Source organism: Hyperolius riggenbachi, chromosome 5 (assembly GCF_040937935.1).
Source record: "Hyperolius riggenbachi isolate aHypRig1 chromosome 5, aHypRig1.pri, whole genome shotgun sequence".
NCBI lineage: Eukaryota > Metazoa > Chordata > Amphibia > Anura > Hyperoliidae > Hyperolius > Hyperolius riggenbachi.
This window is the reverse complement of record NC_090650.1, coordinates 402,987,828-403,120,327: the sequence shown is the minus strand read 5'-3', so window position 1 is coordinate 403,120,327 and position 132,500 is coordinate 402,987,828. Positions and strand designations below refer to the sequence as shown.

Sequence of the window (132,500 nt, the reverse complement as noted above, 5' to 3'; positions counted from 1 at the left end):
GACAGTTATTACAGTCACTGATCACAGGAGATGATGGGACTGCGCTGCCTGGCAGCGCTGGGGTCTTGTGTCTGCACAGTGGGGGGGTGGAGGCTGTTCCAGCATTTTATAGAGATGAGCAGAGGTGTCTCCTACTGTACAAATCATGCAGATGTGGAAGCTATGCTAATAAATTAATGATCTCCCAATGTCTAACACTGCATAAAAGTGCGTGTTGGATTGATTTTCAGTGATTGTCTGCTGTTCTATATACAGTAGAGGTCCACTTTAGGGTGCAGCTTTTCTCTTTAGCATTGTAAGAGGCATTGGTGATATATTTTCTTTTGCCACGTCTCAAGTTCCCACCAGTCTTGTGTTACATCTCAGGATTGACTTAAAGGTTCTTAAAATATTTAAAGGAATACTATCGATGTATGCATTTATTTTTAAATGCTGTATGTTGTAGCACACATTAGGGCAAGTACTAGGAGCCATTTGATTCCTCACACAGCTGTTCCTCTCAGCTGTAAAATCCTCCGTCAGTTTTTATGTATCTAATACTGAGGGCTCCCAGAGGGCTAGACCATGTCTCTGCAAAGGGGAGATGCTATCAACTCCTCAGTTTATAGTTTAATTATCACCTTGCTGAAAGAATCTTGTTGATATCGTGGTAAGGGGTTAAAGATTCTAGCAATGTGTGTTTATTATCTTTGCTTCTCTTTACTGATAAAGATACTAATAATGCTAATTGTAGACAGTGGTCTGCCCCTCTCAGCAGCTTGTAAAGTGGATGCAGCCTGGAGTGAATCGCCTCAAGCAGGCAGCCAGTCTGAGTGTAAACACATACTAGTGTTATAGCTTGTTATATTCCAGCAATATTACAGCTCATTTAGTTACCTGTTACCACCTCAGATCAGCCTATTTCTCCTCATGTCTGCTGCATGCTGGGAGTGACACAGTGACATATATTTGTGAGCACTTAGTAAAGCACTGACTGCTGACCCAGGACTATCACTTGTGTTGAACAGATTTATACCATCACTGTAGTTCTAAATTGTTTATGTGTGCATCTTGTCCCTTTTTACTATGTCTAAGCCATGTGAACCATGATCAATTCCGAGTATAGCTCTCGCTGTATTTGGCGAAATAAAAATGATTCTGATTCTCTGAGCTGTGTGACAGAGTAACCAAGCAGCTCAGGGTGACCCAAACTACTATGAGCTGTGTGAGAAATGAATTTTTAAGCAGGGATAGTGAGAGAGAGACCTGGGTGAATAAATGAAGTGCCCCTAGCACTAGTGGTAATGTGTACACTAATATAGAGTATTAAAAAAAAAAAAGTCGTTTCAATCGATAGTACTCCTTTAAGCTATTCCACTTCATTCAGGAGGATGGGAGATTTTTTTTTTTTTTATTTTTTTTTTTTTAATTTTTTTTTTTATAGGAAGGTTGTTCAGTGACAATGGTTTCCTGGGAGGCCTCACACATCCACAGCTATGGGCAGTAGGCACTCCTTCTTCTCCTCCTTATTAGATCTATTATTAGTTCTAGACATGGTCAGTGGGACATTACCTGATTTCAGAGGAACTGGGACTTGCTGCCATGCAATCCTTCCAAGCTGTGGTGGTTGCCTCAGACCACCTACCCTGTCCCCTTCCAGGCTGTCTGAGAAACATGACAACTATAACCAGCAAAGTCCAGTGGCTGGAATGGTGTCTCTTGCAGTGCTGGGTTGTCAGTGGATGGAATGGTGTCTTTTGCCGGTGCTGGGTTGTCAGTGGATACAATGAGGTTTCTTGCAGTGCTTGGTTGTCAGTGGATGGAATGTCTCTTGCAGTATTGGGTTGTCAGTGGATGGAATGGTGTCTCTTGCAGTGCTGGGTTGTCAGTGGATGGAATGGTGTCTCTTGCAGTGCTGGGTTGTCAGTGGATGGAATGGTGTCTCTTGCAGTGCTGGGTTGTCAGTGGATGGAATGGTGTCTCTTGCAGTGCTGGGTTGTCAGTGGATGGAATGGTCTCTTGCAGTATTGGGTTGTCAGTGGATGGAATGGTGTCTCTTGCAGTATTGGGTTGTCAGTGGATGGAATGGTGTCTCTTGCAGTGCTGGGTTGTCAGTGGATGGAATGGTCTCTTGCAGTATTGGGTTGTCAGTGGATGGAATGGTGTCTCTTGCAGTGCTGGGTTGTCAGTGGATGCAATGGTCTCTTGCAGTGCAGGGTTGTCAGTGGATGCAATGGTCTCTCTTGCAGTGCAGGGTTGTCAGTGGATGCAATGGTCTCTCTTGCAGTGCAGGGTTGTCAGTGGATGCAATGGTCTCTCTTGCAGTGCAGGGTTGTCAGTGGATGCAATGGTCTCTCTTGCAGTGCAGGGTTGTCAGTGGATGCAATGGTCTCTCTTGCAGTGCAGGGTTGTCAGTGGATGCAATGGTCTCTCTTGCAGTGCTGGGTTGTCAGTGGATGCAATGGTCTCTCTTGCAGTACTGGGTTGTCAGTGGATGGAATGGTGTCTCTTGCAGTGCTGGGTTGTCAGTGGATGCAATGGTGTCTCTTGCAGTGCTGGGTTGTCAGTGGATGCAATGGTGTCTCTTGCAGTGCTGGGTTGTCAGTGGATGCAATGGTGTCTCTTGCAGTACTGGGTTGTCAGTGGATGCAATGGTGTCTCTTGCAGTACTGTGTTGTCAGTGGATGCAATGGTGTCTCTTGCAGTGCTGGGTTGTCAGTGGATGGATGTCTCTCTTGCAGTGCTGGGTTGTCAGTGGATGCAATGGTCTCTCTTGCAGTGCTGGGTTGTCAGTGGATGCAATGGTCTCTCTTGCAGTGCTGGGTTGTCAGTGGATGCAATGGTGTCTCTTGCAGTGCTGGGTTGTCAGTGGATGCAATGGTGTCTCTTGCAGTGCTGGGTTGTCAGTGGATGCAATGGTGTCTCTTGCAGTGCTGGGTTGTCAGTGGATGCAATGGTGTCTCTTGCAGTACTGGGTTGTCAGTGGATGCAATGGTGTCTCTTGCAGTACTGGGTTGTCAGTGGATGCAATGGTGTCTCTTGCAGTACTGGGTTGTCAGTGGATGCAATGGTGTCTCTTGCAGTACTGGGTTGTCAGTGGATGGAATGGTGTCTCTTGCAGTACTGTGTTGTCAGTGGATGGAATGGTGTCTCTTGCAGTGCTGGGTTGTCAGTGGATGTATGTCTCTCTTGCAGTGCTGGGTTGTCAGTGGATGGAATGGTGTCTCTTGCAGTGCTGGGTTGTGTTTTTAGGCCCCGTTCACATCACAAACGTGGATGGCCATGCGTGCGGACCGCAACGCGTACGAACGCACGCCATCCGCGTTTGTGCGCGTTGCGTGGCTGATCCCATCACTGAAAAGTGAATGGGACAGCCATGCGTTTTACAAAAAATGCATGCAGCATGCGTTCCCGGACCGCACAGGTCCGGAACGCATGCAGTGTGAACATCAGACATTGCACTCTATGCAATGTCTGATGTCGGCCACCTGCACGCGTTTCCAAAACGCGGCTGGAAACGCGTGCAGTGTGAACGGGGCCTTAGGCAGAGGTCAAAATCTTCAGCGGTTTGCCGCAGTTCAAAAACAGATGTGAAAACACATATGACTCTATGGTGTCCTGCGTTTTTCAAGAGGTACATGTTTTTCTCATTGAAATAACTGGCTACTGTAAAAAAAAACCCGCATGTGTTAGAACACGCACAAATACTATTTAGGACTGTAAATACAATTATCATTTTAAAGCACACCTGAGGTAGCACAAAAAATAGATTTTTACTTACCCGGAGCTTCTTCCAGCCCCCCACAGTGTTGCGTCCCTCAGTATCCACTTTGTCACCTTGTTGTCCTGCTGTCAGCTCAGAAACCTCTGACTGAAGCTCCAGTGGCGCCTACTTCATGATCGTGCTTCCAGAAGCGATCTGCACATGTGGATTTCTCAAAAGAATGTTCCACATGCACAGAACTCTTCTGCTGGTAGTGTGAGCGTTAGTATGCAGTAGGGCACAACTAGAGCTCCAGTCACAGATCTTTTGGAGCTGACAGTGGGACTGCACTGGGACCCCTGCATCAAAGGAGCAAGTTGGGGGGGCTTCCTTCAACCACTGAACTAGTCCTTTATTGGTGCTATGCTGTTGAAGCAAAAATAAACTTATTAGATAATTGTATGTATAGTACAGCTAAGAAATAGTATCTAAGAAAAAACATCTCTTATTGTTTTCCAGTACAGGAAGCGTTATAAAAAAATGCAGTTATCTATACAAAAGAGCTTCTCTGAGCTCATTGACACCAACTTTCCTGTTTTTTGAAGCAATTAAGCTGTCTCTCATTGTTTCTTGGCTGATTAAGATAAGGTTGAGGATCAGGCCTATACCTGACTTCCCATTGGCTGCAGGATCAGGCCTATACCTGACTTCCCATTGGCTGCAGAATGAGGCCTATACCTGAATTCCCATTGGCTGCAGAATGAGGCCTATACCTGAATTCCCATTGGCTGCAGAATGAGGCCTATACCTGAATTCCCATTGGCTGCAGGATGAGGGCCTATACCTGAATTCCCATTGGCTGCAGGATGAGGGCCTATACCTGAATTCCCATTGGCTGCAGGATGAGGGCCTATACCTGAATTCCCATTGGCTGCAGGATGAGGGCCTATACCTGAATTCCCATTGGCTGCAGGATGAGGGCCTATACCTGAATTCCCATTGGCTGCAGGATGAGGGCCTATACCTGAATTCCCATTGGCTGCAGGATGAGGGCCTATACCTGAATTCCCATTGGCTGCAGGATGAGGGCCTATACCTGAATTCCCATTGGCTGCAGGATGAGGGCCTATACCTGAATTCCCATTGGCTGCAGGATGAGGGCCTATACCTGAATTCCCATTGGCTGCAGGATGAGGGCCTAATCCCGAATTCCCATTGGCTGCAGGATGAGGGCCTAATCCCGAATTCCCATTGGGGGGTGTTGGCTATCGCTCTGTCTGCCGGGAATGTTCAGTGTTTTGCTGTTTCCAGTGAAATCCCCCTCAGAACATCGGTAAAGCTGCTGTAATGGAGCGATTTCACTCTGAATTGAACATGTCTTCATTTTCCTGGGTCTGATTTTGTTATTGCGTTATGAACGTTTTCCTAAAGGGGTTGCTATAGAAACAGTGTGTGAAAATGTCTGTGTGTGTGCGCCAGACCTGTGACTGCAGCATGTTACATGAGATGATAATCTGCCACAATTCCTCTCTTCTAAACAGAAAATGCATGAAAAGGAGATCGCCCGCAGCCGGATTCCACGCCTGGTCCTGCGCCCATACTTGCCAAAGCAGAAAGTCTCTCCATCCTCTGAGTCCCCATTCTCTGAGGAGGAGAGCCGAGACTTCAACCTGACCTCCAGCCGCTCTAACAGGACCATCAGCAGCAACAGCTTCTGCTCAGGTAACGTCCTCCTCTTGCCTCTCTCCCGCCCCCCTCCTATTTGAGCCTCTATCTTCCTTCCACCAGCCATTGTCTTCCCTTCCAGTTACCCCCTTGTCTGTCTCCCTTCCCCTCTCTGTTTTGTTCTCTCCACCCTTTCCCTTCCCCTGCCACTTTCACTTTTACCCTCCCTTGGCTATCATCCATAAAGCATTTCCGCATGCGGAAATGCTTAAAACAGCTGACTTTACCGAACACTTAGCAAATTCTGCATTCATAAAGGCTCTTTCCGCATCAAAAGCTGACTTTACCGAGCACAGCGATAAATCACCGCCTTGTGCGGTGATTATTGTAGAAAATGTAGCAAAATGTTAATTCATAAAGATCCCCGCAAGCGCCGGTGTGAGGTCGGGAAGTACCGCTCCCTCTGATGTGGCGATACCAATGTAAGTGAATGGAGACACAGAGACCTCCCAGGCAGCTGCAGCAGAGCGGAACACGGAGAAATGTATCAACTCGGCAGCTTCCGTGTCTCCGCAAGCCTACCGCCTGCATACCGCCAGCCTAGTTCAGGGAATCTCCGCACTGCTACCGCAACTGGATACATTTTTATGAATCAGCAGCCAGAAGTCTAAAACACTGCCAATGGTGTTTTCCCGCACTGATTCTCCATACCGACAGCACTTTCATGAATGATAGCCTTTGTCTTTTTTCCCTCTCTGGTCTCATCCTTCCTTTCGGCTCACTCTTGCCGCTTTATCCTTTTTATATTACTGTTACAGTACTATATTATACTTGAGTGTCAACATATTCAGAGATGGATTAAGATGTAATGGCGCCCTAGTCGAGGTAGAATTGGGGCCCCCTTGTCCTTTTGGTAAGCTGCAGTGGTCAAAGAAGGTGGCAGGTGGACCTCTTGACTCCTACTGGGCCCCAAGCACCTGCCTAGGTTGCCTGGTGGATAATCCTGCTTTTAACCTGCTACAGTATGTTGTGCAATAAATCGGCAAAGGTTAAAGCTTACAGAGAACCTGAGATGAGAAGGCTCTCCGATTCCTTACTTGGAGCATCACGACATGCTGTCCCCAGCACCGTGCAGCACAAGCCAGTTCAGCTGTAACTTTGTATCACTCAGTGCGTCATTTAGATGAGCTGCTATTCATCGTCTGCGGCTCCTGCCCTTGCGCGATCAATAAAGATTAGAAAAAAAGAAACTTTGCCTATCGGCTTTCAATCGCTAAAACTGAATGAAAGTTCCGTTTTTCTACTTTTGATTTTCATAGAGTATTTAAAGGACCACTATCACAAAAACGTAAGCCGTTAAAACTGACAACCGACAGGTTTTGGGCCAGTCCATCTCCTCATGGGGGATTCTCAGGATTTTCTTCGTTTTCAACAGCATTTCCTGAACAGCAGTTTAACTGCCAAAATAGATGCCAGCCTCTTTACTCACTTGCACACTATTTTGTCAGTTCTACTTTGCAACTGCTGCTCAGGAAATGCTGTTGAAAAACCTGAGAATCCCCCATGAGGAGACAAAATCTGACAGAACCAACAGGTTTTGGGCCAGTCCAACTGCCTACGTTTTTTCACGATGGGGCTCCTTTAAATTGTGGTAATCATTAAAGTGAACCAGTAGAAAAACCAATGCTATCTGATCCAGGGGGCTGGTCAGGTAGCTGCAATCCCTGCCGCTCCTGTGGCCTGCAATGGCTTACTTGCGTTTTCATGACCTGTGGGGAGTGGCCAGGGAGAGGCAGTGCTGCCAAATGGCAGCTGGAGAAGTGCCCCAGTAATGCCCCCTAGTGGGTGTTTATGCAGGGAATACCCCTCCTCCCTTCCCCTCAAGATTGACAACAAGCTACATGTTTCCACCTTCGGGGGTTGATTGGGGGGGGGGGGGGGGCACCTTGGGTACACTTTAGGTGCTGACTTCCCCCCCCTTTTTTTTTTTTTTTTTTTTTTTTCTGGCCTGCATGCTGGTTCCAGTTGAAATAATTCTAATCAGATAAACCTGACAGTTGGGCAACTGGTGTATATTAAAATGTCAGCTGCTGTATTCCTTGCTTGGGAATAAATGGCATTGGATGCTGTCACTGCCAGCGGTGTGTTATATAAGCCGCAGGCAGCCAATCCTTTCAGCAGGGAACAAGACAAATATTAGGAGAGCTAAAACCTTTCACTAATGTAAATAATTACTCTGGGCAAACTTTCTGCACACTGCAGCCTGTGCTCCTATAAGACGGCTGTACAAGGCACTCTAATAGTGTGTTTAGTGTGCCGTGTAGTGCATACAGTAGACCTGCATGTTTTAGGAAAAAATTGAATTGCAACTTTATATTTTGTTTCTGTCAAAAAATGGCGCTTTTTCGATTTTTCTTAAAATCAAGCTTGAGCACTAAATTCACAATGCCCCGGTATAGTTTAGCCAGGTAGTTGCCCCAGTATACGTTAGCTAGGTAGGTGTCTCCAGTATAGGTAGCCAGTAATGGTATAGTTTCCCCCTGGTAAAGGTTAGCTAAGTAGGTGCCCCAGTATAGGTTAGCTAGGTAAGTGTCTACAGTATGGTAGCTAGCTAGTATCATTGCCACTAGTATAGGTAAGCTAGGTAGGTGCCTCCAGTGTAGGTAGCCAGGCAGTGTAGGTGTAGCGGCGGGGGATAGTGGGTATAGTAACAACGAATTACCTTCCGGAATGACAACGGCAGCTTCTATCTTCCTCTCCCAGCCGTCCCTTGCTTTAATACCAGCGCCCTCTGTGATGACCTGTGGTTATGTCATCACAGGGGACGCTGTTACCAATGCGATGACGTCTGGGAGAGTAAGTAGGAAGAGGCTACAGAGGACTGGATCAGAAGGTGAGTTATGCTGTAGTTATATTAATGGGCGGGACGCAGAAAAAATGTGTGTAGTAAAAAAAATCTTCGTGACCCAAATCGCAATTTCAATTTTTTTTTTTTTTTTTTTTTTTACGATTAATTGTGCAGCCCTAGCATACAGTGTTCAGGGTATTGTATGTTTGGTTATAAAATGCCTGGTACACACAATGCATTTTTGCGATAGGTTGGCGGTCGACAAATTCAATCAGAAAAAACAATGACCTGTCGGAAATAGTTGATTCAACCATCAATCTGATGTAAAATTGCATCGTGTGTACTGGCATTAGGTAATGGTGGATTATTTGTCATTATTTTAGCATCCGCATCTTCCGTAGCACTGTGTATATAGTACAAAACAAATCTTGGGGAACATGTATAAATGAGAAGTTCAATGCACTGTAGACACAGAACATTTATATTGTGCCGGTTTCCTGGCTGACTCAAAGTGCCAGAGCTGTAGCCACTAGGACAGGCATGGGCAAACTTGGCCCTCCAGCTGTTAAGGAACTACAAGTCCCACAATGCATTGCAGGAGTCTGACAGCCGCAGTCATGACTCATAAAGGCAAATGCATTGTGGGATTTGTAGTTCCTTAACAGCTGGAGGGCCGCGTTTGCCCATGCCTGCACTAGGACGTGCTCTATAGGCAGTAGCAGTGTTATGAAGACTTGCCCAAGGTCTCCTACTAAATAGGTGCTGGCTTACTGACCAGCAAGAGCCAAAATTAAATCATGACACCCAGCAATGCAAGTACAAATACATACATAGCACCAATGAAAAGTTAATGAGATGGATGAAAAAGGGTCCCTCTGGTCCAGGGGGCCCCGGTGCATTGACAACCTCTGCATACCTTATTGCTACGCCATTGCTGTGTACAGTGTTGAGGCCCATAGAAAAGTATGCAGCCTCATAACCAATGACAGGGACAGGACACTCTGTGCAGTTATCAGGGCTCACCTCACGGCCCTCCTATCTGTCTGTGTGAACTTTAGCCTGTGTGTTTCTGTACAGCGTGTGTTTCTGTACAGCGTGCGCCTCTCCCCTCCATGTGACCGCGCAGCCACCCCTCTCCCTTCCTCCCTGTCTGGAGTGCAGCCACGAGGCTCACATGTCAGCAATGGAAAACATTCTGCCAGCGCATCTGGCTGCCCTCACTGCTGTTCCAGAGGCCGCCTCTTCGGAAGCTCTCTGGGTACACCTTGTTCACTGCTCCGGAAAATCAACACAACTGCTTGCTGCCCTTTGTGATCTTCTTAAAATATTTATTCACAGCATTTTCGTTTTACCTCATGTTAAAGCAGTTTTATTATTTATACAACTTTTCCATAGTGCTTAAAGCCCTAAGAAAGCCTTTTATACAGGTACTCGTAAGGATGGAGGTGCCCAAGTGTAAGTATGTGTGGGTGGATAGATCGATCTCAGTAGTACTGGAATAGTATTTATTCAAAACACAAAATAAACACGTTTCACGGGTACTAGCCTGCTTCCTCAGGTCAATACAGTGCCTAGAACAAATATTTATGCATGTAAAATAACACCCACTTATTCACATTACTGATATGTTATCATGTGTATATTGGTAACACCCCATATACCAGTGATGGCTAACCTTGGCACTCCAGCTGTGACAAAACTACAAATCCTATCATGCCTCTGCCTCCTCGAGTTATGCTTAGAGCTGTCAGAGTATTGCAATGCCTCATGGGACTTGAGAGTGCCAAGGTTGGCCATCCCTGCCAAATACCGTAATCAGTTTGGTTCGGTTTTAGGATTATCATAAATATACCATTAGTTAACATATACTGTATATACTCGCTTATAAGTCTAGAAATTTAGGTTAGATTCACTTCATGAAAGTATAGGGGTCGACTTATACTCGAGTCACAGGCAACACTGAGTAATGTGAGTACTAATAATGACCTTCCCATTTGCAGCAATTTACTCTGTGGTAAGTGATACTGTGTTGTATCCAGGACTGACCTTTCCTCAATTAACAAGGAAAGTGGCAGGGGGGAAATACTGGGCTACATAAAAAGGAGTGAATAATTGCAACACTTAGTGGCCTGGAGGAGGTATTGGCTGCACTTAAGGGGCAAGAAGGGTTAATGGCTGCAATACGGTATGTAGTGCAGTCATTAACCTCTCCTGAGCCCAAAGTGCAGCCATTAACTTTACTGGGTAGACTTATACTTGAGTCAATAAATTACAAGTTAAGAGGGTTGAATATTGGAGTCGACTTATACACAAGGTCGACTTGTATTTGAGTATATACGGTACATCTAAGACTGTAAAACCAGCAATAATTCATAGAGTAATATAAACTACTTAAAAAAAAAATATGAAGTATACTGACAAAGCTATAATCATGAATGTTTCATGGTATAAATAGAACATAAAGTATTACGGTATAGTCCAGTTAGTCCCCAGTTAACAAACAAGATTGGGACATTGTCCCTCTGTAAAAAAAACATTAAAGGAAACCTGAAGCGATAGGTAGGTGGAGGCTGCCACTTTTATTTCCTTTTAAACAATACCAGTTGCCTGGCAGCCCTGCTGATCTATTTGGCTGCAGTAGTGTCTCAATCACACCAGAAACAAGCATGCAGCTAATCTTGTCAGATCTGACAATTATGTCAGAAACATCTGATCTGCTGCATGCTTGTTTAGGGTCTATGGCTGAAAGTATTAGAGGCCGAGGATCAGCAGGACAGCCAGGCAACTGGTAGTGCTTAAAAAGAAAAACCTTTGGCAGCCTCCAAATCATTGCCTGCGCACTACTTGTCAGGATTTGTCAAGGGACTTCCGGGGGAGCCAGCGCTGGATTGCCCCAAGCTTCAGAGGACAGGGAAGCCTCATTGGGACCCTGAGGCTTCCCCCTCCCTAAGTATCCCCCAAAGGGTGGGGTTTTTTTTTTTTGTTTTTTTTTCCCCCCTTTAAATAACTACTGCACAGGTAGCCCACAATTTTAGCAGAACTAAAGGATCACAAGACAGGTCAAACAGTCATTTGTTATGCTTCACTCTATATACATTTTTACAGTTGGGTTTGGGATGGTTGCTGCCTGCCCGTCTCCTCAATTTGCTGTGGCATGCTGGGGATCGGTATTCTCTCACACGTCTCTGGCTGTTAGAGCCACATGACCCGGTGAGGGTGTTCCTCCTCTGTGGCATGCTAGGGATCGGTATTCTCTCACACGTCTCTGGGCTGTTAGAGCCACATGACCCGGTGAGGGTGTTCCTCCTCTGTGGCATGCTAGGGATCGGTATTCTCTCACACGTCTCTGGCTGTTAGAGCCACATGACCCGGTGAGGGTGTTCCTCCTCTGTGGCATGCTAGGGATCGGTATTCTCTCACACGTCTCTGGCTGTTAGAGCCACATGACCCGGTGAGGGTGTTCCTCCTCTGTGGCATGCTAGGGATCGGTATTCTCTCTCACGTCTCTGGCTGTTAGAGCCACATGACCCGGTGAGCATGTTCCTCCTCTGTGGCATGCTGGGGATCGGTTTTCTCTCACATGTCTCTGGCTGGCTGTTAGAGCCACATGACCCGGTGAGGGTGTTCCTCCTCTGTGGCATGCTGGGGATCAGTATTCTCTCACACGTCTCTGGATGTTAGAGCCACATGACCCGGTAAGAATGTTCTGCTCTGTGGATCGGTATTCTCTCTCACGGCTCCGACTGTTAGAGCCACATGACCCGGTGAGCATGTTCCTCCTCTGTGGCATGCTGGGGATCGGTATTCTCTCACATGTCGCTGGCTGTTAGAGCCACATGACCCGGTGAGGGTGTTCCTGCTCTGTGGCATGCTGGGGATCGGTATTCTCTCTCACGTCTCTGGCTGTTAGAGCCACATGACCCGGTGAGAATGTTCCTCCTCTGTGGCGGGCAGGGCTGCTCCACTGGGACCACGCTGCGGCTTCCTTCTGCACAGTCATACTTTGTGTCTCTTCCCGCTCTGGAAAATGTCTTTTGGAAGTTGAAGCAGGCGAGCGCGAAGACAAGCAGATAAATGGCAGAGCTGTGAGGGGTGTTTAGATGTGCAGGTTTCCCTAATCCTCTCCTCAGAGCCTTCGTGTTTTTTACCACATATTTTGTTTCCATAGAGAAGGAATTGTGCAATAGAAACAGTCAGAATTTTACACAAAACAAATGAATCTCTCTCTGAATAGCTCTGACCCTTCCAGCCTCCTCTGGCATTCCTGATATTTGGATAGGAACGTGTCCCTAGCCCTGTGACGGATTCTGCTCACTGACTCCTCTCTGTGGAATCACCCTCCATTAAATTGTCACATAAATCTCCTTAAAGGACACCTGAAGTATGAGAGGTATATGGAGGCTGCTGTATTTTATTTCCTTTTAAACCATACCAATTGCCTGGCAGCCCTGCTGGTCTATTTGGCTGCAGTAGTGTCTGAATCACACCAGAGACAAGCATGCAGCTAATCTTGTCAGATCTGAAAATGTCAAACGCCTGATCTGCTGCATGCTTGTTCAGGGTCTAACTGCTAAAAGTATTAGAGGCAGAGGATCAGCAGGACAGCCAGGCAACTAGTATTACTTAAAGGGGCACTACAGCGAAAAACTGTAAAAGATCTAAAAACCTATACAAATAAGTTTCTTCCATAATTTTCTCCTATAATGCTGTCACTTACAGTAGATAGTAGAAATCTGACAGAAGTGACAGGTTTTGGACTAGTCCATCTCTTCATAGGGGATTCTCAGCAAGGCTTTAATTCTTTATAAAGATATTCCCTAAAAAGAATTTAAACAATGATGCTGGACAGCTTCCCTGCTCTCTACACAGTCTTTTGGCAGTTGGACAGAGCAACTGCCATTTACTAAGGGCTCGTTTCCACTATTGCAGTGCGGAATCGCCTGGATTCCACCGCTGATGAAATCGCATGCGGATGCGATTCCCCATGCGGTTTTGCCGCGAATTCGCATAGGTGAGGGTAGATGCGGTTTTTTTAACCATGTAACTGCCTGTGTGAATTTACATTGGTACCTATGCAAATTCGTGGCAAAAAACGCATGGGGAAACTGCATGCAATTTCCCTATTAAATACATTGCATGCGATTTGCATGCATTCCACTCGCAGGCGAATTCTGCGGCTCTTTTGTGCGTTTTTTTTCACTGCTGAAAAAACGCACCTCAACGCTATAGTGGAAACAGGCCCGTCCACTTGCATTACATGTGCGAATCCGCATGCGTTGGACGCATGCGGATTCGCGATAGCGGAAACGAGCCCTAAGTGCTTTTGAAAATATATCCCATAGAATCCCCTGTAAAGAGATGGACTAGTCCAAAACCTGTCGCTTCTGTCAGATTTCTACAACCTACTGTAAGTGACAGCAACATAGGAGAGAGAGAAGTAATTTATGTCTCATTTTACTCTGGAAAAAAAATTGACTTCTTATTTGTATATGTTTACAGTTTACAGTTTTTCACTGTAGTGCCCCTTTAAAAGGAAATGCATATGGCAGCCTCCATATCCCTCACTTCAGTTGTCTTTTAAAGGACTCCTGAAGAAAGAGGGATATGGAGCTGCCATAATTTCCTTTTTAAACCATGCCAGTTCCCTGGCTATCCTGCTGATCTTTCATGCATGAGTAGTGTCTGAAACAAGCAAGTGGCAAATCCAATCAAACACCTGATCTGCTGCATGCTTGTTCAGGCCGGTTTTATACTTGAGGTATGTGTTTGTAGTGCAATACCCACGCCGCACCACAATGCACAAAAACGCGGCCCTGGGTAGAGTACGCCGATGGGGTCATATGCATAGTGTCACATGTCCCTTGCTTCCCCTCCACCAGTGACTTATTCCCTGCTGGACATTTTCGTATTAGTCTCTCTCCTCCCTTTACCAGTTGGCATTCTGGGCAGCCTTTGTGATGCAGAGCTATGGAGCATCCCTGCTCGGTCGCTTCAACACATTTGTATCCCCTTCCCCCCCCCCCCCCCCCCTACTGAAACTTGTATTGGTGTCTCTCGCTGGTCGTGGGAACACATTAGGCAGAAATGATAGCGTTGCGGAAAAACGCTTACATTTTTGCGGCTGAGAGTTTATCGGCCATGTGTCAAAAATGCATATATGTGCGTTTTTTTTATATTGTCCATTTTTGAAAATGCACAACTTGCTGCCTACAAAAAAAAAAAAAAAAAAAAAAAAAAAAAAAAGCATGTAAAATGCACATAATGTATCTCAATAGAGACAGAGGAATGTGATTTTTACAAAAAGTTACTGTATTTAACTCCATTAATTATGGAAATTAATAAAACTGCAAATGGGAAACACAAACGCATACAAAAATGCAACAATAACGCAGCAAGAAAACAAAAATGCAGAAAAGCTCTGCACTGCCTAGTGTGCTCCAAGCCTGAATTTTCTCCCCATGTCGGAGTGGGTTTCCTCCAGGCACTCCAGGTTTTCTCTCACTTCCCCATAACCTACAGGTAAGCTAACTGGCTCCCCCATAAATTGGCCTTAGACTACAGTGGACATATTCCTGTTGTGGAGGTTAGATTGTGAGCCCCTTGGAGGGACCATTCGTAACAAGACTATATACTCTATACTGTACAGTGGAAGATGTTGGTGCTATACAAAATCATGTGTTCTCAGGAGCTGCAGGACAGAAGGGGGGAGGGGGTGTGTGCCTGGGGGGGGGGGGGGGGTGACATAGACAGCAGTAACCTCTTGGATATATGTCCTGACACTCCTCCTGCATTGCACTGAATATAAAATACATTGTGCAACAAGCTGCATATCATATCCAGGATTGTATTGCAAAGTGATAATTAATTTGATTGGCTGAGCTCATGTCACACCAGCAGTGCTGTGGGGGGAGAGTGGTGCTGTGTACAGGACACATGACACAGGATTTTCATTTATTAAATACTTTTTTCGTTTTTTTACATTGTAGATGACACTGGATGTCCCAGCAGTCAGTCTGTTTCCCCAGTTAAGACCCCATCTGACTCTGGGATGAGCCCGATGGGATTTTGTACAGGAAGTGAGAATGATTACAGCCACAAGCGGAGCTCCAATGCTTATACCGACGGCAACGTTCAGCCTGGCAGATGCAAGAAGGAGCCGAAGAGCGGCCAGCTAAAGACAGGTAACTGTCCACATCCTCTGTGGTATAGACCCTATCCTCAACCTTCTCCTCTCCCTCGCCCTATCCTCAACCTTCTCCTCTCCCTCGCCCTATCCTCAACCTTCTCCTCTCCCTCGCCCTATCCTCAACCTTCTCCTCTCCCTCGCCCTATCCTCAACCTTCTCCTCTCCCTCGCCCTATCCTCAACCTTCTCCTCTCCCTCGCCCTATCCTCAACCTTCTCCTCTCCCTCGCCCTATCCTCAACCTTCTCCTCTCCCTCGCCCTATCCTCAACCTTCTCCTCTCCCTCGCCCTATCCTCAACCTTCTCCTCTCCCTCGCCCTATCCTCAACCTTCTCCTCTCCCTCGCCCTATCCTCAACCTTCTCCTCTCCCTCGCCCTATCCTCAACCTTCTCCTCTCCCTCGCCCTATCCTCAACCTTCTCCTCTCCCTCGCCCTATCCTCAACCTTCTCCTCTCCCTCGCCCTATCCTCAACCTTCTCCTCTCCCTCGCCCTATCCTCAACCTTCTCCTCTCCCTCGCCCTATCCTCAACCTTCTCCTCTCCCTCGCCCTATCCTCAACCTTCTCCTCTCCCTCGCCCTATCCTCAACCTTCTCCTCTCCCTCGCCCTATCCTCAACCTTCTCCTCTCCCTCGCCCTATCCTCAACCTTCTCCTCTCCCTCGCCCTATCCTCAACCTTCTCCTCTCCCTCGCCCTTCCTCAACCTTCTCCTCTCCCTCGCCCTTCCTCAACCTTCTCCTCTCCCTCGCCCTTCCTCAACCTTCTCCTCTCCCTTTCCCTAAGGGCCTAGTTCCACTACACGCAGATTGGATGCAGAGAAACTGACTCCAATGAATGCCTATGGGCCTGTTTCTACTAAACGCAATTTTTTTTTTTTTTTCTGATGCAGATTTTCCCATAGGCATTCATTGGAGTCAGTTTTTCTGCATCCAATCTGTGTGTAGTGGAAACAGGCCCTTACTCCTCCCCTCTTACATGTATGCACATAGCATGTCTGAGATTGAAATACATCAACATGTGTGAATATAAGTCTGGATGTTTATTTGATGCATTTTTCAATAGCCAACTAGTTTGTTTGCCTGTGGTGACCCCGCTTTATAGAAATGTAACCAGTTGTTAAATCCGTGTCCAGTTGACTTGCACCTTCCTCATGCCCTTTAAATTAGGTTTACTATCAAACTAGAAAAAAAATTGGGATGCTTAAAATAGCCTTTTTTCTGACAGCAGCATTCTATTCCTAGTGCACTATACTAGTAGCAGGGCTACTGCAAGAGGCTGAAGCTGCCTGACTCGCAATCGGCTTGTTGGACCTAGAACTACACATCCCATAATTCCTAGCAATGACAGTTGAAGGATAACTGAAGCAAAAGGGATATGGAGGCTGCCATGTTTATTTTCTTTTAAAGAGGAACTCCAGTGAAAATAATGTAGTAAAAAAAATGCTTCATTTTTTTTTATCATAATTATGTATAAATGATTTAGTCAGTGTTTGCTCATTGTAAAATCTTTTCTCTCCCAGATTCACATGGTGACATTGTTACTGTGGGCAGGTTATGTAGCTGCTCCTAGCTGTTTGGCTGTTAGAGACAGCTGTGAACATTGTTACATTGTGGCAGTTTGCCCAGAGCTTCTTGTGGGAGGGGTTTCAGCACAAAATCAGTCACACAGCGCCCCCTGATGGTCTGTTTGTGAAAATCATTATATTTCTCATGTAAAAGGGGGTATCAGCTACTGATTGGGATAAAGTTCAATTCTAGGTTGGAGTTTCTCTTTAAGCAATACCAGTTGCCTGGAGGCCCTGCTGATCCCCAGACTCTTACTTATGGCCATAGCCCGTGAACAAGCATGCAGAAGATCAGGTGTTTCTGACACTGTCAGATCTGATAAGATTAGATGCATGCTTGTTTCTGGTGTGATTCAGACACTCCTGCAGCCAAATAGATCAGCAGGACAGACAGAAAACTGGTATTATTTAAAAAGAACTTAATATGGCAGCCTCCATATTTTTCTCACTTAGAGGAACTCCAGTGAAAATAATGTAACAAAAAACTGCTTCATTTTTACAATAATTATGTGTAAATGATTTAGGGCCCGTTCACACTACACGCGTTTCCATATGCGTTTTGGAAACGCGTGCGGGGGGGCCGACACGCAGGACATCAGACATTGCATAGAGTGCAATGTCTGATGTTCACACAGCATGCGTTCCGGACCTGTGCGGTCCGGGAACGCATGCTGCACGCAGATTTTACAAAAACGCGCGGCTGTCCCATTCAGTTTTCAGTGATGGGATCAGCCACGCAACGCATACGAACGCGGACATGCGTGCGTTCGTACGCGTTGCGGTCCGCATGCGTTGCGGTCCGCATTTTGTAGTCTGAACGGGCCCTTAGTCAGTGTTTTCCCATTGTAAAATATTTTAAATCCTTGATTTATATTCTGACATTTATCACATGGTGACATTTTTACTGCTGGCAAGTGATGTAGCTGCTGTATGCTGTTTTGGCAGTTGGAAACAGCTATTTTCCACAAGGCAACACGGTTCACAGACAGGAAACTGCCAGAAGTACCTTAGTACTCAGAGCTTCTTGTGGGAGGGGTTTCACCACAATATCAGTCCTACTGCGCCCCCTGATGGTCTGTTTGTGAAAAGGAATAGATTTCTCATGTAAAAGGGGTATCAGCTACTGATTGGGATTAAGTTCAATTCTTGGTCGGAGTTTCTCTTTAAGATGCCATTAAACTGCTAGTACCCAGCTGACAACACTGAATCACGATGTCTGATGCTAGTTTGTAGCTCTGGGTGTCAGCAGCAGGAGCAGAATCACTTCTCTTTCTTAGAATCTTGTTCTCCTGCAGCTATATTACTCTCTACCAGTGGCTTCTGCAGGGAAATTACAGAAAAACAGTTACAGGAATGTCTGTACTTTACATATTTTATATGAGAACACATTTGTGTTTTTTTTACTTTTTTGGTGGGTGTTGCTCCTTAGGATTCCTGGAGTGGTTTGAATACAGATCCGCCCATAGATCAGAGCGGTGTTTGGAAACCATAATTATAGAGCTTCTCTGTCTCCTGACTTCTCCAGCTGCTGAAAATACTCCAAACTCTGAAAACTGCAGCTCCTGGTGCCGGCACAAGATGCCGGGGTCTGTGGATGTAACAAGCGCTTGGCTCATGTGTTGTTAGAGGAGAGATGAGGTCTGATCATCCTGTGTCCCTAAAGCTGGTCACATGGTGTATGAAGGACTGTTGCTTTCAGGAACTTCACAGGCAATTTAGAGTTCTGTGGTCGGTTAGATGGATCGCTTAAGATCCAATATGCTAGATCAGTGGTCTTAAAACTAAGGCCGTGGGCCGAATGCGGCTCCCTGAGGCTTTTTCACTGGCCCCCCCCAAACACCAAATGTATAACTTATAGATTTGGCCCACTGTACCTTTTTTAAATATGGGTTGCCTGCATATAGAATAGCAGTGCTGGCACCACCCATCTACATACTGTAGAAGCCAGTGAGCAGTCATTCACTGGCTTCCTATCCAATTCTGCATCAGGTGACTGCTGTCCAGCTGCCTGTTGCACAAAGACGTGGCTGCTGCTGGGAGTTCTCCTCCGGGCATGACTGGGGGAAATCAATACCAATACCTAGATTCAATGTTTTACCACAACAGTTTATGTATGTTCCGGCCCCCCAGCAGTCTGAAGTATGTTGACTTCGGCCCTTGACCAAAAATGTTTGGGGACCCCTGTGCTAGATCTTTAGGAAATGTTAAGGGCGCTCCTGTACACCTGCTAGATTTCCTGCTGAAGTGGCCCTTAATGGGCTCTCCCCAGTGTGTGCACATATCTTAAAGTGGATCCAAATTATAAATACAAGATTTTAGAAATAAAATCTTTTTTCTAAATTCTAACAAATGGCAGCCTTTTTTCAGCTGCATGATGACAAATATAAAATATTTTGCATTTATTGGAGGAACCCCTCCCTTCCTTTCATTTTGCCAGGAAATAATCCAGCAAACTGGTGGAGTAGATGGTGTCCGGCAATGGAGGAATTGCTAATGGCTGCCCCAGTACAACCCTAGTTATGAAAAGAGAAGTGTGAAAAGCATGCACTGAAATGCTCATAGGCTTGAAGGAGTGTTTATTTATCTTTGTATGTGTCAGAGTGGTGCAACTAAATATTTTGAATAAAAGAAAAATGTTTGGTTTGGGTCCGCTTTAAGGCTTAATTCTGATTTCTTGTTTTCGGAATTAGAAACCTGCTAATGATGAGGTAGTTTCCACATAATGCTAATTTTTCATCCACTATTTGCTGTGAGAAAAATCAGATGGTCGGCTGCATTTTATTGCATAACACGTCTGATATTGGCATTGGGTCTGCATGTGAAATGCAAAAAAAGTGCCTGCATTTCACATACAAAGCAATGGAGGTGAAATTGTCCAATATGCTACCTGCAGATACTATCTAACAAACACCAGATGGAACATTTATCTTGCTTTTCTCCTGGCAGACTCAAAGCACCAGAGCTGCAGCCATAAGGGTGCGTTCAGTAGGCAGTAGCAGTGTTAGAGAGTCTTGCCCAAGGTCTTCTCACTCAATGGGCGCTGGCCTACTGAACAGGAAGAGACAAGATTTGAACCCAGGTCGCCTGTGTTGGAGGCGGAGCCCTTAACCAGTACACTTTCCAGTCAAAAAGCATGAAGCAATTACAGGAAACTATAGAGGAGAGCACTGTGCCATTAGCAGCTTACAATGTAGGAGGTGAGGCAGCGATTTACGCAGTTTGTCGGGAGGATATGACTTCCTGTATCTGCAGGAGGTGGAGCCTGGTCAGCAGTTGACGAGAATAGATTAAAGAGGAACTTCAGTGAAAATTAATATAATAAAAGTGCTTCATTTTTACAATAATTATGTATAAATTATTAAGTCAGTGTTTGCCCAAAAAGTTTTTCTCTCCCTGATTTACCTTCTGACATTTATCACATGGTGACATTTTTACTGCTGGTAGGTGATGTCAGTGGAAGTAGCTGCTGCTGTTTTTTTTTTTTTTTTTTTTTTTTTTTTTCCTTGGCAGTTGGAAACAGCCATTTCCCACAATGCAACGAGGTTCACAGACAGGAAACTGCCAGGACCATGGTCCCTCACTGTTTCCCGTGGGAGGGGTTTCACCACAATATCAGCCATACAGAGCCCCCTGAGGATCCGTTTGTGAAAAGGAATGATTTCTCATGTAAAAGGGGGTATCAGCTACTGGTTATGGTTTCTCTTTAAGTACTTGAAGAGATGATAGTAAGAGCCTGGGTACATTGTTGCAAATCTCAGCATCTGTACTATAGACAGACCTGCTAAAGGGGCCCATACACTCGTCAGATTAGCAGCAGATAGATCATCAGATGGATTTCTTATCTATCTGATGTGTTTTTAGAACATTTTTTACTAGGATAGAATTCCAAGAGATTTCAGTTTGAAAGCTATTGACATTCGATCTGATGGCATTTTTTTTGCCTTCAGATTTCCATTAGGGCCAATGCAAAATAATAAGCAATATCATCAGATCGACCTAGATTTTCCACCCTGCCAGTTCGATGGAAATCCATTGAAATTGGCCATCGATCGGTTGATTGGCCAACTGATTTGAAATAGATCGGTTTTGATCGATCGGCCAGTGTATGGGCCCCTTTAGTTTTAGGCGTTATGGGCGTGGTTGCTGCTGCTTGAATCGTTCTCATGTTCAGGTTGTAGGGAGGCGGAGCACAGACTGAGCTCTGTGAAGACTGCAGCCTATAGCAGCGACAGTCTGTGGTGCAGGAAGTGGCCAGTGTCCGGACTTCCAACCTGATACTGTAACAATGATTAAGCATCAGCTAATCAAGTGGCTCCTACTCTGACAATTCAGACAGCGTATTGATCAATGGCAACACAGTACTTTGATTAGCGATTCTGCAGTGATTGCACTAGCGTCAATGTCTCCCTATGCGAGCATTCACACTGCATTGCGATAGCAAAATTGCTACACGTAGCATTTTCAGAACAATTGTGCTGTGTTTTTTTTTTTTTTTTTTTTTTTTTTTGGCCCTGTTTATATTATAAATCACCAGCACAATCGCTGATTTTTTTTTTTTTTTTTTTTTAATAGAACGTTTTCAAAAGCGCTTTGCACTTAGAAAAGTGCTTTTCTAAGCGCTTTTGCTGACAGATTAAATTAAACATTACCAGTGAACTTTGACCCGGAAATGAATAAATACAATGTATTTAGTCCTAAAAGCGGGAAATTGCAATACAGTGTTTTTTTGTTTTTTTTTTCTTTCTCAAACTGTTTGCGATTTCTCTACCTTCTATTGAGCCAAAACGCTTAGAAAATGGTACAAAACCCTCAAATGTGAACAGTCTCATAGGAAATCATCGCACGAGCACTTTTAGAGCGATTTCTAAAACTGCCTGCGCTTATTTATCATCCTATGAACAAGCCCTTAAAGTGACCATCAACAATACAATTCTTTGGACAATGAATTCTCCTATTTGATGGTAAAATCAAATCAATCTGTGTTTGGGTCAATTCCATTAAGGTGCCCATTCACGGTACAATTTTTTTCCTTTAGATTTGATCTTTCAACGCAATTTTTATGATCAAATTATATTGAAAACTGCGCATGTGGCACAAATCTGTGTGAAACGATTCTTTGGTCAATTGGAAAAGGAAACCATATCAATCCGAAAGTTTAAATGTTATGATTGAATCGGAATGTAAAATATTCTTAAATCATTCTGTTAATTGAAACGATCAATAATTGCCTTCAGATTCAATCTTTCAATGGGATTTGAATGATCCAAACTAATCAGAAGGAAGAATTGTACCGTTAATGGAGACCTTTAATCTGATCAAACTGGATAGCCGCTTTACTTCCATTAGTGGGCAAGCAAACAATATTGCGATCAAATTGTAGAATCGATCGTCCGAAGAATCAGATCATTTAGTCAGATTTATGCTGAAATCTGACAGAGTAGGACAACGATATACACCACTCACTACTAATCAATCCATCTCTGATCGATAAGTGATCACCAGAGCTGTGGGCCCTGATGTCGCCTTCAGTCCAGGCAGAGCTGCCTGCTGTATTTTCAGGGACGCTGTTGTAGCTGTTTGTGCTTCGTACGTGCAATTTTATATTCAGCCCCATTCCAGACTGTTTCCATGGCAACTGCAGCGCAGATTTGCCTGGCAGAATACTAACAGGATGGGATGCGACTCTGGAACATTCTCACACCTGCGATGTGCCGACGCCCCCAGCACTGATCAGTCACTTCCACCAGCGAGGTGTCACTGCTTCTTAAAGGGGCCTTTGCGTTGTGGGAGGGGTGGATTCCTGGGGTAGACAATATAAATAAACACAAATACAACTATGCTACCACATGTGAAGGGTAAGCAGCATCATGTTGCCATACATTGCCACAACAGGGAGGTCACATCTAGAGGTTGTCTGTTAAAAAAAAAAACCTGCAAATGACATGAAAGCCGTACCATGATGTCACAAATGGACTTTTTAAAGGGAAACTTCATTACAGCACAAAGATCCATATAACATTTTATCACTAGAGGCTTGTACTGCATGTCATTAAAGTTAGTTGTATGGAGGCTGCCATATTTATTTCATTTTAAGCAATGCCTGATTGTCCTGCTGATCCTCTGCCTCTAATACTTCATGCCATAGACCCTGAACAAGCATATGCAGATCAGACATTTGTGACATTACTGTCAGAACTGACAAGATTAGCTGCATGCTTGTTTCTGGTATGATTCAGACACTACTGCAGCCAAATAGACCAGCAGGGTTGTCAAGCAACTGGTAATGTTGAAAAGGAAACAAATATGGCAGCCTCCATAGCACTCTTACGTTAGAGCTGGGTCCACACTGTGTTGGATTGCCAATGTCTTTAACAGACCCTCTGTGTCCTTCGAAATTCATTTTTTTTTTTTTTTTTTTCTTATGTATTGGTGTCCTTTGTAGCATGCATTTTGACAATTGACAGCAAGGGATGTTTGGCTGGTTTCAATCTGAGATTTCATTTTTGACGTTTGGAAATTTACGACCAGAAACTCTGCGCATGTGTGATCGGGATTTGTAGGGCAGGGTTTACACTTATTAAAATGGGTTTTGCGAATGTGAATAAAACTCATTCCCTGCAGATCTTATGAAAGTAAATGTATCAAACGTCTCCTGAAATCTGCGTTTTTTGCAAGTGTGAAAAGTGTTGGAGCAGAGTGTTCTGTACATGCAGATAGGCACCCAGTATAACAAGTTAGAACTCTTTACTGAAGCAATACATGCAGAGATATCTGATATCATATACCACCATCAGAAAATGCAGTTAACTTAGAACAGAGGAACACACAGGAAATAACAATCCCATAAAGACCATTGTCACCTTTTACATACAGTGACATCTTGTGGTTGTCTTACTATACAGCAGTTTAGGTGGTAATCCTGTTGATACTTCCAACAAAAATTGCTACTTGATGCATACATTTACAAATTGTATTCTAATTCCTATTGACTTTCATTACCTGTGGTTAAAAAGGTGCATTCAAACTTGCATACGAACACTAATTTTTGTATGCAAAAAAAAACGCTGGGTGGGGGGGGGGGGGGATTGGTTGATGCGCTCCCTTTTTTCTTTTCTCTGTGATAAATGTGAACTCTACCCAACTCTGATTTCTTTCTCTCTCTCTCTGTCTGATTCATAAATCTGCACAAGGCAGGATGCAGAATATTTTTATTTTCTCATCCCATACAGCTCGGCCACTTTACTGCAATGGCATTCACTCTTGGGAAGGAGGGAATGTACACTTCATTAGGGATGCATTTAAGGAACATGGGAGTATCCGTCCCTTATCAGTTATCCTGCAAAAATGGTAAAACCAGTAATTTGGACAAAAAAAGTAGCAGAGCATCCCTCTGACCTGTTATTTGTAACGAAGCAAAGGAAATAGGAACACCAGATCATTTCTAAAACAGGATTTGAGAAACACCCTGTCCTATTCCAGCCTTAAAGTGAACCTCCGGACTAAAAATCTAGGCACTCAGCAGCACTGAAAAGGCTTTGTGTTTCTTTAACAGTTTCACAGCATCAGAACTTTGTTTCTCTTATACAAGCCTGATTTTTAGCTGCACAGAAGAAAACTGCCCGGGCTTTTTTCCCCTGATGCTGTGCAAAGCATGATGGGATTTCTGGTGTTGTTGTTCTCGTTCTGCTGTTTTGGTGCAATTTTTTTTTTTTTTTTTTTTTAAATTTTGAATTTGACATTTGAAGCCTAGAGTGTGCAGCTGGGAGGGGTGATCAGGACACAGGACAGTTGGGACTGTCTCCTGCTCCTTGTCACCTCCTTTCAACCAAAAAGATGGCTGCCCCATGACAAAGATGGCAGCCCCCATGAATCACAAACATTTGCCTGTTCTTTTAAAACAGGGTGGGTAAGAGATTATATTACCTATCTATTCTAATTAACATAACTAATGTAACTTGATGACAGTATGTTTGTTTAGGCTGAAGTTCCCCTTTCAGATCGTTTAGTTTGACAGTCTTCATGAAATATGTCCTTCGAGGGAAGATTTAATGGCTGCCTCTCCATAACCTATGTGTGAATAGCGGGTTGTACGCTGCAGAATGAGACTTCGCAGCTTACTGGCCAATCTTTTTCCTCAGAAGTTTTTATAAATAGCTCTCTGTCCATTTTCTGTCTCTCTCTCTTGCGTGCGATTTTCCATTAGGAGGGAATGTTGTGCTGTGTAACTAATGAAAATACCATCCAGGCAGGACGGTCGCCCCGCGCAGCGCTCTAGAGATTTGTCAGAGCTGTGGAAATATTTTGCTGTAGAAGCGGCCCTTGTTTGTACGAGTCACGAAGAGGGAGAGACACTCCTGTCACAATGTTCCCCATTCACCCTTCACACACACATTGTGATCACTCTGCAAATTCCAGCGTTTGCAGAACACACCAGATTAGCACTGGTCCAAAATCCTGCAACCATGTTCTCCCTGTCCTGTGCAGCATGTGGTTACTTTGGTTGGTTTGTTTGTTGGGTTTTTGTTTTTTTTTCCACAGGTAATAAGCCAATAGGAATCCACATGCTATGTTTGAATCCAGGGCCTGTTTCTAAGGCCACATACACACATCAGACTATAGTCTTTTGAAAATGAAAGATCACAGACCAATCTTACCACCCTTCATGTAGTATGAGAGCCATACCTTCACAGTCTTTTCTATGGAGCTGAACTCCCCATCAGAAAAAAATCTTTGCAAGATGCTGCACACACAGATGCTGTACAGACACAAAAGATCAGTATCTGCAAAAAATCTGTTCCTGCCAAAAATCCATTCCTGCAAATTGCATTCATAGGCTATCATTCATAAAGCATTTCCGCATGCAGAAATGCTTAATACCGGTGACTTTACCGACCACTCAGCATAATCCCCATTCATAAAGGCTCTTTCCGCATGAAAAGCTGACAGAACGATACATTTCCGCCTTGTGCGGAGTTTTTCTAGATTAATCTAGAAAAAGTTACAAACACGTCCATTCATAAAGATTAGAGCAAGCGTTATCCGGAAGGAAAATACCGCTTGCTCGACAGTAGCGATAGGCGGGCGGATTACATGTAAATGAATGGGACGGACCTCCCAAGCAGCATCAGACAGAGGAGCGCACGGAGGGAATCGGGCAGCTTTTATGTTTCCGCATGTCTTCCGCAACGCTACCGCCAGCTTCCTCCAGAAAACCTCCGCACTTGTATCGCAACAGGCAACTTCTTTATGAATGACCACCCAGAAGTCTTAATTACCGGTTGCGGAGAAGAACGGTGTTTTCCCGCACTACCGACAGCCTCTTTATGAATGATACCCATAGTCTATGAGATCTGCAGATCATCATACACACATGATTTAACTGACATTCATCTGCAGATCAGATCCACCAGGATGGATTTTCAGATCTGCGGATGATTGCTTGATCTGCAGATGAATGTCAGTTAAATCATGTGTGTATGATGATCTGCAGATCTCATAGACTATCATTGCAATTTGCAGGAATGGATTTTTGGCAGGAACAGATCTTTTGCAAATACTGATCTTTTGTGTCTGTACAGCATCTGTGTGTGCACATCAGACAGAAATCTTTGCAAGATGCTGGAGTTCATCTCCATAGAATAGACTGTGTAGAGTATGGCTCTCATACTACATGAAGGGTGGTAAGATTGGTCTGTGATCTTTCATTTTCAAAAGACTATAGTCTGATGTGTGTATGAGCCTTAAGATACATTGCCAAATCCTTTTTTATTTTTTATTTATTTTCCGGCTTGTGAGCTACTTTAACAAATTATCAAGTCAAAATGATCTACCTATGTACAATTTTAGGAGCACACTTGTATATACAGAATGGAAAATGTAGTGGGGTTGGGATCTACCATGAAGCTCTTCGCGATTCACCTAATGGGCTCCCCTGGCCTAAACGATCCTTTGTGATCATAACGATTTAATTTGTTCCCTGGTTTTTGCCCTCAGGAGCATCTAATTTTTTTTTTTTTTTTGCCTAGTCAGGAGCATCTAACATTAAAAAAAAATAACATTAAAAATCCTGTACATTCTATTCAAAGGTCAATCTCCGCAAATGGTTTTATTAACCCTTGCCCTCCTGACATTACATCATCGGTAACAAATATAGAAACGACCCCTAAAATATCCTTATTTTGTTGGGAGCAGCCGCCAGCCAATCATGGGGCAGTTGTCACTGGGAGACCTGCACCACCTCCATCCAGAGATGCGAAGGAAGGGTGGAGCAGCAGGCAAGCCACACCTCCTTCCATACTCTGAGGCTAGGTAGTGGTAGGTTGGCCACACCTCTCACTACACACTGTGGCATGGAGGGTTGGAGATTTAAAGGACACCTGAAATGAGAGGGATATGGAGGCTGCCATATTTCCTTTTAAGCAATACCAGTTGCCAGGCTGTCCTGCTGATCCTCTGCCTCTAATGCGTTTAGCCATTGCCCCTGAACAAGCATGTAGCATATCAGGTGTTTGTGACATTATTGTCAGATCTGACTGGAATAGCTGCATGCTTGTTTCTGGTGTTATTCAGACATTGCTGCAGCCAAACAGATCAGCAGGACAGCCAGGCAACTGGTATTGTTTAAAAGGAAATAAATACGATAGCCTTCATATTCTTCTCACTTCAGTTGTCCTTTAAAGAGAACCTGTAGTGAGAAGATGCCATATTAATTTCCTTTTGAACAATACAGTTTTGCCTGGCATCCTGTTTATTGCTTTGGCTGCAGTAGTGTCTGAAACAAGCATGCAGCTTAAAAGGTCAGAAAATCTGATTTGCTTGTTCTGGATCTATGGCTATACATATTAGATGCAAAGGATCAGCAAGACAGCCAGGCAATTTAATGTTAGCCTCCACAGTGTTCTCCACAGCCAGGTGGCATGAAAAAGTAGCTGTGGGGGAGTTGAAAGAATGCAGGGCCAGTGCTTCTGTGTGTAACTTTGCCTAAAGCATAAGAGGAGGTCAGCTGATGACAGCCGGGTGCTCACCAAAACTAGCCGGGTGGAGTACCCAGCTAACAGAGCCTGGGGAGAACACTGCTCCATATCCCTCTCACTATAGATACCCTTTAAATCCACTAATTGTTGCTGAGCTCGTCTTAATAAAGATATTTAGGATTTATTTTTATAATACTGCACTATTTCCAGTGGGATGGGGAGGAGACAGTGCTGATAAATACATTGGCTGAACTTGTGCTTTAATATACTGTTGAAAGATTTTAAGTGAGGTTGTCACTAAAGTCAGCCAATAGGTCAGGAAAGGCTGGAGAGGGCACTGATTGGTCAGGAGAGGTTGGGCGGAGTACGGATTGGCCAGGATAAGGTGGGTGGGGACTCGATTGGCCAGGATAAAGTGGGTGGGGCCCCACCTCCAGCACACAGATGCGGGAAAGGGTGGGATTCTAACACCAAAATAGATTTTATCTTGAAAGACAGTGGAGGGGATTTTTATATCCTTCAAACTTTTTGTTTTTGTTTTGGGAAGCCAAGTTTCAGCCCTGGGGACTCTCAGCAGGAAATCTAGCACAGCAGCAGGACTTCTCAGCCTGGGGGGCTGCCCTACTAACTGGAAATGTACTGCATAACTCCATGTTAATGGAAATAATCATGTAAGATTGTCTCCTGTTCCAATGGCTTGTAAATTGCCTGAAATATGTTAATTGGCCTCATGTGATGCAGTTTATCTGCATAAGCAGCAAGCCTGAAGTGGGCTGCACAGTCCTACAGGGGGCGTGTCTGAAGGGCGTGTCTGAGCGGAGCTCTGACACTCAACCATTTCCAGACTTACAGAAACTAGTGCCAGCACTGCGCTCTGCAGGGATTCTGGACGTATGGACCATATCTACAGCTGAAAGGTAAAATTAATGTATTTTTATCAGGAATTCTATTTAAAAGGAAACAAATATGGCAGCCTCCATATACCTCTCACTTCAAATATCCTTTAAAAGAATGCCAGTTACCTGGCAGTCCTGCTGATCTATTTGGCTGCAGTAGTGTCTGAAACGCACCAGAAAAAAGGCATGCAACAAAACCAGTCAGACGTCAGTGTGTATGGCTAAAAGCATTAGAGGCAGAGCATCAGCAGGACTGCCAGGAAATCTGCATTGTTTAAAAAGAGAAAAAAAAAATGACAGCCTCCATATCCGTCTCAATTGAGGCGTGCTTTAAAGGACAACTGCAGTGAGATAAATAAGGAAACTGCCATATTTATTTCCTTTTAAACAATACCAGTTGCCTGGCTGCCCTGCTGTTAGGCTGCAGTAGTGGCTGAATCGCACCAGAAACAAGCATGCAGCTAATCTTGTCAGTTCTGACAATATCAGAAATATCTAATCTGCATATTAGATAGAAATCAGGGTCTATGGCTAAATGTATAAGGGCCCGTTTCCACTATAGCGTTGCGGAATCGCCAGCGAATCATCGAATTTTGCATGCGATTTCGCATAGGTAAGGCTGTATGCGAATTTAACCATGTCACTGCCTGTGTAAATTAACATTAATACCTATGCGAAATCGCGGCAAAAAAACGCATGGGGAAAACGCAAGCGATTTCCCTATTAAATACATTGCGTGCGATTCGCCTGCATTCCACACGCAGGCGAATTCTGAGGGCCCTACCCTGCAGATTTTTTTCTGCACAGAAAAACGTGCGGGGAAACGCACAAGTGGAAACAGTCCCATCCACTTGTACTGACTGTGCGAATCCGCATGCGGGCAACGCATGCGGATTCGCGATAGTGGAAACGGGCCCTTAGAGGCAGAGGATCAGCAGGATAGCCAGGCTTAAAAGGAAATAAATGTCAGCCTCATATCCCTCTTGCTTCAATTGTCCTTTAAAGGACCATTCCAGCAGGTACAGATCACAGGGTGACAGCTTACCACAGCTTATCCTGGCTCTTCCTGTTCAGTAAGCCAGCACCTATTCAGTAAGGAGACCTTGGGCTAGACTCCCTAACACTGCTACTGAGTGAGCCCTCATGCTTTTTGTGAGTCCGCTGGGAGATAAACCAGCTGCAGCAGATGGGTCAAGCACTAATGCCTGGTACACACGATAAGATTTTCTGCCAGATCTACTATTTTCCTACATGTCCTATCTTTTATGATCCATTTTCAGATCGCTTTCCCCCCCCCCCCCCCCCATAGAAGTGAACGGAAATTCGATCAGCAATCAGATCGGACTTGTTGGAAATAATTGATCTGGCATTATGTCTGCCAGAAAATGTCATTGTGTGTACCAGGCATAAGGCCTATATTATATGGGTGGCGTGATAACCTGTGTGTGTTGTAAGCGTCTGTGCTGATGGGTGCTGTGTGCATTCTCTCCCTCTTCCTCCCTCCTCACTTCCTGTGAAGTTCTGCAGTAATTCTGACCCTCTCCCCCTCTCTCCCTCACAGGTCCTCAGTCCTGCAAGATGCGAGGTGAGTCCATGTCTTGTATACCGCTATTCACTGAGGAGATGGAGGTTCCGGGTGTACAATTTTACTAGTAATTACAGGTGGTTAAAGAACGAGATGGGGACTGTAGGTTCAATCTTAAACTGAATCCGTTCTTAATTCGGAACAATGTGCTATCTCTGTCCTTTGTGCCTCTCGTGTCCCTTTCGGTGTCATCTGTCCCCCTCTGTGTCTCCTTATGCCACCTATGCTCCCCTTGTGCCTCCTATGTCCAGCTGTGCCCCATTCCTTAACCACTTGCCGACCAGGGCTTCCTGCAATGATCGGTGCTGCTTGGGCTCTCCAGCCCGCAGCACCGATCAGGAGTGAGCCAGGGCGATCAGACTACCCCCCCTTTTTTCCCCACTAGGAGGATGTCCTGCTGGGGGGGTCTGATCGCCGCCGGCTCTGTTCGTTCGGCGGGGGGGCTTCTCAAAGCCCCCCTCCGCAGCCATTTTCCGCCTCCGTCCCCCTCCGGCGTTTCCCTTCCGCCTATGGGCAGCGCAGGACGGAGATCCGTCCTGCGCCGCCTACAACAGATGCTGGCGAATGAGAATGCGGCGATCCCCGGCCAATCAGAGGCCGGGGATCGCCGATCTGCCTTACGGCGCTGCTGCGCAGCAGCGCCGTATGATGTAAACAGCGGGGATTTCTTCCCCGCCTGTTTACATTTTGCCGGCGAGCCGCAAGCGGCGGCTCTCCGGCTGTTCACGGAGACACCCTCCGTGAACTGACATGGAAAGGCCGCTCGATCGAGCGGCCGTTTCCATGGTAACCCACAGACTACCAGTTTACGCCAATCGGCGTTAGCTGGTCGTCAAGAGGTTAAAGGACCTCTGTCACGAAAATCTTAAAATTTAAAGAGAACCAGAGATGAAGCAACCTCATGTATTTTACCTTATAAATCAGTGGGAACATGACAGTAAACACCTAATCTGCTCTTTGTTACATTGTTCTCTGTTTAATTTGCCTGTTATCACCTCTAAGATAAGAATCCCGACTAAGCAGTCGGTCTGGCTTTGCTACAGAATAATTATAGCTGAGACTGTGTTCTTTGCTGTCTTCAAGTCCAAGCCTGCCCCCTGCTGGCTTTGCTCAGGAATCATTATAGCTGAGTCATTATAGCAAAGCCAGACTCAATGCTCAGTCCGGGATTCTTATCTCAGCTAGATAACAGACACTTTTAGCAGTGAGGATGGAACAGAGAGCAGGGTAAATGTTTTCTCTAATGTTCCCACTGATTTCTATGGTAAAATACACAAGGGTGCTTCGTCTCTGGTTCACTTTAAAATGCATGTCAACATATACAAATAAGTACATTTCTTACGGAGTTAAATGAGCTATAAATTTTCTCCTATGTTGCTGTCACTTACAGTAAGTAGTAGAAATCTGACATTACCGACAGATTTTGGACTAGCCCATCTTCTCATGGGGTTTCTCAGGGTTTTCTTTCTTTTTAAAAGCATTTAGTGAATGGCATTTGCTCTGTCCAACTGCCAAAAAGTGTACAGTGAGCAGGGAGGCTTGTCAGCATCATTGAATAAATCTTTTTCAGGGAATGTCTTTATAAAGAATAAAGGCCATGCTGAGAAGCCCCTATGGAGAGGTGGACTAACCCAAAACCTGTCAGTAATGTCAGATTTCTACTACTTACTGTAAGTGACAGGAACATAGGGGGAAACTAATGTATAGCTCTTTTGACTCTGGAAGAAATGTACTTATCTGTATGTGTTTTAAATTTTTTAAGATTTTCGCGACAGTTCCTCTTTAACCACTTGCCGACCGCACGCTTATACCGTGCGTCGGCAAAGTGGCAGCTGCAGGACCAGCGACGCAGTATTGCGTCGCCAGCTGCAGCCTAATTAATCAGGAAGCAGCCGCTCGTACGAGCGGCTGCTTCCTGTCAATTCACGGCGGGGGGCTCCGTGAATAGCCTGCGGGGCTAAATGTAAACACAAGCGGAAATAATCCGCTTTGTTTACATTTGTACGGCGCTGCTGCGCAGCAGCGCCGTAAGGCAGATCGGCAATCAGCGGCCGGGGATCGCCGCCATGTGACAGGGGACGTCCTGTCACTGGCTGCACAGGACGGATAGCGTCCTGTGCAGCCCAGATCTCCCGGGGGTGGCAGCTAGGAGAGGGAGGGGGAGGATTTCGCCGCGGAGGGGGGCTTTGAGGTGCCCCCCCCCCCCGCAAAATGCCAGCCAGGAGGAGCGATCAGACCCCCCCTGCACATCATCCCCCTAGTGGGGAAAAAAGGGGGGCGATCTGATCGCTCTGAGTGCTCTTTGATCTGTGCTGGGGGCTGCAGAGCCCACCCAGCACAGATCACCTAAAACAGCGCTGGTCCTTAAGGGGGGGGTAAAGGGTGGGTCCTCAAGTGGTTAAGCAGAGTAGGCACAGTGCACAATTTTAATTAAACTGACCTCTTTTGGAGGGCAAATTAGTGGTCTATGTGCTCTGATTTTAGCAGCAGTGTGTTTGCCGCAATTGGCCACTGAGTCCCCTTAACTAGACTAGCTCCTGATTGGTTAGTTGCCTTGCATTTGCATTTGAAGGATGTTTTGTAAGGCCAATGTGGCTATACATTTCTCCATTAGCTGAGTTCCCCACTATATACCTAGAACTGTTACGGGGTGACCAGAGCTCCAGAGATGTCTGTAATATAAATTGATATCTATCATCCGAACAGCTGCAGTGCGCCCTCTCCCCTCTGATTGGCTGCATCTTCCCTCTCTGTTGTCATGGAGCTGGCTTCATTTGCTTATTTGACCTGCGATGAGCAGGATGCATTAACGTCTGTCTCCATGGCAACCCCATCCCGGGATCCACACGCCACCCGGAGGAGGACGCATTGATATGCAGAGCGGCACTGCAGCCAGGTGCAGGTCGCCCTACAGGGGCTCAATTATTGTCACATCACCCCAAATATAGTCACATACATAAAGGAGCATATTAAGGCTGCAAGGAACGCACTAGAGAACTTGTTCTCTCAGGGGAATGGGAAGGATATGTGGGAAAAATAATAAAAGGCCATGTGACGAGTGTGGATCCATAGCAGCAGCTTATTATTCTTTATAAAGCACCAACATATTCTGTAGTGCTGTACAGAGCAAGAAACCAACATGGGGTGCGTAACACACAGTGGTGTACACCAAATGTAGACATTGGGCATAATACAGAATAGCATGCTTCTGACAAGCGGTTTGGCATTGACCTGATGTGCAATGATCAGGTGAAGGCAAAAAGATCACTTGCTAAAAATCTAGTGAAGAGCAAAATATTATAATGCCTGGTGCACGCCATACAATATCCCATCAGATACACGGGTCGAATCAACTATTTCCAACAGGTCTTATCTGATTTGTGATAGTTTTTTTCTAATTGCTTTTGTATAGATGTGATCGGAAAAATCAATCCAGTTTTTCAGTGCTGGAATGTTCTATTAGCCTGCTTCTGGTACTGACAAAAATCCATCATCCAGGCACCACTGCTATCCCTACAGCTAAGTTAAAGGCTGGGGTCTTAGCTTCTAAAGAATGCATTCCCTTGCGTAGTCATGATTGAATTTTTGTGAATACAATTATATGAACACTAGTAGACCCAGCCCGTTTAAGAACGGGCTCTAGGTCTACGACTCGCCCGTCCAGCTTCCTGGTCCCAGCTGTCCGTTATTGCGCAGTAACAAAAATCCTGGGACACAGGGACAAAACTGTTGGACGCAGCGACACTTAGCTTTTATTAGGTAGGATTTGCATGTTAGTGTGCAATGGGTTATCTGTCTCTGCCATTTTTCTGACCACGCCCCCTTTAGCAGTACTTCCCTAACGTTGTGGTATTTTATGCCCTCCTTTGGAGTTGGAGGGAGTGCGCAAGGGTCAAGTGACTGTAACTCGTGCTTGACTTTTCAAGTGATTACTTGTATTGGAAGCAACTCTTGGTAGCAGAAAGGGGTAAGGAGTCATTGGAGGATTCTGGTGCTTGTTTTAGCACTGGGCCTTTTTTTTTTTTTTTTTTTTTTTTTTTTTTTTGCAAAGTTGTTTCCAGTATCAACTTTTGGTCCTGAAGAAAATGTATGTATTGATTAGATGTGCTCGTAGTCTGTTGCTCTCTGTGTGGTGTAAGGAAGTTGTGCTTTCTTGCACAGGCATGTGACCACCCAACCATCTCTCTCCTTCTTTCTACAGGAAGTGAAGCGGACTTCAGCTCCTCCAGCAGTACTGGCAGTATCTCCGCCCCCGAGGTGCATGTTAGCACCGCCCCTGGAGGGAAGAAGACTACCTTCTCACGCAAGTACGAGTCTGTGTGTGTGTGTGTGTGTGTGTGGCCACACATGTAATGCTGCAGGCTTAGTGGGCAGAGCCATAGCTAATGTCAGAACTATGACAATTGGATTGCTTTGCAAAGGTCTCCCCAACTGAAGGGTTGCCTTCTAGCTGGATGAACCTTTAAAGGGAACCTGAAGTGAGAGGGGTATGAAGGCTAACCTATATCATTAATTTTAAAACAATACCAGTTACCTGGCTGTCCTGCTGATCCTCTGCCTCTATACTTTTGAGATCAACTCTAAACAAGCATGCAGATCAGGGGTCTCTGACAAGATTAGCTGCATGCTTGTTTCAGGGGTGTGATTCAGACACTACTGAAGCCAGAAAGATCAGCAGGACAGCCAGGCAACTGGTATTGTTCAAAAGGAAATGAAATATGGCAGCCTCCATATCCCTCTCACAATGGGTTTGATTCACTAACAGCCATTTAACAGCCCACGGCAATATAACCAGTACTTATTTTAGCAAAGTACTGCATGTGGCGCAATTAGCGTGACCATCGGTAGTACACGAGTACTGCAAGTGTTGCTATGGTAATGTTACATAAGTAAATGAGCTCTCTTTACCATAGCTGTTTTGAAGGTCGCGATATTTGCGTAGTGTAGGTTACTTTGCTGTTGTAGGTGCTGGTATTTTTAGCTGTTTGCACACAGCAATATTTGCCACAGTGAATCAACCCCTGTGTTTTTTATTAAGGCTGGATTCACACTTGTCTATCGGTTTCTGCATGAGCTGTCTGACGGGAAATAGGAAACACCGAGAGCCCAATATAGTGTATTATGTATTGGAAACCGTGGATAAATGTAAGTGTGAGATAAATATACTCACAAATGTGGGTTACCGCATAGGCAACCACTGTAGATGCAGGTGAGGAGATTAGACCTGTCCCCACTCAGGATTAAGATGTTGCTCTCTGTAGATCAGAAAAGTAGGAGTAGATCACCCCTCCACCAGGGGTGGACACAGTATTCTCGTAAGAGAACAGAGGCGCCAGCAGGATAAAAGTAATAAAAACCTTTTTAGAGGCGCTATTCGTGCTACTGACGAGCTACTGTTTGTCCCCTATCTTATTGCCTGACGAAGCGGGCTGTGCCTGCGAAACGCGTTGCATCTTTTGGGGTACCAATAATTTATTTGCTTAATTCAGACAGTATATTGAGTCTGCTTTCTGGAGGTAAGTACACCACTGCCTCCCAGCAAATTTTAAAATTTGTATTAACTTTTATCCTGCTGGCGCCTCTTCTCTTACGATGTCTGACAGTCCTGCATTGCTATCGGTTGTTTTTTCTGCATGTGCAGAACATTCAAGTGTGAGCTAGCCCATTGATTAATCTCATCTGTGTTTTCTGCATAGGAAAACTGAGAACCAAGTGTGAATCCAGCCTGGTGTCCCGTTCACACTTCAAATGTTTTGTGATTGAGATTTTTTGCAATTGTGTTTTGCGGATTTCATTCACGTGAACGAGAATCACAACGCAGTTGCCGAGAAAACGCTACATTATGCATGTTTGCGGTCATTGGAAGTCACAAAGGTGCCGCAATCGATGCTGTGAGAGTAATCCCGTAGGATGACTTGTGCAGCAGCACTTTGCAGATTACGAGCGATCAGCAAAGCGCAAATCATGGGCAAAAAGGGCCCAAGTGTGAACTCGGCCCAAAGGAGCACCAAAAGTGAGAAGAAGTCTACCCAATGGAGACGTGTCTGTGAGTTATTTATCTAGGCATGGCAATTTCTAGGCTAGATTGTACACAGGGCGAAGGTGTAAAAATTGTGTGTGCCCCCACCCATAGGTTCATGAACTTTATTTGCAATGCAGTATTTTGCAGTATGAGTTGGTCGCCAGTACTATGTAGCTGCCTCCAGTATAGGTAGCCAGATGTCTCCTTTTTTTTTTTTTTTTTTTTTTATTTATATAGCGCCAACATATTCCACAGTGCTTTTAGTATAAGCCCCTTTCCTAGGATGTTGTGGCCCAATGTGCCTCCAGTATAGCTAGACAGCTATAGGTGCCTCCAGTATAGCTAGACAGCTATAGGTGCCTCCAGTATAGCTAGACAGCTATAGGTGCCTCCAGTATAACTAGCCAGGTATAGGTAGTCAGGTATAGGTGCCTCCACTATAGCTAGCCAAGTATAGGTATCTCCAGTATAGCTAACCAGGCATAGGTGCCCCCAGTATAGACAGCCAAGCATAGCTGCCCGCAGTATAGGTATCTAGGTATAGGTGCCTCCAGTATAGGTTGCCAGGCATAGGTGCCCCAATATAGCTAGCTAAGCTTGGGTGCCACAGTAAAGGTTTCAAGGTATAGGTGCCCCAGTATAGGTAGCTAGGCATGGGTACCCTCAGTAATGGTAGCCAGGTATAGAGGGCACAGTGGCGGGAGTATGCAGAGTGGGTGATTGGGATACGCACGTTGCTGGGATCAAGCGCCGCATGTACTTACTAAGGGCGCTGTTACTATGAGATGGAACGCAGAGCCAGGAAGTACGTACACGCTGCACTGGAACTTGGCAACGTGAGTATCCTGATTACCTGGCCTGCATGTGCCCGCTGCTGAGGGCCCCCCATGCAGATGCGCCCTGGCAATGCCCTGCCTCATCCACTCAGAAATGGGCATGTATCTAGGTTTTAGTATCTCAGAAAAAAAGATGAGCAGTTTTAACTGTTTGACACATTTATTCACACGCACTAGACCTACACTGGTGCACGCAGCCTAAATATGCCCACGTAATATAAACACCAGCAGTAGAGGATGAGGCCGTTGGCGATCAAAATATCAGACATAGGCTGTCAGACAGCAGAGCTCAGTATCTTTCAGAAGACCATTTGATTGGCTCCTAACCCCATGATCACGGTGAGCCAATCGCAGTGAGCACTGATAGCTTTGTAAAAAAAAAAAAAAAAAAAAAAAAAAAAAAAAAAAAGGTCTCTGGTCCCAAAGTGATTAGTCTGTGTACATTATAACTTGTGCTTCAGTGAAGCACTGCGGCCTCTTGCCATGTGGTTTCTGTGCCATGCAGCTGTGTGGGGGTCTGTGCATTGTGCTTACAGGTAGGGGGCGCTCTGCACCCTCAATATTTCTACAGAGCTGTTGAGTCATTGTTATAAGCTGGTAGCGCAGTGTTGTGTTCATGTCTGCAATGGACGCTGTAACAGGCTTTCCCTCTTCTGTTTTTGGAAGAGTGCCGTACCGCGCAGAGACTCAGAAACGGGGCTGCAGGAGCGCTGCTGAGAGGTGACTGCATGCGCGGCTCCGCCGTATCTCTGTACATTGTGGTGTGCACACCCTGTGCTGTGAGGTGCCCCGTCACACATTGGTGGTTTCCCTGTCACACATCGGTGGTCTATTTACTTTGTGATCCCATTTCTTGCAGCCAAACCAGAAGTGTGTGCAGCATAATTCTGCAGAATGTGTGTAGGTGCATGCGCACAGCATTGTCTGTGGTGTCCGTATGCAGAATGTGTTCAGTGTGCTGTTGAGGAACTACAAGTCCCACAATGCATTGCAGCAGTCTGACAGCCACAGTCATGACTCATAAAGGCAAATGCATCGTGGGATTTGAAGTTCCTTAACAGCTGGAGGGCCAAGTTTGCCCATGCCTGTTATATCCTGTGTGTGCAGCTTGTGCAGCACATCTGCTGCTTTGTGGCTGTGTATCTGCTCAGTGTATGTGTGCGCATACAGCATTTTTCTGAAGAATTTTGTATGCAGAAGGTTACTTGTGTAGGTTTACATAGTGAGTAGCATGTTCAATTGTTTGTGTCATAGGTGTTTGTATGCAGAATGTTTGTTTGCATTTGTGAGTGTCTTTGGTATTTGTATGAAGAATTTGTTTGTTGTGTATGTTTCCATTTGCGCATTGGTTTTTGGAAGCTACAAAGGCGAGAAATTGAGAGCTCTTGATAGTGTAGTATGTTAGTTACATAGTTGCACAGTTATTTGGGTTGAAAAAAGACATATGTCCATCGAGTTAAACCAGAGAACAAAGTACAACACCAACATAAGCCTGCTCCCTCACACATCCTGGTGATCCAGAGGAAGGCGAAAAACCCTTACAAGGCATGGTCCAATTAGCCCCAAAAGGGAAAAATTCCTTCCCGACTCCAGATGGCAATCGGATAAAATCCCTGGATCAACATCATTAGGCATTACCGAGTAATTGTAGCCATGGATGTCATTCAACGCAAGGAAAGCATCTGAGCCCCCTTTAAATGCAGCTATAGAATTTGCCATAACTATTTCCTGTGGCAATGCATTCCACATCTTAATCACTCTTACTGTAAAGAACCCTTTCCTAAATGGCTAAAACGTTTTTCCTCCATGCGCAGATCATGTCCACTAGTCCTTTGTGAAGGTCTAGGGACAAAAAGCTCATCTGCCAAGCTTTAATCTTGCCCTCTGATGTATTTATACATGTTAATTAGCTCCCCTCTAAGGCCACATACACACATCAGACCATAGTCTTTTGAAAATGAAAGATCACAGACCAATCTTGCCACCCTTCATGTAGTATGAGAGCCATACTCTACACAGTCTATTCTATGGAGCTGAACTCCCCATCAGAAAAAAATCTGTGCAAGATGCTGAACACACAGATGCTGTACAGACACAAAAGATCAGTATCTGCAAAAGATCTGTTCCTGCCAAAAATCCATTCCTGCAAATTGCAATGATAGTCTATGAGATCTGCAGATCATCATACACACATGATTTAACTGACATTCATCTGCAGATCAAGCAATCATCCGCAGATCTAAAAATCCATCCTGGTGGATCTGATCTGCAGATGAATGTCAGTTAAATCATGTGTGTGTGATGATCTGCAGATCTCATAGACTATCATTGCAATTTGCAGGAATGGATTTTTGGCAGGAACAGATCTTTTGCAGATACTGATCTTTTGTGTCTGTACAGCATCTGTGTGTGCAGCATCTTGCAAAGATTTCTGTCTGATGGGGAGTTCAGCTCCATAGAAGACTGTGTAGAGTATGGCTCTCATACTACATGAAGGGTGGCAAGATTGGTCTGTGATCTTTCATTTTCAAAAGACTATGGTCTGATGTGTGTATGTGGCCTTAGGCGTCTTTTCTCTAGACTAAATAAACCCAGTTTATCTAACCTTTCTTGGTAAGTGAGACCTTCCATCCCACGTATCAATTTTGTTGCTTGTCTCTGCAACTGCTCTACAACTGCAATATCTTTCCTGTAATGTGGTGCCCAGAACTGAATTCCATATTCCAGATGTGGCCTTACTAGTATCTGCAGTAGTTTTTAAACCTAAATAAAAAGGATAAAGAAAAATGAAGGAAATGTACTAACAAAAGTCTGCTTCTGCTAAGGCAACCACTGTAAGGCCAGAAACCCACTAGGAGCGATATGATCTTATAAAAATCCCCCATAGCATTGCATTAGCAAGAGCTTATACAAATCACTAGCGATTAGAAATCACTCCTAGTGGGTTTCTGGCCTAAGGCCTTGTTTGCTTTGCGTTCCAACCACATTGGCGTTCATGTTGGGTGTTTGACGGAAATTTTTTTTTTTTTTTTCCGGTGCTTGGGTGGGTGGTGCGATTTTGTTAAATGCACTTTTCTAAATGCTTTTCCAGAGCAGTTTTTTAATTCCACTTCCTGACGCAAGTAGGAAGTGAACTTTTACCCGGAAAAAAATACATTGTATGTATTTTTAAAAAAACGTGAACGCAATCGATGCACAAATCGATTTTTCCTATACCTTCCATTGAGGCAAAATCACCCTGAAAATGGTACATGCAGAGCTTTTGTCTGCAGCAAGCAAACAGAACGCCGCAAAGTGACCTATCTCATTGGAAAGCGTAGTGTAAGTACTTTTAGGGCGATTTGTACAAATTGCCTGTGCTTAAAAATTCAAAAAAACTCCTCGTGTGAAGAAGCCCTAACAGCAGGTGGTGAGATAAAACCCAACCACACTCTGGTTAAAAAGGTCACCCTCTGTAGACAGGAAAGCTGGGTAATGCCTCTCCACCAAGGGTGGACTTTAAATTCAGTGTGGATAATTTAACAGAGGCGGCAAATTTAGAATAAAATATTTAAAAACCATTTAAAAAGGGAGGTCGTGGGGAACTTATCTACCCAAGTAGATTCACAAGTCAATTATCGGCAAAAATTCTCTTTATTCGTAACTCCAGATTTTGCAACTCTTTTTACAGCTCTATGCCCGCTTCATCAGGCTATAACAGGAGTAACTGCTACTGAAGCCTTAGCCAGCAAAAACCCCTCCATCTATCCTATCCGTATGCAGAATGTTTGTTGTGTTTGCATTGTGTCTATATGTGCATGCGTCTTTTGTGTTTGTATGCACAATGTGTGTTGCATGTGTTTGCATTGTATTTGTGCAGCACATTTGCTGTTTGGGGCGTGGTCAAAATGTGAACACGTTGTTTGTGTCTGCAGTGCATGTGTGTGTCTAGGATATGTATGCATGTAACCTCTCAATACTTAGAGGTAACTAAAAAGGGATGCACAAAGCTGTTGTGTAAGAAATATGTGGGGGTCTTTCTGACAAAGTAAATGTATGCGTTACCCAACCTTTTAGCTATGATTGGTTGCAGGTTTACAGACGGTAAGTATTAGCTATTTGCAATGGCATGCTATTATTTGCTGACCAATTCATCCTTGCACAAAGATCCCCCAGCATCCCGATTGCTCTTCCCATCCACAATGCTGCTGTCATCACACTCCACATATTCTAAATCTGCGGTTTCTTCCCCATCATCTTCCTTTCTGGTTATTCCCATCATCTTCCCATCACTTATGGAGGACGGATTCAGCTAAAGTTTCATTTCCACTTGCTCGCCGGCTCCCCTCTGGCTGGGGGCGGCCGGCTCGCCTCTGAACTTGGCATGATCAATGTAAACTAATTCTTCAGAATTATTTACCAGACAGGATATCAGCTGTGCACAGTAGTATCTTTTCCTCACCACATAAGCCAACTTAGACAAAAATAATAGAAAAAAAACTCATTGTAATTGAGAGGATATCTTGATCTGGTTTTGATGTTTGCCACAATAGTCCATCAAAATTTTTTTTATACGTGTTTGTTTTTTTTACTGCTGTTGATTTTGGAGTGTTGGTGTGTTCCAGCCGCGCATCCCATGGAAGAGGCCACAACTGCTCCTCTGGAAAGGCAGTGCAGAGTCCTCCAACCGCACGGGAGAAGGAGCTCTTCTCAGCTATATGCAGGAGTCAGCTGAGTCCGGTCAATGCCCACGATGCCTACGGGGTCTCCTCTGCTAGCAGCAGTAACTCCGGCTCCTACAAGGGCAGCGACACAAGCCCTACACTCAGGTACTGCACTCTTGTTATGCGCCTTTACTACAAGACTTCTCTTTATTTGCGCTAAGCTCTGTACATGCACTAGATTCTCATTGACTGGTTGTCAGTCGTTCTGACTGACAAAGAGCATTAAGCCATGTAGAAAATACCGATTGCAAATGATCTAATCATTTGCAATCGATATTTTCTACATGGCTTAATGCTTTGAAAGACTCCTGGAGGTCACCTGAGAGACAAACTTCCCATCTTTGCCCCAGATCACTCTTGATATGTGAAGATTGATTCTCCCCCCCCCATATGATAACAGCTAACATGGTCCTGCCAATCTCTGGGTTGGTTTCTTCCATGGGGTCTTGGATCACTGCATCCAGCTTTGCTTTGACCCAGCACTGTTTGAATAGAGCTGCAGTAGAAACTCCATAAAAGCATACTGCGCCACCTGCAGATATTGTAACTGAACCCAGAATATCCAATTCTGGCAGGTACTGTATCTCCAGATTTTAGAGTGCCTACAGATGAACAAGAGGGGTCATACAGATACTGTAGCTTGACTTCACCAATCTGTTTATGTACCCTGTCAACATTACGCCTGTGGTGGACTAACCTGGATGGTCTTCTGTCAACCTCAGCCTTGTAGTAGAATGAGGTACAGGGAGTGCAGAATTATTAGGCAAATGAGTATTTTGTCCACATCATCCTCTTTATGCATGTTGTCTTACTCCAAGCTGTATAGGCTCGAAAGCCTACTACCAATTAAGCATATTAGGTGATGTGCATCTCTGTAATGAGAAGGGGTGCGGTCTAATGACATCAACACCCTATATCAGGTGTGCATAATTATTAGGCGACTTCCTTTCCTTTGGCAAAATGGGTCAAAAGAAGGACTTGACAGGCTCAGAAAAGTCAAAAATAGTGAGATATCTTGCAGAGGGATGCAGCACTCTTAAAATTGCAAAGCTTCTGAAGCGTGATCATCGAACAATCAAGCGTTTCATTCAAAATAGTCAACAGGGTCGCAAGAAGCGTGTGGGAAAACCAAGGCGTAAAATAACTGCCCATGAACTGAGAAAAGTCAAGCGTGCAGCTGACAAGATGCCACTTGCCACCAGTTTGGCCATATTTCAGAGCTGCAACATCACTGGAGTGCCCAAAAGCACAAGGTGTGCAATACTCAGAGACATGGCCTAGGTATGAAAGGCTGAAAGACGACCACCACTGAACAAGACAGACAAGCTGAAACGTCAAGACTGGGCCAAGAAATATCTCAAGACTGATTTTTTTTCTAAGGTTTTATGGACTGATGAAATGAGTGAGTCTTGATGGGCCAGATGGATGGGCCCGTGGCTGGATTGGTAAAGGGCAGAGAGCTCCAGTCCGACTCAGGTGCCAGCAAGGTGGAGGTGGTGTACTGGTTTGGGCTGGTATCATCAAAGATGAGCTTGTGGGGCCTTTTTGGGTTGAGGATGGAGGTAAGCTCAACTCCCAGTCCTACTGCCAGTTTCTGGAAGACACATTCTTCAAGCAGTGGTACAGGAAGAAGTCTTCATCCTTCAAGAAAAACATGATTTTCATGCAGGACAATGCTCCATCACACGCGTCCAAGTACTCCACAGCGTGGCTGGCAAGAAAGGGTATAAAAGAAGAAAAACTAATGACATGGCCTCCTTGTTCACCTGATCTGAACCCCATTGAGAACCTGTGGTCCATCATAAAATGTGAGATTTACAAGGAGGGAAAACAGTACACCTCTCTGAACAGTGTCTGGGAGGCTGTGGTTGCTGCTGCACGCAATGTTGATGGTGAACAGATCAAAACACTGACAGAATCCATGGATGGCAGGCTTTTGAGTGTCCTTGCAAAGAAAGGTGGCTACATTGGTCACTGATTTGTTTTTGTTTTGTTTTTGAATGTCAGAAATGTATATTTGTGAATGTTGAGCTGTTATATTGGTTTCACTGGTAAAAATAAATAATTGAAATTGGTATATATTTGTTTTTTAAGTTGCCTGATAATTATGCACAGTAATAGTCACCTGCACACACAGATATTCCCCCTAAAATAGCTAAAACTAAAAAACTAAAAACTACTTTCAAAAATATTCAGCTTTGATATTAATGAGTTTTTGGGTACATTGAAAACATGGTTGTTCAATAATAAAATTATTCCTCAAAAATACGTGCCTAATAATTCTGCACTCCCTGTATACTGGTCAGCTGAACACTTTAGTCCTGTTGGTTAGAGACACCAGGCCATCAGCCAAGAACGTTAGACTTCATGTTGTGTAAAACAATGGGAATTATTTACAAATGTTATGGGTAGAGTCTTATTCTGGCCTATTTGGCCCCAACTTGCAATTTACAGCAAATTCACCCTTCACCTCTACATCCTCCTGTAGCTTTTTTTTTTTTTTTTTTTCCCTGCACCTACCCAGCCTAATGCGTCTCTGCAATTAGCTCTGTTACCCTTATTATAATACTATATATGTCTGCAGTTAGGAAGAAAAGCTGTGGGGCAGGAAGATGTCGTCATTAGCTGGTTAGGGACGGAGTCCAATTCAGTAATGGTGTCCGATTGCTTAAACTGCTAATAGTGATTTGAGGACCAGGAAGTCGACCAGCCTGCACCTGGGACCCTAATGGTGCAAAATGTAGAACAGGAAAGGACTGGGTCTCCAGCTGGATTTTGCAGTATTGGCTTATTTTATTCGTACCATAGCCACCACATGGCACAACGTTTCAGAACACAGGCCTTGTCAAGTGCACTTGACAAACGCATGCATGCCGAATTGTTGTGCTATGTTGTGGCTATTCTACCAATAAGATAAAACTGCAAAATCCAGGTGGAGACCCTGGGCCATATGTAATTCACTTTTTCACCTGAGCTTTCGCCAAGAAAATGTTTCATCGATTTTTAAAATACCTTTCCAGCACTTTTCAACTAAAAAAGTACCAACAAGTAGGTGAAGTACTATCAAAATTGTTTTGAGTATTTTGTTGCTTGTCGGTGGCTTAAAAGGCATTTTATCGTCGACTTTAAAAATCTATTTACTAGGAGAGCATTCAGAAGAAAAAGTTTATTGCATATGGGCCCCAGTCTTTTCCCTTTGCTGGTTAGGGATTGAGTTCATAGCTGAAGCCTTGCATTCCTATTCAGCCTCATGGTGTACATGTAAAAGGGCACCGCAGATAGATGTTAGAGTGTCGGTAACATTACTGATTTTCTACTAGTTAGTTCCGTTATTCTACGATGACCCAACTTACCTTTACACTAGCCCTCACTATTGATGCCGAACACTACCTGATCCTCCCCAACCCCCGGCGCTGCCTAACCCTAAAACCCCCATGGTAGTGCCTAGTACTAAGGACCCCCCCGGCCTAACCCTATGTGCCATAATAATGTTTAGAGAGACTGGTGTACTGTAGCTGATGGGAATTTGCAGGTGAAGCTGGTTTGAAAACTTCCCTGGTAAATGATTCACAAAACACTTCTGATTATAATGTGGAATCGCATTTCTCTTCCAGGCGCAACATGAGATACGCATCATGTGGCGACAATCATGGCATCAAACCACCATCCCCCGAGCAGTATCTGACTCCTCTGCAGCAGAAGGAGGTCTCCATCCGCCACCTGAAGGCCAAGCTGAAGGAGTCTCAGAGCTCTCTGGAGGAAAGGTGATCACTATGGAAATGGCTGGTGGATTCTATGCATAGCCTCAGGCTAGAGGCTGTTTTATGAATGGGGCCTCCCATACCCAGATTTGTCTTCTGTCATCTCTTCTGCCTTCCCTTTATTGTTCATCTCCTTTTTATTTCATTACACTTTATTTTATTTTTTTTAGAAGGTGGTTGAGAAATATTTGACGTCTGTAAATGGTTTGAAAAGCTTTTTATTGACAAGGTTTAAAAATATCACAGAGGAGAGAACTCCAGCAGAAAAAGTGAATTGCATATGGGCCAGGGAGTTTTCAGCAATCCTCATTATTATGTTCTCATAGGTGATCGAAACCTGGCCTGGGTTTATGGTCTCCGGTGTGGAGAGCCTTAATCTGGCTGTGGTGTTCCTTTTCTGTGTGTATTGATACTTCTGCAGCAGCTTGGTATTAACAGAAGATGGAATGCAATTGTAGATTCAACCTCCTGTTAAATATCAAGCAGCTCCTTCAGTCCAGTACCATGGGATAAAAATGTATTCTGCTTCAGAGGGCAAAGTGGTTTGTTTGTTTGTTGTGGTGTGTGTGTTTTTTTTTTTTTTGTTTTTTTTTTGTCTTCTTGGGGTGTACATAAAAAAGGGTGCCTGGAAATTTGGGCATCCAGTAAAGTCGATAGTAGCGTATTGGTAAATTTACTGTAGAGTACCCAAGCAGCTCGGGGTGACTCAAAACCACTAGGAAAGTATAGGGAATTAAAAAAAAAAAGACCGAAAAGCCCTCCTACTAAAAAGCAATTTACCTGTAAGAATGCAAACCACACTGATGTTCTACTAATACTAGTAGAAAAAAACTATAGTAAAATGTCAGTGTTAAGTACTGATATTTTACTACAGCTCAACATAACCCTATTCTCACACCAAACCATCCCACTAATTGATGCCTAACCTTAACCCCAACGGCTTCCCTTCACCACCCCACCCTTTCACGGCTAACCTTAACTGTCCATCACCCCTGAAGCCATCAATACACAATAGAAAAAAGCAAAACCTACATTTTGGGCACTGCCATAGGTGCTCGTTGAAATATCGGTTATGAGGGGACATTTAGATAAATAATTAGGTGTTGGGGCCGTCCACAATGCAAAATTTGTCTACAAATAGGTTGCGCAAATGTACACTATTTGTTGCCGTGTTGCACGTTGCAGGCATCCCTGGCGACTTTTATTTATTGGGTGCCCAAATTTCCCCTCACTGTTATTTCAGTGATTGCCTACAGTGGTGCCCAAATTTCTGCTGCCACCGGGTGCTCAAAGTTCCTGCTACCTTCCAGGGTATGGGGAGCAAGAAAATATCGATTACCGTATAGCCTTACTCCTCTCATTTTTACATTTCAGGGAAACAGAAATACATGACCTGAAAACTCAGCTGGCCCGTATGAGAGAAGACTGGATTGAGGAGGAATGTCATCGTGTTGAGGCCCAGTTGGCTCTGAAAGAAGCTCGGAAAGAGATCAAGAGGCTGAAGCAGTTCATTGAGACAATGAAAAACAGCTTGGCTGAGAAAGATAAAGGCATTCAGAAGTACTTTATAGACATAAACATTCAGAACCGGAAATTGGAGACCCTTCTGCGTACTATGGAACTAGCCCAGGATGAGGCCTTTCGAGATGAACCTGGTCTGGATTACTTTTGTAACTCACCAGGAGTTTCATTGACGGAAAGTGCAATATATGATAAAATGTCAGAGGGTCTCCTCATGGAAGAACAAGCAACTGAGGAGATGGCAGACTGTGACCTTCTTCTGAACGATGACTTGGCAAACAGAGATGACCTTTATGACGATGTCCTGATGGAAACGAGGAGTGATCTTGGTAGTTTGGGCAATCTGAATTCCACTTTGTTACCCAATGCTGCTTTTGGGAAAGATAATGTGAAAGTACATTCCAAGTGGGCTCCAGGTTCACAGTGGATGGAGCAGGCAATCCAAACCGATGTTGTTCCTTATAGCCTTGATCTCGAAAACCTCTTTCTCAAGATGTTCAAATCCCAAAATGATCTCATTTGTGGTCTCCAATCCAAAGGTGCTTCTGGCGCTACAGATTTGATTGACTTGACCCCCAATGACCCAAACTCTGCTATCCTTTTATCCCCAGATTTTCTGCAGAATGATCCCCCTTCAACCCAAAACCGTGCCATGAAAGAACTCGACTTTGAAGAGCCTTTGCCACGACTGCCGTCTATAGATGCAGAACGCATGTGCTTGGCCAAGAAGCACTGGAGTGACCGTTTTCTGACCGATCTGTTGGCTGTGGCTGTGCCAGTTATTCCTACAATGCTGTGGGCATTCACTGCACAGAGAGGAAGGGCAGATCCAGTATACAACATTGGCAGTATGATGCGTGGGTGTTGTCTGATAGCTTTACATACTCTTCGGAAAACTTCTTACAGCCCTTATATTTAGTTAACTTTTTTTTTTCTTTTTTCTAGAACTTATGATCTAGAATGTTTGGACTTTGTCCTTTCCTGTATGCTTAAAGGGGAAGCTGTATATAAGCTAGATGGTTTTACTCTTCATACGATCTGTCGGTATTGGTCCCAACTAGTTCCTATCGTACTGATATAATACCAACACCATGCTGCTTGTTTGGTCCTTCTAGTGGGCATTTACAGTTGATGGCCATGCCAATGATCTGATGCCCAATGAAGGAGGCCACATACAGCCGTGCTCTGCTGGTATTGTATAACTACCCTAGGATCCAGTTAACAAGATAGGAGTGAGACCATAATCATGTCTGACCAGCTATATAAAAAATGGATTTTTCCAAATGGACTCACAGATCTCTTGTTTATTCTTATTCTCCACTGCGTGGTCCTGGTGGCCTCTGGGTAGGGTCATGACTGGATCACCAAGTTTACAGAAATTTTTCTATTTCCCTTTTAAGCTCTTTGTTTGCAAAAAGCACTTATCAGATTGAGTAATCTCAATCTGTCACCCGTCGCACCTAATTAAATTTCCATTTTGCACTTTATTAACTTTCACTTTAAGCTTCTTATTTGGAAGCAGAATAAAATGAAGAAAAAAAAAGTAGAGAGCTTTGCTTCTACCCCTGAAAAATGAAGAAAAAAATGCACTAAAAATTATTACAGGACAAACATTTTGAATGTTGTGATGTAAAAAAAAATGCACTTCTAAATTCCAAAATTACTTTATAATGCGGCTTTGCTGCTCTTATGTTCTTTAGCGATGCATAATTTTTTTTTTGTTTGTTTTTTTTTTTTTCTCCATTCCCTCATTTTCCTGCACTGGAGCCTTCACTAACCTTGGAGTTCTCTTATTTAAAGGGGTTGTCCACCTTGCTGAAGATGTAAAGGATGGTTCCAACCACAACTTGCATCACAGTTAATTGGATGCTGCCATATTGGATCACCCAGGATTCCAATGGTGAAATCTCTGCCTGAGTTTCCAGTTTTGCCATCATACAGTGGCTATTTTCTATCCTGTAGCAGAAAATCCCTCTCATAGCTTGTTTGGGGCAGAGCTGGTCACTCTAGAAGAGATGGTTCACCCTTGGTAGAAACTAAGATACAATAAGGCAAATCATCCTTTAACGTCACTTAAATATACTTTTTGGGGTGAGATTTGCCTTTTTATTAGCTTTTTGTCGAAGCTGCTTCTTGAAACCGCTTAAAATTCTCCCTCTACATACATTTTCTTGTGACCAGCTGACACTGGTTAACCTTTGGGACAGGTTGTCAAAGGCACCTGAGGCAAGGGGTTGACCTTTGACAGCAGCACCAAGGAATTGCTTTCAAGGGACAACTTATACCGGTTCCGAGAGATGGCTAAGAGATTTGAAGTTGGGTGCCGACACTCTTGAATGTAGTCTTCTTGTTGGTGTAGTTGTATGCAACGTGTAAGTGTCCATGGCATTGTGGATCTCGCTAGCACAGCTGCCTCATTTCATAGAGCCCCCATATTCTGCTGTAGGTATGCCTGGCTATCTGTGAAGTATCTCTCTTGTTGCCTATGGTAATGTGACCCTCTATTCTCTCGTGGCTGCCTTGTGTCACAGCATGTTCGTACTCCAGACATGTGCCTGTATTCCCCAGAAATTATTGCAAAGTGTTTACATAGCATGAGATGTATTTATAAGGTGTATAGCAGATATTTATTTATTTGTGTATTTCCATGTTGCTGGAACACCAACGCATTTCGCTTGTCAGAACTCTATATGTACAGATTCAATAAATTGACCTTGTCTAATTCTGTTGTTGCTTGGTGGTTTTTCTTGTGTGTGTGTGTTTTTTTTTTGTTTTTGTTTTTTTTTTTAACCTTCTTTGCCACTTTTGATTTCCTTGGGGTAGCTGTACTCATGGGATTTCAATGGCAAATATTCTATTTGCCATCCTATCATGACAAGTGGCTCAGGCAGCCAATCTGGGAGCTGATGAGTAGGGATGGTCAATGAAATGCAAATACTTTCGAGTTGATGCAGCATTCTGCAAATTTTATATCCAATTAAATCCTGCCAAGGTGAAATTTGGTTGGTCCATTTTCAAGCTGCATACATTTTCATACAAAAATTTGCATAATTCTGAATCAACTTAAAAAATATTTGCATCCCATTGACCATCCCTACTGATGAGGAAAACACATTCCTGATCTGAAATTTCCCATATTTTTGCACTAAAGGAAGGTGAAATCCAGGCAAACATAGACTAGGATAGGGGTCTAACTTCTGATGGGTTGTCATTGTTGCTTGTGTCTCAGTTGGGGAAATCTCCAACACTTTGTCGTCATGCTACTAGTCATGGCTCCAGGGGTTGCTGGGACAGAGTGAGAGGGCTAACAGGGCTGGGTCTAGTAACAATGGGGCTTTTGATCAAAATTAATCCAGGCCTCTGAATCTGCTGCCGCACACACTACCCTCAACTTGCTCTCCAGGTCCCCTGCAGTTTTGCTGGCGGAGTAGTGTCTCACCAGTCATGGCGGGTGCACTTCCATGGCTCCGTGCACTCTCGGACTTCATCAACTGCTTGCTGCATCTTCTCCAAGACCAGCGACATGTTAATTACCGTGCGCCGGGTCAAGGTGGAGAGGCGCCCCTGCACAGATGAAGTACACGGAGCCATGGCGTAAGTGAAGCAGGCAATTTTGGCACGTTCTCCAACCTGTGATATGCCTGACCTGGGTGCCGCCATAGTCCTGATGATATGTCTACAGCCGCACAAAGTTAATTTGGGATTCCAGGGATCTCCGGACCCCAAATAACTTCTCTCTCCAAGTTGCTACAACTCAGATGGGGAATAGTAATTAACGTCGTCTGGAATTCGTACGGCAGCAGGTTAAGCAGTCATTCGGCTCAACCTGTGCCAAAATGACTGACTTATACCCATGTATGCTGGCAGAAGACATTGCAGGGGTTCCAGGAAGTTGGGGGGGGGGGGGCAGCTTCGCCCTGCAGTCGGATCGGGATCATGGAGCAATTGCCCTGGTTGCCCATATGTTAGCACCGGCCCTGCTTACAGACGGCAGTTACAATCGGATACAGATTTAAGAGTTAAACACTTCCCTAAAGAGGTAGCCTTCAACTGCTCTGGAAAGATACTGGTACGTAGACCTCTCCTCTTCTAAATAAAACAGACCTTTTTGACTGAAAGCCTGATTTCTACATTCAGCTGCTGGGAGTGCTTGCTCAACAAGCCGATGGCTGTTTGATGAAGGGAGGTAAGTGGTCGGCGTTCTGGCATTGGAGTCTAGTTTGATTCCCCCATCAAGGTTGCGTAGAAGTAAAAAGGACACAGTCTTAATTTGGAAATGGTCACTGTCACAGGGCCCCTAGATGCCTTCCAATCGGTTTCGGCACACGGACCATGCAATCTGTGGTCGCAATCTGTGCACAGAAACCCCTGGAATTTTGGCAGCAGACCGACTAGAAGGGAGCCTGTGTGTTACTGTAACACAAATTACACACTATTTCAGGGTCTAACTGCCACCACCTCTGTTACCATGGGACAGAGGAGCCCACTGACCGACTCACTCTAGACCTGCAAATAGAAGCGGTTAAACACTCTCTTTTATCTAGCTATCAACAATAGTAGCGACTTCAGAAGTCAGGGTTCAGTTTGTGCGGCTGAATAGCAGGGTAGCTGAATAAATAGTACGAACGATAGAGGTGACTAAACCTCTTGGCTCTGTATATCTGTGCAGGCTACAGCGTTACTTTACTGTGGGAAATATCCCTATTGCGGCAACATGCGCTTCGTCAAATTAGCGCTGCACTTGAATACACAACCAGTCATTGACTCTTTAAATGCAGAATACATTTGGTATCCAGTGTCTATGTAAATATATCAAATTTTCTTTCTTCAATAGTGATTAAACATTTAAAATGGGAAATTGGGAAAAGGGATTGATCAATAAGGGATATAGCGGAATTACAAGTACCACATTGCTGGCCAGCTTGCAATAACCATACAGCAGGCATACACCTCACACATACTCAGCCTTGATGCTACCTTAAAGATATGGGTCTGCAGATGATATCTATTTGACCTTTCTGTTCTGTATATTGAGCTATTTATCATAAGGAAGGATGGCATATAAAGTGTTATAATGCTTTGCTATGTCTTCCTCGGTATGGTAATCCATGAAGTATTAGTAGCACATGTCAATGCAATTAGTCAGGTTTATGATGCTACACATATAGGCATAGGTCCAATTGGTGCATAAAAAGCAAGCAGTTCATAACTTCCCATGCTAGCACGTTAGTTTGCAATATGGTTAGTACTCACATGCAGTCCATGTTTCGTATAAAGCGTTAGTACAGTGTTGCGTAAGCGTCTCACCACTTTTTCCTCCGCTGTGACAACTCTCTTACCGGTTGCTGGTTAGAGCTTCAGCACTTACGTGTAGTGTTCCGGCTGAGCGGCGGTTAGCGGACCCTTGACCGGCTGGCGTCCCAGCGTACTTAGTCCATGGATCTCCGCTTTTGCTTCCCGCTCTGTCTCAGCGTCTCTCGCAGAGGAAGACATAGCAGAGCAAAGCATTATAACCCTTTTATATACCATCCTTCTTTATGATAAATAGCTCAATATACAGTACAGAAAGGCCAAATGGATATCATCTGCAGACCCATATCTTTAAGGTAGCATCAAGGCAGAGTATGTGTGAGGTGTATGCCTGCTGTATGGTTATTGTAAGCTGGCCAGCAATGTGGTACTTGTAGTTCCTCTATATCCCTTATTAATCAATCCCTTTTCCCTTATCCCAATTTCCCATTTTAAATGTTTAATCCCTATTGAAGAAATGAAATAAAATTTGATATATTTACTTATATACACTGGATACCAAATTTATTCTGCATTTAAAGTAGCGGAATAAAGGATGGTAGCGTCGTTTATTAAATATGAGATAGATATATTCGTTAAAATCAACAATTATAGAGACAAATGGCACAGTATGAAAATAAAAGGTTCATGGAAATATGTCCTTTCTGTGAAAACTTGTAAAGTTCCTTTTTTGTTTCAGTTCAGACAAGATGGCTGCTAACCACAGGGTCCTCTGGCTAGCAGCAGCATGCTCTTAGAAGGATGGAATTTGGAGGACTGAGGTCTTCCTGCTGGCAATGTGCTTTTGATGAAGCTGGTTTGGGGGTGTGGCAATGCCTGCCCCTCTGAATTACAAACCAATCAGTTCATTCCCTCATAAAGAGGTATAAACTTATAATTCAAAACCAATAAATGCCACATTTGCGCTAATAACAGATCAATATTCCTCAGATTATGCCAATTCTTATGACCTCAGACTTGGGTGCTTTTGCCCAATTACGAAGTAGTGGAATACCTCGGGTTCTGGGTACGTCAGTGGCCTCAATTGAATATTAAAATATTCATCAGACCCGGACCAGCAGAATGAGAAGTTTCATACCTCTCGTGAACGGTATTCCTTAAAACATGCTAAAAATCAAACTCCATGTATTCTAAGCTGTCTCTACATGGCTCTGGAAAGTCTGTGGGAATGCAGCTTTTGAATAGGCCCCACTGCTGTGGGTTGCTTGACTATTCCTGTGTATGCTGTCGTTCACAGGTAACTGTGATGAGGTTTAATTACCTGGTCAGAGTTGTGACAGGTACGTGTGAACTGTCTCCTTTTGGTCCAGTTAATTAAAACCAACATGCCTTCCCTGCTCAGTAAACCTACTTCATGAAAGGAAAAATTGTCATTCTGATTGCTGCAATGACTGCGCACATCTAGCCGGGAAGCTATCAGAAAATCGACTGTGCAAATTTTCCCGATTTTGCCTGCATTGCTCCCGGCTGTTCCTTGACAGTCACTAAAAGAATATCTGTAACATTACCAATCTTCTTCTACTATCCCCTAACCTGACCCAATTCTCACTTGAACCTTTCCTCTGTTGATGCCTAGCTGCAACAGACTTTCCCCTGCCCCCTATGCACTGGTACTGACACAGCACTTTGGGTGCTGCCCTAGGCTCCCATGTTAACTGCAATGAAATAATGCTGCCTGCTACCACTTAAGCCACTAATCGTGGCTGTTAACATGAGAAACTATGGCAGCACCTTTATTACTTGCCTCGATCATGGGCACTCTGGATAGGTTTCCTCTGAGCATTCTGGTTTCTTCCCACATCTCAAAAACACACTGCTAGGTTAAATGGTTTCTTCCTGCACTGACTTTAGACTGTTTGGATTACAAGATGGTGGCCTGCAGAATTATAGGGTGTTGTTGTCCTACATTTATACAGGATTGACACTTTTTTTTTTTTCACAGCGCTTTACAGAATATATTAACCACTTGCCGACCGCGCACTCATAACGCGCGTCGGCAAAGTGGTAGCTGCAGGACCAGCGACACAGTATTGCGTCGCCAGCTGCAGGCTAATTAATCAGGAAGCAGCCGCTCGCGCGAGCGGCTGCTTCCTGTCAATTCACGGCGGGGGGCTCCGTGAATAGCCTGCGGGCCGCCGATGGCGGCTCGCAGGCTAAATGTAAACACAAGCGGAAATAATCCGCTTTGTTTACATTGTACGGCGCTGCTGCGCAGCAGCGCCGTAAGGCAGATCGGCGATCCCCGGCCAATCAGCGGCTGGGGATCGCCGCCATGTGACAAGGGACGTCCTGTCACTGGCTGCACAGGACGGATAGCGTCCTGTGCAGCCCCGATCACCGGGGATGACAGGTAGGAGAGGGAGGGGGGGAATTTCGCCGCGGAGGGGGGCTTTGAGGTGCCCCCCCCCCGCAACATGCCAGCCAAGAGGAGCGATCAGACCCCCCCTGCACACCATCCCCATAGGGGGGAAAAAAGGGGGGTGATCTGATCGCTCTGCGTGCTGCCTGATCTGTGCTGGGGGCTGCAGAGCCCACCCAGCACAGATCACAGAATACTGCGCTGGTCCTTAAGGGGGGGGTAAAGGGTGGGTCCTCAAGTGGTTAAACATATTGCATGTCCAAGTGGCTTTACAAGAGGTCACAATCTAATGCCTCTCCTGTAGACACTGTATAGTCCCAGAGAGTTGTAAGGAGATTAAGTGGTGAATCGATCCCACTATTAGGGTAATTGGTTCATCCACAAAGCCTCTTTAGTGGTGGTAATATTTCCTGAGGTGCTCATTTGCTTATGCATTTAAGTGGTATATTCACCAAATCCTGTTGTGTATCTATATTTATATAGACTTGTAATGAGTGGGTAACAAAAGGATGTATTTTCTTTTAATGGAAATGAAAATTGTTAGCCTACAGGTGTCTGAATTCAGACCTCCTGATTCCTGAAAATAAACGCGGGGAAAAAAATGTCGGGCTACTCATTTTACCAAAATGTAATTGCGGCAAATCCAAATTTGTTTGGCCCCCGTCTGTCAGGGCTTGCTTATATTGAGATGAGAGGAGGTGATGTGTGGGATCTTCTCCCAAATCTGGACCAGAGTATCAGTTTCTGGACAGTAAGGTACAACCTTATGATTCAACTCCTGTTTTCTCTAAAAAAAAAATTCCTAGGAGGTATTTTCTTCTTCAGTTTAACCCCCTTGGTGGTATGAAAAATCCCGCCAGGGGGCAGCGCAGCAATGGTTTTTATTTTTTTAAAATCATGTAGCGAGCCCAGGGCTCGCTACATGATAGCCGCTGCTGAGCGGCATCCCCCCGCCCGCTTCGATCGCCTTCGGCGATCTCCGATCAGGAAATCCCGTTCATAGAACGGGATTTCCTGGAGGGCTTCCCCGTCGCCATGGCGACGGGGCGGGATGACGTCGGGACGTCATTGGGAGTCCCGGGCCACCCCTCGGCGCTGCCTGGCACTGATTGGCCAGGCAGCGCTGGGGTCTGGGGGGGGGGGGGGGTGCGCGCCGCAGCAGATAGCGGCGATCGGGCGGGGGCCGGTGGCGATCAGAGTGCTGGCGCAGCTAGCAAAGTGCTAGCTGCGTCCAGCAAAAAAAAAAAATTATGAAAATCGGCCCAGCAGGGCCTGAGCGGTACCCTCCGGCGGCTTACCCCGTGTCCAGCACGGGGTTACCGCTAAGGAGGTTAAAGAGACTATGTAACAAAAATGTCATCTTTTTTTTGTACTATCCTACAAGTTCCTAAAACTATTCTAATGTGCTCTGGCTTACTGCAGCACTTTCTACTATCACCGTCTCTTTCCCCTGTTGGATTTGTTGCCCTGTGTCACCACAGGGGAACTCTTCAGTGTTGATCTATTATGCAGGCCCCCTCTATGCACACTCTCGTGTGTGTTATTTACATTAAGCAGCCTTTCTGCTCTCTTGTCAGTGAGAGAAGAGAGCTTGCCTTTTGCAAGCTGGATAAATCGTCCTCTGAGCTGGCTGGGCTGTCGCATACTGAGGCATTACAGACACAGAGCTGTCTGCAGGAAGAAACAATCGGCCTGTCACTCTTCAGTGGATGATAGCTGCAGGGGGATAGAAGGTAAACACACAAATGATCTTCTTGAGATTCAAAAGGAAGGCTGTATACAGCCTGCTCGTGCATAGCTGTGTTTACTATGTGTGGACATACTGTACACCAACCTACTTCCGGTTTTGGTGGCCATTTTGTTTATAAACAACATGTTTTAAAACTATTTTTAATGTGGTGGGGAGTGGTGAAATTGTGACAGAGGTTAATAGATGTCCCCTAACGCACTGGTATGTTTACGGTTTTGTGCGTGGTTTTTTTTTTACAATACAGATTCTCTTTAACTTTCCACCACTCTAAACATGAAAAAGTATGTAAAAGTACTGTCAAAATTATCCTATTTTCTTGCTTGCTGTGGCTTGAATGATATTTTCACACCTCATTAAAATACCTGAGGAGAAAAAGCGAGTTGAAAAAGGTCCTCTGTCCCAGAGACTTTCTGTTGGATTTAGGTCAGGTAAGCATGGGGGGAGGGGGGGGGCAATGTTATCAATTCTGTCACCCTGCAGGAACTGCCTGCATGGTTTTGCTGTGTGAGGCTGGGCATTGTGTACCAGGTGGAACCCAGTTCCTGCTCCACCACTGTAAGGGTCTGACCGTAGGTGTAAGGATTTCATCCCGATACTAAGGGCTTATTTCCAGTGGGTGCCGTGTTCGTTTCTGAATCTGATGAGGCATCCGTGTTGCTGCAAAGCCGAATTGCTAGTGCCATGGATTGCTATAGGGGTTTGGATGTGTGCTACGGAAACCTGCAGCATGTCCTCCAGAATTGCTCCGGCATGTGATTCAGACAGGAAGCCTATTTGCTGAATAAGCAGCTTTTCCCTGTCTGGCTTGCATATGTATTCAGACTTAGTGGAAATGGGGCCCTTAATGGCATCTAGGTGCTCTCCTGACCATCACTGACCCATCACCAAACTGGCCATGCTGAATGTTACATGCAGCGTAATGTTCTCCAGACTCTTCCCAACTGTCACACATTGATTGCCAGTGGTGGACCTGCCAACAATTCTGGTAATCTATGGCAAATGCTAATCGCACTCCATGGGGTGGGCAGTAAGCATAGGGCCCAGGAACCCTCTAGGCCGAGTACATGTAATAAAGGTGCCTCCAAAAAAAAAAAGGTACTGGATATTGCTGCTAGTAGAAGATCTACTGATCTTCTGGCCTGAGAAATCCTCCTGCGCAGGTTACCCCGAGCTGAGCTCAGGATAACTGGCAAGGAGGTTAAAGCAAGCCCCAAGATTGGGTTTGCTATTAAATGTATTACCTTTTTAAAAGACTGAAGCCTCACGATCCTACTTAGACTTCCCTCGGTCAGCAGCAGCCCCTCTCCACAATGGGGCCATACAGCTCTTCTCCTTGCACTCATGGCTGCACAAGAGACAGGTGAGCACGGCCACGTATGCGCAGTAGGACAAGGCTGGCGGCTCTGCTAGCGTGCATGCCCGAGTGGGCTCGAGCGTCTACAGCGTGGCCAAGAATGTGGAAGAGGAGCCGCGCAGCCCTGATAGGAATTGGCGACATTGCTATGTTGCCAATCTTGGGGGGAGGGGGGGGGGGCACGTTCAGCAATGGGGAGAGCAGAGAGAGGAGCCTCAAAATGATCCTGAGGCTTCCCTCACTTCAGGCAATTATCTACGCAAGCTTTGACTCTGGTACAGTTTAAGCAATACCAGTTACCTGGCAGCCCTGGTTAAGGGCCTTTCACATAGAAGACCAGGGTCTGAATCCTGGCTAGGGTCAGTACTTATTCAGTAGGAATATGAAGGAGTTTAGAATACACTTGCGGTATAAGCCTACCCTCTTCCTACGCACACCAAATAAAAATTATCCTATACTGGTGTAACGTATGAACAGATACTAGTGCTGTACTGTATGCGGTACCCAGTATATAGATTTGTTGGATTGGTCATCTGTCCCTAAGCAGTATGGAAGAATAGATTGTGCTTTGCCTATAAAACACGCCTCTTTCATCCTTCTGGCCCGCCCTTGTATCCTATTTACCTCCTTCTCTGCCTCTCAGATCTCGCACATGTGCGCCTGCGCCGCTTCACTACAGTCCTCAGCCGCGAGATCTGAGAGTCGGTATCACCCGGCATCAATGACACCCGGCGTATAAGACGACCCCTGACTTTTCAGAAGATTTTCAAGCGCTAAAAAGTAATCTTATATGCCAGAATATACTGTAATTTCCTTTTAAACTATTCCAGTTGCCCAGCTCTCCTGCTGATCTCTTTGGCTGCAGTACTATCTAGATCACACACTTGAAGCAAGCATGCTGCTTGCAACTGAAGTCTGACTACATTATGACAGGCCCATCTGATCTGTATCCCTGTTTAGGGTCTGTGGCTAAAAGCACTAGGCCTGCAACCCAGTACAAATCGCTAATTGCTAGCATTTTGTAAGCGATTTCATGAGCGTTTTTGGTAGCTATTTTAAAAAGTGTAAGGTTTTTGCCAGCGATTGTGTAGCGATTTTTATTCCGATTGGTCGTGTTTTGCGATTTGGTAATCCTAATTGCTCCAGTGGAATTTGGCCCATCCATTAACATTAGCTGAGCGTTTAGGGAAATTGCTAGCGGTTTAAATCGATCCCTAAACGCTCAGAAAATCGCTGTAGTGGGTTCCAGCCCTTAGAGGCAGAGGATTAAAAGAATTATAGGCAGAGGATAAGTAGCACAGTCAGGCAATGTGCATAGTTTAAAGGGAAATATGGCAGACTCCATATCCCCCTTACTTTAGATATGTTGTAGACCTTTTTGCTGCCTGAGGCAAACTTGTGAGGATGCCGCAACCCCTCCCCCCCTTCCTGATTTGGAATGATCGCACAGCACCTGACAATTTACTCTGCTTCATTTAATGTTCTCACATGACATGCTGCAGCTCAACACAATAGCACACTGGCTGGCTGGTTGTCAGTCTGTGACACACAAACTGCTCACCCTCAGCCACCCAATTCCTCCTCAGGAAGTACATACAGTGCAAAAATGCTGCCCCTGAAATCTCTGCGCCTGATCTAAATGTTTCACCTTGCTTCAGGAGAGGACTGGCCCTGGTTTTAGGCACTCAATTGGCCCAAAACCCATATCCATCATGTAGTGGGCTGAAAAGAACCTTATGAAGACCATGAAACTACGGTTTACAAGCTGGAATAGTGTATCCTCACTTTCCCTAAGTGGTTCAAGTATTTTAATTTAATTAGCTGTGTTACACTGACACCTGTAATTACTCTCGTACTTTGTCTGATCTCTGCTCTGCAGCTGGCAGCATGCCTCCCTGGTAAAGCTACCTGTCATGGCTTTGTCAGCGATTAATTACTCCCATTTTATTTGTATGCATTCCAACAGCCATAGAGAAGTGAGACTACCAGGCTGCCACCCTGTGGAAAGAAATTGTTATTGCAAAAAACAGAAAAGGTGCAAAAAGGGGGTAATATGGAAGGACGATTAGCCCTATAGGCGCTAATGCAGATATCAGCCATTAGGCACCCAAAGCAGAAATTTGGGCACGCTATACTTATTTTCAAAATTGCGTTATAGTTTTCGAATTTTTTATCGTATTGAAAATTAGAACATGATCATTTGCCATTTTTAATGTTTTGTATTTACAAAATATAAATTTTTGAAAATTATAGTTTTGAAATTTATCATTTTGTACAATACAGTAGAATCCGTTTATAGTAAACTCTAAGGCACCAGTCAAATGAGTTTACTATAATCAGAATCGATCATATCTTGTATTTTTTTACAGACACATCTGCTGGGACCTGAGGACCAAGTTTACTATATCCAGAGATTTACTATGAGATTCTGCTGTATAAGGTCAGGAAGGGGGGTTTTAGGGTTAGGCATCGGAGGGATCTGTGTGAGTAGGGTTAGGATAAGTTGTAGTAAAATATGGTAATATATACAGATATTTTATTACAATCATTTACACTTTAAAAATGAATAGTCGAAGATTAACAATTTTAGTAACAAAAATGGGTGCCCATTTTTCATTCGAGATGGCCTGGACAGTTCACCGGCAGGCAGTATTCTGCGACCATTGGCCTGTTCGCTATTCGTGTTGAATGCTGTCTTTAATGGCAGGCGAGCGGCCGCCGATTTTAGCTGTTAATAGCAAAGACTCCTTACATGCTGGAAACACCACATTTGCAGGGTATATGGATAAGGACAGTGGGTACAAGAGGAAAAATTTTTTTTTCAAAAGAACTTATAGTTTTTGAAAAAAATCGATTTGAACGTTTCATAGTAAAAAGTATACATTTAAATGCAGTAAACTAGACAACGTAGCAAACCTAACGGTAGTGTAAATTTACATTATCAAAAAAGAGCAATGAATTTCATGATGGGGTTTCCAAGGGATCCGTATGCAGTGTGTACGGACCCCCATGGAAACCCCTCTGGAGCCGCAACGCTTTGGCCAGGGATCACTATACAGCCGCTAGATCGCTGTATAAAGATCCCTGGCAGTTTTTCCTACTTTTTTTTTTTAGGTTCAGCGTGTGGGAAATATAAAAAGAAAAACATGTGGGGTCCCCCCTCCCGAGCCTCTTTAACCCCTTGTCCTCCATGCAGGCTGGGATAGCCAGTATGCGAAGCCCCGGCCAAGTGGGGCTTTGCACCTTGAGCTATACCAGCCCACATGGTATGGAGGGGGGGGGGGGTGGCTGCTTTAAAAAGCGCTGGTGCCTTGGCAATCAGCGGGAATCACTGCTAATTGCCCTAGTGAGAATGGGCCCTTAAGCCTCTATTCCACGGGAGGCTGACCTGCACGCTGGCCACAAGCACCATTAGGCTGCAATTACATGCAATGGAATGGCATTGTTTAGTAACACCACATCCGTCAGTTACCCCATTCCGTGTATGATGACGGCAGCTCCTGTGCTCAGATGCAACTTCATCGGTGGGCCATCTGTCCTCCTCCCATGCTGAATGCTAACAGCAAGTTCCTGACCAGTAAACCGAAGCAGCTGACTCAGCCCAAATTCCTGCTTCATGTAGTTCAAAAGCCAATAAATCAGAGAGGAGAATTCTGGGTATCGAATACCAAGCCACATACTGCTGTCATGGTTTCCAGCAAGTTTCTTAGGGCCCGTTTTCACTAGAGCGACTCTGCATGCGTTTCCTGCATGCAGATTCGCATAGACAATACAAGTGGATGGGACTGTTTCCACTTGTCAGGATTTCTGAGCGCAGAGCCATCAGAATTTGCATACTGCTATGCGATTTGCATACAATGTATTTAATAGGAAATTTGCACGCGGTTTCGGTATGCAAATCCCCATAAGATTCCGCATAAAAACAATGGAAAAGCACGCAGGCACTGCCATGGTTAAATTCGCATACATAGTCATCCATGCGAAATGGTATGCGAATTCGCATGAAAATTCGCATACAACCGCATGCGAAATTCGCATCCGCATGCAATTTTTTTTCCGCGGCGATTCCCACCGCACAAGTGGAAACGGGCCCTTAGAGATGTATAGAAACCACAGACAGAAGAGTGGTGATGTTATATACATTTTCAAAATAATTTTAATAGTACTTTTTCACCTACTTTTTGGTACTTTTTAAGTTGAAAAGTGCTGAAAACCAAAATTAGCTTACCTGGTAATGCTGTTTTTAATAACCCTCCAGGACAGGTGCTACATATGAGAGAGAGATATGGGCCCGCCCCAACAGGAAACACATCAAACTAGCCCTCTATAACTTCCACCTCTAGCCTCTACCTGCCAGTATGTTCCAATTAACTGTTCCGATAGAATGCCTCACATATTACATAAATACATGCTTACAACTTAACTTTACATCATACATGTTTACAACATATAGTTTTTCGTATGCACATAAGTTTTAGGGTGGGTCACCTGTCCTGGAGGGTTATTAAAAACAGCATTACCAGGTAAGCTAATTTTGTTTTTTTCAAATAACCCTCCAGGACAGGTGCTACATATGAGATGATATGCAATAAGCAGCACTAACCTTAGGGAGAGATTACAGCTTGAAGAACTTTCCTTCCAAAAGTTTGTTCTTCCGCTGATAGTAGATCCAGCCTGTAGTGTCTAATGAAGGTATTCGCCGTCTTCCAGGTTGCCGCTTTGCAGATGTCGGTTGTCGTAGCTCCAGCTCTGTAAGCCCAGGAAGTTGCAACTGACCTAGTTGAGTGTGCTGTTATTTCTTTTGGACAGGGAACTCCTTTAAGTCTATATGCTTCATTAATGCAGGCTTTAATCCATCTTGCTATAGAGGCTTTAGACATGCTCTTCCCTTTTGTTGCACCCGAAAAATTAACAAATAATGTTGTAGATTTTCTAAATTCCTTTACTCTATCCAAATAAAATAATAAACATCTTCTGACATCTAACTTATGCCATCTAATCTCTCTAGGATCAGTGGCATTTTTACAAAAGGATGGCAAAACGATTTCCTGTATCCTATTGGATAGGGTAGCGACCTTTGGCAAGAACTCACTTGCCGTCTTCAGGACTACTCTATCATGAAAAATGGAGCAAAATGGTTCAACCGAACCTAGAGCTTCCAGCTCGCTTATCCTCCTTGCTGAGGTAATAGCTACTAAAAAAATGGTCTTCATTGTTAAGAATCGTAATGGAATTTCGTTCAATGGTTCAAAATCATCACTCATCAAACTGTTTAAAACTAAAGTCAAATCCCAACTTGGATATGAATGTTTCATTACTGGCCGGGACCGTTCTACCGATTTCAAAAATCTGATAACTAAGGGTTCCAAGGCTAACCGCCTATTAAGAAAAACTGAAAGGGCTGCAACCTGCACTTTCAATGTACTCAATGCCATTTTCTTGTCAATTCCATCTTGCAAGAATTCTAGTACTGTAGCCAGTCTATTTGATTTCAGGCCTGATTCCTTTTTCCATTTACAAAAGGTCTTCCAATATTTTAGGTAGATTGCTCTTGTAACACTCTTCCTACTGTTTAATATCGTCTTTGTCACTCTGTCCGATAGCCCCCTTCTCTTTAGGATTTGCCCCTCAGAAACCACGCTGTCAGCTGAAGATTGGGAATCTGAATCCATTCGCCTTCTTTTCTGAGAAGGTTGTGTCTGTCTCTCAACTGGATCGGTTTGTCCACTAACATCGATTTTAACATGGGGAACCAGAGTCGTTTTGGCCAATTGGGTGCAATCAGTATCAGATACATTGCAGTTGATCTCAGCTTCTGCATTACTATTGATAATAGAGGGATTGGAGGGAATGCATAGGCGATCTGAAAGTCCCATGTCTGTGCCAACGCATCTACCCCCAAAGCTCCTCTTGGGTCTAATGAGAAAAATTGGTTGCAGTGCGTGTTCTCCCAATTGGCGAACAGATCTATCTGCGGATGGCCCCATCTTTGTGTCAATTCCTTGAATATATTTGGATTTAAACTTAGTTCTGAATTGGACAATTTTTCTCTGCTCAACAGATCCGCCATGGTATTTAGGGATCCCTTGAGGTGCACTGCTGAAATTGACTGAAGATTTTGCTCTCCCCAATCTAATATCTCCAGCACTAGTCTCAACAGCCGTTCTGACCTTGTTCCACCCTGCTTGTTCAGATACATGACAACTGTCATGTTGTCTGACCGGATCGGAATATGGTGGCCCCTTATCCTGTCTGTCGCTTGAGTTAACGCTACCTTTACCGCCAGTAATTCTCGATAATTTGAAGACTGAACTATCACCTCCCTTGGCCAAGTCCCCTGTAAATAAATGCCTTCTATGTGAGCCCCCAACCTGTGAGGCTGGCATCTGTTGTCAGGACCTTTGTTACTGGACACCTCCACAAGCGACCCTGTATTAGATTGGGCTCCTGAACCCACCAATCCAAAGATTGCTTTATATTTTCTGGTATGCATAGGGTCTGATCTAGGACTGACTGATCTCCTTTCCAATTCTGCAGCAGCCATAGCTGTAGCGGTCTTATATGTTTTAGTGCCCAATATACTGCCGGGGCTGTGGAGGTTAAAAACCCCAACAGTCTCATGACTTGTCTGGTTGTCGTGGTTGCTTCCTTCTGACACTGCCGCACCATTGTCTGGAGCTTTAATGTCTTGTCCCCAGGAAGGAACAATCTCTGGGCCACTGAGTTTACCGTGAATCCCAGAAATTGAATTTCTTGTGTTGGAACCAGGAATGATTTTTGAAAATTTACTAACCACCCTGTCTGTTCCAAAAGTTGTATCACCATATTCTTGTGCCTCTCTAGATCCTGTATACTGTCGGCTACTACCAATAAATCGTCTAGATAAGGGATTATAAGAATTCCCTTCAGATGTAGAGCTCCCACAATCTCTGCCATCACCTTTGTGAAAATTCTGGGAGCTGAAGAGTTTCCGAACGGAAGACAGCAGAATTGAAAATGTTCTGGACCTGAAACTGTCATTACACTGAAACGAAGGAAAGCTTGAGACTCTTTCCTTATTGGGATATGCCAGTAAGCATCTGTTAGATCTATATTGATCATAAAACAATCTGGGGACAGAAGGTTTCGCATTGTAAATACAGTTTCCATTCGAAATCTCTCGTACCTTATATAAGGATTCAGGGGTTTGAGGTTCAATATCAGCCGATACTTCCCCGTGGGTTTTTTTACTAGGAATATTCTTGAATAAAATCCCTGTTTCTCCTGAGCAGGTGGAACTCTGCATACTACATCTCGTGCTAGCATGTCCTTTACTATTTCTTGCATGGCCTCCTTTTCCTCTGGAACTTTTGGGGGTGAAGTGACTATAAATCGTTTGGGAGGATTTCTTGAAAATTGAATCTTGTATCCATTCTCTATTAGGTCTAAAATGAACTTGTTTCTTGTCATTTCTTTCCAACCTAATAGGAACTTCTTTAACCTTCCCCCCACCTTGTTGGCGTCATGGTTTACTCTTTCTTTCCGTTGATGTAAACAACGGACTTCTTTTGGTGAATCCCCTATTACCTGTCCAGGGTTTACGTTTCTGCTGTTCTCTCCCCTGCGTCTGCCTCTTCTGAAAAAAAGGTTTCTTTTTTGTTTCAAACTTCCTCTTTTTCGGAAAAGTTGCTTTTTTACTAGCTGTACGCTCTAACACTTCCTGGAGCTGTGGGCCGAACAGTAAATCACCTGAAAAGGGAAGAGCACAAGCTCTAGATTTTGATGCTTGACTGCCATCCCATGTTTTTATCCATAAATTTCTGCGAGCACTATTTATCAGTGCGGTAGATTTAGCTGTAATCCTTAGAGATTCTGAGGCTGCATCAATGACGTAGTCATTACCTCCCTCTACTACCTCAACAGCTTCTAAAATATCTTTTTTAGGGGCATCCTCAATCAATTTTTTTATTCTTTCCAACCATACTGACATTGTGCGAGATACACAGGTAGTTGCAGCGGCTGGTTTAAAGTTGGTCGCAGTAGCTGACCATGCTTTTTTCAGAGAAAACTCAATCTTTTTATCCCCCGGATCCTTAAGCCGACCTAAATCCTCAAAAGCCAACTCGTTATCTTTATCTACTTGGCTAAAGGCGGCATCAAGTTTGGGGCATGACTCCCATAATTTAGCGTCCTCCTCTGAGAAAGGAAACCGCCTTTTAAAACCTCTTGAGATAAATAATCTTTTATCCGGGTCCTTCCATTGTAACATAATCAAATTCTTCATTGCACTATGAAATGGAAAACAGAGTTGCTCTGAGGGTTCCATACCCGTGTATAACTTATCATGTAAAGACTTTTCAGATGTCTTCTTTTGAGGAATGTCAAGAGTTGAATAAATTGCCTTAAGTAACTCTTCTGTTTCCTCAGAAGCAAACTTAAATTTGGATGATTTAAAAGCGTCTTCCGCTTCCTCCTGTTCTGACAGTTCTTCTGAGGACCTGGAGTCCAGGTCACCCGTTTCCTGGAGACTATCCTGCTCCTCTTCAGAAGAATAAATTATTCTAGGTGACTTTCCTAAAGCCTTTCTAGGTTTGACTGAGTGAGCCGACTGTTGTCCTTGTGCTGAGGTAGTCGGTAGGCTTTCTCTGAAGGCCTTAAAGGTCTCCACCATCTCTTGACGCATAGTGAACATGAAGTCTTTACATGAAGCAGTATTATCCTCATTAATAATGCTTGATATACACTTTTGACAGGAAGCTTTTGGCCAGTGCAGTTGTAAGGGCTTATTACACAATATGCAACTCCTGGGCCTATCAGAGCTATCAGACTCCATTGCTCCCTAAAAACATACAAATAACATAATCAATATGTCATAATGATACGCTTTTCATACCAATTAATATGCAAACAGGTATTGGTAATCTTAAGCAAACTAGGTATAGTATGATTCCACCTATTAGTGAAATACTATTAAACTATACACATTTTTTTCTTTTTTTTTTTTTTTTCCCAGGAATCATTGCAAAAACGCATAGACCCTGTGTAAAACAAAATTGTTACTTAAAGAAATTGCTGTTAATAGTGACAAACTTTCGTATCCACCATAAAATCAGCTTTGCTCAGAATGCCATATATAATAAATTATAGCGCAAACCAACGAGATAATCATGCTATAGGATATGCAGACCTCGTTGATACCATGTGGCCTACGTCAATCATCATAAAACATTAGACTGTAGCCACTATTATGTATTCAGACCTCACTGATCAGACTGCGGCCTTAGTGAATTACTACATCACCACCATTCAGCAGACCTCCTGGATCAGTATGCGGCCAAAACAGATTTCAGACCTTCGCAGATCAGACGGGCGACTGTCCTCCGACACTGCCCCACTTACCTGATCTGCCGTCTTCTGCTTTGCGTCCATCTCCTTCACCATCTCCAACGCGTGTGAAGGTTTGAACGCCGCGGCATCTAAACAGGCGCTCGAACCGGAACTGGAAATGACGTCACCGGACGTGACGTCATACTCAGGGCGGAAGTACTGTACGGAGAGCGCCAATGCCCTAGCCTCCGCTTGGACCTGCTGCCCCGCACTCCGCTTCCTCCAAGAGACCACCATTACGCCTCCGCTTGGTACTGTCCCCTCCGTCGCGCGTATGGCCTCCGCCTTAGCTGCCTCCAATGCCGCTCCTCTGGATACCGCTGCACCTGCCGGTTTTCGCCAAAGGAATCCACCAGCCTGTGGATAAAGGTAACCTCCAGAACCCCACCAGGATAAGGCTACCCAAACTAGTTCTCCATGGCCTCAGCACTGCCTGGCTGCTGACCACTCCACTAGCTAGAGAGCTAGGTGTTCCCCGGAACAGGAAACACAAAGAACTGGCAGGTAGAGGCTAGAGGTGGAAGTTATAGAGGGCTAGTTTGATGTGTTTCCTGTTGGGGGCGGGCCCATATCTCTCTCTCATATGTAGCACCTGTCCTAGAGGGTTATTTGAAAAAAGTTATTTTAAATAGAAGATGAAAAATTATCTCCTAGGAGAAAACACAGGAGAAGAGTGGAATTGCATATGGGCCAGGGACTTTTTTCCACCATCCTGAAATCATGCATTAGGAGTCCAAAGGTGCGTACACACATCCAATTTTGATTGGCCACTTTTACCACCTCCATGCAGTATGAGAGCTACCAGATTTTGAAAAGACTGTGTAGGTAAGCTCTCAGAATATTAAATAGGCCAATTAAAACTGGATGTGTGTACACACCCTTACTTTTAAGATTAGTGTAAGTATAATTCTATAGGAATAGGCAGGAAATACCAAAAGTCACAACACTCATCTGCAAGGCCTGGCCTAGAACACCAGCAAGCAGGCACTGTAGGCTGAAAATGCATAACATTTACTAACACTGTATTACCGGTAGTTCTATTTTGGGAAAGCACCACACAGAGCACCACTATTCCCTGTTTAGTGTCCTAGAATGTTTTCACAGAAAATATTCTCCATCAGCTCCTGGGTGCCATCTACTGGCTGAAGTACAAGTACAGTCAGGCCCGGATTTACATCACAGGAGCCTATAGGCACAGATGTCCTGGCACCCTAGACTTCACCCTCCATGGAACTACAAACCCCGGCTGCACTGCTCTACACATGTCCTGGCCCTTACTTCCCTTGCCCGTCATAGGCAGCTACGGGAGTCTCGTCGCATTAGGTAGCCAGAGGTACCCTCAGTATCAAGTAGCTAGTGGTTCCCCAGACTGAAAGGAGATCTAGTCAGTGGAATGCAGAGAGCAGGGTGAGTAACCTCATTCATGCTCTGCTCAGAACTCTGCATAGGGAAGGAGGGAGGGAGTTGCTGGGGGAGGGGAGTGAACACCTTTCCATCATCAGGCGCCTGTAGGCACAAGCCTACAATGCATTATGGTAAATCCGGTGTAATGTCTGATTGCGCTGCCCGGAAGCTCCCTTCCACACTGAGTAGCACGCATGCTCAGTGTGAAGTTAATTATGTTGCTGGAGATAAAATATGAAATATCTCCGCTCCCACACCTCTTACACTCCCTAAATTTTGAGGGTAGGGACCTTTATGCCAAATCCAGGTGGCGGAGGAGGACAGCAAGGGGCTGATTAGCCTGAAGGGGGCTGGAGGAAGCCCAAGGTATGTATAAAACTCTAATTTCATCTGTCTCAGGTTTACTTTGTTACACAGTAGTACTATACTCTACATATGCACTCCCCATAGAGCTGCAGGGAATCCACTGAGAATGCTGTGCACATTGAACACAGAGGTGTTGTCTGTCACCCATAAACCTGGTTCAGATTGTGCATGAAGAATGTGTAATAAAGGAAGAATCTCCTCATTCCCCTGCAGAGTACCTGCACATCACTCTTAAGGTGGCCACACACCATACAATTTTTTAAATATCTGTTCAATTTAAGAATTGCAATCAATTTTTCTGATTGTAACAAATTAAAAAATATGACCCATGTACCACACACCTATGTAAAATTTTTCCCCAATTATGATAAAAATGATTGGAAACTCTGAGAAAATTGCTAGGGTGTGTATATTAATAAACTTACAATCCAAAACACACCATACAATCTTTAGAGAAATTGAACAGAAATATCTGGCATTCTGAATCGATTTAAATCGAGAAAAAAAACGGGAATTCCGATCGGATTTTTCAGTCGAATGAAAAAAAAAAAAAGCTTTAGATTTTTTCGAGAGATACAATCGTTTTCATCGAATTGCTGTAAAATCGGATCATTTTATTGTATCGTGTGTGGCCACCTTTACATGTACCCACAGTTACATTGCCTAGGGCCTGATAGATGTTCTTTGTTCTGGTCTGTACCTTTTACAAGTACTAATGGTGGCCACACACCATACCATTTTTTTAAAAAATCTGTTTAATTTAAGAATTGCAATCATTTTTTCTGACTGAATGTAACATTTCAAAAATATGACCAATGTACCACTCACCTATGTTCAATTATTCCCCAATTATGATAAAAATCATTGGAAACTCTGAGAAAATTGCTAGGGTGTGTATATTAATACATTGACAATCTAACACACACCATACAATCTTTAGAAAGATTGAAGAAAAATATCTGGCTTCCGGATCAATAAAATAAAAAAAAGAAGAAAACGGGAAATCCGATTGGATTTTTCAGTCAAATGAAAAAAAAAAAAAAAAACTTTCGATTTTTTCAGGAGATCCGATCGTTTTTTTCGGATCATTTGATTATATGGTATGTGGCCACCTTTACTGAGGACTAGTTTTAGTCTAAAGGGAATAAATATGGCAGTCTCCATATCCTTCTCACTTCAGTTGTATTTTAAAATTTCCTAAGCGTTGGCAGTTAAGAGACAAATTTCATGTTACATACTTTCACTCAACAAGATTGTAATATGCAAATTAGAGGAGTCGAAGGTTTCCTAAACTGAGGAGTCGGAGTCGGTGGATTTTTGTACCGACTCCACAGCCCTGTGCACAAGTGCTGCAAAACCCAAAACTGCTCTAGGTGTGAACAAGCCCTTAAAGAGAAACTCCGACCAAGAATTGAACTTTATTCCAATCAATAGCTGATACCCCCTTTTACAGGAGAAATCTATTCCCTTTCACAAACAGACCATCAGGGGGCGCTGTATGGCTGATATTGTGGTGAAACCCCTCCCACAAAAACGTACGTACTCGTGGCAGTTTCCTGTCTGTGAACCTTACTGCATTGTGGGAAATAGCTGTTTACAACTGCCAAAAAACCATGCAGCAGCTACATCACCTGCCAGCAGTAAAAATGTCACCATGTAATAAATGTCAGAATGTAAATCAGGGATTTAAAAGATTTTACAATGGGCAAACACTTCCTAAATCATTCATACATAATTATTGTAAAAATGAAGCACTTTTTTTATTACATTATTTCCACTGGAGTTCCTCTAAGTATTATGCAGCCAACTACACGCTGAGTTGCAAGTGGAGCTTTAATGAATTCACTCACCTGGCTCTCAGCTGCCAGCGCCCATCAGCTGCACAATTAGCATCCTCTCTATGGCCACTGCAGCATCATGTGACCAGCTGGCACGTACAAGTTGCGGATAAAATGACCCTGCTGTCATCATGGAGATGTGTTGCTGGTTGCACGGCTGAAAGGAGATCAGCGAGCGGATGAATAACTTCATTTAACCTCTTTAGCGGTATTCCCGACACTGTACAATTGTCCGACACCCCCCGATCCCCTGCGATCCCCCCGTTTACACATTACCCAGTCTGGATCCAGCGATCGCGCAGCCTCCCCGCACAGCTCCGGTCTCTCTATGGGGAGGATCTGGTTTGCTCTTGACATCATGACGTCGGCGACGCCATGTGCAATCCTCCCCATAGTGAAGACCAGAGCTGTCCAGGAAGGCTGTGCTGGAGCCAGGCTTGGTAATGTATAAACTGGCTGGATCGGGGGGTGCCGGGCACTTGTACTAGCTAGCCTAGTGCTAGCTAAATATTATGCAGGAGAACAGAGGCGCCAAAAGGATAAAAGGAAGCTAAATGAGCTTAAAAAGCAAATTCTTGGTAAACAGAGGAGGTAGAGGTGGACTTACCTCCTCCAAGTAGACACACGACGACTGTAGTAAAGACAGTCAATATATTTTATTTATGAACTCCAAATATGCAACGCGTTTCGCAGGTTTGATCCCGTTTCATCAGGCAATTAACAGTTTTGCTCATCACTGCTCACAATTACCTTTTCCACTGTCTTAATCCCAATCACCCTCACTTTTAATACCCATTTTACTTTTAATGTTTGATATTTATTTTTAGTTATACGTTTTTATATTTTTTTTATATATAATTAATGACTGTATGACTACACATGGGTTATGAGCCAATTATCTCTGTTTACAGCTATTACTCCGTTGTTATTGCCTGATGAAGCCGGATCAAACCTGCAAAACGCGTTGCATATTTGGAGTTCATAAATAAAATATATTGACTGTTTACTACAGTCGTTGTGTGTCTACTTTGAGGAGGTAAGTCCACCACTACCTCCTATTTACCAAGAATTTGGTTTTTAACCTCATTTAGGTTCCTTTTCTCCTTTTGGCACCTCTGTTCTCCTGCATAATATTGAGTCCACCCTGGGTGGAGGGTTGAACCCCCTTTTTCTCATCTACAGAGAGCGACTTCTTATTCCTGAGTGGGGTCAGGAAAATCTCCCCACCTGCCTTTACAGTGGTTGCTTAATGGTAACCCTGGTTTGTGAGTATTAATATTTACTCTATCTAGTAACCATTTACCAGTACATATTACACTATTGGGGCTCTTGGTGTTCCTTGTTTTTAGTGCTAGCTAAAGGTTTTGCAGCTATTACAGCAAAATAATTCATCCTGGGGCACAACGTAACAAAACCTCCTGAGCGGCGTAACACTCAGGAGGTTAAGTTCCGCTTGCAACTCTGCATACGGGCTGAGGAGGTGAGAGCAAGAAGAGAGGGCACTGAATTCAGCCCTGCATCGGCAGACCAGATTAAAGTACTACATGAACTGCACTTTATCACTGCACTAAAGAGAGCAGTGATACCACCAAATGCAAAATATCAGTTTTCTAACTCTCCATAATACAGCCAAAATACATATCAAGTTGTTACTAAAGTGTCAGCACAATATACCTCCCATGAAGCATGAAAATAAATTCAGAGGCGCTCTTCTGTCTCCTCCCCCTCCAACCTCACAGATTAGATGAGAGGCACCCAGTGCCGGGAAAAGGTTCTCCAGCACCAGAGGCAGAGATTTCAAAGTGCGCCCACCCACAGGCCCGTAACATGGGCGGTGCCATAGATGCCCACAGTAAATTATAGAGTTACCACCCACCTCTGGTAATTTGGGCGCCAAGGGCATTTGAACTTTGTATTACCAGGGGACAACACGGTAACAGGGTGGAGTTCTGCTAACATTTGTATTGGCAGGGACAGCTCAATTGCAGCAATGGAGTTCCAGAACTCTGTAGCGGCAGGGGAAAAGCACCAGTGGAGTTAGCGTACCCGAGGTGGGAGTAGCAATGTTGGTAGTGGCAGGGCTGCTGGGATTAAGGTGACCAGACATCTCCTAAATACTGTAGTGCCATGTAATCTACAATTAGTAGATAAAAAGCTCTAAAGTGCAACTGCAGCTACACACACATACTTGCCTACATACACATACACCTTTGCAGCAGGTAGAGGCCACATCCAGATTCGGTGCATGTGTTGTGATGAAGCTGAAGCTGCAACCCACAAGGCAATCGCTCTGCTGCATCAAGCTTCCAGGAGGTCCCATGTGGTCTGTTAAGTTGCAGCTGCTCCTCCTAGTCCTAGCTGGCGTTGCAGGAAGCCAGTGCTAATGTTGCCTAGCAACAATAATGCTGCAGCCACCGCTCCTGTGATCTCGGTGACTCAGGGAGGGCGAGTGTGCACCAGGAGGAGATTAATCAGCGGCAGATAAATTTGTCACTGTGCACATTAAGCAGCACTTCTATTTCCTGGAGGAGGGTCTCATCCCATGCTGCATGATCAGTCTCCGTCACCCCCGTCCATTCTGGAGTTCAGAAAGTTGGAGCCCACTCCTCCTAGGCAATGCATGGCAGGAAGCCATCGTCACTTCCATTGAAGTGGCATACAGCTTGTTGTTGTTGTGCAGCAGCACCAAACACAAGAACTGGCCTGCGCCTGTCACCTCAGCACGGCTTAGGACAGGGAGGACAGGCACCGGTTCTCGGATGGCATTGATCGGCTCTGCTGAATTAAAACTAGAGGCGAGCAGGCACTGAGAGTGGAGAGGAATGCGCTCAACAATGCAATGCGCCCCAAGGCTGGAGCCTCTCCAGCCTCTGCCTAGCTCTGGAGGCACCTACACTCTTATCCCCTATGCTATCAAGGCATTTTGTATTGACCTGAGGAAGCGGGCCATGACCCGTGAAAAGCGTTGTTGTCAGATTGCTTTTTGAGTATAAACTTTTTTTTCCAGTTGAACTGGTGTCTATATCTTCTGGAGAGGTGAGCGATTACTTCTCTTTATGAAATATTTTTTTTATTTGTACAGGTATTCCCCGGTTAACGAAGGAGATAGGGACTGTAGGTTCGTTCTTAAAGTGAATGTTTACCGTTTCAAAAAAGAAAAAGTCAGATACTCACCTAAGGAGAGGGAATGCTCGGTCCTAATGAGCCTTCCCTCTCCTCTCCCGGTGCCCGGTCCCGCGCAGGATCCCCCTTGGCAGTATTCGACCAGTTCGGTCAAATACTGCCACTTCCGCATGCCGAAGGGAGCTTTCGGAAGCCTTCGGGAGCACTCGGGTTCCCGAGGACGGGGCCGCTCCATACTACGCATGCGCGAGCGCCCTCTATGACGCGCTCGCACGTACGTAGTATGGAGTGGCCCGTCTTCGGAAGCCCGAGTGCTCCCGAAGACCTCCGAAGTCCCTGCGGCGGCGGACGCGAGCGGGGGAGCCAGCGCAGCACCGAGGGCACCGGGAGAGGAGAGGGAAGGCTCATTAGGACCGAGCCTTCCCTCTCCTTAGGTGAGTATCTGACATTTTCTTTTTTGAAACGGTACCCATTGGCTTTAAAGGGACACTTAAGTCAGGAATAAAAAAATCAGCTTTACTTGCCTAGGGCTTCTACCAGCCCCCTGCAGCCGCCCCGTGCCCTCGCAGTCACTTACGGAGACTATGTTCCCCGCTGCCAGCTAGTTTTGTTTTCGACAGGCCCTGACAGAGAGTTGGCGAGCTTTCTGCGCAGGCCTGGCCACGCGTATCCTTCTTCATGTTCCCGTCCTCAATAGCATGCTGTACAGGCGCAGGACGCTACTGCGGACGGGAACACAAAGAAAAATATGCCTGGCCAGGCCTGTCGGTCCTGTCAGCGAAAACAAAACTAGCTGGCAGCAGGGGACCGGAGGCTCCATGAATGACTGCAAGGGCACAAGATGGCTGGAGGGCCCCAGCAAAGTAAAACAGATTTTTTTTTTTATTCCTGGCTTAAAGCGGATCCGAGATGAACAACTAACTAGAACAAGTAACTTGTCTATATAGCTTATCTAAAGTTTAGATAGTTTACACAGCAAATCTAGCTGCAAACAGCTTTAATAGAATTTGATTATTTCTTCCTGTGATACGATGACAGCAGCCATGTTGTTTGTAAACATTACATAGAGGCAGGCTTATCTGCATCTTGAGCGAAAAAACCTAATTCCCCCTCCTCCTCTCTGCCTCTGAAATCTCTGGCTAGTAATACCTCCCCCTCCTCCTGCCCAGACTGAGCTCCCATGAGCCCTTGCTACTGTCTGAAAGTGCCTTGGCTCTCTGAAAACCTGTGGGTGAGGCTTGTTTAGTTTATAGGGAATTAGAGTATTATAACAAAAACAAAAGTATTTGGCTTGAGGAATGCCCTATAAACAATAGGAGAGGAACACAATTATGCAATTAGTAAAAGTTCATCCAGGATTCACGTTAAGTGTCCCTTTAACCTGAATCTGTTCTTAAGTTGGAACACTGTGCCATCTCTGTCCCCTGTACCTCCAGTGTCAGCTCTGCACCTGCTTATACACGTTTAAAAGCCATATTTTCTTTGGATTTTTTAAAATCGATTTTCTCAAAAACGTAAAGTCCAATTTGAAAAAAAAAAATGTTTTTGACTTGTTCCCATGGAAACACAGAATCCATGTCGTTCGTAACGGCGGGTTGTTCATAACTCGGGGACTGCCTGTATTTAAAAATAATAAAATAGAAAACACGTTGGGAGCCTCCATCCTACCCATTGAGAATCTGATGTCCGGCAGATTTTCAGGCATGGCACAGAGGAATATAATCTTCCCTAAAGGCCCGGTTCCATTAGCTGCAATCTGCTTCAAAAAGCAGATAGCAGCAATTTAGCTGATCGCAAGAGCACCATGATTTACATGTAAATTAGGGTGCTCATTTCCCACTAGTGTGCGCCTTTTCCCCCCGAACAACAATCACCTAGTCGCCATCGCACTCTGTTCCTGACTGCTACGCCACAAACAACAGTAAGTGGAAATTGGTGCTTGAGCGATCACAAGCAGCAGCGGAAAAGGGCCCTAAAAATGTACCAGAGTCAGATTGGGGACAAAAAAATGATACCAAGGAAGAGGGAAGCCTCTGGATCCTGCAGAGTTCCAGAGTTCTCAACCCCACCATTGCCGCACCAGATCTTCAGAACATGGCCATGCTCCCTGTGTGTACAAGTGCAGTCATACCGTGCCTGCACAGTAAGCCAGAGCTGCGGGTCCATGTGGGTGAAGAATGGCCATCCTCATACAGGAAGAGGAAAGCGGCCATGACCTCCCAGAAGGTCCTAGTGAACAGCTATGGGGGCACGGAGGACACAGGAAGCCTCTAGAGCAGGGGTGTCAAACTTAAATATGAAGTGGGCTGAAACTGAGCTCTGGGACAAAGTCGCGGGCCGACCACATTAATGTCTAGTGGCCACCTTTCACCCTTATAAACTTGCCTGATGTCTAATAACCCCCTCTCCTCCATCCCCTATACAGTTTAGTAGTCCTCCCTCCCTCATCTATACAATTCCCTGATGTTTAGTGTTCCTCCTCCCCATACAGTTTCCTGGTGTTTAGTGGCCCCCTCATTCCCCTATACAGCCAAGTGGTATCTAGTGGCCCCTTCCTTCTCCTATACAGTTCCTTGGTACCAAGTGCTGTCCCCCTCCCCATATGGCTTCCCTGGAGATCTAAGGCTTAACCCTCCAATATAGCTTCTCTGGTAGTCTAGAGTGGGCCAAACATAATGCAAACTGGGGAAATCACCTGAGGGCCAAATCTGATGGGTCTGAGGGCCAGATTTGGCCCATGGGACAGAGTTTGACATGTACGCTCTAGAGCAGGGGTGTCAAACTTAAATACAAAGTGGGCTGAAATTGTACATGGGAGCCTAGTCGCGGGCCACAATACCCCCTCTAGGTCCACATGGAAAGTGGGGAACAATGTAATATTTGGCTTCTAGCTATTGCTGAAGGACGAATTACAGTGTTTTAAAAGTAACTTCAGCTCCGTCTTCTGACGGCGCCGAAGTTACTCACTGTACGCCGCTATAGCTGTAATTCCTATTACAGTCTATGGTGGCGTCGGCTGTGCCCAAATCTCCTGCGCTGTAATTACAGCGCTAGCCAGAAGCTTACCTATTCCTAGGTAAGTGTATCTCTTTTCTGTTCCAGGCCACCTCAGGTTCTCTTTAACACCCAATACTGACTGCTGTGACAACATTTTTAACTGATGAAACATTTTAACATTATTTTGTTTTGAAAACTCCCAGTTACTGGCTATTATTCTGCTCATTTGACTTCATCAAAGCTGCCTGTGTCCTCACTGGGGAGAGTATCAGTGGTTTCTCGTCGTGTCATTGGGACAGGAAGTGAGAGAATCTCTTCAACAGGAACATATTTTTTTTCACTAGGATATTGTGGGGAAAAAAATAGAATCTTTTTCAGGTCGCTGTTACATACATACAATCATTAATCCTCAAAAACGCAGCAATCTGGAACACAAGTAGCAATAAAGGCACTTAGATACGTATTCAGTTGCAGAAAGAGGACATTAGCTTCCAAAATGGATTGCATTCTGTACAAAACATACTACTGTTTGCTTGCTGACTGGTATGGGTCAAGTAACGACCCTTACCACAAGAGGAAACCTAAAAGCTGGTGGAAGGGTCTAGATCAGAATGTTTTTGCATGCAATTCAGGGACCATTTCCATTAGGGGAAACCTCAAAGCTGGTGAAAGGGTCTAGTACAGAATGTTTTTGCCAACAATCCATTTCGGAAGCTATTGTCCTCTTTCTGCACCTAAATACAATTTGCAATCTTTATTGCTGATAGTCTTGGGAGCAGAGGGTCAACAATTGTGTGTACACTGACCCCACCCCTCAGCACCTGCTTTTCCCTTTAAAATATTGGTCCTCGCAGGAAGAGCATAGCTCCCGTTTCTTGTGTATAGGTTTTGACCTATCCTATGGGAGATATCCCTTTACTTCCCATCACCAGTGAGTGCAGAAAGTGAAGAAAAACCTCCCCAAGGAGGGTGAAAAAGCAATACAATTCTGATAACTCTTTGGTATATAGTGTGGAAAAGGGTCCACTACAACCACTTCTTGAAATCCGGAGCTGGTTGCCAAAAACCCAATGCCAACATGAAGAAGAAAAGTTCTCCGCTCCACGGTTATGATAAAACGTCCAGTCTTTAGTCACAGTGCGGACAGTGAAACATCAATAGAAAGCTCACGCATAGAGTAAAGAGGACTCTGTATTCGTAGCTGCTACGACTAAGGAGTCATTTTTACTCCGATATGCATGAGCTTTCTATTGATGCTTCACTGTCCGCACTGTGACTAAAGATTGGACTTTTATCATATCCTTGGAGCAGAGCCCTTTTTTTCTGATGACTTTGTTATCCGATACAAAGGGGAGTGACGTTTTGGTTTGAGTTCCACTATCACATGGTCTCTAATAAACATGGGATGAGGGAATGGCCAAATTATGGAGGTTTATTTAAAATTCCTTTATTCAGTAATTACATATTTGCAGCGAGAAGACTGGAGGGATTATGTACATCATCGCTTGCCTCTCACTGGAAAAGTTCCACTCGCAATCCGTAGAGACCATTATTATTTGCCGTGTAGTCCTGTTCGGGGTCCCCTCGCCCCGGCCTTTGTACAGTGGATGCGTTATCATCCGGGCTCAACAAAAAGCGTGAAAACATTGGAAAATCTGAAGAAAATGTCTGTAAGGGAGTCGCACCCCACGAATAAAACCCATCAAGTGTTACGATAATTTCACACCAATTTTGGTTTGATCCTTCTTCATCTGCCTCTGGACCTCCTTCTCCATCTTCTTCCTCTGCTGCTCTGCGGTCCTCTTCTCCCGATCGGCCAGTTTCTGCTGCCTGTGAAGGAAAGAACAGGAGGCGATCAGCTCACCTTACTGCGAACAAAGTGAAAGATGCTTATAGTGCGATCCGGAAGCCGACGCTACTGCTTGAAGTGGTATGAAACTCTAAATTTAATCTCTGCTCTAAAATTAAGCACAGGCATAAGGAAAAAAAAAACAAAAAAACAGGTATACAGTTACTGGAAGGGTTAGTAACTCAAAGTCACACATCACTTAGAAGCTTGTTGATAAGAGTGTGTTGCTGATACTAAATTATCAAATTGTCTTGTCTTACTATTTGCATAACAAAAAAAGCAGAGAAACTTCTCTACTCTTATCAACACTGAGGCAAGCTGATAGCATCTCCAGCCCTTAGCCTGTGGAAAATGTCACTCCCCATTCCTCCTCCCCTCTGCCTCTGAAATCTCTGGCTAGTAACCTCCTCCTCCTCTTGCCCAGACTGAGCTCCTATAAGCCCTTGCTACCTGGGACTGAGTGCCAAGGCTCTCTGAAAAGCTGTGGGCAAGGCTTGTTTAGTTTATAGGGAATTAGAGTATTAAAACAAAACAAAAAAAGTATTTGGCTTGAGGAATGCCCTATAAACTATATGAAAGGAACACAATTATGCAATGTGCAAAAGTTTATCTCATATCCACTGAAGCCTCCAGTAATACCTGATTTTACTTCACAGTCCTATTCATCATTAATGCCATAGCTTAAACGTTGCTCCTTCCATGAAGAGGCAGAGCTTTGGGCTGTAGCTCTGCCTCTACTTGCGTCAATCTGTGCGGATCTCCGCCTCTTCCCGCCCCTCTCAGTCTTCTTTCACTGAGAGGGACGGGGAGAGGCGGCGATCAGCGCAGATTGACGCAAATGGAGGAAGAGCTACAGCCCAAAGCTCTGCCTCCCCTGGGAAGCAAAATCCACGACCTGGAAAGTCATGGATGTTTGCCCCGGGATTTTGGGGGTATTAATTGCGCTTTCAGCCACGGGGATGCAGCGTTTCATCTTCGGCATTAATGCTAAAGAAGACTAATGTAGAAACAGGTTTTTTTTGGAGGCTTCAGAGTCTCTTCAAAGAGATACTTAAGTTTACTTAAAAAAGCCAGTTTTACTAGTCCCCTGTAGTCGACCTGTGCCCGCACCGGTGCTTTACGGTCCTCCACTGTGCCTGCATGGCCCTGGCCATGCGCATCCTCGTTCGTGGTCCCGATGCCGGGGGTGTCCTGCGCAGGTGCAGTAGAGATTTCCTTGTACTGTGCAGGACGCTCCCGACAACTGAAACGAGGACGCAGGCGCCAGGCTCAGTTAACCTTTAACCACTTAACATCTCAGTCGTTTTCAGCTTATGCATCCGAGCAATGTTCACCTCCCATTCATTAGCCTATAACTTTATCACTACTTATCACAATGAACTGATCTATATCTTGTTTTTTCCGCCACCAATTAGGCTTTCTTTGGGGGGTACATTTTGCTAAGAGCCACTTTACTGTAAATGCATTTTAACAGGAAGAATAAGAAAAAAAATGAAAAAATTCATTATTTGTCAGTTTTCGGCCATTATAGTTTTAAAATAATACATGCCTCCATAATTAAAACCCACGTATTGTTATTGCCCATTTGTCACGGTTATTTCACCATTTAAATTATGTCCCTCTCACAATGTCTCGCGACAATATTTTATTTGGAAATAAAAGAGCATTTTTTCCGTTTTGCATACATCACTATTTACAAGCTTATAAAAAAAAAAATAGAGAGAAATATTTCATCTTTACATAGATATTTAAAAAGTTTAGACCCTTAGGTAAATATTTATGTTTTTTTTTTTTTATAGTAATTTTTTTTTTTTTTTTTTTTTTTTTTTTTTAATTAAACATTTTATGTGGGCATTTTTGGGAGGGTGGGATATAAAAGTGTTTTATTTGGGGAAATATTGGTGTAGTGTAATGTTTTGGGGTATTTACTTGTAGTTTAACTTTTTGGCCACAAGATGGCAATCTCGATTTTTTTTACATGACGTCACTCTAAGCGTGGGACACAGCTTCAGAAAGAGCGAAGCTTCCGAGAGAAGCTGTCGCTTTTTCAGCGGGGGAGAGGAATCAATGATCGGGCTCCCTAGCCCGATACATTGATTCCGTGGCTACCGACTCCGCGGCCGGGAGTGCGCGTGCACGCGCGGGAGCGCGCCTGTCCTCCTTGACGTTTTTATACGTCAAGGAGGACAAAGTGGTTAAAGATAGGAACAGAAACCTTGCAGACCCCCCAAGCTACATTCACACACTGAACCAGTGTCACCCTTTCAGAGGACACCTGCACACACACTAGAGTCGTTAGGGCCGCCTCAGCTGAGATCAGTCCAATATGGGGCTACACAGCTTTAGTAACATGCAGGTTTGGACTGAAGCGTGAGCAATCCTGACCACGCTGTGCTCAGCTGTGTCTAACAGGTACAATTCACCTGCCAGTTGCAGCCAAATTTCACTCACTCCAACTGAAATCAATACCTTAAAACCTCCTCAGCTTGCCAGGTGGCATCTCCATCCTCCTCCCAGGCGTTTGTGTTTTCTTGCCACGTCTCCAGATCTCCCAGTTCTGGCTGGAAATAGAAATCAAAGGAAACATTACCACATTCATGTCATCTCACTTCATTAATGGACAGCAGGGCTTTTTATTTATTATATGCCAGTGCTGGCCACAGTTTCCAATCAGAAGTAATGCACTGGCCAGCAAACTAACTTAAAGAGAAATTTACAAAAAACAGCCTCTGGTGGGTACTTGCCACAGGAAGGGAAAGCCTCTGGCTCCTTAATAGGGCCTCCGCCACATCCTCTTTATCCTCCAGGATCTAGTGGTGGCAACCCCAAAAATATTTACCTTCCCGGCTCCAGTGCAGGTGCAGTAGCGGCTATCCCTCAGGTTCCAGCGGAAATAGATGAGCCCGATCGGGTCCTCTCTACTGCACAAATCAATTAACCCTTCGTATTCTCGCATGCAAATGTTCAAACAAATGCATTCACAGCTTCACTCATCCAGGCACAACTGTTATCCCTACAGCTAAGTTAAAAGCCAGGGTTTTAGTTCACAGAAGAATGCATTCTTATGCTTAGTCACCTATACTGCGCAGAAGTACCCAGGTAAACATAGGTGTCCTAACTCTGGCCCTGTAACATGCATAGTGCAGACATGCAAACACATTCATTGCATCAAACCTATCAATGGATTAGGAGCACACATCCTGACGTCCTCTCCTGGGACAGATAGCGCATCTTACCAATCGCACAAGGGAGCTAACGTAATGTATCCATGTGCACCATGCACATACACCAGCATAAGCTGTCTGCATGCTGACAAACATACAGGGGAAGGGGAAGTGCACCGAATTGGACCCTAGCCACAGGGGTCAATGATAAGAATAAACATACATATATCCAGGCACATCGCCTCTAGTTAGGACATTATATAAGTTATTAGGGAAAGGGAGGTGCTGAAGGGGGCGTGGCTAGAAAACAGCAACAATCAATTAACCCTTCGCACTCTCGCATGCAAATGTTCAAACAAATGCATTCACAGATTCACTCATCCAGGCACAACTGTTATCCCTACAGCTAAGTTAAAAGCCGGGGTTTTAGTTCACAGAAGAATGCATTCTTATGCTTAGTCACCTATACTGCGCAGAAGTACCCAGGTAAACGTCAGGATGTGTGCTCCTAATCCATTGATAGGTTTGATGCAATGAATGTGTTTGCATGTCTGCACTATGCATGTTACAGGGCCAGAGTTAGGACACAAATGTTTACCTGGGTACTTCTGCGCAGTATAGGTGACTAAGCATAAGAATGCATTCTTCTGTGAACTAAAACCCTGGCTTTTAATTTAGCTGTAGGGATAACAGTTGTGCCTGGATGAGTGAATCTGTGAATGCATTTGTTTGAACATTTGCATGCGAGAGTGCGAAGGGTTAATTGATTTTTGCTGTTTTCCTGCCACACCCCCTTCAGCACCTCCCTTTCCTTAAGAACTTATTTAATGTCCTAACTAGAGCCGATGTGCCTGGATATATGTATTTTTTTCTCTCTACTGCACAGGCGACTCGGGCTCGGCAATTTCCACCGGAGCCTGAGGGATAGCTGCTACTGCGCCGGGAAGCTAAATATTATTGGGGCTGCCACCACTGGATCCTGGAGGGATCCCCTTCCTGGGGTAAGTACCCACCAGTGGATGTTTTGTTTTTTTTCCTCACAGATTTTCTTAAAAATAAATTGCATACCTAACATTGTAGAAGTTGACGTCATATAAAAATTATGCAGTACGGTTTGGTTATGACATTTCTGTTACATACAGCGTATTACAGTATCGTGTAAACTGTTGTAGTTAAGCCCACCAGAGGGATTTCAGACGCACTTTGGAATTGTTGCAAATGACGGCGATTCCAAAAGTGCAAAGCTGATAAAAGTTAGTAGAGTTGAGCCCAAAGGAGCAATTACCAAAATTGCAATCACTAATCCTGCAGTATTTTCTCAGTGATTTAAAACAGGGAAGCAGGGCCCAAAATCGCTTTCCTGTAAATCACTCAGGAAATCACTTTACTTTAAAATAGCAAAATTTGGGTTTTGAGAGTGATTTGCAATCTGAAGCAGCACCTTTTGATTTTGCATGCATCATGCTGACAGATGTTTTTTTGTTTGTTTGTTTGTTTTTTATGATAAAAAACAAAAAAACAAAAAGAAAAGCCCAAGTCACTTTAAAAGGATAGGAAGCAGTCATGACCATTACAACCCCAGTTTTCCTCCATCCCCCTCCTTTATCTCCTTAAAGTGTAACTGTCGGGCATAAAATCAAAAATCAATTCTTTATTTTTATCTGGTAAACAAGTAATAAGGATGCTAACCAGGCAATCCGAAAGTTAAAATCTCTTTTACTTTTCTTGTTTATAAATGATCATTCCCCAGTTTACCTGACTCTTATTTGGTACGTTGCCGCAAAAAGGAAGTTGCAGGGTATGCTGGGTTGTCCTTTTTTGCTTCTGTACACTATTTCCCCTCAGACTTAACTAATGTACAGAAGCAAAAAAAGGACAACCCAGCATGCCCTGCAACTTCCTTTGTGCGGCAACGTACCAAATAAGAGTCAGGTAAACAGGGGAATGATCATTTATAAACAAGAAAAGTAAAAGAGATTTTAACTTTTGGATTGTCTGGTTATTATCCTTATTACTTGGCCTTGGGCAGCACGGTGGCGTAGTGGTTAGCTCTCTCGCCTTGCAGCGCTGGGTCCCCGGTTCGAATCCAAGCCAGGGCACCATCTGCAAAGTTTGTATGTTCTCTCCGTGTCTGCGTGGGTTTCCTGCGGGTACTCTGGTTTCCTCCCACATTCCAAAAACATACGGATAAGTTAATTGGCTCCCCCTAAAATTGGCCCTAGACTACAGTACTTACAATACATAATATAATAATTGCAGTATTTGTATAGCGCCTTTCTCCTGTCGGACTCAAAGCGCTTGCGAGGCAGTCACAAGAGTGCACTCAGTAGGCAGTAGCAGTGTTAGGGAGTCTTGCCCAAAGAGCTCCTTACTGAATTACTGGCTTACTGAACAGGCAGAGCTGAGATTCGAACCCAGGTCTCCTGTGTTAGAGGCAGAGCCCTTAACCAGTACACCATCCAGCCACTACTATAGACATATGGCAATGGTAGGGATTAGAGATTGTGAGCTCCTTTGAGGGACAGTTAGTGACAAGATATAGATAATAAAAAAAAAAAAAAAAAAATATATATATATATATAGTAAGTTTGTCCAATGACAAAGAAATAAAGTCTCAGAACAGTATCATTTCAATGGTAGGTTTATTTTAACAGTGGCAGATAGCACATCAAAAGGAAAATCGAAAAAATAACCTTAAATAAAAGATAGCAACTGATTTGAATTTCATTGAGTGAAATAAGTTTTTGAACCCCTACCAACCATTAAGAGTTCTGGCTCCCACAGAGTGGTTTGACACTTCTACTCAATTAGTCACCCTCATTAAGGACACCTGTCTTAACTAGTCACCTGTATAAAAGACACCTGTCCACAGAATCAATCAATCAAGCAGACTCCAAACTCTCCAACATGGGAAAGACCAAAGAGCTGTCCAAGGATGTCAGAGACAAAATTGTAGACCTGCACAAGGCTGGAATGGGCTACAAAACCATTAGCAAGAAGCTGGGAGAGAAGGTGACAACTGTTGGTGCGATTGTTCGAAAATGGAAGGAGCACAAAATGACCATCAATCGACCTCGCTCTGGGGTTCCACGCAAGATCTCACCTCGTGAGGTGTCAATGGTTCTGAGAAAGGTGAAAAAGCATCCTAGAACTACACGGGAGGAGTTAGTGAATTACCTCAAATTAGCAGGGACCACAGTCACCAAGAAAACCATTGGAAACACATTACACCGCAATGGATTAAAATCCTGCAGGGCTCGCAAGGTCCCCCTGCTCAAGAAGGCACATGTGCAGGCCCGTCTGAAGTTTGCCAATGAACACCTGAATGATTCTGTGAGTGACTAGGAGAAGGTGCTGTGGTCTGATGAGACCAAAATAGAGCTCTTTGGCATTAACTCAACTCGCTGTGTTTGGAGGAAGAAAAATGCTGCCTATGACCCCCAAAACACCATCCCCACCGTCAAGCATGGGGGTGGAAACATTTTGCTTTGTGGATGTTTTTCTGCTAAGGGCACAGGACAACTTAATCGCATTAACGGGAAAATGGACAGAGCCATGTATCGTGAAATCCTGAACGACAACCTCCTTCCCACGGCCAGGAAACTGAAAATGGGTCGTGGATGGGTGTTCCAGCACGACAATGACCCAAAACATACAGCAAAGGCAACAAAGGAGTGGCTCAAGAAGAAGCACATTAAGGTCATGGAGTGGCCTAGTCGGTCTCCGGACCTTAATCCAATAGAAAACCTATGGCGGGAGCTCAAGCTCAGAGTTGCACAGAGACAGCCTCGAAACCTTAGGGATTTAGAGATGATCTGCAAAGAGGAGTGGACCAACATTCCTCCTAAAATATGTGCAAACTTGGTCATCAATTACAAGAAACGTTTGACCTCTGTGCTTGCAAACAAGGGTTTTTCCACTAAGTATTAAGTCTTTTATTGTTAGAGGGTTCAAAAACTTATTTCCCTCAATGAAATGCAAATCAGTTGCTATCTTTTATTTAAGGTTATTTTTTCGATTTTCCTTTTGATGTGCTATCTGCCACTGTTAAAATAAACCTACCATTGAAATGATACTGTTCTGAGACTTTTCATTTCTTTGTCATTGGACAAACTTACAAAATCAGTGAGGGGTCAAATAATTATTTCCTCCACTATATATATATATATATATATATATATATATATATATATATATATATATATATATATATATATATATATATATATATATATATATATATATATATATATATATATATATATATATATATATATATATATATATATATATATATATATATATATTATATATATATATCAGCGCTGCGTAATATGTCGGCGCTATATAAATACTAAAATAATAATAATAATAATAACTTGTTTACCAGATAAAAATAAAGAATTGATTTTTGATTTTATGCCCAACAGTTACACTTTAAGGCCCCCTGAAGTAATCAGCCAGGTTGGTGAGTAGTATGCAGGCGCTGCCCCGCGATGCCTGTCCTTGAATGCGTGCCCGTGGCTGGGAGTGCTTTGCGCACTACGTAGTTGTGATGTCATATACAACGCAACGCCTGCGCACTACTCACTGACCCGGCCAATCCAGAAGTAGCTTAGTAGACAACAGAGGGGGACGGAGGAGAACAGGGGGAGCAGTGGGCATGAGGACTGAGGACATGAGGAGATTTCTTAGTGGATACAGTGACAGGAGAACACAAAGCTACTCACAGACTGATGGACAAAGGGGATATCCTGAACTGCTGCCAGCCTGCTGGAGAAGCCGAGATTCCCATCCGGGATAGTGTAGTTGATTGGCTCTCTCTTCTTTATGATGATCTGCAGAGAGAAGAGGGGAGGAGTCAGAGAAGGCTACTCTCTCAGCACACAGAAGCTGGAACAGTCTCACAGGTTAGCTGCAGTGCTGGTGATATGAACAATCCTCTCTAGGTTAGCTCAGTACTGTGCAGAGACTCCAGAAAACGGTACAGCAGGTTCCCACCCTGGTCTGTTTACAGCCAATGCCTACAACTATGACTAAGAGCTGGTCCACACTAGGTCCGGAAACGTATCCGTGGCTGCGTTTTTCAAACCTGATGAAAAACAGAGTCCCGGATACTAATGTTGAAAATAGCAGCCAGCCTCACCCAAGTAAAAAACGGATCCGTCTGCGTTTGCGGGGATCCGTTTTCAAAACCTGAACGGAAGGTCTGGATCTGCTGCATTTTCACGCAACGGATCAGGACCACGGATACACGCAGGGGTAGTGAAAGCAATGAGAAAACGCATCTCCAGCTCCACAGGAAAAAAAAACGGATGTTAAAACGGATAGCCTGAGCTTTATGATTGGCCCAAAAAAATCCTCCCACTCCTTCCTAATGATAGAGACGTTTTCTGTCAGGGAAAAACCTGAACGGAAACTGATGCAAAACTGATGCACTTTCATCAGTTTGCAGTACGGTGGGTACTTCCCCTGATCCGGACTGCAGTGTCCGTCCTGCAACTGTGTCTAGTGTGGACCAGCTCTTAGGGCGAATTGTAGGCCCGATACGCATCAGTTCATTCTGTGGTTTTATTGCCCTTAGTCATTTAAAGTCTTCAATAAATAATACCAGCTTTTTCACCCACCTCGTCTGGCTTACGGACCCTTCTTGTTTGTTAAAATGCCTCAACATAAACAGGATATTCTATGCAGGAAAGACCTTATTATCAGGTGGTGCAAGTTGGAAGGCAAATCAACTCAATCAGTCAATATAAAGGAAACCGTTATCATGATCCTGACCTACCAGCATCAGTGTAAAAAAGATATAGGACAGGAAATATTCTCTTTAGATTTGCATAGAAGACACCCTCCAATCATAAGCAGAAGAAAGCCTTTAATCATAGGCAGAGGGTTATTTTGTATTTTTTCCTCAATATGCATTTAGTAGATTTAAATTTAAATTATGCAAAACACATTTTGTAAAAAAAAAAAAAAAAAAGTTTTAACTTTATCAAAAAGAAAATTCATTGCTGCAGCAACGCTAAAGTCCTTTCTTCCTTCACAACCTCCCAACTTGAGACTGATATGATAGGTCATCAGCTGGCAGGAAGGCGGGGCTTCAGCTAACAGAGGAACCACTCTCCGCGCTTCATGGCCATATGTGGGAGTGTTCCAGGCTGACTGGAAGTGAGCAGGCAGGGGAGGTTGCTGAGGAGAAGATGAGGATCTATGAATTGACATCTTATTTTTTTTTACAAGATAAAGCATTATTTAACCACTTCAGCCCTCGGTCGTTTTCACTTTTTGCATCCGAGCAATGTTCACCTCCCATTCATTAGCCTATAACTTTATCACTACTTATCACAATGAAGTGATCTATATCTTGTTTTTTCCGCCACCAATTAGGCTTTCTTTGGGTGGTACATTTTGCTAAGAGGCACTTTACTGTAAATGCATTAAATTATGTCCCTATCACAATGTATGGCGACAATATTTTATTTGGAAATAAAAGAGCATTTTTTCCGTTTTGCATCCATCACGATTTACAAGCTTATAAAAAAAAAAAAAAAAAATATTTCATCTTTACATAGATATTTAAAAAGTTTAGACCCTTAGGTCAATATTTATGTGTATTTTTGGCCACAAGATGGCAACCTTGAGTTTGTTTACATGACGTCACTCTAAGCGAAACATTTACGCTTAGAGGGACATAGGAGGCAGAAAAAGCAAAGCTTCCTAGAGAAGCTGTCGATTTTTCTGCAGGGGAGAGGAATCAGTGATTGGGCACCATGGCCCTATACATTGATTCCTGGGCTAACCATCCACGCCCGGGAGCACGCATGCACACGCGCGATCGGCCGCGGGAGCACAGGGGAGCGCACATGTCCTCCTTGACGTAGAACTACGTCAAGGAGGACAAAGTGGTTAAAATAATGATCCAATGAATGCATAAAAACATGCCAGAAGTGGTGCTCTCAGTAATCCTAAGGATGGTGCCTGCAAATGCTAAAACATTACTTCCTGCCCTGTGCAGCCAATCATACACGCAGGAAGAGGGAAACTCAGGGTTAAGTATGACTACTAAAAAGTGCTTCTCTGGAGGATAATCGAAACAGACAGGCTACAGGATGGTGGGATGAAATAATAAATATGGGATGATGAGGAGAGACGGCTCACCTTCTGAGTCTTCCTAATGGTCGGTGTCATGTCCTTGAAGTAGTCTGGTTCCTCTGAGTCGGAATTCTGTGTAGCTAAAGTCCCATTCCCACCTTCAATCTTCACGCTGGTGGGGGCGTCATCATCCCACGAACTCCAATCTTCCACCTGGATAATAAAGACAGGAAGCAATGGACTGTTTAACAACACTTCATGTACTGCAGTCCAGAATGTACAGACTGTGCTCAGCTGTCAGCAGAGCTGTGGAGTCACTATTAAAATCTTCTGACTCTGAAGTGTATGATGCTGCTGACTCTTTGACTCCAACTCCTCTAATTTACATACACACTTTCAATTAACAAGATTGCTGTAACATTAAAAGCATTTCCTCACTGCCAAAGCTAGTCCTTGGTAAGAGTACTTAGAGGGTACAGACAGGAACAAAGAACATTGATCAGGCCCTAGGCCATCTAACTGTGGGTAGATGTAAGAATGATGTGCAGGTACTCTGCAGAATGAGGGGATTCTTCCTCTATTACACATTCTTCATGTAAAATCTGAAACAGATTTACAGGTGATAGACAACACCTCTGCAATCAGTGTGAGCAACATTCTCAGTGGATTTGCTACAGTTCTGTGGGGAGTGCATATGTAAAGTGTAGTGCTATTGTATAACAATTTGTAATCACCAACCCCCAAAATATCAAATTAAAGGATTTAATGAGCAAAGGGAGTTTAAAAACAAAGTACACATCAGATATACGGTCATAATCAGATATGCTTTTAAAATATAGCAGTGTTCTCCCCATGTTTCCAGCCGGGTGGCATGAAAAAACAGCCGGGTGGGGCCCGACGGGGGGAATGAAGGATCGACGCAACTCTGCTTACAGCACAGGTGGTGGATGAGGTGGTGTGCTGATGACAGCCGGGCGCTCATCAAAAGTAGCCGGGTGGAGCACCCGGCTAAAAGAGCATGGGGAAAACACTGTATGGTGACTGCTTTATTGCAGCAACACAAGTAACTTGATTTTTGATTGGTTTATTTCATTTTTGAGGACTAAGCACAGCTATTACTGTATATACACAAGTTAAAGGGACTCCGAGCACCTATCATGGGCATGCCTTTAAGCCAGACGACTTCCAACAAAGTCATGCTATGACCCCTCTGGAGGAGCACCTTGCAATGGCAATGCGTGTCACTTCCTCTTCCTGCTTCATTCAGTGATGCACTTCTCTAACAGAGAAGACAGGGGTGACCTGGAAGTTATAACAGTCAAGATGGCAGCCCCGATTTTTAAATTGAAATCGAACGAAAACTATTTGGTGTAGAACGGCATCAAATGAAAGAGGAGAGCACAAGCTACAGAAAGGTATGCATCTTTAAGTACTTTGCAGTACTGGTCAGAGTCTCTTTAAGATTACTATTATCTGAGAAATAGAACATTTTATAATATTTTGTCTTTTCATTACCATGAGCTTGCTGGGCAATCTGCAAACAAGTGGTCTTCTCTAATTGCCAGACATTTAGCTAGCATCCTGTGAGACCCTCCTGATGTTGTAATTAACCTCCCTGGCGTTCTATTAAAATCGCCAGGGAGGCTGCGGGAGGGTTTTTTTTAAATTAAAAAAAAAAACTATTTCATGCAGCCAACTGAAAGTTGGCTGCATGAAAGCCCACTAGAGGGCGCTCCGGATCCGCACTTTCGATCGCCTCCGGCGATCAAAAGTAACAAGGAAGGCCGCAATGAGCGGCCTTCCTTGTTTCGCTTTCCTCGTCGCCATGGCGACGAGCGGAGTGACGTCATGGACGTCAGCCGACGTCCTGACGTCTGCCGCCTCCGATCCAGCCCTTAGCGCTGGCCGGAACTGTTTGTTCCGGCTGCGCTGGGCTCGGGCGGCTGGGGGGACCCTCTTTCGCCGCTGCTCGCGGCGGATCGCCGCAGAGCGGCGGCGATCAGGCAGCACACGCGGCTGGCAAAGTGCCGGCTGCGTGTGCTGCTTTTTATTTGATAGAAATCGGCCCAGCGGGGCCTGAGGAATCCTCCTGCGCAGGTTACCCCGAGCTGAGCTCGGGATAACCGGCAAGGGGGTTAAAGGATACCTTAGCCCTTAATACATTTTGTATGTGATGCCCTGTGTGTGAGTGGGGAGGTGCGCATAGGCTTACGGCCCGGTGTCTATCTCTGTTCATCATATAAAAAGTCCCCGTACAAAGTTGTGGTAGGCGCAGTTTGTCTGAGTACACGTGCACCCTGCGGGAAGACGTAACCGGTATTGCGTGCCCTCTGACCCGGACATACTGTGTGTGCATACGTAGTATGTCTGCTTGGACACCACAGGGCACGCATGCCGGTTAAGTCTTCCCGCAGAGTGCGCATGTACTCCCTGCGGACAGACTGCGCCTGCCACAGCTTTGTACTGGGACTTTTTTTTTATGATGAACGGAGATAGACACCCTGCCACTGGAGGTGCGGTAAGCCTATGTGCACCTCCCCACTCACACACAGGGCATCACATCCAAAATGTATTAAGGACTAAGGTATCCTTTAAGGCAGTGTTCCCCAACCCTGATTTTTTTTTTCTAAGCCTCTATGAAGCTGTTCCTCCCTCCCTCCCTCCTCCCCTCCGTGCAGAGACTTGAACAGGATGGCAATCCGTCCTGTTCCACCTCTCATAGGCATCAGACTATGAGAGGACGGCGAACCCCGGCCAATCACAGGCTGGGGAACGCCGATCTCGTACAGCGCTGCCGGAGGCCGCATCGCTGTACGCATGTAAACAAAGGGGATTTCTTTCCCCTTTCGTTTACAAACAGCCTGCTAGCCGCGATCGGCAGCTAGCAGGCTAATCACGGAACTCCGTTCCGTTAAGTGGCAAGGAGCAATCGCACATGCGCGTGGCCGTTCCCTGGGAAACTGCAACCCCAGCACTTGATGCCCATTGGCGTTAGGCAGTCCCCAGCTAGTTAAACAATACCAGCTGCCTGGCTGTCCTGCTGATGTCTTTAGCTGTAGTAGTGGCTGAATCACACACCTGAAACCAGCATGCAGCTAATCCAGTCTGACTTCAGTCAAAGCATCTACTATGCATGCTTGTTGAGGGGCTGTGGCTAAAAGTATTAGAGACACAGGATCAGCAGGAAAGTCAGGCAACTGGTATTATTTTAAAAAGGAAAAATCCATATCCTTCTCAGTTTAGGTTCCCTTTAAGGAGTATGACTGATATCACAAATGCTGAAGCTAGGATTCTCCTAATTCCCTGGGGGCTCCGGGGATGCACTGCAAATGAAGGTTAGAAAAGAACCAACCTGTTTAGGGACGGACGAGTAATCTACTGCAGTTGGCAAAGTTATCTGATCACCGCTGAGCTTTCTGCCACGTCCCGACCTTACAGGAGAAAGAACATCGAGCGGTGTTATAAAACAATAAGAGACAACAGGAAAATCTTATCTACTCAGGTTATCATTTACACCTCCAAAAACATAAAATCGGTGCACTAAAATATGACACTTTGCTTGGTGCAGCTAGATTCAGGACCGGCTTTACTAAAGGGTTCCTCCACAAAAGAAAAAGATCTGGGCACTGACCATCCATGCGGGCAGGAGACTATTTGCAGCTTTCAAATAATCAAGCAGTTATACATGATTATTGGCATACGGAGGTGGAAGGGAGAGAGTGGAAGAGTAGAAGACAGGCAGGCACAACGACCTTCTCATACATGTGGTTTCACGCATAAGGGGAGTTAAACATTACACAAGGGCTGTCCAACTGGCCCCCGGGCTGTGCTCACTTGCCTGGACTATTTTTTGGTGCCAAGCTCCTCCTCCGTCAGGCCCACCTTTTGATTTCTTAAGATGGCTGAGACAGTTCTGCATGAATTTCTAAAAACCTACCAATATTTTGTCTCAGACACTCTTGACAAATCTGGCCCACGGTTCTCAACAGGCAGTATGTGTAACCCTGGGGGTACTTGGTCTGGGTTTAAGGCAGGGGTGGGTGTATCCAGCTCATTTGGATATTTAATTTGACATGCCGATGCAGGGCCAGATTCCATGCCACAGACAATGTGAATATTGCCCCAGTAGGTGAATTGGCATTACGCAGTTCCACAGAGGACTTGAGATGTTTTTTACAATATGAAGTACTCAGCAAACCCGGACTCTCATAAAAGGTGTACATGCTGTAATAATGTTGGGGAACACTGCTCTGTATGACACAATGAGACCTTACCTGCATATTAACCTCTTGAAAAAGGAGAGAATGGATGCCAGGCAAGTGCAAATCTTAAACAGGCGGAATTGTGTGACAGCCATGCTGAGTGATCTCCACCTGCAATTGCAAACATACACTCATATCAATTCAATGTATATCAACGCCAGTTCCTGTGTTTTTAAAGAGAAACTCCAACCTAGAATTGAACTTTATCCCAATCAGTAGCTGATACCCCCTTTTACATGAGAAATATGATTTTCACAGACCATCAGGGGGCGCTGTATGACTGATTTTGTGCTGAAACCCCTCCCACAAGAAGCTCTGAGTACCGCGGTACTCTGGGCAAACTGCCACAATGTAACAATGTTCACAGACAGGAATTAGCTGTTTACAGCTGTCTCTAACAGCCAAAACAGCTAGGAGCAGCTACATAACCGGCCCACAGTAAAAATGTCACCATGTAATAAATGTCAGAATGTAAATCGGGGAGAGGAAAGATTTTACAATGAGCAAACACTGACTAAATCATTTATACATAATTATGGTAAAAATGAAGCACTTTTTTTACTACATTATTTTCACTGGAGTTCCTCTTTAACTGACACCACACTAATACATTGAAGGAGACAGGATTCCAGACTTTGCAGCCAGGCTTGCTCTAGTAGACCATAAAATGACTGCAGGCCGCCCTATTTCACACAGCTGTCTATGTCCCTTCCCCTGTCATCTGAACAGCATGATTAGTGGTTCTCAAACTTATTATTGGTGTCAACCCTTAATGGCTTTGAATGTTTTTTAAAGGCACCCCTCAGCACAAAAACTACTACCAAAATGCTGTTATGACCCTGCATCATCCACCCCCCCTTTAAGTAGCTAGTGATGGTTATTAGGCAATCCCCCCCCCCCCCCCCCCTCCCAGCAGCCAATGACTGTCTTCCACCCCCTTCCCCCGGAAGCAACCTCCCCTCTAAATATTTAATTAGCCCCACGTTAGACAGAATTACCCCCTCCAAATAGTCTGCGGCTCCCCCCCCCCCCCTCTTAATTATGCAGCACCTCCTGAATGAACATAAGGATAAAGAGTATTTTGTAGAGCACATAGACCAGGGGTCCCAAAAAAAGCCTCAGTGGGCCGCATTCGGCCAGCGGGCTGTAGTTTGAGGACCACTGTGCTAAATCATGTAGCAGCCCTGCCATAGAGCCTGCCTTTGGCTTGTACAGCTGAATTGCTTCAGTTCCAGTGTTCTCCCCAGAAGTTTTTCGCAGCTGGGCGGCATGAAAAATTACCTGGACCGGGAGGTACAGGGAAATACAGGATCAGCGCTTTCATTGGGGTGAACTGGGCAACTGCACAGGGCCTGAAAGCTGGCTCATAGGCCACCAGATCTCAAATTGCAGTTCAGCTCCCCCCCCCCCCCCCCGGGGTGCCTGGGCATAGCTGCAGGGAGAAGATGAGAGTGTAAGCTCTTCAGCCCAGCGTGCAGTGTGAACTCTCTGATGACTGTGTGTTATCTTCTCGCTACAGAAGCCTCCTCAGGTCCTCTTAACATCCCAGAAACACCTCAAGCTGTGGTACGGCTGTAGCCTGAATCCCCTGCTAACCCCGGGACACCCCCCCCCCCCCCCCCCCACTGGCCTTATCTCCCTACATGGAACCAGCATGTGGAGAGCAGGCGGAGACAGCCAGGAGTGCAGTGAATACTAATGAAGAGAGGCAGAACACACACATATATACACTCCCCCCCCCCCCCCCCCCCATACACACATGCGCAGCTCTCCACTCCTGTGAGTCAGTAGCAGAGGGAGACTGTGAGAAAGATTGTCTGCTGTCCAGCGTACTTTGCTGCTTCCCCCTGGAGGGCTGCAACAGGTGAATATTTCCACCAAGATTGCCAGCTACCGGGTTTATAAGCAGGTTCAGGAATTAGCAATGCAGCAATGCAAGGGGAAAAAAAGCGATTCCAGGAGCAGCGCATCCAATATAAATCTTCAACTTTTAATTCTCTTCGTTAAAAAACAGTGATATATGGCATAAAAATGTTGCAAACAGATATACTCATCAGGCCATTGCAGGAGGATAGAGGTGCGGAGGTGTAGTCGACGGCCGTTTCGCCCCAAGATAAGGGCTTTCTTGAGACCGAACCGAGAAAGCCCTTATCTTGAGCTGCTCCTGGAATCGCTTTTTTCTCCTTGCATTGCTGAATGAACTTTTGTATTGGTTCCGGATGTTGCACCATCATTCATGAGTGTTGTTTATGGCTTATATATGTAGTGCACTCGCCACAATCCACCCTCTCTGCGATACAGGAATTAGCAATGTTTGTAATGTTCATTTGGATTCTACAGTCGGCTGCTGCAGTGCTGGCTTCCATTCCATAGGGTGATCTGGCAGCCCCTGCAATGCTCTAGCATGCTGATCTATGATACATGTCCTACTATTAAAGGAGTACTGTTGCGAAAATCTTAAAATGTAAAATATATGTAAAAACAAATAAATAAAAAAGTCTGTTTCTTCCAGGTAAAAAGGAGCCATTATTTACTTTTCTCCTATGTTGCGGTCACTAACAGTAAGTATTAGAAACCTGACAGAACCGACAGGTTTCGGTCTAGTACATCTCTTCATAGTGGATTCTCAGCATGGTTTTTATTATTTATAAAGACATTACCTGAAAAATGTACATAAAGATGCTCGCTGATGCAGGACCAGATTCTGTGCTGCAGACACAATGTACATCTTGCCCCCAGTAGGGGAATGGGCGTTGCAGGGTTCCACAGAGGACTTGAGATGTTAATTTTCACAATATGAAATACTCAGCAAAACCCTGTCTCTCATAAAGGGGTACATGCTGTAATAATGTTAAAGTGAACCTCCAGACTAAAAATCTACTCGGCAGCACTGAAAAGGGTTGGTGTTTCTTTAACGGTTTACAGCATCAGAACTTTGTTTTTCTTACCCAAGCCTCATTTTTAGCTGCACAGAAGCTAAGCTCCGTCCCATCAAAGAAAACTGCCCGGGCATTTTTATCCTGATACTGTGCAAAGCATGATGGGATTTCTGATATTGTTGTACTCGTTGCCTAGCAATTGGGAGGGGTGATCCGGACAAAGGACAGTTGGAACTGTGTCTCATGCTCCCCGTCATCTCCTTTCAATCGAAAAAGATGGCTGCCCTCATGAAATCACAAACATTAGCCTGTTCTTTTAAAACACGGTGGGTAAGAGTTTATATTAAATTAATTAATATAACTAATGTAACTTAATGACAGTATGTTTGTTTAGGCTGAAGTTCCTCTTTAAACACTGCTCTATATGACACACTGATACCTTACCTACATATTAACCACCTTCTGCCGTTCCGTTGTCTTCTAATCAGCCTCGGTAATCTGGCCAGTCATGCACTTTTTGTGCATGCGTGGCATAGCCGCACGCCTCCACTGAACTCCCGTGTTTAGGAGCGCGATGGGTGGGTGTGCGTGCAGTCGAGATGGGCATGTGCAGAAGAGCTCAGCTGATTACATTACCAGTGCTGATTAAAAGACAACGGAATGGCCGGAGGGAACGGTGAGGAAGCCCCAGGTAAGTATAAATATAGCCGTTATCTTCATCTCAGGTTCTTTTTAAGGCTCTCCATTAGACGTTTCCACTGTAATTTTGCGTTTTCACGTCAGGAAAATCATACACGATTTTTCTAAAAATCCAAAACTTATTTTACATGTGTAACTTTTTGAAATGGTCCTAATTTACATGTTCTGCCTAGTGACAGCATGACAAGTTCCTTTTTCTGGTAATAATATCTATGTGAAAATTTGCAGTTGAATGCGATTTTTCTTCACTATATACAAAAAAATTGTATATGGCATACGAAAATATAGGATAAGCTTTCAATTTTTTTTTCCTGCATACAAATTCATGCAAAAATTTGCATGAAATGGAAACTAGACCATTCGCCATCATTGGTTTTCATACACATGTGAATTTACATTGCGAACATTTGTGGAAAAAAATTGCGCAAGTGCTGTGGAAACCTAGCCTTACTATTTTAATGACCTGCATTACCTTTATTCTGTTTTCTACAAGCTATTGGTGAGCATGGCAATTATTCAGAATCGCTCCCATACCTCTACCATACACGAGTTCACACGACAGAAGTCACAGGCAGCCCCTGATCAGCCTGGACTGAGAAATAACACAGCTGCAGACTGCCATGTAGTATATTCCACATAGTACAATCATGTGACCTGAGCCATATAGAGGTAGCTGTGTTATGGGGTCACTAGGTGCTATTCAGGAGCATCCCAGACTGCCAAGGCTCAGAGAATGAGCCATTGTTCCTCAAGCAATGAAGGCAGCCATGCCCTCAGGCCTAGAGATGGCCAGATAGGACCTGTGCATTGTCCCAGAGCATGATGGTCTATGCTAACCTCTCAGGCATGACAAGATAAATACCTGGACTAGGCAGCCCCTCTCAGCTTCATCAAACCTCCACACCATTCATAGAGAGCAAGGTATTGTTGTCCCTGTGAAGAAGAGAATAAGCGTTACATACCAGCCGGATGCAGCCAGGGGAATGGAGAACTAGATAGTCCTGATGTGTAAGTTCAGAGTAACCAGAGACCATGCAGATCATACACTAAATGGTCCATCTGGTACCACTGTTCTGTATATATACACAACTAAGTATGACCACCTCTTCCCAAACAGCCAATCACAGAGCTCCCACACTTCTAATTTCTAGGGGAGGGGCTCTCATCCAGACAAACTAAAGAGAATCTGTAACTGGTTTGTAAAATATGTTCTAAATCAGCTTCAAGTCAAACGGGATGCTTTCAAGATGATTCTGTAGCAGAAGAAAGTGATGTGTGTGTTAAAGGACCACTATCGTGAAAAAAGTAGGCAGTTTAAATCTGACAGAACCAACAGGTTTTGGTCCATCTCCTCATGGGGATTCTCATGGTTTTCTTTGTTTTCAACAGCATTTCCTGAACAACAGTTTAACTGCCAAAATAGTAAGATACCATCCAGCCTCCCTACTCACTTGCACGCTATTTTATCAGTTAGACTTTGCTACTGCTGTTCAGGAAATGCTGTTGAAAACAAAGAAAAACCCTGAGAATCCCCCATGAGGAGATAAACTTGCCCAAAGCCTGTTGGTTCTGTCAGATTTTAACTACCTACTTTTTTGCTATAATGGTCCTTTAAAAAGGAAAACATAGGGAAATGCATCCTGTATGTATTAGAAAGTTTAGCCTAATTCCCTCTCATATGTGTTTAACCACAAGTTGTAATTTGATCTCTCCCGTGTGTTACCTGACTGCCACGACAGATAAGCTCATTTGAAAGCACAGGATGTTGACAATATGTCTGCCTCCATGAAAGCAGGAAGTAGAAACGGTGCAGATTTTAGGATTTGTATCAGCTGTAACAAAAGTGTTTTCCTTTAAAAGTTATTATGCTGTTGCGTATCTTTTAGAGCAGAGAGAAAGTTCTGAGTTCAGGTCCGCTTTGAAGGGAACCGAAAGTGAGGGATATGGATAGCAGAGTAGTAGGAGGCGCCCAAATAGATTAGGAATGTCTCAATGTTAGGGATAAATAAAAATAAATAAAATGGTCCTACCTTAATAATTCAGTAGGCATTAGTAAAATAAAGGACATTTATTGAGCACTTAAAGTGAATGTTTACCCATTTAAAAATAAAAAAGTCAGATACTCACCTAAGGAGATGGAAGGCTCGGTCCTAATGCGCCTTCCCTCTCCTCTCCCGGTGCCCGGTCCCGCGCAGGATACCCCGTAGCAGTATTCGACCAGTTTGGTCAAATACTGCCACTTCCACCACCGAAGGGATGTTTCGGAAGCCTTCGGGAGCACTCGGGCTCCCGAGGACGGGCCGCTCCATACTGCGCATGCGTGAGCGTCCTCTATGACACAATCGCGCGTACGTAGTATGGAGCGGCCCATCTTCGGAAGCCCGAGTGCTCCCGAAGACCTCCGAAGTCCCTGCGGCGGCGGACGCGAATGGGGGAGCCAGCGCAGCACCGAGGGCACCGGGAGCGGATAGGGAAGGCTCATTAGGACCGAGCCTTCCCTCTCCTTAGATGAGTATCTGACTTTTTGATTTGTAAATTGGTACCCATTGGCTTTAAAATGACACTGCGTTTCACGGCGTAAGTCGCTTCCTCAGGGCGAATGCAGTGCCTGAAGTTGCACTTTTTCCAGTTGTGGGCGCCTAGTAGGGATATGGAGGCTGCCTTATTTATTTCCTGTTAAACAATGCATATTGCCTGGCTGTCCTGATTCTCTGTCTCTGATACTTTTAGCTATAGACCCTGAACAAGCATGCAGATGAGGTGCTCTGTGTGTGATTGGATTAGCTGCATGCTTGTTTCAGGTGTGTGATTCAGACACTTCGGCAGCTAAAGAGATCAGCAGGACTGCCAGGCAACTAATATTGTTTAAAAGGAAATACAGTAAATATGGAAGCCTCGCTTTAAGTTCCCTTTAAGTGGAACGAGATGAATAACTAACTATAGCAAGTAACTACAGAATATGTCTCATCTAAAGTTTAGATGGTTTACACAGTAAATCTAGCTGGAAACAGCTTCAACAGTATATGATTATTTCTTCCTGTGGTATAATGAGAGCAGCCATATTCTGCTTTTCAGCATTACACAGGCAAGCTGCTCTGCATCTCCACCCCTCAGCTTGTGAAAACTCCATCCCCCTCCTCCTCTCTCTACCCACTCACCTCTGAATCTCATGCATGCTTCACCAAAAGCCTCCTCCTGCCCAGGCTGAGTTCCCATGAGCACTTGCATCATGGGACTCGGAATGCCTAGGCGTGGGAGGAGCTGTGGCGTGGATACATTAATTTGCAAGCAATTGGGTAATAAATACAATTTCATAGAAAAGCATTTGGGGATGAATAATGCCCAATAAACTACATGTAACGGGCAGAAAAATAAAGGCAGGGAAAGTTTGTCTCAGATCCACTTTGACCTCTACTGGCCAGTGGAAAATCAAAGCATGCAAGAACTGGAAGATTCTCATAAGCATTGTAGAATTTTCCATAAGAGGGACGCTCCTAGCACAGCACAGAAGGGAAGGGTGACAGCAGAAATATCACACGCTTCAATGGCAGCCAGGATGCCTAGTAGATCGCATGCATGTGAAAAATAAGAACCATGAAATTAATTAATGGAATAAACGCACTGCGAATGTGGAACCAGAAGGATACGTTGCAGCGGACTACGTGGAGCGTACCAAACCTGCACAGCAAGTTCACCGAACAATGGAATTATAACAAATCATAGAGGCAAAATACACGCATGATTAGTGAAAGTGTGCACTCAGCTGTGACATTAAGATTATTAAGTGCAGCATCAATGTGTTCACAACCTGGTAACAGGATCTGGCCACAGCTCCCTCCACTCATGGCTGTACTCCACTCCTGATCTCCACAGTATGTGCGAGAGGTTACAATAGAGAACTCACAGGCTGATATAGAAGACCTCATGGCTATAGCAGCAATCATTTACTTTTAAACCGATGCACATGCAGCAACGTCAGGGGCGTGCACAAGCGTGCAGGAGCATTTTGTGCAGGAAGCTGGCACATCCAATATGTATCTTAAATACACACTTTAGGCATAAAACAGTTTCCTGTTTTATTTGAAGATTTGCAGAGGGTGTCATCCCTCTTTTTCAGCAGTAACATCCCCCTTAAGGTTTGATCCAATGCAGGGAAACACTAACTTTTTGCTGAGCATTTTTTACAAGAAGAATCTCTCACATCCTGGAACAATTAGCAGGACAAATTAGGACGCGAGACTCGCGTTCAAAAATCTTAACTTTTTAAAAGGAAATATATATACACGTCAGAGTCCAGGTCCCTCTTGCTTCAGACTCCCTTTAAAGTGTACCCAAGGTGACACGATGACAGACGTGTATGTACAGTGCCTAGCATACAAATACTGTAACTATGCTGTGTTCCTTTTCTTTTTCGGTCTGAAAGAGTTAACCATTCAGGTATGCAAGTGACAGCTTCTCTCCCATCAGGAATCCATCAGATATGCCCCAGTAGGCAGAATGACTGTTCAGAGTGTGCCCGGCAGTGTAGGGAGATGGAATGTGCAGCTGACAGCGCCTGTGCTCCCAGCTGTGTATGTGTCATTCAACATCACACCTTTCTCTGTGTAGCAGTGTGTCAGTGACAGTGTTAATCGGAGATTCCCTCTTGTCACTCTGTTGCACTCGCTGTGTCTCAAGACACCAATAGATGGCATCACAGATATGAGACAGCGAGTGCTACTGAGCGGCTAGAGAAAATCCCTGATCAACAGCGGGGGTGACAGGTAGTCTGGTACCACGCACTGCTGCACTAAACATGTTGCAGGCGCAGCGGGGAGCACAGGCGCCGTCAGGTGAAGGAACCTGCTGCACATTCTGTCACACTACTCTGCCAGGTACATTCTGAACAGTAGCTCTGCTTCCCATGACCCACAGTGACTCATGTACAAGCAGGGGAAGGGGGGGGGGGGGGGACATTTTGTGTGCTGAAAGTTTTGGCTTATACATGACTATATACAGTATTTTTTTACATTTTAACCTGTTGCCGACTGCTCCACGTCAATGGGCGTGAGCAGTGCGGCATCCCCAGGACTGCTCCACGCCGATTGGCGTGAATGACCGTCTATGGGGCTAGCAGGAGATCGCGTGCACATCTCCTGCTTGGGGGGCGGAGCTCCACCCCGCCTTCAGAGACTGTTGTACAGCGCTGCGATCCGCAGCAGCACTGAACTGGGGAAAGCCGTGTGACACGGCTGTCCCCCTGGCAGCCTAAACAGTGATCGGCTGTCATAGGCTGAAGCCTATGACAGCTGATCATGCTGATTGGCTGGCGGGGGGAGGGAGGGATATAGACTAAATTAAAAAAAAAAAAAAAACATTTTATTGAAAATTTAATAAATATTTACAAAAAACAAAAACAAAAAAAACACCTGGGGGGGCGATCAGACCCCACCAACAGAGAGCTCTGTTGGTGGGGTGGGGAGAAGGGGGGGGGGGGGGGAATTGTGTGCTGAGTTGTTCGGCCCTGCAGCTTGGCCTTAAAGCTGCAGTGGCCATTTAAGCAATAAATGTCCTGGTCACTAGGGGGGGTTAACACCGCAGTTCTCAAGTGGTTAGCCTCCTTGGCGGTAATCCCGAGCTGAGCTCGGGGTATGCCGCCGGAGGTCGCCGCTCAGGCCCTGCTGGGCCGATTTCAATTTTGTAAAAAGCAGCACACGCAGCCGGCACTTTGCCAGCCGCGTGTGCTGCCCGATCGCCGCCGCTCCGCGGCGATCCGCCGCGTGCAGCGGCGAAAGAGGGTCCCCCCAGCCGCCCGAGCCCAGCGCAGCCGGAACAAACAGTTCCGGCCGGCGCTAGGGGCTGGATCGGGCGGCTCTGACGTCAGGACGTCGACTGACGTCCATGACGTCACTCCGCTCGTCGCCATGGCGACGAGGAAAGCGAAACAAGATAGGCCGCTCATTGCGGCCTATCTTGTTACTTTCGATTGCCGGAGGCGATCGAAAGTACGCTTCCGGAGCGCCCTCTAGTGGGCTTTCATGCAGCCAACTTTCAGTTGGCTGCATGAAATACTTTTTTTTTAATTTAAAAAAAACCCTCCCGCAGCCTCCCTGGCGATTTTAATAGAACGCCAGGGAGGTTAGAGATTGGCTTTCTAAAAAAAATTAAGTAATTTCCCAGGGTAAGAAGATAGCTACAACCGTTTATCTCATCAGTTTAGTTCCTCTTTAAAGGACAACTGAAGCGAGGAGACTATGGTGTCTGCCACATTTATTTTCTTCTAAACAATACCTGCCTGGCAGCCCTGCTGATCTATTTGGCTGCAGTAGTGTATGAATAACACCACAGACAAGCAAGCAGCTAATCCTGTCAGAAACACCTGATCTGATGCATGCTTATGGCTGAAAGTACTAGAGGCAGAGGATGAACAAGATAGCCAGGCAACTGGGATTGTTTAACCAATTCAGCCATTTTTCACCTCCCATTCATCCGCCAATAACTTTATCACTACTTATCACAATGAACTGATCTCTATCTTGCTTTTTCCGCCACCAATAAGGCTTTCTTTGGGTGGTACATTCTGCTAAGAATTAATTTTTTCTAAATGCATTTTAAAGGAATTAAGAAAAAAATTGAGAAAATTCATTATTTCTCAGTTTTCGGCGATTACAGCTTTAAAACAATACATGCTACCATAATTAAAACCCACGCATTTAATTTGCCCATTTGTCCCGATTATAACACCATTTAAATTATGTCCCTATCACAATGTATGGCGCCAATATTTTATTTGGAAATAAAGGTGCATTTTTTTCAGTGTTGTGTCCATCACTATATACAAGCTTATAATTTTAAAAAATAAAAGTAATATACCCTCTGGACATGCATATTAAAAAAGTTCAGACCCTTAGGTAGCTATTTATGTTTGTTTTTTTTTTTTATATAGTTACACATTTTATTTGGGTATTTTTGGGAATGTGGGAGGTAAGCAGTTAAAAAAAAAAAAAAAAAAAAAAAAAAAAAAGGTACGTAGATGTGGTATTACAGTTTGGCCACAAGATGGCCTCAGTCAAATTATTTTTCTTGTAAACAAGTGATCACGCTTACAGGCAGGGCTGTGGAGTCGGAGAGTCGGAGCAATTTTGGGTACCCGGAGTTGGAGTCTTTCTAATAGGGCTTAGAGCAATGAATGGGAATTGTGTTCCTATTCATTGATCTCCGGGAGGCGGCACGAGAGCGCATGGGTGCGTGTGTGATCGCTCACGGGAGCATGCAGCAGCATTTTGGATGTAGCAGATAGGTCCAAAAGGCTTAAATGGTTAAAGTGAAATAAATATGGCAGTCTCCATAACCCTCTCGCATCAGTTGTCTTTTAACCACTTTACCCCCACGCGTACGGATTTCTCCGCCCCCTTTTTTCCCTCCTAAAAAAACAGGGACGGAGAAATCCGTACCTTCCGTGCTACCGCCGCTGTCCGCACTCCCGCCGCTCGTGCGCGCGCACCCGCCGCTCGTGCACGCCGCCGCCCGCTCGCCCGGAGATCAATGAACGGGAAAATCCATTCCCGTTCGCTGATCTAAGCCCCCGCAATGATCTGCTGCTTCTTTCAGAAACAGCGCGATCATTGTGAGTCTCCCAGCCTCCTACTGCTTCCTGTAAGCGTCCTTCCGGACGCTTACAGGTCGCATGTATACAAACTCTGTGGCCATCTTGTGGCCAAATAGTAAACTACACCCTAAAAGCATTTTACATATACAAACATTACATTTACACAATAAATTAACTCATTACCTCCCACACTCCCCAATTTTTTTATTTTTTTTTGTAATTAAAAAAAAAAAAAAATACAATAAAAAACAAAAAAAACAAATAGTTACCTTAGGGACTGAACTTTTAAAATATTTATGTCAAGAGGGTATAACACTGTTACTTTATAAACTGCGGGCTTGTAATTAGGGATGGATGCAAAACTGAAAAAAATGCACCTTTATTTCCAAATAAAATATTGTCGCCAAACATTGTGATAGGGACATAATTTAAATGGTTTTATAACCGGGACAAATGGGTTAATACATTTCATGGGTTTTAATTACAGTAGCATGCTTTATTTAAAAACTATAATGGCCGAAAACTGAAAAATAATATTTTTTTCCCACATTTTTTCCTATTTCCCCATTAAAACACATTTAGAATAAAATAATTCTTGGCATAATGTCCCACCTAAAGAAAGCCTAATTGGTGGCGAAAAAAACAAGATATAGTTCATTTCATTGGGATAAGTAATAATAAAGTTATAGACGAATGAATGGAAGAAGCGCTGAAAGGTGAAATTGCTCTGGTGGTCAGGGGGTAAAACCCCTCAGTTGTGAAGTGGTTAAAGGAAACCCGAGGTGAAAAACTCAGAACATCCTCTTCTCTAAAAGATTAGCAAGCACATGATTACCTTTATGGGAAACATGTATTACAACATATGGAAATCCTAAATAATTCTTGATTTTTAACTTGATTTCACTTTCCAGGGAGCATTTAGCGTGTACTCTCGGTGTTCACTGTATGGGAAAGCAGCCTCGGCAAAGCTCTCCTGCAGTCTATTCACAGATACTGATAAAAACTAATTAGACAGGTTGATCTGGTTAAACAAACACAGGACAACGTCAGCAACTAAATGTGGAATAAAGATTTTTTTTCATTGTGTGCTGTGCAAGAGTTCAGGTCCGCTTTAAAGCGGACCTGAACTCGGAACTTCCTCTCTCCTCTAAATGATAAGCAACAGAATGATAACCTTTAAAGAAAAACACTTCCTTGTTACAACTTATAAAGCTCCTACAGAAATGCTGTAGTTTGGTTACTTCCTAGTATCCTGGGAGCACAGAAAGGGTTAACTCCCATGGTTAGCTCACAACTCGGTAGAGCTGACAGCTCAAATTACACTGGCTCATTACTTGCAGATGAGGGAAAATTAGGACAGGCTGTTCTCTATAAATACAAACAGGGTGAACACAGGGTGGATTTCTCTGTGTTTTCCTCCTCTCCTGTGCAAGAGTTCAGGTCCGATTTACAACCATCATGATCCATAGAAATGGAAAAAACGCTCCCAAAATTGTGAAAACTGTGCAACCCATGCCTGGATCAGATTAGAATATATCATGGGCTGTAAAAAATACACACACACACACGTGTGTGTGTGTGTGTGTGTGTGTGTGTGTGTGTGTGTGTGTGTGTGTGTGTGTGTGTGTGTGTGTGTGTGTGTGTGTGTGTGTGTGTGTGTGTGTGTGTGTGTGTGTGTGTGTGTGTGTGTGTGTGTGTGTGTGTGTGTGTGTGTGTGTACAGTGGGTTTTGTCATATTACTGCCACAAACATGAATCAATTTTACAGTGGGTTTTGTCATATTACTGCCACAAACATGAATCAATTTTATTGGAATTCCACATGAAAGACCAACAAAAAGTGGTGTACACATGAGAAGTGGAACGAAAATCATACATGATTCCAAACATTTTTTACAAATAAATAACTGCAAAGTGGGGTGTGCATAATTATTCGGCCCCCTTTGATCTAAGTGCAGTCAGTTGCCTATAGACATTGCCTGATGAGTGCTAATGACTAAATAGAGTGCACTAGTGTGTAATCTAATGTCAGTACAAATACAGCTGCTCTGTGAGGGCCTCAGAGGTTGTCTAAGAGAATATTGGGAGCAACACCACCATGAAGTCCAAAGAACACACAAGACAGGTCAGGGATCAAGTTATTGAGAAATTTAAAACAGGCTTAGGCTACAAAAGATTTCCAAAGCCTTGAACATCCCACGGAGCACTGTTCAAGCGATCATTCAGAAATGGAAGGAGTATGGCACAACTGTAAACCTACCAAGACAAGGCCATCCACCTAAACTCACAGGCCGAACAAGGAGAGCGTTGATCAGAAATGCAGTCAAGAGGCCCATGGTGACTCTGGACGAGCTGCAGAGATCTCCTCTCAGGTGGGAGACTCTGTCCATAGGTCAACTATTAGTCATGCACTGTACAAAGTTGGCCTTTATGGAAGAGTGGCAAGAAGAAAGGCATTGTTAACAGAAAGCATAAGAAGTCCCGTTTGCCACAAGCCATGTGGGGGACACAGCAACCATGTGGAAGAAGGTGCTCTGGTCCGATGAGACCAAAATGGAACTTTTTGGCCAAAATGCAAAACGTTATGTGTGGCGAAAAACTAACACTGCACATCACTCTGAACACACCATCCCCACTGTCAAATATGGTGGTGGCAGCATCATGCTCGGGGGGTGCATCTCTTCAGCAGGGACAGGGAAGCTGGTCAGAGTTGATGGGAAGATGTATGGAGCCAAATACAGGGCAAACTTGGAAGAAAACCTCTTGGAGACTGCAAAAGACTTGAGACTGGGGCGGAGGTTCACCTTCCAGCAGGACAATGACCCTAAACATAAAGCCAGGGCAACAATGGAATGGTTTAAAACAAAACATATCTATGTGTTAGAATGGCCCAGTCAAAGCCCAGATCTAAAAACTGCTGTTCACAAACGCTGTCCATCTAATCTGACTGAGCTGGAGCTGTTTTGCAAAGAAGAATGGGCAAGGATTTTAGTCTCTAGATGTGCAAAGCGGGTAGAGACATACCCTAAAAAGACTGGCAGCTGTAATTGCAGCAAAAGGTGGTTCTACAAAGTATTGATTCAGGGGGCCGAATAATTACGCACACCCCACTTTGCAGTTATTTATTTGTAAAAAATGTTTGGAATGATGTATGATTTTCGATCCACTTCTCACATGTACACCACTTTGTATTGGTTTTTCACATGGAATTCCAATAAAATTGATGCATGTTTGTGGCAGTAATGTGACAAAATGTGGAAAACTTCAAGGGGGCTGAATACTTTTGCAACCCACTGTATGTGCCGCGATCACTCAAAAACGGCTTGACCGATTTGAACGGAATTTGGTATACAGATCCCTTACTACCTGGGATGATATGTTCTGGGGGTCTCGCATCCCCCCTGCACACCTGGGTGGAGCTACAAACAGCAAATCAGATTTCACCCATCTATGTTAATGGAAAATGGAAAAGGCTGCCATTCTCACAGTAATCAAGCAAGAGTCCCCACACTTGGCACAGTTGGTCACTTGGTGATCAAGGTTACAAATCCAGAAAAAGTGGGCGGAGCATAAAACAGCCAATCAAATTTCAGCCATTAATTTTAAACGGGAAAAGTGTAAACTGCAGCCATTCTTACACTGTTAATGGCAGGGTTCACAAACTTGGTACACTTGGTAACTGGGTGAATGAGATTAAGATTCTGGAAAGTGGGTGGAGCCTACAACAGCCTATCAAAAGTCACCTATTGATTTTCAAGGGGAATATTTAAATAGCTGCAATTCTTACACAGTTAATGGCAGAGGCTTCAAACTTGCTACAGTCTGTCATTGGGTGACTGGGGTTCAACTTCACTAAAGGGGCGGGGGCCAAAAACAGCCACTCAGATTTTCTTGCTGGATAAACTGCTTCCATTCACACATTTTTGATGCCAGGAACCTGAAAGCTCACAAACTTGGTCGTATGTGACTGTGTGTCAAGTTGGTCCTCAGTCATCCAGTGACACAGTTGGTCACTGGATGACTGGAGTTCAAATTCAGAAAGGGGACAGAGCCACAAACAGCCAATCAGATTTGTTTAATTTCACTGGGAATATACAAATTATTGATACCAAGGATTCCAAAGCTCGTAAACTTGGTAAGTAAGTGACTGTATGTCAAGGTTAGAAAAAGTGGGCGGCGCCAACAACTACATTTTTTACATGGGAAAATATAAACTGCAACCATTCTTGCACTGTCAATAGCAGGGTCCCCAAACTTGACAGTGGGTCACTGGGTGAGTGGGATTAATTTTAGAAGTGGGTGAAGCCTACAACAGCCAATCAAAATTCACATTGATTTTTCAACTGGAACATTTACATTGCTACCATTCCTACTCTGTTAATGGCAGAGGCCTCAAATCTCATACAATCAGTCATTGACTGGGGTCCAAATTCACTAAAGGGGGTGGAGCCACAAACAGCCAATAAGATTTGTTAGATTGATTTCAGCCATTCTGTTATTGGCACAGTTCTCAAACTTGACACAGTTGGTCACTGGATGAATGGGATCAATATTCAGGAAAGTGGGTGGAGCCTACAACAGCCAATCAAAAATCACCTATTGATTTTCAAGGGGAATATTTACATTGCCACCATTATTCCACTCTTAATGGCAGAGGCCTCAAATCTGGTACAGTCAGTGACTGGGAGACTGGGGTTTAATTTTGAAAAGGGGGCAGGCTACAAGCAGCCAATCAGATTTGTTTAATTTCAATGGAAAAATGCAATGTATTGATGCCAAGGACCCCAAAGCTCATAAACTTGGTCATTGAGTGACTGTATGTCAAGGTTAGAAACAGTAGACGGTGCCAAAAACTAACTTTTTACATGGGGACCATTCTTACACTGTTAATGACATGGTTCTCAAACTTGACACAGTTGGCCACTGGGTGACTGGGATTAATATTCAGCAAAGTAGGTGGAGCCTACAACAGCCAATCAAAATTCACCTATTATCAAGGAGACTATTGAAACTGTTGCCATTCTTACACTGTTAATGGCAGAGGCCTCAAACCTGCTACAGTCAGTCATTAAATGAGTTATCAGGGATATTTGAACAAAATAAGTGCTACTTACCTGGGGCTTCGTCCAGCCCCAAGCTCCCAGCATGTCCCTAGCCGCAGCTCTGCCCGCAGCCGTTCATATCCTCTGCCTCACAGTCCCTGGCAATGACGTCAGGCCGACCTGGAGGTCGGTCTGTACTGTGCCTGCGCGAGCTGCGCTGTCAGTCACCGCCACGTGGAATGCGCCTGCGCAGTACTCTCCGGTCCGCGTGGCGGTGATTGACAGCGCCGCTCGTGCAGGCGCAGTACAGGCCGACCTCCAGGTCGGCCTGACGTCATTGCCGGGGACCGTGAGGCAAAGGAGACGAACGGCTGCGGGCAGAGCTGCGGCTAGGGACATGCTGGGAGCTTGGGGCTGGACGAAGCCCCAGGTAAGTAGCACTTATTTTGTTCAAAATATCCCTGATAAATCCTTTAAGTGCCTGGGGTGCAAATTCACTAAAGTGGCGGAGCCACAAACAGCCAATCAGATTTTTTTGCTGGATAAAATGCTTCCATGCACACACTTTTGATGCCAGGAACCGAAAGCTCACAAACTCGGTCATGACCTTGACTGTTTGTCAAGGTTACAAACTAACTGTATTTAGAGAGTTTAGCCTGTCCAATTCCTCCTCATTTGGGACCAATCACAATTTGTAATTTCCTCCCTTAGCTGTGTCAGCTGACTGCCACTATACACGATGGAGGCTGGCACTGCAGTAAACAAGTTCTTTTATTGAAAAAAAAAAACATGAAAGTGGATCCGAGATGAACTTTTACTTTTTCTCATTGCATAATTGTGTTCCTTTCCTATTGTTTATAGGGCATTCCTCAAGCCACATACTTTTTTGTTTTAATACCCCAATTCCCTATAAACTAAACAAGCCACACCCACAGGTTTTCAGAGAGCCAAGGCATTTTCAGACAGTAGCAAGGGCTCATGGGAGCTCAGTCTGGGCAGGAGGAGGGGGAGGTATTACTAGCCAGAGATTTCAGAGGCAGAATGGAGAAGGGAAGAGGAGGGGGGATTTGGTTTTTTCCACTGGCTGAGTGCTGGAGATGCTATCAGCTTGCCTCTGTGTAATATTTACAAACAACATGGCTGCTGTTGTATCACAGGAAGAAATAATCATATTCTGTTGAAACTATTTGCAGCTAGATGTGCTGTGTAAACTATCTTTAGATAAGATATATAGACAAGTTACTTGTTATAGTTAGTTTTTCATCTCGGATCAGCTTTAAAATCATGTGGCTAGCGGCCACAGCAGAGCAGCTAAAAAGTAAAAACATGATGTAAACCCTATGTCTGCCTTCAATAAAGCAGGAAGTAGACAAACTCCAGATGTATTGCAGGATTTGTAGTGGCTGTAACAAAGAAATGGATTTCTTTAAAAGTTACTTTGCAGTTGCTTTTCTTTTAGCACAGAGAGGAGGTTCAGGTCTGTTTTAATAATAGGTACTGGCTGCTTGTTACATAGAGCAACTCTAAGATTGGATTGCTGGATTGTTTGCCCTGAGCACATTACCTGGGAGACCAGAGCTGTGATAATCTTCCAGAGTGATGAGCACTCGGCCAGACCTCTGCCTGCTGTTCTTCTGCCTGTAGAATGATTGACAACATTCACATTTCAACATATTTATATAAGAGCTCAGTGTGAACAGGAATTTGCATCTATGTTAGTATGCAGAAGGTTATAGCTCATGCATATGCCCCCAGCATGCACTGGAAGAGGGGCTGCAGAAGGTTATAGCGCATGTATATGCCCCTGCCCCCAGCATGCACTGGAAGAGGGGGTTCAGAAGGTTATAGCTCATGCATATGCCCCCAGCATGCACTGGAAGAGGGGCTGCAGAAGGTTATATCTCATGTATATGTCCCTGCCCCCAGCATGCACTGGAAGAGGGGGGTTCAGAAGGTTATAGCTCATGCATACGACCCTGCCCCCAGCGTGCACTGGAAGTGGGGGGTTTAGAAGGTTATAGCTCATGCTTATGCCCCTGCCCCCAGCATGCAGTGGAAGAGGGGGCTGCAGAAGGTAATAGCTCATGCATATGTCCCCAGCATGCAGTGGAAGAGGGGGCTGCAGAAGGTAATAGCTCATGCTTATGCCCATTCCCCTGCCCCCAGCATGCACAGGAAGAGGGGCTGCAGTCTCAGCACCCCATGCTCTCCACCTCCTGGGGGGGTGTAGCTGTCACAGGCTGGATGTAGAGTATACAGTATATTGCACGTGGGCCCGGCTGCAGTGTAGATTACCCGGCATGCGGTGGGCTGGAGGTGGGAGTGATCAGCAGTCGGGATTGACCCCCGGAAACGCCATCAGGAAGCAGCTCCTCTCTCTCTCTCTTCTCCTCGGCTGGACGGAGGTGACGTTGCTGGACACGTCCTGACAGCTGCGTGATGACGTCACTCGCTGAGGGGCGCGGCATAAAGCAAAGGAAGGCTAGGTGGAGGCTGCCGGGAGGTGTAGTCCTGAGTCCTTACGCGTCAAAATCACAGATCACAGTGTTTGTGGATCTACAGTATAATCATAGCTCCCAAGTCCAACTGTCCCTCTTTGGGAGCCCTGTCCCTCTTTCTATGTATATATGTGACTTCTATGCTGAAAAATATGTTTGATTGACTCTAAACTTTATTCCCATCCTTTAAATTGATATATAATTGTTAAATATTGTTCAAATGTTACTATAAAGGAAAATGAACCAGGATAGAAAGGACCAGTGTGGTTTGAATTATGAAACAACATAATTTTCTTATGAAATCTTTATAGTGTGCTTGAATGGGGGTGTGTCTGGGGTGTGGTTAGAGGTGTGGCTTACGTGTCCCTCTGTCTGATCTCAAAAAGTTGAGAGGTATGAGTATAATGCCTGCTGTACTGTAGGTCTGCATAGCATGGAGAGAGGGTGCTGTTGCCAATGTTCTCATAAGAAAAGAAGGGAGAGATCCCTCTAAGGAAGGGATACAGCATAAACAGGAACTCCAGTGATCAATAATGTAATTTTAAAACGTGCTTAAAGGAATACTTAAGTCACTTAAAAAAAATGACTTTTACTCACCTGGGGTTCCCCTCAGCCCCCTGCAGCTGAACGGTGCCCTCGCCGTGTCCCTCCGATGCGCCTGGTCTCGCCGGCGGCCACTTCCGGTTTGGCCGTCACCGGCCGACAGGCTGTGAACGCGGCTGATTATCCGCGTCCCCGGACGCAATAGCGCCTTCTACAATGCTATTGCGTCCGGGGACGCGGATAATCAGCCGCGTTCACAGCCTGTCGGCCGGTGACGGCCAAACCGGAAGTGGCCGCCGGCGAGACCAGGCGCATCGGAGGGACACGGCGAGGGCACCGTTCAGCTGCAGGGGGCTGAGGGGAGCCCCAGGTGAGTAAAAGTCATTTTTTTTAAAATGACTTAAGTATTCCTTTAATTTTTACAATAATTATGTACGATGAATGATTCCCATTGTAAGATCTTTCCTCTCCCTGATTTACATTCTGACATTTACCACAAACCCAATGTAAACGTGCGCTCACTCACTCCTAACACAATGGGCTCTATTCTCAAAGAGGCAAAAACACCGCAAAATTTTACCGCTATATTTCCACCAGCGGTAAACTCCGCATTTTTTTCCACATTCACTAATATTTTCCGCATGTTGTCCGCATGCGGGAAAAAAGATGCGGAAACAGCCATTATTCATGCGGGAATCATGCGGTAAAAAGGTTGCATGAAAAAGTGTTTAAAAAAAAAAAAATAAAGTCCAGCAAGCACAGCCCTTAAGCCTCCACACTTCATTAAAGTCAATAGGATGCGGAATATATCACCTACTATTTGTAGGTGATAAAAAATCGGTAAATAACAACGACATGATGCGCCTGAACATTTTTGAGAATTGATTTTTTATTGCGGAAAATACCGACTTTTGCGGAAAATTTTCCGCATGAATCCCACACTTTTACCACACTTTTTCCGCATGCGGAAAAAACATGCGGAACATTTCGAGAATTTCAACTTGACGGTATTTTGGTCGGAAACTTCCCGCATGTACTTTACCGCATGCGGGAAGTCTTTGACAATAGAGCCCAATATCACATATATTAATACAAAAACTTAGTCCATCATTTTACGTGTCCATGGGTTGCAGCATTAATCACCAAGCATATAGTCTATAGTCCAATTTCTCCAAGCAATACTGCGCTCTCATGTATCACCTCCGTATTCGGTAATGTTATCACTCAAAAGGAAAAGAAAACAAAAAAATAGCATAATACTGTTTTGGTAACACTGTTCCTGACACCCCAGTGGTAACACTGACACCCCAGTGTCACTGAACCACTTGTATATTCATCCACCAAATCTGGGTATCACAGGTCGTCACCATGTGCCATAGCTGCCAGGTCACAAACAGCAACAAAAACCATAAACAAAAAACACTCTTTCTATAATGCCCAAAAAGTGGAAAAGGACACCTTCCAGTGCATACACCAGCAATTTTGTGAAAAGACCTTATAGTTTTTGAATTAAACGATTTTAAAGTTTCATAGGAAAAATGGTTTTTAAACTGTGTAAAATGACACTGCGCTATACCAGTGCGAAGCCCCACGTGACCGGGACTCCGCATTCTGGCTATCCCAGCCTGCATGGGGGACAAGCAGGGCCGGGACAAGGTCCACCATCAACAGAGGCTGAGCTGCCCAAGTGCGCCCCCCCCCCCCCCCCCCCCCCCCCCCTACAGGCCGTCTCTGTAAGCTTACTGTTCTCTGATGACTGAACCACATGTGTGTAGTAAGCTTACAGAGACGGCCTATATAAATGCACAATAATAATATGGTAAGGGACATTAGACTATGACTATGGTAGGATTAGATTGTGAGCTGCTCTGAGGGCAGTCAGTGACATGGCTATGTACTCTGTACAGTGCTGCAGAAGATGTCAGTGCTATATAAATACATAATAATAATATGGGAGGACATTAGACTATGACTGTGGTAGGATTAGACTGTGAGCTCCCCTGAGGACAGTCAGTGACATTACTATGTACTCTGTAAAGTGCTGCAGAAGATGTCAGTGCTATATAAATACATAATAATAATATGGTAGGACATTATGCTCTATGACTATGGTAGGATTAGATTGTGAGCTCCTCTGTGGACAGTCAGTGACATGACTATGTACTCTGTAAAAGTGCTGCAGAACATATCAATGCTATATAAATACATAATAATTTTAATATGGTAGGCCATTAGACTATGATTATGGCAGAATTAGATTGTGGGCTCCTCTGAGGACAATGACATGACTATGTACTCTGTCTGTAACATGCTGCAGAAGATGTCCATAGTACTACATAAATACATAATAATAATATGGTCAGATATTAAAGACAAAAGACAAACACTTATATAGCGCTTTTCTCCTGGCGGACTCAAAGCGCCAGAGCTGCAGCCACTAGGACGCGCTCTATAGGCAGTAGCAGTGTTAGGGAGACTTGCCTAAGGTCTCCTGCTGAAAAGGTGCTGGCTTACTGAACAGGCAGAGCCGAGATTCAAACCCAGGTCGCCTGTGACAGAGGCAGAGCCCTTAACCAGCCCTTTAAATTAAATTATGACTATGGTAGGGATTAGATTGTGAGCTCCTGTGAGGACAGTCAGTGACATGACTATGTAGTCTGTAAAGTGCTGCAGAACATGGCAGTGCTATATAAATACATAATTATAATAATAATAATAATAATATGGTAGAGAAATTACACTATGACTATGGTAGGATTACATTTTAATCTTTCAGGATAATCAGCAATATTACTCTGCACTCTGTAACATGCTATGGAGGGCATCAGCACTATATAAAAGTGGTCATTAATTATACAATTCTCCAGACGATTGAAAATCTGATTTGATAATAACATTGATCAGAAATGATCTTTTTGGCCCACTAATGGAAGGAAAGCTGGTATTCAATTTGCAGAGATTAATGGAATTAATACGTTTTTTCGGATTGATTCCATCAATTTGATCGAATTGGATATACCGGTAAGCTTTCGTTAGTGGTCCAGGACGATTGATTGTCCGGAGAATTGTATCGGTAATGGTCACTTTAAAGCGGACCTGGATTGTCCTCTCTGCTCTAAAGGATAGGCAACATCATAAGAACATTTAAAGAAAAAAAATATCCTGCAATAAAGCTGCACTGTTTCTACTTCCTGCTTTCATGAAAGAAGACATATTGCTAACATCCTGTGGTTTTCAAATGAGCTTATATGCCTTAACTGCGGTGGCAATCGGGTGGTACAGGGGGGAGATCAAATTACAACTTGCGATTAGACACAGATGATGTGAAATTAGACAGGCTAAGCTCTCTAAAAACATACAGGGTGCATTTTTCTATGTTTTCCTTTTGTCCTGTGTAAAAGTTCAGGTCCACTTTAAAAGATAAACATTGATAGGATGCTTTTGTAGAGGGAGATATTTGAGGAAAGGAAAGATAGAGAGAGGCAGAGAGGGGTAGAACATTTCAGGTGCGTACACTCGCACTAACAGAGGCAACAACGGGTCCGCCAGACTCTCCCGCTGGGTGGTCTTTTAGCGGCTGAGCGGATCGTTTAGAAACAGCCTTATCAGTCCGCCGACAGCGCATACACACGCACTACTGTCGGCTAAAGACCTCCCAGCGGGAGGGTCCGGCGGACCCTCCGTTGCCGCTGGTAGTGCATGTGTACGCACCTTAAAGGACTTCCGAGGCCAAAAATCAAAATTTTGATGAGTACCTGTCTCTTTTTCAAATCCATGGGCAAGTTCCTCCTCTCCCTCCGCTCTGTTCCGCGCAAATGTATTCTTTTCACTGCCCCCAGGTCGGGGCCCGACCCCACTGCACGGGTCGGCTCGTACTCCACTCGCAAGATGGCCGCCGATCAGAGCCGTTGCTGCGCAGTACATATGAAGGCAAGTGCGGCTGCGCAGCTCTCCTCTCGCAAGATGGCCGCCGATCAGAGCCGCGGCTGCGCAGTACATGTGGAGGCAAGTGCGGCTGCGCAGCTCTCCGCCCCCCGTCCAGCTGCGGAGAGCTGCGCAGCCGCACTTGCCTCCACATGTACTGCGCAGTCGCGGCTCTGATCGGCGGCCATCTTGCAAGAGGAGAGCTGCGCAGCCGCACTTGCCTTCATATGTACTGCGCAGCAACGGCTCTGATCGGCGGCCATCTTGCGAGTGGAGTACGGGCCGACCCGTGCAGTGGGGTCGGGCCCCGACCTGGGGGCAGAGAAAAGAATACATTTGCGCGGAACAGAGCGGAGGGAGAGGAGGAACTTGCCCATGGATTTAAAAAAGAGACAGGTACTCATCAAAATTTTGATTTTTGGCCTCGGAAGTCCTTTAAGAAATAGGGGGGGGGGGGGGGGGTTAGGGGAGATATAGCATGAGAAGGGAGGAAAGGAATGGAGAGTGATAGGGAATGGGAGAGAGAGGCATGGGTATTGGTAACAGAAGCCAGCATCAATCACAGACCTGACTGACACACAGCTCAGTTACTCCCCCCTGTGCTCTCCTTTCACATAGGAGGCCCAGCTCTGGCCTATTAAAACGCTGCTGTTGCTCCTGTTATCTACCTAACAATCCCCACATAATCATGCAGCAGCAAGAGAGAGAGTGAGGAGGGGGGAGAAAGAGAGGAGGATCCCAGCTGGACACTGACTCCAGAGGGGGTGAGTGTATCTGTAGCACATGTAGCAGCAGTATTGGGGAAAGTGATCCAGCTGCAGTGTGTGCTGAACTGTTCTGCTCTGACTTCTCTCTCTTCATACCTCCCAACATTTCAATGTCCCAAAACGGGACAATTAGGCCACACCCCTGGCCACGCCCCCAACCCCCTAGTCACGCCCACCCCAGGGGGAAAAAAAGTTTGTTTTTTTTTAAATAATTTTGTTATTAAATTACTCCCAAATGGGAGGGTGCCGGGGTGGTGGTGGTGAGGAGGAGGAGGGGGGTGGCCAGGCAGAGAGAGGGGGGGAAAAAAGCCGATCGAGGCACCAGCCCGCCCGGTATGCGGCATGTATGGCCGCCGCCGCCGCCGCCATCATTATCCTTCTCCCTCCCTCCTAATATGTCCCCCAGTGTCCCCGGCTTCCCCCCGCACAGTAATATGGGCAGCGGAGCGGGCAGTGAGTCTTACCACTGCCTCTTCGCTGCGTACCGGGATCTCCTCTGATCTTCTCGCTTCCTGTGACGTCACACAGGAAGCAGGAAGGAAGATCAGAGGAGATCCCGGTACGCAGCGGAGAGGCAGTGGTAAGACTCACTGCCCGCTCCGCTGCCCATATTACTGTGCGGGGGGAAGCCGGGGACACTGGGGGACATATTAGGAGGGAGGGAGGGAGAAATAAATAGCGGCGGCAATCCATCCCGCATGCAGATCCCCGGGGCTGGTGCCTCGATCAATTTTTTTCCTTCTCTCTGCCCAGCGGCCGGGACAGAAGGGGGGCAGCGCGGGATGGCGGGAGGGGCCCCCCAAATCGGTACAGTCCCGATCAAATCGGGACTGTTGGGGACTATGTCTCTTCCTCACCCCCCTTTCTCTGCACAGCTACCTGTCCTGTGGAGTCCGTCTGCCTCCTTCTAATGGTGGCCACTAATGATCCAATCTTTTTCATCCAATCTTACCAAATATATGTAGTATAAGGGTAAATTGAGTGAATACATTCAATGGATAGTTTAGGCAGTTCCCTTATATTACATAGAAATGGTAAGATTGGAAGAAAAAGGTTGGATCATTAGTGGTCACCTTTAAACTTCCCGGGTCCAGGTCCTCTCGTCTCTAGTGCTCAGCCCCGCCCCTCAGTGTCACACAGAAGAGAGAAGGGGAGGGGCGCTCTGCTCTGTGCAATGCACGCAGGAGAGACTGGGGACAGCAGCACACAGCAGCCAGCTGATTGATTACAGGGACAACAGCTGCTGCCAGTGTGCGACACCCGCCCCAGCTCTCCTGCCCTCTCACCAAGCGCCTGCCAGCAGCACTGTGCAGGGTAAACACAGCAGGGGTGGTGGACGGCCAGCTAGCCACAACACAGCCCTGCTCCTGGCGCCCCTCCCACACTGCAGTGAGCTCCGCCCCAAGGCTCCAGCCCCTGAGCCTCTGTGTCGGCCCGGCTCTGGGGACAAGGGGTTACATAGGCTTGGGAGGGGGGACCCCACGCTGTCTGTTTTCATGAAATGAATACAATATGTATACAGAACTCGGAATGCAGTAACCTGTACTGCAGCAGTGTCATTTTACACAGTTTAAAAACCATTTTTCCTGAGAAACTTTGAAATCTATTTGCTCAAAAACTATAAGGTCTTTTCACAAATTTTTTTTTTACCATGTTCCTACTCATCTGCTTATTATACATGCCAAATTTGGTGATGATAGCATGTAAGGGGGCTTCACAATTAACCACGGAATTTACCACTATTGACTTCAATGTAAACGCAAATTCGGTACTCGGAATTGCCGAATTTTCGCGTTTCGAGTGCTTACTTGGAACTGCCAAATTCAGATGGCAAACTCCAAATTCGGAATCCGAGAGCTCAACCCTAATCGCTTCGGCCATAGGAAGTGAGTGTCATTTCCTGCTTTGCCTGCTGCCAGATAGGAGTTACCGCGTACTAACGCAGTAATCCCCGAAGAATGCAGTCGGCAGTGCGGCCACCAGACTTCCGCCAACATTCAGAGTGAAACTGGCCTGAATTTGCCAGAGACTAATACTGCACTTTGGAAGCCCGATCGATTTACGTTCAGACTGGCATCAATCTGGCGTGCTCGAAAAGGCTCGGTTAGATGTGTGGCAGTAGCGGCTTCTTGACTCCCTTTGTGTAATGCGTACCCACAAAACGCACAAAATGAAAGTCAATGGGAACGCAATGGTATGCGTTTTTCATGCGTTTTTTCCCCCAAATATTTTTTTTGCTGTATTTTGGTTTCCTGCTGTCTTCCAAGTGATTTGCATGAATGGAAATCTAAAAATGCATGGAAACCGCATACAAAACGCATATGCGTTTTGTATATGCAAACGCATTAAAACACATGGAAAATGCATTGCAAACGCACCACAAACGCACAAAAACCGCACACAATATTAACTTGCAACATGACATAAAACGCAGCGTTTCACGCTATGTCCTATGTGAACCCAGCCTTACATGGGCTGTCAGTACAGATTAAGGATTAGTGCATCATTAGGGCCTGTACAAACAGACTGTGTTGCGCTGTGTTCTTATAACATCATGCATTTTTTTTCAATTGCAAAGCCTTTTTAAAAATAATGAAAATTGTGATGAATTGTACACGGTAGTATGATGCGATTTTAGAAACTTGCAATCGCAGTGACTGCATTAGAAAATCGCATACAAAAAAGGCAAGGAGATTGCATTTTTTCGAGGTCAAATCCCAGGAGACCTTGCAACTTCCTGTCGAAGGACTTTAAAGAGACTCAGAGACGAACAATACTAAAACTCTGATATTTACCCGGGGCTTTCTCCCGCCCCATAAACACGTCTAAGTCCCATGCCGCCCTTCTGCAGTCTGCCGTTCAGCTGCGGTGAGCCCCGGTAACAGGCTCAGTTACATCAGCCGCTCTGCTGGACGCGTAATACAAAAGTACCTTCTCCATCATTATTTCATTCATATATAGATTATATACACCATGGGCTTGATTCACAAAAGAGTGCTAACTGTTAGCACGGCCGTTTTCACGCGAATTAAACGCACGTTTGCGATAGCAAATTTTCACGCGCAATTAAACATTTCACGCGCAAAAGCGAATTTACGTGTGAAATTGCTATTGCTTTCGCGTGCAAATTAGAGTTTGCACGCAAAAACAATAAAGATTTTGCTGCGCGCGAAAACGTTTAATTGCGCGCAAAAATTCGCGAACGCGCGCACATGTGAAAATTCACGCAAAAACGGCCGTGCTAACTCTTTTGTGAATCAAGCCCCCGGTATTTGTCCAGATCCTGACAAGCAACGGAACATGTGAAAACAAACATGATGTATTGATATAGATCCACAGAAGGGTAGCATCAGGAGGAGGCGGGGTTATGCAAATTAGTCGCAGGTGCATTGCTCTGGCCAGTTTTGCCTGTTAAGGGCCATAGTTTCTAATTTTCATTAGATTTAGGCTACGTATTCAGGATCAAGACGTCTTTAATGAATCTGTGTAGCCTGGGGGTTGTAAAACTACGTGTGGGTTGTAAAACTAAATATCTCGCCATAAGGTGAAAACGGCAGAAATATGGAGGTATAAATAGCAATTGACACGTCATAAAAAGTAGATATGTGGGTGTGAGGGGAGAGGTGAGTCACTGGTAACAGGGATGTCTCCCCATCCAATGGGTCCCATAAAAAAAAAAAAAAAAAAAACGGGACTACATCTGCATAGTCTTTTCTTTATACTGACGCAGTGCGGCTTTATGTGACGGAAGTGACGTTTTTGCTGCATCCCTCACGCGACTGCATACGTCGCATAAGTCGACTGCATAAGTCACGTTAGCCACGCAAGTTTTATGCATTGCACGGAAGCGTATTTTTGCAATACACTTCTGCGCAGGTGATCGCTTCTAGGGCTGATCGGAACAGCTGAATTCCGATTTCTTTGAAATTTCATGTACCGCATCCGAAAACCGAATTTTTGTTCTGAATTTTCGTGTTCCGAGTGCATTTCTATTGAAGTCAATAGTGCCAACTTCTGCGGTTAATTGTAAAGCCCCTGTACATGCTATCATCACCAAATTTGGCATGTATAATAAGCAGATGAGTAGGAACATGGTAAAAAAAAAATTGTGAAAAGACCTTGTAGTTTTTGAGCAAATAGATTTCAAAGTTTCATAGGAAAAATGTTTTTTAAACTGTGTAAAATGACACTGCTGCAGTACAGGTTACTGCATTCCGAGTTCTGTATACATATTGTATACATTTCATGAAAACAGACAGCGTGGGGTCCCCCCTTCCAAGCCTCCTTAACTCCTTGTCTCCCATGCAGGCTGGGATAGCCAGAATGCGGAGTCCCGGCCACGTGGGGCTTCGCACCCTGAGCTATACCAGCCTGCATGGTCCATGGTATGGGGGGGGGGGGCTCTGGAGGAGAGGGGCGGTCAACCTCCCCCTCTCCCCCAGAGCCCTTGTCCAATCCATGGACAAGGGGCTCTTCCCCACCTCCGGTGCCCCAGGAGGAGGTGGGGGCCGCCGACGTCCTGGGGGGTTCATTGTGCCATCCGGGGTTCCTCTTTAAAAAGCGGACCCCGGAAGCCTCCCCCACCCCAGGAGAAATGAGTGTAGGGGTACACGGTACCCCTTACCCATTTCTGCAGAGTTAAAAAAAGAAATAAAAACACGACAACGAAAAAAGTCCTTTATTGTTCTAAATTAACCAGGGATACTTACCTTGCGAAAATCCCACGCCAGTATCCTTAGAAGTGGTCCCACGCCAGTATCCTCTTAGGACATCTCACCACCCTCCCACACTGACGAACTCCCGCCACTGAATGGTCACAGTCAGCCTCTGCATCTGTATAGCAGAGGCTATGAACACGAAAATGTTGCCTTTGAAAAAAGAAATTTCGGCAAACAGTGATGCGATCAAAATGGCCACTGGGAAATCCCGGAACGCTGGAGGCCACACTAGAGTGGCAAAACCAGCCATTTTTCACATAGATGGTGGGTCCAGGTGACCAGAGCAGGAGGTGCCCTGGTCCCCTGGACCCACCTATTTATGTGAAATAACGCTCAGTCTGACATTCTGAGGTGGCCTCCGGGGAACGGGAATTCCTCAGCAGCCATTTTGTTTATGACACTGTTTGCCGAAAATTCTTGTCTTAGCAAACAATTTTTGTGTTTCTAGCTTATGCAATACAGATTGCAAAGGCTGTCTATAGCCATTGACCCCCGGGAGTTGGGCGGGTGCGTGGGACCACTCCTGAGGATACTGGCGTGGGATTATTGCAAGGTAAGTATCCCTGGTTAATCCAGAGCAATAAAGGACTTTTTTCGTTGTCGTGTTTTTAACGTGGTAACATGCCAGCGAGTCACAAGGGGAGACACCGGCCGGAGGGGCAGATGTACATCGGCGGCTGATGGAGACAGAGGGGAAAAGGAAGCTTCTATGGTGGAGACAAGTGGAGATGTGAGTTCCACTTCCTCCACTTGCAACTCTGCAATGCTGTCTGAGTCCGTAGCCGCCCGCCACTACGCCAACATGCACAGAGAGCAGGGTGGCCAATGCACAGGCGTCTGGCAGGAGAGTACCATGGTCAGGCGCGACAAGCTTGCAAATGCTGCAAAAGTTTAGCCTGCTGCTCACCCGCCCTTGCTCCTGTGGTGCCCTAGACCATGGCCTAGGTGACCTTGGCCTAAATCTGTCCCTGGTCATGAGAAGTTTTGTGAATTGAGCCCTATGTGTGTAATTCCTTATCGTAGTAGCTAAGCATTGCTGGAGACTAAAGTTTGTATTTTACAGACAGGAAGCTTTGAATCAGGATTATTATCCTGATAATAATTTGCACGGATTAATTATGCAGCACTTGTGGATTTCCTTTATTAGGGTTCCTCCAGAATATTTAGCAGTTAGACCTCTAAGTTGCTGAGTAGCTGGATACAGAAGCATGCCAAGATGGGGAATAATAGTTCTAGTGAAGCAGGCACACCATCTGTTTCTGTGTGCTTGGTGAGGTGACTTATGGCAAAGTCACCATTATAGCAAATATACACAGTTCGCCAGCACACCACCAGTAGTAGCATTAAATACTCTGCCCTTTTAGTGTGCAATCATTCCAGAGAAAATCCAACAATTGTTCTGGGGGCCTGGCACGGTCCCCTTTTCTCAAGGCATGTCATGATACCACATACCACACGCCTTGAGAAAGGGGCACCGTACGAGGCCCCAGAAAACAATTGTTGGACTTTCTTGTGGAATAATTGCACACTAAAAGTGCAGAGTATTTAACGCTACTATTGGTGTGCTGGTGAACTGTGTATATTTTATATAAGATGGTGAATAAGATGCAAAATTATTTGCATCTTATTCACCATCTCTGTGGCAAGACACTGTCACAGGATCTCTGGGAAAAGTTATGCACAGTCAGTGTCACAAGCCATGAATTGGATATGTTACGGCCAGAACCCGAAGATGGCCACTTTGGGATCTGGCTGGAAAATACGCAAAGTGGACGACTGATTTGGCCAATACAAGTAGAACTTACAAAGTGGAGGGGGAGGAGCAGATGCCATAGCTGAACTTTCCTTTTTGCCTCTCTTCCGGACTTGTCCGTCTGGTTCCTGTCATTTTGTGTTCTGGTTGGCCAAAGTCCAAATAGTTCAGTTAAGAACAAGTTGTTCCCACGTTGGCCGCATCAGTCGGCCACTTTGTGTATTAGCCGGCCAGATCCCGATGTAGCCAGACTTCTTGTTCTGACCATAACAGATACAAAAAAGTAAAGGTGACTAAAAAAGATGAAAAAGCCCTCCTACTTAAAAGCCAACACTCAGTGAAGTTTGCCTTAAAGTGACTCTGTAACAAAAATTACAACGTTTTTTCTACCATCCTACACGTTCCTAAACCTATTCTAATCTGTTCTGGCTCACTGCAGCACTTTGTACTATCACGGTCTCTGTAATAAATCAATGTATCTTTCCCTTGTCAGACTTGTCGGCCTGTGTCTGGAAGGCTGCCAACTCTTCCGTGCTGGTCTGTTCATCTATGCACACTCCAGTGTGTGTTTTATTTACATAAGCCAGCAGCTTCTCTGCTATCTTATCAGTGATAGAAGAGAGCTGGATAAAAATCCTCCTCTGTTAGGCTGTGAAAGTAGCTGGCTGACACATACTGAGGAATTACAAACACAGGCAGAGCTGTCTGCAGGAAGCCTGTCACTTCAGTGGGTGAGAGAAGAAGGGGACAGAAGGTAAACACACAAATGATCTTTTGAGATTCAAAAGGAAAGCTGTATACAGCCTGCTTGTGTATGGATGTATTTTCTATGTGTGGACATGCTGTACATCAACCTACTTCCTGTTTTGGTGGCCATTTTGTTTGTTTATAAACAAACTTTTTAAAACGGTTTTTGACTACTTTTAATGCGGCGGGGAGCGGCGAAATTGTGACAGAGGGTAATAGGAGATGTCCCCTAACACACTGGTATGTTTACTTTTGTGCGATTTTAACAATACAGATTCTCTTTAAAACAAAAGGTATTTGTGATAACTCAGCTGTAAGTGAACGACCATGGTCTCCCACAATGCATAACTACCGAATATGCAAATTAAAACTGGATAAAATAGAAATGAAGAAACTAGTTGCCATTGGTAACTTTGCAGCAGTTACAGGAATTTATGGCAAAGAACGGCCACTAGGTATATGTTTGACAACAGTATTACAAGTGCTTCGCACATACGGCTTTTATGAGTGAGTTACAAGAAAAAGACACGCCAAGAAAGGCCACATTAAGTGCTGGGTGAGCGTTGCCAAAGTACACACTAAAGATCAACAAAGGAGTAGAGTTGGGTGCCGTTCAATTAGCGTACAATCCTCCATTCTAATCCCATGTACAGACAACCAGGCACTCAAAAAGAGAGTGCAAACAGAGGGCCTGATAGCCCTTTCACAGGTTCTGCTTCATCAGACACCAAAAATACAAAAAAACACCAAAGACTGAGAGTAAAAGAAATGGTCTAATGAAACAACAATTTTTTTTTTTTGGGGGGGAGGGGGTGGCTGAACACCAAACGGGCTATCTGAGAGAAAGCCAATACAGCTCATTGTGCCCACAGTAAAGCATGAAGGTGGTAATATCCTGTTTGGGGTGTTTCTCTGCAGTGGGGACTGGGGCACTTGTAAGGGCAGAAAGAAAAATGGATGGGGCAAAATACCATTGAATTCTTGAAGACAACCTGCCGCCCTCTATCAGAAGGTTGTCATAGTAGAAGGCAAATCTTCCCACTGTGACCCGAAAAACACAGTAAACTCACTACACAGTGTCTGAAGGAGATAAAGGTGAATGTCCTTGTGTAGCCAAGTCAGAGCCCAGACTTAAACCCCACTGAAAGCTATATAATGACTCGAGATTGCACTCTACCAATAGTTGCCATCTGAATTGACTGAATTTGAACAGTTCTGAAAAGAAGAGTATGCAAGTATTGCACAGTCTAGATGTAAAGTCCCTAGAGTTGTATCCCAAAAGACAGAGCAGTGTAATTAAGGTTCATGGTGGTTCCACTAAGTACTGACACATACGGTTCTTTCAGCTATTCAATTCCATTTTTTTTTCTTTATTTTTTCTGACTTATTTTTTCTTACTTGTATGTTTTTCATTAGACTGTCAGAAGTTGCACTAAGCATGTACGTACAGCTGTAAAAACAGATTTGTCTTTGTTTGTTTGTTTTATTTCAGGCTGAAAAGCAACAAAATGTGGATATTCTGAAAGTAGCGATTTCTCACCCAATGTAGGTTTAAAAAAAAAATACCTTACTTGGGGCATACGTGCTTTTAAACATGGGGCAGAGGCATAACTAGGTTATGGCACAAGGCTTTTGCAATGGGCAACAGATTATTGGGTCACCGGTTTAGCTGCGTCAACACAGCTGAACGCAGGAAGAGTGGCATAAATTCTGGCTTTACCAAGGGGAGTATTGGGACACATTAGGGCTCGTACCCTACCCCAGTCATGGTAACAGTGAGGGGGGTTGAGTAGAGCAAGCAGTTACTGGGGTGCTGTCATGGAGTTCAGTCTTTTATGCAGGGGGTCACAATTGTCTGTTTTAATGTACGTTTTCTGCAAAAATGCATTTAAACTGAGAACAAATGCTAATCAGTGTGCTAGTTCACACTTAAAATCCATTTCTCGCACTGCAGCACTGTGCATTTTCCCACATGTAAACACACATGGTGTACAGAAATTATTCATCACTTCATTAAAGGGATACTGTAGGGGGATCAGGGGAAAATGAGCTGAACTTACCCGGGGCTTCTAATGGTCCCCCGCAGACGTCCTGTGCCCGCGCAGCCACTCACCGATGCTCCGACCCCACCTCCGATTCACTTCTGGAATTTCAGACTTTAAAGCCTGAAAACCACTGCGCCTGCGTTGCCGTGTCCTCGATCCCGCTGATGTCATCAAGAGCGCACAGCGCAGGCCCAGTATGGTCTGTGTCTGCGTAGTACACTCCTGGTGACATCAGCAGGAGTGAGGACATGGCAACGCAGGCGCAGTGGTTTTCTGACTTTAAAGTCTGAAATTCCAGAAGTGAACCGGAGGCGGGGCCGGAGCATCGGTGAGTGGCTGCGCCAACACAGGATGTCTGCGGGGGACCATTAGAAGCCCCGGGTAAGTTCAGCTCATTTTCCCCCGACCCCCTAACAGTATCCCTTTAAGCTCATTAAGTAGTTATGTAAATTTTTATATTTAGGACCCTTTCACACGGCGTCTGAAAGATGATGCAAGGATATTCCTATGGGGCTTTACACATAGTATTGAGGTGCGGTGGGTTCAGATGCAGTAATGCACAGCATGCGATGCGTAAGTTGGGAAAGGCTCAGTTCAGACTTGCAGCGGATGCAAAACAGGACTGAAATCGCATCCGCTCGGCACCTGTTTTACATCCGCTGTGCTTGTCCTCCTGCTTTGATTGCTGATACCAGTGGCGTAACAATAGGGGCTGCAAGCCATGAAGCCGCGGGGGGCGTGTTGGGGGAGAGGAGGGGTCGCAGCATGAGGGGAGAGCATTGGCCACCCACATCGGCGGGGAGGTGACAGTCCCTCCCCCCTCACCTCAGGCTCTCCCCTCAGCGCTCCCCTCCAGCATTAAATAGGTGGCAGCAGCGGTGGGCAGGAACACAGGCTGGCATGAGTTTGTATTTGCTTACCGCGTTTCCCCGGGCAAACCAGAGGATTTACTCCCACCATTCAAAAACATACTGCTAAATGAATTGGTCCTGGTAGGGACATTAACCACTTCACCACTGAGGGGTTTTACCCCTTGAGCACCAGAGCAATTTTCACCTTTCAGCGCTCCTTCCATTCATTCGTCTATAACTTTAACATTACTTATCGCAATGATATGAACTATATCTTGTTTTTTTTTTTCGTCACCAATTAGGCTTTCTTTAGGTGGGACATTATGCCAAGAATAATTTTATTCTAAATGTGTTTTAATAGGAAAATAGGAAAAAATTTGCAAAAAAAAATTATTATTATTCAGTTTTCAGCCATTATAGTTTTTAACTAATGCATGTTACTGTAATTAAAACCCATGAAATGTATTTGCCCATTTGTCCTGGTTATTACACTGTTTAAATTATGTCCCTATCACAATGTTTGGCGCCAATATTTTATTTGGAAATAAAGTTGCATTTTTTTCAGTTTTGCGTCCATCCCTAATTACAAGCCCATAGTTCATAAAGTAACAGTGTTCTACCCTCTTGACAAATATTTAAAGAGTTCAGTCCCTAAGGTAACTATTTATGTATTTTTTTTTATTGTAATTTTTTTTTTATTACAAAAAAAAAAAATTTGAAGAGTGTGGGAGGTAATGAGTTAATTTATAATGTAAACCTATGTATTTGTATATAAAAAATGCTTTTGGGTGTAGTTTTACTATTTGGCCACAAGATGGCCACAGTAACTTTTTGTGCATGCAACCTGTAAGCGTAGGAAGTACGCTTACAGGAAGTACAATGAGGCTGGGAAACCTTTTTTTTTCACAATGATCGCGCTGCTTCTCATAGAAGCAGCCGATCATTGCTGGGGGGCTGAGATCAACGAACGGGAACGTTTTTTCCCATTTATTGATCTCCGGGCGAGCAGCCGTTGGCGTGCACGAGCGTGGGAGCGAGCGGGAGCGTGGACAGCGGCGGTAGCGGCGGGAGGTGCATATATCTACGCTCCTGGTGGGGAAAGGGTGTTAAAAGGAGCGTAAATATATATATATATAAATATGTGGTGGTAAAGTGGCTGACCGGAGTTCACTATGTAATAAAAAGTTGTAGTATACTGTAACATATATATATATATATATATATATATATATATATATATATACACACAAACATCACTTCCTGGTTAGCGGCCATGTTTTTTGTTTGTAAACACTCCCTAAAACTGTCAATTAAAAGCCAGGATCACGGCGGGGAGCGGCGGAAATGGCAAAGAGGGATCCAGTAGATCACAGTGACTCAATTAGTATGTTTTTTATTGTACAAATCGGACAGGACAAATTCTCTTTAACATTTAGGCTGAATCGCCTCAGAAATGCTGCAGGATCCGCGACTGCGTTTTGTCAAAAATCACATCGCTTTGTGTGATCCATCCCATCCAGATACATTAGCCAAGCGCTTTTGAAAGCGCTAGCGTTTTAAAAAAACACTCAGAGGTGCTCTATGTGTGCAGCAGCCCTCACAAGTAGCAAGACCCTGGGAGGGAAAATGTCTAATTGGGCATCAATTTCTTAGAATGATCTTAGAAGTGATTTAGACATTAATGGCTGTGTGTTGTGTTTCTTTGATGTTGCAGTAGCAAAAAAGTTACTGTACCGTGTTAGCCAAACAAATTATATAGGTAGAAAAAAACAACGTTTTGTAAAAAATAATACCTTTTAATAGCTAACTAATAGAGATAAATGATGTTACAGCAAATGTACACTGTTATTTAAGCTGTACACTGGCTACTTTACATTACAGGTAGTCCCCGGCATACGAACGACCTGCCAATACAAACGGCATGACAGTGGGAACAAGTCAAAAAAAACATTTTTCAAAAAGACCATACAGTTTTTGAGAAAATCAATTAAAAAAATTCAAAGACATTCAAAAGTGGTACACTATACTATAGAGAGAGTTCCACGTTCTACATGCACATTTTACACAAACCTGTGATCCAGCCCTGGAGAAAGGGGCGGAGGAGGAGGCACAAAGGGGGCAGGTATCAGAGGTGGTACAGAGAGACTCAGTTGATGCAGAGATACACAGTAGAGGCACAGAGAGGAGGTGGCGCAGATGGAGACACTGAGGGAACGGGGGCAGAGGAGACACAGAGGGGGACATTGGAGGCACAGGTGGGCTCAGCGGAGGTACAGGGGACAGAGATGGCACAATGTTCCGACTTAAGAACAGATTCAGGTTAAGAATGAATCTAAAATCCTCGTTTGTTAACCGGAGACTACCTGTACAGGGGAGTAACAATAGACCCTGCAAGGCATGCAGCCGCAGGGGGGGCCAAAAGCCTCAGGGGGCCCCGTAGGAGGGAGAAGTTTTTCTTGCCTGTCCTGAGACACTGACAAATAAGGGCACAGGGAGAAAATGCTTTCTATTTCTCTGCACAATTGTTTTAATGACTGCATCTGTTCAGCCACTGATAATGAATCATACAAAGTTTTGTAGACAAAGATTTGTAAACAGTCCCTATTCAGTGTGCAGCAGGCTCTTGTGTACAGCGCTGCTCTACCCCCAGAATCTCTACCCCTCCCCAAGTGCTGTGCACTGTAGTGATGCTGGAGAAGTCTGCAGAGACAGTTCTGCTCCATCAGAGATGGACAGAGTGAGTATAATAAGCTGAGGCTGGGAGTACACTTGTCTGTCGGTTTTTTGTTCAGTTTATCTGTGCAGAAAGTGTGGGGGAGGGGGCCCCATTCAAAGTTTCGCAGGAGGGCCCAGTGATTTCTAGTTACGCCCCTGTACCTGTATATCAAAGTGTCATATCTTAAAGAGGAACTGTCGTGAAAATAACATAATAAATAAAAGTGCTTATTGTTTACAATATTCTTTTACAGATTATTTAGTCAGTGTTTGGCCATTGTAAATCTTTCTTCTCCCTGATTTACATTTTGAAATGTATTACTGGTAGTGGCATCTTTAGTTCTGCCAGGTGATCTGTACAGAACGTCCGTAACTGAGAGTTCTATGCACAGAGGCAGATACGGCTTGCTTGGCAGTTGGAAAAAGCCACTATTTCCCACAAAGCAATGAGGTTCACAGACAGCAAACTGTCAGGACCATGGCCATGACATCACACTGTGGGAGGGGTTTCACCACAATATCAGCCCTACAGACCCCTCTGATGATCGATTTGAGAAAAAGGTTAAGATTTCTCATGGGAAAGGGGGTATCAGCTACTGATTGGGATGAAGTTCAAATCTTGGTTAAAGCTCCTCTTTCAGTGTTGTCCATTAAAAGATATAATAAAATATTTACAAACGTGAGTGGTGTACTCAAGTTTTTGAGATACAGTACTGTAAATACATTACAATAACTATCATGACGCACATTTTACAGGAACCAGAAGATACCTACATACCGATCTGGCTTCTACAGAGTGATCTGAAGCTGTAGAGTTATTGGCAAATAATTAAAGAGAGTGCAGAATAATTTGTACCAAAAATAGTTTATTTCATAATTTTCAGATATAAATAGATGTAATTTAGTGCAAATATTTGATCAAAAATCAGTAAATGAAAGCTAACATATAATTATAAGTTATGACATCTATTTATTATTGTGAATGTATTGCATACATGGCGTAAGGCTTGCTTTATTTTTCATTGATAGGCGATAGAGATTACACTGGTAGATTGCACTACACACACTACATATAGCACATATTGATATCCCTGAGCACACAGAGAGATGCGTCCTTCCATGAATGCCATTGGCTATCCATTGTTCCTGCTGGTCTGACTGCTCTGTGAAACAGAAAAATATCATTATTATCCTGGCAACAATAGCAATAAATGCAACATAAGCATCTTCATATGCATTTCCTTTTACCTTTTAAATATTGCACATTGTCTGGCTGTCCTGCTGATCCACTGACTTTAATACTTTTAGCCATAGACCCTGAAAAGCATTTGGATCAGTTGTTTCTAACAAAAATCTGTCAAGATTTACTGCTTCTTTGTTTCAGGTGTGTGATTCAGACACTACTGCAGCCATAACGGCCACAGTTCTCTAAGCTCAATCCTGTCTTTAATAACAATTCTGTTTTTACTGTTATCACCATGGTTACAACGCAATTTACCTCAGCCAACCCCTAACCTCTTGACGACCAGCTAACGCCGATTGGCGTAAACTGGTCGTCTGCGGGTTACCATGGAAACGGCCGCTTGATCGAGCGGCCTTTCCATGTCAGTTCACGGAGGGTGTCTCCGTGAACAGCCGGAGAGCCGCCGATAGCGGCTCGCCGGCAAAATGTAAACAGGCGGGGAAGAAATCCCCGCTGTTTACATCATACGGCGCTGCTGCGCAGCAGCGCCGTAAGGCAGATCGGCGATCCCCGGCCTCTGATTGGCCGGGGATCGCCTGCATATGATAGGCTGAAGCCTATCCCACAATGCGCAGGACGGATATCCGTCCTGCGCAGCCCAGGAAGGGAGAGGGAGGTAAGGGGAGGGAGGGAGCGCACAAAACGCTGCGGAGGGGGGCTTTGAGAAGCCCCCCCCCCGCTACCCACTAATGGCCGGCGGCGATCAGACCCCCCCAGCAGGACATCCCCCTAGTGGGGAAAAAAGGGGGGGTAGTCTGATCGCCCTGCTGCACTCCTGATCGGTGCTGCGGGCTGTAGAGCCCACGCAGCACCGATCAGTGAAAATACCTCTGGTCGGCAAGTGGTTAAAATAAGGATTCTGTCTTTACGTTAACGAGTGATTTCTAAAGTTAAGGTTTCAATCCTTAAAGAGAACCCGAGGTGGGTTTTAAGAATACTATTAGCACACAGAGGCTGGTTCTGCATATAATCACCAGCCTCTGTTACTATACTGTTCCCCCCAGGCCCCTCCTG

General features: G+C 44.7%; 3 protein-coding genes across 6 annotated transcripts in view; 1 reads left to right on the top strand and 2 right to left on the bottom strand.

Moving 5' to 3' along the window:
* Positions 1-49,963, top strand: part of SYBU (syntabulin) — a 60,812-nt gene extending 10,849 nt beyond the window's left edge. For 2 of the 4 annotated variants that reach the window (XM_068237927.1, XM_068237925.1), the window contains exons 3-10: positions 5,224-5,404; positions 15,182-15,376; positions 30,375-30,398; positions 34,600-34,705; positions 37,923-37,976; positions 41,861-42,064; positions 45,574-45,723; positions 47,095-49,963. In XM_068237927.1, coding sequence (XP_068094028.1) covers positions 5,224-5,404; positions 15,182-15,376; positions 30,375-30,398; positions 34,600-34,705; positions 37,923-37,976; positions 41,861-42,064; positions 45,574-45,723; positions 47,095-48,160 — 1,980 coding nt within the window. In that variant the 3' untranslated portion in view covers positions 48,161-49,963. The remainder of the gene's footprint in view (positions 1-5,223; positions 5,405-15,181; positions 15,377-30,374; positions 30,399-34,599; positions 34,706-37,922; positions 37,977-41,860; positions 42,065-45,573; positions 45,724-47,094) is intronic. The other 2 variants (XM_068237928.1, XM_068237929.1) reach the window with 2 other exon arrangements.
* A 28,576-nt stretch (positions 49,964-78,539) lies between these two features.
* EBAG9 (estrogen receptor binding site associated antigen 9) lies at positions 78,540-112,092 on the bottom strand. The gene is made up of 9 exons (XM_068234925.1): positions 111,978-112,092; positions 111,247-111,320; positions 97,916-97,986; positions 93,488-93,586; positions 92,566-92,644; positions 89,280-89,426; positions 86,852-86,959; positions 81,427-81,518; positions 78,540-78,938 (listed from the first exon to the last, which is right to left on the bottom strand). The coding sequence occupies exons 4-9, from the start codon at positions 93,568-93,570 to the stop codon at positions 78,818-78,820; spliced, it is 630 nt and encodes a 209-aa protein (XP_068091026.1). The 5' UTR covers positions 93,571-93,586; positions 97,916-97,986; positions 111,247-111,320; positions 111,978-112,092; the 3' UTR covers positions 78,540-78,817.
* Positions 112,093-131,215: 19,123 nt separating this feature from the next.
* Positions 131,216-132,500, bottom strand: part of LOC137519451 (fibrocystin-L-like) — a 388,270-nt gene continuing 386,985 nt past the window's right edge. The window contains exon 76 of the mRNA XM_068238405.1: positions 131,216-131,406. The gene's annotated coding sequence lies outside the window, so the exon portion shown is untranslated. The remainder of the gene's footprint in view (positions 131,407-132,500) is intronic.

What these genes read in the sequence shown, in the direction of transcription:
- EBAG9 (XM_068234925.1), bottom strand. Translation starts at nt 93,570, where the DNA reads ATGGCTGTCACACAATTCCGCCTGTTTAAGATTTGCACTTGCCTGGCA. An exon ending in TTCAAGAGGTTAATATGCAG is followed by an intron (nt 92,645 to 93,487) that starts GTAAGGTCTCAT and finishes TTCTCCTGTAAG; the next exon opens with GTCGGGACGTGGCAGAAAGC. An exon ending in CCATTAGGAAGACTCAGAAG is followed by an intron (nt 86,960 to 89,279) that starts GTGAGCCGTCTC and finishes TTCTCTCTGCAG; the next exon opens with ATCATCATAAAGAAGAGAGA.